Here is a 122,638-nt window from a genome sequence, read left to right on the forward strand (position 1 = left end):
CAATATCCATACCCCATTATGAGAAGGGCCATGGTGCCACTGTAGGGTGTAAACTCTCTGAAGGTTGATTAACAAGGCTTTAATGTATTTGGCACACTTGGCACTTTTTAGCATAGTTTAAGGAATCAGCAATCTTGAAAGGCCAATAATACCCTAATCTGCATATCCGTTCATACAGTTTCGGACCAGACTGGTGTAGTCCACAAATTCCTAAGTGTACTTCTTTTAACACCTTATTTGCTTCTTGCACGTCCACACATCTAAGAAGAATACCATCAAATGACTCTCTGAAGAGAGCATCTCCTTCAAGGCGGGTATACTTGGCAGACATTCGACGTACACTGTTGCATTCAGCATGATCCTCTAGGAGCTTACCATGTTTTAGAAAACTAGTGATGGGCTCTCTCCAATCTTCTACCTGCTCAATTTCCATGCATATTGGGTCAAAGAACTCTGGTTCTTAGGTTTGAACCTTAGCTTCTTGACTCCGTGCCATTTCTTGTTCAGTCTTAATTACTTCTTTCGTTGATAGAAGTGCTTCGAATGGATAAGGAGGGCACTCAGGGAAGATATTTCTCTCATCATCCGCGTCTACCTCGGTTTTAAGTTCAATGTGTCTCCATTCTGCCACCCAAACAAGCGTGGGTCCTGATGAGGATAATTGAATTTTAGCCCCGAGTTCTGCACTTGTGTCAGCCTACGAGTTTAGCCTCTTGGGGATGTGACTCAAGGATACATCCTCGTACTTGGCCATATACGATTTTGCAATGTCGTGATAAGGCTTGAGAGTGTCTTTTCTCATGTCATAGATCCCTTTGAGCTGTTGAATAACCAACTCAGAGTCGCCATAGATATTGAGCTGCTCCAAGTCTAGGTCAATGGCTATCCCCAACCAAATTATAAGGGACTGATATTCTGCCTCGTTATGAGAACCAGCCTCGACGAGGGAGAAAGAAAGTGGCAATACTCCTCCTTTTAGGGTTAGGAATACCACCAAGACACCTCATCGGTCTGATTGGAAGGTTCAGTCAAAGTACAATTCCCACGCACAAGCAAGCCATGCACATAATACTTCTTCATCAGGGAGGTCGCTTGATAACGGGGATTCCGTCGGTACGGGATGTGCTGTGAGAAAATCAGCAAAGCCCTGGCCCTTGATGGCCTTTTATGGGAAATACGTAATGTCGAATTCCATCAGCAATAAGGCCCACTTAGCAAGGCATCCTGATAAGCATGGACATGTCATGAGAAATTTTATACGATCTGCTTTGGATATGAGTTTCACTTCACGACTAAGCAAGTAGTGACGAAGTTTTTGTACTGCGAAGTTCAGGGCCAAGCACATCTTCTCTATAGGGGGATAATTATTCTCGGCCCCTTACATCCTGTGGCTGAGATAATACAGTGCGGTCTCTTTTCCTTCGTCATTGTTCTGCACCAACAATGCACCAAGTGACTCGTCTGAAGCGATCACGAACAGGATGAGAGGTTTTCCCAACATCGATGTGGAACGTATTGGAGGATTGAGTAAATAATGCTTGATGTCATCAAGGGCCACCTGACATGCTTCATCCTAGATAAATGGGGTATCTTTCTTTAACAGGTTTGTAAAGTGTTTATAGCTACCTGAGAGGTTTGAGATGAACCTGCAGATGTACGCTAGCTGCCCTTTAAGAGAGCACAATTCTCGCAGTGTAGTTGGTGACAGCATTTCTTGGATCGCCTTGATCTTGACTGGTTCAACTTCAAGCCCTCGATGTCTGACAATGAACCCCAAGAACTTTCCCAAACACACGCCAAAGGTGTATTTCAACAGGTTCATTTTAAGTTAATGAAATCGTAGTCGCTCGAATAGCTTTTAAAGTTCTCTCATGTGGGCATCTTTCTCTTCAGATTTTATCACTAGGTCATCTACATAACATTCCACCTCTTTGTGCATCATGTATTTGAAGATGGTCATCATTGCTCTCTGGAATGTGGCACCAACATTCTTTAATCCAAAAGGCATCGTTGTGTAACAAAAGACCCCTTTTGGAGTTAAGAACGCAATGGTTTCTTCATCTTCGGGTGCCATCCGTATCTGGTTATAACCGGAGTACCCGCCCATGAAGGATAATACTTGACAGTGAGTCGTAGAATCGATGAGCATCCCGGTGAATGGTAACGGGAAGTCATCCTTAAGACAAGTGTTATTCAAGTCGCATAAGTCAATTGAAACCCTAATTTGGCCATTCTTCTTCTTGACTAGCACAACATTTGCTAGCCATTTTGGTTATGTGACTTCGTGAATGAATCCTGCCTGTCGTAATTTGGTCACCTCGGCATCTATTTGCATTTTAAGGTCAGTCCTAAACCTCCTTAATTTTTGTTTGACCGGTTTGACAGTTGGATCGATGCCAAGATGATGGGCGGCGACTTGAGGGTCTAAACCTGGCATCTCATGATAGTGTCAGTCGATGAAGTCTCAATTTGGTCATAAGAAACTTATGAAATCTCCTTTCTCTTCTGGAGACATATTTGCTGAGATGAAAGTGGGTCTGGGATCAGTCTCATCTCTTAGATTTATTTCTTCACGTTCATCAGTGGTGGCTTGACCACCTCCTTCAAATTCTTCTTGGGCCTCTTGCAATTCTTCCTTAATGCTTTTAGAGGTCTGTTCATCAACCTCATGTGCAGAGGCCCATGATATTGACATCTTCACCTCTGATAGAGCTCTAGGGTGGATCATAATTTTTGCACCTTTCCCCAAATTGAGGAACAGAAGGATCTTCTATGAGCATGGACAGGAGTTTGACTTGGAGGTTATAGGGAATTTGAGATTCAATGATTGTGGGGCAAGAAGCGACCTCGTATGAATTGCATGGTCTTTGCACAGATATCGGCAGTGTTTGCCCTAAGCTAGCTGATACTTCATAAACTTGTACAGAATTGGCCATTTTAAGAGGTGACTCATTTCTACACATGAATCCCAAGATTCATAAAAACCGCGACCAACTAAAAATACGCACAAAAAAAAAGGGGCATAACACTCGGGCATAATGAAAAAGGTAGAGTCGCACTTCAATCCCACCTGAAACTTGTAGTTCTGTCTCAAAATAGATTTAAAATATAGTAAAATTAAACCCTAACACAATGTATCGTGTAAATGGGCCAAGTGTTCTACAAAGGTGGAAATGGGCCAAGGCCAGGCTATCCAGCCTTAGTTTTCACCCAACCCTTAGTCCCCATACAGTCTGTCTAGGCATGGCCCTGGCCCTGGCCCTGGGCTGGGCCAAAAAGAAAATAAAAAAATAAAAACTAAAAGAACACATAAGAAGAAAACAGGGCTGGTCGAGCCAGCACTGCCCCTAGCCCATCCCTTGGGCTACACTTTGTGCTGACCAGGTCAGGCCGGCCCATTGCCAACCCTAGTGTTCTCTTTTCAAGTGTTCAAAGAGGTACAACTCTAATAAGTTTTGGGAAAGAAAAGAAGAATAAGTTTTGGCAAAATTTAGAAATCCAAGAAGAAATGAAGGCTTCAAAGAGAACTTGGCAATTTGGTATGCCATATTAACTATGACTACGGTGAGGTAAGTGCTTATTCTCACGCACATTCTTAACCTTTGCAACATATGTTTGCTAGTCCTTCAAGGGTCACCAAACATAGAGATGGTTACCAGTCTGTATGAAAGTGTTATGTTGGAATGTCAGAGGCCTCAATAGTGCTCAACACAAGATAGATATTCTTTCTTTTCGCAAAAAGGAAATGCCCAATCTCTTGTTTCTCCAGGAAACTAAATTGGAGGCCTCGACTCTTCGCACTGTCAGACTGGTTTGGAGAAATAGCTCCCTGGATTTTTTTGGAGTAGTTGCTTATGGTTCTTCTGGTGGTACTTGGGTCCTTTAAGACCTTTTGGTTTTGAGTGCTTCACAAAACTTTCTTTTAAGTAGACCCATTTCCATTATTTTCCAGGAGCCTTTAGATAATTTTTCTTGGTGTTTATCTGTAGTATATGGGCCTAACAAAGCTGTTGACAAATCTGCTTTTTTTGAGGAACTAACAAATATTCACTTAAATTTGAATGTGCCTTGATTGGTTTGTGGTGACTTTAATAATATTAGATGGCAAGTGAATCTACATCTTCTCCTTCTATGTCTTCTTGTATGAGATTATTTGAATGTTTTATACAGCACCATGAATTGATTGATCTTCCTTCTACTGGGGCTAACTATACCTGATCCAATCATAATTTACACTATCCTATTTTGACAACGTTAGACAGTTTTCTTGTCTTTTCTACGTTTGTTACTCATTTCCCAAAAATAAGTGTGAAAGCCCTATCAAAAATTTCTTCTGATCATGTCCTTATTCTCCTTAACTCTGATGGTTTCTTGTCTGGACCATCCCCATTTAGATTTGAATTGGCCTGGCTATCATAGAGATCTTTACTCAGCCTGATTGAAGATTTTTGGAAAAATACTATCATTAATGGTTGGAAACATTTCCAAATTTCAAAGAAGCTCAAACTATTGAAACAAATGATTATTACATAGAAGATGAATGTTAGGGGATATTTACAATCTAAAATTGGAGCAGCAAAATCTCATATAGAGGAGTTAGATAATGTTCAGTTTATGAAAGGGACTCTAACACATGATCAATTCAGATATAAAAGCTTATGGGTGGCTACGTATAAACAATTACTTAATTTAGAGGAAATTCATTGGAGACAAAGATCTTGTGTGAAATGGCTCAATAAGGGAGATAAAAACACAAGATTCTTCCATGCTATTGCTAATGCAATGAAAAAGGGTAACTCAATTCAAAACCTCCATATTAAAAGAATATAATGTGTCAACATGTCAGATGTTGGAAGGGCACTGGTTAATCATTTCAATAATTCTTATAAAGCCGATAGTGGAATTCAACTATCAATTCAAGATCTACCTTTTACTAGGTTGCCATTAGAACAAGCTCAGTGGTCGGAGAGAAAATTTGAAGAGCAAGAAATTAGAGATGCAGTCTTTAGCCTAGGCAGAAATAAGGCTCTTGACCCAGATGGATACCCAATGGTTTTTTTTCAATCTTTTTAGGACATTTTGAAAGATGATATTGTTCAATTATTAGAATAATTTTATTGGAGAGGTAAAAGTAATATTAACATGAATTCCACTTTTATTACTTTAATTCCAAAGAAAATGTCATTGTGGAGATCAAAGATATTCGACCTATTAATCTTATTGGTAGTCTATATAAAAGCATAGTAAAGATTTTAATCAATAGATTGCGCTAGGTGATTCACATGGTTATTAAAGGACCACAATCAGCATTCTTAAAGGATGGCAAATTATGGATAGTATTTTGGTTGCGCAACAATGTATCTACTCAAGAGTCAAGGATGACAAACCGAGCCTTATTTGTAAGCTAGACTTTGAGAAGGCATATGATAAGGTTGATTGAGGGGTACTACAAAGTATCATGGCTAAAATAGGTTTTCGTTCAAGGTGGATATTGTGGATTGATGGTTGCCTGTCTTCTACCCATTTTTCAGTTCTTGTTAGTGGCAAATCAACTGGGTTTTTCAAAGGATCAAAAGGATTGAAACAAAGGGACCCTCTTTTACCATTTTTATATAATTTGGTAGTTGAGAGCTTTAGGGTCATGCTTAATGAATTGACAGTACAAAGGATCATATCAAGTATTAATATTGATAATAATGTTCTTATAATATCACATTTACAATATGTTGATGGCACTATTATATTTTATAATATCACGTTTAAGGAAATCACTTGCCTATTGATTTTTTTTGAAAAGTGCGGTACTCTCAATTAGACTTAGAGTTAATTTGAGTAAAACCAAGCTCATTGGTATTGGTTGTATCAAGAATGACATGTTTATTAGGTTGTGGAGTTGAGTCCTTACTTTGTACTTATTTAGGGTTTCCCTTAGTGGATTCGAGGCCTACAAGATCAATTTGAAATCTGATGGTGGAGAAATTTGACAAAAAACTAAACACTTAGAAAGTTAAAACTTTCTATGGAAAGAAGATATACGTTGATTAAATCCACTTTATCTAACCTCCCAATATATTTTTGGTCATTAAGATGCCAAAAGAAATTCAAAAATAACTAGAGATGATTATGAGAAATTTCTTGTAGGGAGATGACATAAAAAGGAAAAGATTTCATCGTATGAGTTGGAAAAAAGTTTGTAGACTAATGAAAAAGAGAGGATTGGGTATTAATAGATTGAAACACATGAACTCAACACTTTTAGTAAAAAGGTGGTGGAAGATCCATACATAACCTGAGTCTTTTTGGGTGCTTGTTCTGAGAGATAAATATAGAATAAATTTGATTTTTTACCTCAATAAAAGTTCAAAAAACAAGACATGTATCCTATGTTTGGAGAGAGATTGACTATTAAAGAACTGTGTATCGACGACTATTTTGAAAAATAGTTGGGGATGGAGAATCCACTCTCTCTTGGTTTGACAAATAGATTAGAGATGACCCGTTGAGATACCTTTTCCTTGAGGTTTTCTCAAACGCTTTAAACCCACTAACATCTGTCAAAGAGGCTAGTGGAGGTGTTTATACTAATATTGTTTAATCCATTCTTTACAAGTACAGAAGAGGTACAAACAGATTTATTGAAAAGTATCAAACATCGTTGAAAGTATTGAATGACACATATTTGACTCCAAATATGGATAACGGCTTTATTTGGGATCTTACCCCTTTGGGAGATTTTTCAATTAAATCAACCAACAATCTAATTTTCTGATCATTGGAGAGAGTTGGATGCTGGCTTATTCAAAAATAAAAAATTGCATGTGCTTTTAAAGTGCAACTATTCTTACGGATCATATACCAAGATAAATTAGCAACTGTTGACAACTTGAGAAAATGAGGTTTATTATAACCAATGTATGTATTCCATACAAAGATGAAACTTCACATCTTTTCCTTTCATGCCCTTTTGTTACATATCTTTGAGATTTAGCTCGACTGTGCCTCAAACTGTCATTACCATTGCCCTACAATGTCATAACTCTTCTTGATCAATGGATCACACCCAATATTTCATAAATAGAAATTGTTCTTTGGAGATCCATTTGGATTAACATTCTTTGAAGTGTGTGAAAAGAAAGAAATAGAAAAATCTTTGATAGTATAAATAGAAATCTGTCTACATTAAAATCAAATGTTTTCAAGCGGTGAAGTAAGGATGGTCATTTGGGAAAAGGTTTCTTCTAAGCTTCTTGAGTGACCTGGTCCATGTAAATCTATTTGGGCTTCACTAGTTCAGAAATATGAGAGATGTCTTTTATGCTTATTTAGATTTTCCTTTAATTTTCTTCTCTTTAAGTATAATCACCAGAATTGTTTGATTCGTTGTTAGAAAAGAAGAGTACCCTTAAGCAAAAGTACAATAAGAAGCTGAAAGAAAAGATTAAAACCATCGATTACACTTTCTGAAACTCTCTCACCCCCTCCTGTACAAATCACAAGGAAAAAATCCACCAAAAATTAAAGAAAATATTTGTAAAACCTAAATTTACAACTCCCGGAAAAAGTACCATAAAAAAGAGAACAAAGAAAAGAAAAAAAAAGAAAAGAAAGCAAGTTGTAGATTCGTGGAACCCCCCTCACACCCCTTCTTGTCTGCAACTCAAAATGAAGGAAACCATCAAAAATCATAAGAAACATCAATAAAAACACCTGAGAATTGCATATACTTGCAAATCTTTCACCCCCATCTCAACATCTCCAGAAAACCAAGGAAAACCCACAAACAAAGGAAATCCTAATTCACAATAAATGCTAGTTCCTTCAAGCCATAAGCTCGAACTGGTCTCTAAAACCACTCTCTCTCTCTCTCTCTCTCTCTACTCTGATCCTTTTTTAACAAAACCGACTATCAAATTTGCACCTAATCAACATCCGAAGTTAACTATCTCCCTTTTTGCCAAATTTCTGGATTTAACTCTATGATTCAAATTCTCTCTCTCTCACTTAAACCCCCAAATTTCAAGATGTAACCTCTCCAGCCAGTAGAAAGAAAATTTCCAAATTGAACTCTCTATCTACTACAAAGAAATATTGTCTTAATATTAAACACAATTTCTGATGGGCTAGATCTAAATGTCAAAAAATCCAGAATTCAATTTTTTTTCATTTTGAAAATAATAATCCAGTGATTTTAATTTGTTCCCAAAATTTCAAATTAAACAAAACCTCCCACGTGGGTCTTTGGGTTAAGAGAGTACATGCACAATATATACTCTCATGGGAGTATACCATAGCTCAAAAGTGAAAAACATGAGGAAAAAAAAAAGGTTATTTGTATAAGGTGCCCACTTTATACCATACAAGTAAGGTGCACCTTTAAATTTTGTCGAAAGATAAAATTCTAGTCCCGGAAACCTTAAGATAACTTGAAAATCCATGTTCAATCCTAATTATGAAATTTAAAAATTCAGAAATGATAGAGATCAATCAGATCTATAAACATTTAAAAATCCTAAAATAATGATCTAGATAACTTGTTACAAAATGCACTATTTTTAAGACTTCAAATTATTTTTCTTCTCTATATCTATGCATCTCAAGGTCGAACGGCTTTATAACTTGCAAGGTATGCCAATACCTTGGAAATCTCTTAAATGAATAGAAAATTTCCACTAACTCAAAGAGTAAATCTCCAGAAAAAAACACCTTGGAAATCTGTTGTTGCTTTGGACGTACTTTGCCTGGTCATAGTCTCCAATCATAGCTCCCATCAAATCCAAGATTTTGCTTCTTTACTAATCTTCACAACCTTAAATGATAAACAAGATTACGCCCCCACCACTAACTTATCAAACAGTAGAACAGGATTACACCTTACGGAAGGGGAAACTCAAAAGTTATTTTCTACTGATAATTGAAAAATTAAAGAATGCAACTAGTGGCTAAAGGAGAAAAATTACCAATCTTAAAATAAAACTGGATCAATCTGCAATTATGGGATAGGCTCTTGGAGGGTTTGATAGACTTCTTTTCTGAAGCCTTGCACATATGGGAATAGTTTTGAGTAGTGGGATCCATAGTGCAAGGTCAATATTTTATCGACCCGGTCCACAGTGCATTTGGCGGCCATAGGATGGATCAAAGAGATCTGAATGGAGGCCAACTTAATCAACTCATTTGCAATGGCAATGTGGTTCTGCGGATAAAGCTTTTCAAGGATCTGTCATCAAATGAAAAGACAATATGAATTTGGGAAAAAGAAGAATGATGAATGAACACAGTTTAATTTGAGCTGCAAAACATTTGAATGGTCACATGAAACTTTAGTTTCTAAGAGGAAGAGAGAGAGAGAGAGAGAGAGAGAGAGAGAGAGTGAGTGAGTGGGGGTCGGGTTGGCGGAGGGAGAGAGTTAACTAAAATATATTGAACTGTCTGAAATGGCAGAATGGGGACCCTTCACAAAGATCTCAGAATCAGGTAATGAAATTTCCATTTTTTTTCCCTTTCTAAAATAACAAAGACATATTTGCAAGGTGGATCAGGGTCCCAAAGATCTCAGAAATCAGGTAATAAAATTTCCATTTTTTTCCCTTTCTAAAAATAACCAAGACATATATTTGCAAGGTGGATCCCATTTTTTCAGAAGGTGTAGCCCTATTGCCTACCATGATCATGCATCAACTTCAACTGCTTTGGAAGGGGAAAACATCTCAGATAGGGAGTTTGACTAATGAGTCTACTACCTGTATGGATGCTTTGCAATGGTCCATGGCAGAATGAGGTTCTCCAACTGAACAAAATGCCTCGGCCAATTTATCCTCAGCCTGCCAAACCATACTAACAGCATTATTATACATAGCATTGGTATCAAAAAAAAAGGAAACAGAAAGAGGGAATAAAAGGAGAAGAAGAGGATGTTAGTAATAATATGCAAAGTACAATTCTTTGTTTTTTTTTTTGGTAGTTTAATGGTAGGAATCAAAATTGTGCTGTAGCACTGCTAATCGTCAGCTGCTAACCACTCAAGCCCACCCTAAATCTTAAATCCTAAACCCCAAAGTAAAATCATTTATAATGGAAAACTTAAAATTCCAGGAGTGCAACAAAACACATTCAATGGGTTATTTCCAGTTTAGAGGTCTGGGAAGGTTTAGCAGTGTCATCACTGCTATGCAATCCTTTTCCTGAAAATATTGACAGAAAATAGAAGATTCCCAAGGAAAATAACTAGTGAGTGTTCACTTTGAAAGTGTAAATCATGTTCAGTTTCAACAGGTTATGAAAATAGCTTTTCAACTCCACAAAGCTACCAGCTTCCAAGAACCAAACACACTTAGAGCATACCTCTGCAATGTCCTTACTGTATGGATGCATTGTAGACCTCAATAGTTCCAGATGTCTCAAGCCATTGGAAATTAAATCTTTCGAACCATTCAAATCCCACAACCTATAGAGAATCAAGAAGCAAACTAGTGTCACATACAAGAGTCTCAAGATCTGGTTGAGACTTAAAGACACATAACAGTAACCCAAAAGTTGTGAGATATCAGTGTGGAAAAGGATTAGATGGTCCAGCTGGACCAAGTTGTATATTTGGCCTTGCACGTCACCTATTTAGGGGGATTTCTAGGACCCCAAAACTCCCAAATCAACTCAATCCCCCTCTAAAATTAATTTCCACAAAAGAAATTGATTTCGAGGTGAGAAAATGCCTCACACAAATATCCCCTCCCAAGATTGGATTTGGACCATCATGTTGGATGCCAGATCTGGCGAATTTTGAGCTCCAAGCCTCCAACTCATTATTAGTATTATGATTATTTCTTTTTTTTACTGATCGCCAGGTGAGTCATAGGAATTTGAAAATTTTCAGGTCATAAAAAGAAGGCTAGATTAGCTTTTTGGGATTTTTGGGGCAAACTTCAAAGGTTCGAACTCTTGACCTCCCTCACCCAAAATGATGTCTACCACTAAGTTGAAGCCCGGTAATTAGAGAGGTAAAAAACAAAATTGGTCATAGAACTTGTCAAAGTAGATGGCTTGGCTGCAGTATCAATTATACAATCTAGTCCTGTGGGACTGCCATATATGTGCTCAGTATAAGTATTGCACCATAATATATGATTCACAAAATGTCATGACCACAACTTCAGGAAAAAAAAAAAATGTCAAGACCACCAAAAAATTAAGGGTACGGTACCATAATATATGATTCACAAAATGTCAAGACCACAAAAAATAAAAAATAAAAAATAAATGTCAAGACCACCAAAAAATTAAGGGTGCGGTTTGTATAGAGCCGAGGCTCTAAACAATCAAAGTAGAGCACACCTTTAAATATTGTCGAGAAATGTCATTTTAATACTGGAAATCTTTGTGATAGCCTTAAAATATATTTTTATCTTTAATTATAAAATTTAAAGCTTCAAAAATAGTGTAGATCGAGCAGATCTATGAAAATTTGAAAATCTTGCAAATTGATGGTCCAAAAATGCGTTACAAGATGCACTATTTCCAAACCTTGAAATCCATTTTTTTCTCATGTCCGTGCATCTTGATGTCGAGATGATCAATTTGAGGATAGTTTTTTTCTCTTCTAGTTAAATTTTTGAGCTGGGCTCTAATTTGATTGTTTAGAGCCTTGGCTCTATATAAACTTTTTCCGAAAATTAAATATAAGCCCATTCAAAGTTCTAACAATTTCAAAAACTGATCCAGAAGCAATATCAATATGAGTTCTTTTTTCCTTTTGCAAGGCAGCTAAAAGTCAAAAGGCGCTGTGAAGAAATGAAGAACTCAAATGATAATTTTGAAAAAATGTAAATGATCCTATGAAGAAATGGAGAACTCAAATGAGAATTTTCAAAAAATGTAAATGATGACTTTTTTCATTAGAACAAAAAAGACAATGATTCTATAGTGACTACAAACCTTTCAAGGCCAGCTGTAATCTTCTTCAGTGATACACCAGCTGATTCTAAATCATGAAAGGATCCACATCGTAAACAATATCCAGGATCTATATGAAATAAGCCATCAGTTTCTTCCAACAGTTGGCGAGCCACTTTACTAATGGCTTTTCTTTTCTTCTTCCCTTCCTGTAGGGATACAAAGAGCTTTTCCATTGTCAAATCAACCGCAAGGACACTGTAAACCAAAGGACTGTGGAAACTATATTGTCCATTGGGTGTCAAAATATTTTACGGTGACAGAGAGAAAGCAGGACCACCATTTAGGTCACATCCAATCTAGTGGATCCCAATCACAATCCATAATGGTGGGTCCCAATTACAGAGATGACTCAGTGGCTGACACATTCTCCACAGTTCATTGGATTGTAATGTACTTCACTTAAATTCAAACCTGCGTGTTACTCATCAAAGATGTTTTCATAAGACCCACAAAACCATGCAAGAAAGAAACATATAACCATATAACCATGCAAGAAAGAAAAAGCATGTGATGTAACGGTAAGATGAAACATACTGGCAGAGCAAGCTCCCAGCGAGAAATCTTCACAATGGTTTGCAAGCAATTGCCAACTAATTTCCTATGCCTGACCACTGGTGAATTTAAGACTGCACCATAACAATCCGCTTTGGCGCACCGAAATCCATGCAAAACAAGATCAGAAAGGTTCAATTCGGAACAGCCACTGCATTGACACATGAATGAATATTTATTCTCCAGTGACAACTGCCTCTGCGCAAGGTCCCATTCACCAATCTGCAAAACCAAGCAAAGGGTCCATTCCCCAATAAGTAGAATACTAATTACATCATGACATCTAAAAAAAAGATTAGGAAAGTTACAAAACTCGTTTTTGGAACAACCACATAAATCCTGAACATAGTCCAGAAACTTGGAATATCAAGATAGTGCTTGGATCAACCCCATCTTTTGTTGAAAAAAAATACCAAATAAGTCAGGAAAATTTAGAAAAATGCATTTAATAAGTCAGGGTCAAATAGTCAGAAATTTTGAACCATCTTGGCAACTTTTTGAGATTCCAAATTTTTGGAGCACAACCACATTCTTGCAAGTCTTGCAGCCACTATTTTGATATTTTCCAAAAATTTTACCTGCGGACCATAGGATAGTTCAACTGATGACCCTGCAGGTATTTGCTCTATTGAACGTAGAAAAAGTGTCCGTGAAACAAAATAGGCGTGAATATTTGGCTCACAAGAATGATTGAACAAACTGCCCCTTAAATAAATTGCTTGCCCCACTCTGACCTATTCTGCCAGTAACAGTCAGAAACAATCAATGCATATACCACTCCTCTTTCATTTCATGACTCATTATAAACAAATAAAGTAAATGCAGTTCTCTAATAAACCCAGAAAAGAAAAAAAGAAGTAAAAAAACTGGTTGATGGCAATGCTTAGGCAAGATGCATATTGAATGTTTTCTACCCAAAAGAAATGCTGTTTCTGGAACTCAAATAAAAATGCAACATAATAAATTAACATTCCTGTAGATAACAACAAACAAGGCGAATATTCTACATCCAGTTGAAAATTCTAGTACTCTGGTAGACAATCCAATACTTGTAATCATAAAGCAAGTTTGGCATCTCTAGATAACAAGTGAATAAACCGTCCTTAAAACTATTTCATTAATCAAAATTGAATGCCATGTAGAAGTAGTGAACTACACTCAAGAAAAACCAATTGTAGTGAACAAAATTAATTCATTGAAGTACACTGGATACAAGATCAACCTAATGCTACAAATTTCATTATAATCATAGTGAATTCTACGATTAGGAACAGCCTGACACCAAAATGTGGGAAGCAATCTATGTACATACCTGTTCCACACTAGATGTTAAAGCATCCTTCTTAAATGTCAGTTTCCCCATATTTCTCAGTTCATCAGAAGCATCAAACGATTTCATGCAAACAATTGCCATAGAATTCACCCTGATTTGACAAACAAGTACAATCAACTGGAAAAGAGAATACCTTAGTATAGGATAGCACAAGAAGAGTTGATGGCTCAACATGGAATACAAACTATATAAAGGAAATATACACAAAAGAAATTATTTCTTATTCACATGTTGTTTTCATTCAATTAATTAGCGGTAAAAAATTGATAGAAAAACCACACAAGACTAAATAAATACTGCTGCTTGATAATAGCAATCCTCAAGGTGTCAACCAGGGAAATTCTCGGCCATAGCATAAAGTAGGGATGTAAAAAATGCAGCAAGCAAATTAAAATTCATTAAGCTGAAGTTATTGTGACTAAGGTCAATGGCTTGTACAAGCAAGGTAAAATTGTGCAAGATCCAATGCCTTCTGCATTTATACAAACAGAAATCATTGATGAATCCAAAACTAAGCCAAGTGCAGCTATCATCAGAGACCAACGAAAAACAAGTTAAAACATATCCAAGCAAATAACTTTCAAGGACAACCAAATAGAAAAGTGTTATACGAGTTGAAGCGCAGTTTTCACTTGTTTGCAACCTAGACATGCATTATGATTGTTATTATTATTATTATTACTAAAAACATATCCAAGAAAATAACTTTCAAGGACAACAAAATAGAAAAGAGATGTAGGAGTTGAAATGCAGTGTTAACTTGTTTGCGATTTAGACATGCATTATCATGTTATTATTATTACTCTTATTGTAGTTGTTGTTGTTGATGATCAGCAGCAGCAGCAGAAGCAGTAGCTTCAGTAGAAACAGCAGTAGCAGTTGTACGATCAATGAACAAGAACTCGGCTTGGAATCTGCGATCAACCCTTTTCCTTGCCGAGTCACCCAGCAGCTAGGACTCACCTGAGTCCTGCCTGAGCTTGAAGAGAGGCCCAAAAAAAATGAAAAAATGTAAAGAATGATGAAAATCCAAAAAAATAAAAATATTCATAAAAATCCCAAAAAAATACTAAACCGTGAAATGTATATAAAACACGGAATAAAAATTTTTGGTGTTATTGGCTTGTAAAGCAATATTTAAAATATTTAAAAATGGAAAAATGAAGAAAAGGAAAAGAAATCATAAAAACATAAAATTACATATAAAACAAATTATAAATCAGTTATAATTGAATTACTAAACAATTATGTTTAATGAATTTAATTTGAAAACATGTAATACTTGAAATTCAACGATGATTTCTGCGTCTTTGTGCTCAGAGATTGAGGCTTCGAATCCTTGCCGAAGCTTCTTGTAGTCCCAATCAAAACCCCCAAACAAATTTTGGATCAAAACTACAAAATCTTTTTTTTGGGGGGGAGGGGGCGGTTTGGGGGAATTAGCCTATGGGCAAACCAAGATCACAAAGTTAGGCATAGGGCCCAATTTTAATTGAAGACCAACCATTTAAAACAAAGAAATCAAAGATGTTCAAACTAGGTAAAATATTTGCCCAATTCTTCGATCCACGAAATGTGATGAACCTAATTTTGAAAAAAATTAGGTTTCTAGCCAATAGATCAAGTGATTTTCTAACTTATACTTAAATTTGGATCAAGATGTGCGGTTTGTAGGCATCAATCTTCGATGAAAATGAGAAATAAGGAGCCATTGCTCCCATTCTATTCTAAGTTGTAGTATATATAGTATTCGGGCTCATACTGTATAGACTTGCCCAAGTGCTATAGAACTCGGGCAAGTTTGCTACATTCTACATCAGTTGGGTAAGTGCGTACAATACTCGCCCGAGTATTGTACAAGTTCCTAAACCCCCGAGCCTGTACACCTGAACTCACCTCAGCACCATGCCAAGTCCGAGTCAACTAGACTGAGTTTTAAAGCACCGAGTAAGATAACAATAGTAGCAACAGTATGATGTAAGAAAAGATGCCTCTTATTTTAAAATTTTTCATATTAAATTTTAGGAGATGTATTTTTGGAATTTTCTAGGGCTATTGTTTTTAGAGTTTCTACATTTTTTTAGGGATTCTAGGATTTTTTATATCTTTTAGGGTTTTAGAAGATGTTAGAGAAGTGGTTAAACTATTTATGAAAGTACTTGTTATTAGGAGTAAAAGTGTCATTACAAATAATCTTTTGAAAGAATGAACATGGGGTATTTTTATAAAGTTTTCATTAAGTGAGGCTAGTTTAGGTCTTTATTTCATTATAATGAAACAAAAGGGCCCGGGGTGCTATAGTCCTAACACTTTTGGGGTGTGAACAGGACCAACAAGCCCTATTTAGGGTTTAAGGATCTCTTTTTTGTACAAGAAAAGCCAAATGCACTCAAATCAGGCTTGTTTTGATGGTTTATTGAACAGTTTTTGTCTCTTTTCTCTATTCTCCTGCATCAAAATCTTATCAGAACCTATGTTTTCTTCAACAACAAAGTTGGGAAACTACAATCAAGCCTAGGGTTTGCTATTTTGGGCTAAGTTTTGGCAAATCAACTTAGATCTTGTTGTTTTCAATAAGTTTTTGTTGATTATCTACCTTGGATTTGTGATTTTGGAAAACCCATGGCAAAGAGAAGGGATCATCGAAGGGGGGGTTTCGCAGATCCACTTCATTATCCCAGAGATGAAGAAATTGAGGAACTTAAAAAGACAAGTTCAGCAGCTGATGGAGCTGTTCGTGATATCGTTCATAGGCAAGACGGTGATCTTTAAGCCCAAGAAGATGTCGAATACGATGCTTTTCACCTCCGCGCTCCGAGTGAAGAATCGAGCGAAGAGGAAAGTGATAGAAGACCTAGAAGTGGGGAACATTAATCTAGGGTTTTTTATTTGAAGGTGGATATTATTCATTTTGGTGCAAGCTGTATCGAAAATCAGCAGGTTGTAGATTAGGTTCTACCACCAATCTTCGATACATATATAGATGAAGACCAAGATCTTATAGGAGATCTGATCTATGATGAAGAACAAGATTTGATGGTAGAACTGATATTTGACGAAGAAAAAGATGGACTCAAAGGAGCATCAATAGGTGAAGTTGGTTCAACTATTGAATCCAATGCTCATCTCAAAGATGCACACATGGTAGTGTATGTATAGGGCTGAACTAACGGCTGTACAGATGCAATTCGAGCTAGTTAATGTGAATGAACCAAGTGTAACCCTTTTCTCAAGGGACTCTCTAAATTGTTTATGGATATATCAACCGAATGCAAATATGCAGTTTCAGTGCACAACCATTGTATTTTGATAACTCACAAGTCCCAGGATCGTATTTTCAATATTCCAATAGAAGAAGGTTGCATGTTTAACACCAAATTCATCTTAGCTTATTTCAAAACTAACTTGATGATGACTTTTCTCCAAGTAGGTGAGAATGATGCAAGAAAAGATGCCTCTTATTTTTAAAATTTTCTATTAAATTTTAAGAGAAAAGCCTTGTAAAAATTTTATTTCAAGAAATGAGACCTCTTGAGATTTTGTTTTTGACTTTGGCCCTCCCACTTTTTAGAGGGGTAAATAGAACGATTTGCCCCTTTTAAAAACAATATCTTAAAGCTTTCATCTCTGAAAGGAGTGGCAATGTGGAACTCAAGGTATTAAATTGAAAAAAACTTCTTTTATTCAATATACCTAAATTCCACTTACATGAGCCACTATATACTGCCGTAAATTAATTTAAAACCCTAAATACAACCTAAGATCTTTACTTTTACTGCCAAAGCAAATAAAAACCTAACAGGTGCAATAAACAATCTACCACTATAGTATTAAGTACAATATATATTCCCTCACAAGTCTTGATCAACCCCACACCCGATTCCCTGACCAGTGGTGCTCTTTTGTCCATTTTGATCTTGCTGGAATTTCAGAGATATGAAGCTTTCATTGGCAATATCTCTTACTCTAGGGTTTTAGAGAGTATGAAAACCTAACTAGAGTTTGTAGGAACCCTTAGGCATAAATTAGGGCTGCGCTTGAAGGTATAGAATCCTCCTATGGTTGGGCATACCCTTTTTTCTTCTCCAAACAGCAAAACCCTATAGGGTTTCAATATGCCACCCCTGTCTTATCAATTTTTGGGTGGCATGACCCTTTTTGGAAGGGGGGAGAAAGAAAAAATGAATTTTTAATATGAGAGAGAGAAAGAGAGACTTGGTGCATGAAGGAGAGAGAAAAAATGAATTTTTAATGAGAGGGAGAGAGACTTAGTGCATGGAGGAGAGAGAAATATGCGTTTTGTGAGTGAGGGGCTCAATGGTATTTAAATACAAAGAATTTCTTCACCTATTTAAGTTAGAATTCCTTCCTTAGGTATTGCTTATCCAATGACACAGCTTGATAAATAGGAACTTAGGAAATCTATGAGGGGAGAGAGAACAAATCCGAGCCATCCATACCACAAATCAGCCATCATGATTTTAGGAGGATTATTAGGAACATTACCCCAATTTGACAAAAAAGTCCAACTTCTATTTAAATTAGAATTATAACCAATCCAAAACTTCTTGATATCTTTCTAAAAGTTGTAAGAAGTCAATATAATTAGAGTTTTGATCAAACCAAACTCCTAATTAAAACAATCGTTTAATATTAAAAAGATTCCCCAAACTCCTAATTAAAACAATCGTTTAATATTAAAAAGATTCCCTTAAAATAACCTTTAACAAAAAAGAAATGTCACGTAAATAAAAGAAAGCGGGGGTGCCACCCAAGAGAGATTAAGTGGTCCCCACAATGGCCCATGACCCACTCATGGATGGCACACATGTGGAGCTGGATCCTGGGCCCCATCCTTCCAAATTTCAAAAAGGCTGGAGTTTGCATACGGATGCATCTGTAGGTGTGGAGGTAAGGTGCACTTTCAAATTTCATCATGGTATATAATTTTGATGTAAAATGTTCTTAGGATTATCTCAAAATCTATTTTTATATCAAATTATAAAATTTTAAATTTAAAAAATGGTTAAAATCAAGTAGATCTATAAACATATGAAAATCTTAAAAATGGACGATGTAGATAATATGTTGTAAAATGCACTATTTCTGAGACTTAAAATCTTTTTATTTTTCATACTCATACATCTCAATGTCGAGATGATCAATCAAAGGGTTTTTCAACATTAAAACTACCTTTTCCGATGGATTTTTGAGGGGCATTCGTAGTTCTACATTATAAGATAGCATCCTTATATAAACTTTTGCCTTTCAAAAATTAAGAAAATGCCCTTTTGAAGGATTTTACAGTAGAAATAAATTTTTAAAATTCTGAAAAATATTAAAAAATCATAAGAACATTTGTAATACCAGAATAAAATATTTTAGAAGTGAACTGGTACGAATAGGTCAAAAGTAGCGACAATAAGGGCACTCCACTTGACACAAGGACCATGATCCACTACATTTTTCTTGTCCAACCCAACAACGACCAATGACCCACAGTCTCGATCCAGGGGCTCATGATTGGCTTGTCAAAATTGTGGACAATAAACAGTGGAACCATGATCATGGAATGTGAATTTCAGTCACCCCCTTTAAGAGCAAGTCCAGCACTTGTCACTACAGTGCAAAGGGAGCTCTCTCTCTATGAACATGCACATGTGTCCCTCTACAAGGCTCCTACCCAACAATGCAGTTGTCATATGTACATGTCGTGCGAAAGGTCGTCGAGGCTTTGCCCCTTGCTCTAACAGGCCTACAACCGCACACAAGAGTCCAAACAGTTCTCCTAGCCTACAAACATCATCCCTGGACATCTCTCCGAACTCAACAGGGGATGACCCACTGTAAACCCTTATAGGTAATGCGACATGCCCAAGGGTAAGGGATTTTTGGCATAACCAAGGCCATAAATCGCCCAACCCATGGTCAGTCAACATAAATACTCCCACTGAAGTGTATATTCCACTATAAATTATCTTTTTTACAAGCTCTCTATGCCTTAAAGGCCACAAAACCCAACAATCTCTCATTTTTTCCCATGGTTTTTTCCCTCTCACATTCTCTATTTGAAAAACCAATACATTCTTCCCTTCTCTCACATTCTCTCACATTCTTTCTTTAAAATATGTGCGAAGAGCCAAGAATGGGGTTGGGGTAGGGAGAGAGAATGTAAGTGAAGAGCCAAAAATGGGGTTGGGGTAGGGAGAGAGAATGTGAGTGGAGGCAAAAATGAGATTGGGTTTCTAGAGAGAGAATATGAGAAGGGGCGAGAATGGGGTTCAGTTTCTAAAGAGAAAATGTAATTGGTGGCAAAAATGAGATTAGTTCAAGAGAAAGAATATGTGAGACAAAAATTGGATTGGGTTTCTAGACAAAATGTGATAACGGGGGAGAACATGTCGGGTGTTTAGAGAGAGAATGTGAAAGATTGAATAATGAATTGAATTATTAGAGAGAGAATGTGGGAGAGAAGAGCTTAGAAAATAAGCTTTTAGAAAGATAGACACAAGGGTGGGAAGAAACCATGGGAAAAATCATGCAAAATGGGAAAAAATGAGACTAGGAATGTGTTTCTAAAAGGGGGGCCAAAATAGGCCATTTGTCCCTTGCGAAAAGGAGAGAATCCAAAGTCAAAATTAAGTTTTCAATAAGTCCAATGTCTTAAAAGTAGAATGTAGTAAGGATTTTTTAAAAAAATACCTAAATTTTAAGGGTACTGTTTGTAGAGAGCCTAGGCTCTAAACAATCAAATTGGAGCCTACCTTCAAATAGTGTCGAGTAATGTGGTTTCAATACTGGAAATCAATGTGATAGCCTTAAAATATATTTCCATCTTTATTTATTAATTTTAGAGCTTAAAAAATAATGTAGATTGACAGATCTATGAAAACTTGAAAATCTTGAAAATTGACGGTCCACAAATGCGTTACAAAATACATTATTTTCAAATCTTGAAATCCTTTTTTTTCCTCAAGTCCATGCATCTTGATATCAAGATGATCAATTTAGGGAAATTTAGGCATTAAAACAACCTCTTCTAGTGAAATTTTTGAAGTAGGCTCCAATTTGATTGTTTAGAGCCTCAACTCTATATAAACTTTTCCAAAATTTTAATGATGCATTTTTGGAACTTTCTAGCAGCGCTAGATGGCACCTAGGCGGTCGCGGGGTTCCAGGCCGCCTAGCGCCTAAGTGAGCGCCCAAACCTGGGCGATCTAATAAAAGTAAAGTTTTTTTTTTTTTTTTGGGTTTTCTCTCTATAAAATAGCCTCTAATGGGTTTTAGATTTCAAATGAACCTAAAACCCACAATTTTTCCCCTTTAGTATCAAAAAAATGACCCAAAAATACCCTCAAGGAGCCGCATTTCCGTAGGCCCTGGGATATCCACCTAATTTGGACGCCTAGGCTTGGGCGATACACCCAGGCCTAGGCGACCGCCTAGGCGCTGGGCGGTCCGCTTTTTAAAACTATGATTTCTAGGATTATTTTTTCGAGTTTAGATTCTAGGATTTTTATACGTTTTAGGATTTTAGGAGGTGCTTAGCAAGGGGGTTAGAATACTTATGGAATTATTTGTTTTATTAGGGGTAAAGGTGTCGTTACGAATTTTCTTTTAAGTGAAAGAACTTATGGTGTATTTTTATAATGTTTGAAGTAGGGGTAGCTTTAGTCTTTTTTATTATAATATTATAAAAAGGCTTGGGGACTTGTGGTCTCACTGTAGGTATGGGCCTTGATAGAGCAGAATGGCGGATCAGGATTTGTGCATTGACCCCAAATAGTTGGGAAAAGGCTCTGATGATGATGATGATGAATAAAAGAGCTTGCAATATTAAGAATTCTAGCACTTTTGGGGTGTGAACACTAAAAACAAAGTGTGAACATTACCAGCAAGCTATATCTAGGGTTTTGGGATCTCTTTTTTGTCCAAGGAAAGCCAGATCTACTCAAATCTGGCTGTTTTTATGGTTTATTTAACTATTTTTGCTTCTTTTCTTTATTTTCCTGCATCATAGCGGTATTAGTAGGATTTTGTGTCAATAATGCAAAAATACAAAGTCATCTACTATCTCAAACATTTGGAAGCCATGTCAATCTGGTACAAATGGTTATAATTGTGATGTATACAATACTTCCCTCAGAGAATGTTATAAAACATCTTAAACAGTAACAAACTTCAACAAGGCTCAGTCATGCTAATATTCCTTCAACATCCACAATGCTGGAACTAGGAAGCAGTTTCTGCCTTGATATTGCTCCCGATTCATTCCTTTAATTATAATTTCGAACAAATTTCAAGGTATCAAACACATTCTCATTCAAAAGAGAAGAAAAATACCTGTGAAACTGAGGGTCCTGTGAATGGGACTAAAGAAGCATATGACTTCTGAAGACAGTACGCAAGCACAACGGAGTATATGTGCAACTCCACTTTGCTTTCTGATGGCAATGAGCTATAATTGTGACAAAGCCCCTACAAAACATGAGAAACAACAATCACTCGGTTATTATTTTAGATTTCCCAAATGAATAAAAGAACACAGATAAAAAACATATAGTACCAATTCTGTTATTATATCAAAGCTCCCCCCTAAATACTTTTGTCTCTCTAAGCACTTCACCAAAATACGACCTGCTAGAACGACGTCAACTGGTAAAATTGCAGGCCAGTGTACACCTCCGCATTCATGTCCATGTTCGGATACACCAGCAAAATCCTCTTTTTTTGCATTCATAGATAAGTTGATCTCGATGGCATCTTGGACATTGATCTGCTTACGTTCAGGCTGTTTTCCACTTGCTTTCTCTAGGCAATGGTCAGAGCAGTATAATGGTATTGTACAAGATGAACAGGGTATAGTATCTGCTGGTAGTTCCATGAAGCAGAAATGGCAATGCGCCTCCCTACAGTGCTTCAATATTATCTGGAAATAAACTGCCAATGTTAAGAAGGATAGTATTGTAAAAGACAAAATAGCATCAATTCTTCAAATAAATGCACACTAATGCAATCACATTTATAATTTTAATCATACTAACACCATAATCAGGTCCCTTTTAAAATCCAAAATAGTGAAGAGGAAAAAAGGAAGAATATAGCTAGTCTCAGGTAGCAAAATTACATGTGAAGGAAGTTCCAGAAGCCTGCTTCTCAGATTACAATACAAAGAATGAGCAATTAGGTCAACAATGATAAATTCCAATTTCCACCATAACCTTGTACCAAAGAAAATCCATGGAACAGGTAGACATAAATATTACATCATAAAATTTTCTTTAATACTGAGATTGCAAGGAAGCGTAAATTGCACACAAGGACTTGGAGATACTCTTCTCTTGCACAACCATGGCAAATGTAGAAAGAAGCAAGTAATTCTTTTAGATATGTGATTGCGAAAGATACCATTTATTCATAGGCAATGAAGTTTTTGAAGTTCAGCAGTTGTTTGCAAGCAATAAGTCCAACCTAGTGTACAACTATATGTGTGCATATCAATCAGACAGCTCAGTATCTTTCAGTGCCACGCTTGTGCAAACAATTACATAGACCATAAATTTGTGATACTAGAGATGAAAGAAAATGTAATGCATACCGCAGCAATTGGCTCTTCAGAATGAATCATACAACCCGGAAGAATGTCACTTTTTGAAGTCATACCCCTTCCTTTGTAGGGAGTTGAGACACAACTCAATTCAGCTTGAGATGGCTCAACTGCAAGCGGAGTTTTCACAGTTAGCCTGTTTTCAAAACTTTGTCCTTAGAACATCTCACAGAAACTCAAATGAGGACATCTCAGAATGAACACTTATCACTCAGAAACAAGATAACTTCATTTCAGCACACACCAATTTGTTCAGCCAACTATTTGCAACCAACAGCAACCCATTACAATCAGAATGCAACCTTGAATTGCAGTACTCCTGTGCATAGTTCCTATATGATATGCAAATCTATTAAAATAATTAAATGTTTGCCAAATCACTCAGCAAGCAGTTTTTTTCTTTCTTCCCCCCCCCCCCCACCCCCCCACTCTCTTAAATTGCTAAATCACTTAGCAAGTAGTTAAGTAGTTAATGTCAAAGAAAATAGAAAACTTGTAAACAGTGAAGAATAATATTTTAATAGCCAAAGCTCTATTTCACTGACTGGGCCAAAAGGAAACAATTCGGCATGTAAGTGAAAAAATTAGGATAAATTTCAAAATATGATAAACAGATATGACTGTGGATGATGCTACAACATAATAATTTGTATAATACATATGCTTTTAAAGTATCCAACACGCATACAGAACCCATTTTGAAGTATCCGTGAATAATAGTTTCAAAAAGAGATCCGTCAGAATTTTGGCTAGATTCAGCCCGATCGACCCACCTAAGTACCAAGTCCATCAAATACCTGAAATAGGGGTAGCGTTTTTGAAAAGAGACCTATCTATGCAGCAAAAGATGGCCACAACTACTTCCCCCATTCTTCTCATTATTGCTACTGTTACGGGAATCAAAAGAGCATCTTCATCCCTAAGAAAACCAGGAATAAATATACTAAATTTTAGTCCAGAAATGCACGTCACAAATTCTATCCTGATAGTACTTACTAGTATGTAACTCCGCCTTGGCCCCTCCCATGCCGATCTCAAGCCCAGGTAAAGGAGGAAGGTTGTGTTAGGTAGGCAACCAACATAAAACTGTGTCACTTCTTTTCATGAATCCTTTACTTATACTGTCAAAACAGGATTTGCATAGAAAACCCCAAATAGTTGGATAAGGCTTGGATGATGATCATGATGATGAGTAGTTAGAAGTATGTGTTTCTACCATTTTAAGAATAATAACATAATGCAGACAAGTCATATGAACCTCTAAGTTTTGGTTGTAGAAATCTCACCTATATCGTTTCCAAAGTATCTTCACAAAGCAGACTTGCATTCATCAATAAATCATCAAGATTTTCGAAGAAAAGGTGAAATCTTAAGGGTACATACCATACGGGTATTTCTCTGGTGTAGAGGCCTCTTCTGAGGCCTCTTCTGTTTGACTGAGGCAATGACATAGTGCCAGACTCTTAACAGAAATTAGACACCAAGATGGGCCTTTTAGTCAGCTCAAGTGAAAGTATTAAGGAATTAAGAAGACGATTGTGGAAGTGAAATCATTGGCAACAAGGTTCTCTATGCTGACAAGATATGTACAAAGACCTCTACAACAATATGAAGAACAAAGCCAAGATATGAGACAGTTTCTCGAGACTACCACTTTTGGGAAGGTCCAAGCATGTGGTTGTCGGGTGGTTGGAACCCGTTAAAGCAGCAGAAGCAGGAAACTAGAAAAAACAGATACTTTGTGTCAGAGCATCTAGAGAGAGAATAGAGAAAAGAGAAAAGAGAAAAAGAAAAGAGGATAGAGATACGAGAGACAAGTGAGAGAGAGGAGAGAGAAAGACGAGACATGTGAGAGAGAAGAGAATGATGCGAGGTTCAAAACAAACCCTCACACACCTCTTAACTTACATATAATTTAAAAGAAAGTTTTATAAACAAAACTGCCCATAGAAATAGACTTAGGACACTTAGATCTTAGAACTTAGACAACAAAAGATTTTTAACACTCCCCCTCAAGCTGGAGCATAAATGTTGCCCCAGCCCAGCTTGGAAAAAATTGTTTGGAATGTATTATGACGAAAGCCTTAGGTGAACATGTCTGCCAACTGATCCTTACATTTCAAATATGGAATAGACACCTGCTTACTAGTAACTCTCTCAGATAAAATAGCAATCTACTTCAATATGCTGGGTCCTTTCATGAAACACTAGATTACTGGCTATATAGATAGCAACTTTATTATAGCAATACATATTCACTTATTCAGCAATTGCAAGCCCCATATCATGCATAGTGCTTTCAGCCACATCAAATCACATGTAATATGCGCCATTGCTTTTTAGCCAGCCTCTACACTTAGATCTCGCCACAAAATTTTGTTTCTTGCTTCTCCATCTTACCAAGTTTCCACCAATAATTATACAATGACATGTGGTAGACCGCCTGTTAGATGGTGACCCTATCCAATCAGCATCTGAGTAGCATTCAATGGTTAAATGATTATTTGGCTTATAAATCAAATCTCTCGCCCTAGGGCTTGCTTCAAATACCTTAAAATTTTATGAACAACATCCTAGTGAGAAATCCTAGGAGCATGCATAAATTGACTCCCAATACTTATTGCAAAAGAAATATCACGCCTGGTCATGGTCTAACAAATCAGCCTGCCTACTAGTCTTATGTACATTCCTAGATCCTTAAAACACTTCCTCTAATCAGCCAATAATTTCTTCCATAGGCATATCCCCCGTTCTAGCAACCAACATTCCAATTCCTGTCAACAAATCAGACGTGTATTTCCTTTGAGACAAACAAATGTTGATCTGGCTACTTCAATTCCTAGAAAATACCTTAGCTAGCCTAAATTCTTAGTTTGAACCAATTTTTTTAGATATCTCTCCAAATGGCTAATTCCTTCTTCATCGCTGCCAGCAGCAATATCATCAACATAGACAAACTAAAACAATTTTTTTGGAGTCCTGTGTCCAAATAACCACTGAAATCCATATGCCATCACTGAACTTTCTAAACCATGCCCGTGGAGATTGTTTCAGGCCATAAATGGCTTTCTTCAACTTATGTACTTAATCCGAGTCCCCCTATGCCACAAACTCAGGCGATTGCTCCATGTACTCCTCTTCTTGTAAATCACCATGGAGGAAAGCATTCTTGACATCACGTTGCCACAACGCCCACCCCTTGTTGGCAACAAGAGATGTAACCACTCGAATTAAATTAACTTTAGCAACAGGGGCAAATGTTTCAAAGTAGTCAATGCCAAATGTTTGTGCGTATCCCTTAGCTACCAATACGGCTTTTAATCTTTCTACATGTCATCAGGCTGATATTTGACCCCACAAACCCATCGACACCCAACAGTCCTTTTTCCAGCTAGTGACATGGTGAGTTATCATGTATCATTTGAATGAAGTGCATCCATCTCCTCTTTCATTGCTCTCTTCTGCCAAGTGTGAGAAAGTGTTTCCTGATAGGTCTTTGTAACAGAAATAGATGAAAGGGCTAAAGCAAAACTTTGATATGATGGAGACAAATTTGTAAAGGTAATAAAATAGGTTGTCGGATGTTGAGTACAAGACTTGATACCTTAATGGATGGCAATAGGTACATCATCATCACAAGAAGGAAGTGGATCGGTAGATAAAGATGATGATTAAGTGGTTTGATGAGTTGGTGGGAATGTCCATGAATTTTTCTTCTGGTATAAATCTTCATGGGCTGCTCCAGAGAAACATCATGATGTGTAGATATACTAAATTCAGTGGAGTCAGGTAATTGGGATGACGGAGAAGTGTCAACAGGAATAAGAAGAGGAATCATAGAAGGCAAGGACTATGAGACATCTTCAAAAGCACGATAAAAGTATTTAAATTAAGCGCACAACTCTCTTCTGAAAAATGACGAGTATTCTCAGAAAAGGTAACATTTAGCACAAACAAATTTCTTTCGTAAACCAGAATGATAACAATGATAACCTTTCTGGAAACATGAATACTCAAGAAAGACACACTTGACAGCCCAGGACTCCTATATATCATTACCAGTACCTAACATATGAACAAAGCAAACTCACCTAAACACTCGAAGAGGAACAATAAACACTTGAGCATCAAGAAAGAGAACCGAGTGTGGTGCTTTTTCTATTTAAGACTAAAGAGGCCATATGATTAAATAAATAGCATGAGGTCAACAAGGCATCTCCTTAATAAACCTTTGAAACCTGCATATTAATGACCAAAGAACAAGTTACTTCAAGCAAGTGTTGATTTTTCCTTTCAACAACCCCATTCTTTTGAGGAGTACACAGACAAGAAGTTTGGTGTAAAATCCCATTTTGAGTAAAACAATTCTAAAATTCTCCAGAAGGATACTCAGCATTATCAGAATGTAAAATACATACATTCTTATTGAATGGAGTTTGGATCTCTTTGTGAAACAATTAAAAATGGAGAAAAATTCAAATGCCTCTTTTATTAATTATCCCTCTTTTATTAATTATAACAATGTCATTTAGGAATAAACATCCACGAACGTTACAAAATACCTATGACCAGATAAAGTTTGTACTCTAGTTGGACCCCATATATCAAAATGAGCATTGTAAACATAACAAAATTTTGTTTGTCAACTCTAGGACGAAATGAGACCCTGTGATTCTTTCCTAACTGACAAGCTTCACACCCTAAAATAGATACAAACTTTAAAGAAGGAAAACTTAAATTTATTAACAGAAAGATGGCCCAGCCGACAAAACCATAAGAAAGGAGAATCAACAAAGTGAAGAGCAGCACCAATCAAGTTATGATCCAAGTAGTACAAGTTGCCTAACTCATACCCGTCACCAACTGTCCTCTTCATCTTCAAATCTTGAAAAACACAAGGATAACAGGTTACAGAGCAGTGAAGAAATTTGGTTAATTTGCTTACAAATAATAAACTGAAAGGGAACTTTAGAACGTATAGTACAGATGACAAAGAAAGCGAAGAAGTACGCAAAATTGTACCCTTCCCTGACACATTGGATAGAGATCAATCAGCGGTGGAAACAAAAGAATTAGGAGTACACTTGTATAAAGACATAAAAATAGAGGACTCACCAGTAATGTGATCAAAGGCTCCTTAGTCAATAACTCAGGGAGGGGGTTTCTGAGAGGCAAGAAGCACAGAAATACCTAATTGGTAGGGGTGGCAGTAAAAGAGGAAGAGGGAACCATACTGTTGTACTTGTTTGACAAGTTTACTATGTTCTTCTCGGGAAAGAACAACAAAGTCACTACCAGAATCCGACTGTTGTTGGCAATCACTAGGTCCATTCAGATAAAGGGCATCACTGTCAGTTGTGTAAATAAACTGGTTTGCCTGAGTAGGCTTACCAAACTTGTCCTAACACTTATCAACCATATGATTGGTATGCCCACAATGCGTACAATTGCAAGTTCCTCGACCCCTGCAACCATCACCTATACCTTGGCCTCTTCCTGAGTCACGACCAAGCCCCCAACCTCTGCACTAATACTTAAGTCAGAAGGAGTGGAAGAAGCAGATATATTGACACATTGACACATTGAATGCGCATAGTAAACATATGAGAGAGATGGGAGTTCACTGCTTTCCAAGATGTCCACATACCAAATGGTGCTCACATGCAAGGCCAAATAAAAATTTGGCAACCCTAAATTCTTCACGCTGCCTCTTTTGTAATTCCACATCACCAGATATAGGTAGATATAGATTCAGCTCTTCCCACATGCCCCCGAGGGTACTATAATACTCACTCTTATTAACCTGTTGCAATTGAAACATTTTCTCAAACAACTCATATGCACTAAAAGAGATTTTTATCCGATGAATATGTTTCTTTGAAAGTCCCAAATTTGTTTAGTTCTATTAAGAAATATGATATTCGCTCCTATTTAGGTTTCTATGCTACTCCATAGCCAGGTCATGATTATATAATTCTCACTCATCCACGCTTTATATTTATTATCAGATTTACTGCGCTTATCCTCAGTCAAGTATTTCAGTTTTCCCCTTGCACCAAGGGATACTTTGACAGATTGAGCCCATGCAACATAACTAGACTCATTTAATTTTACTGAGGTGACTTGTATCCCCATGGTTTCGAGAAGACTAAGGATTCCAGGTTTACTTTCTTTTTGAGAGAGGACAACCAGGACCGGTAAATTTCAGTCACTCACACAAGCATATACAATTTTAGAAACAAATTAAAGAGGAATAAGATACTTATCATTCAGATCTAGCCACGCTCTCACACACGAACGAATTAGGGCAACACTACATTGAACACATCTGAGCATCACTATGCTGCCATTATCGAAACTAGGCCACCCTCTCTATAGATCTTGATCTCGAAAGAAAATCACACACAGCAGCAGCATCGCCACACTAACAACATATCCACATGGTCTTCTGCACACAAAAAAACTAGGAAATAGCCCTACGGTTTATATAGAACAGCCCACGGCGCCCCTTGACAAGATCAGCATCAACAGGCTTAGAGTTTCCTTTTTCTTTTCTTTTTTTTTCTTTTTTTTTGGAAAGGAAAGGAGAAGAAAGAAAAGGGAAAGACTAGGGAAGATGAAACAAAAGGGGAAGATGAAAGGAAACGGGAAGAACGAGGAAGATAAAGAAAAGTTTAGATCAGCTGTGATACCATGTCAAAACATCTAGAGAGAGAACAGAGAAAAAGAAGAGAGCGATATGAGATGTGAAAGAGAGAGAGAAGAGAGAGATATGAGAGACCTGAAGAGAGAGATATGAGAGATTTGAGAGAGAGGAGAGTGACATGAGGTTCAAAACAAACGCTCACGCACCTCTTAACTTATATGTTATTGAAAAGAAAGTCTTACAAATAAAACTGCCTTACAAATATGTTATGGACAAAACTACCCATACAATCAGACTTAGACACTTGGATTCTAGGACTTGGATAAAAAAGGATTTTTAACACTTTGCAAAAGAGGTATGTTGGTGACATCTACTCTCTAATGGCAATTAGGAACCTGGCCGGATTAAAATTTGAGGAAAGGGACACTTGGGCAACAGGCAAGAAGGTCTTGTCGAGAATTTGGGGATATCTATGACACGAGCATGTGATTGAATTAGAGGAATTATGAATGGAAAGAAGGTGGAGGAGCAAACTAAGATTAAGGGATGAAAAGCAACAGGCAGGAATTGCAGGAGTCCCACATAGGGGCTGTGAAGTGGTAGTTAGCAAGGGTTGGTTGGACAACCTTAAGCCATCACGCAGGAGGCAGTTATTAATGATAGAGCAATGAATTACTTTGTGTGGATGCGGCACTCGTGTTGGACACCTATTGACACATATGCCAACAGAGATTCTCTTGGATTCTTCTTGTGGTTTACCAATCATTTGTTACATCATCCTAGAGTCCTGATCGTATTTTTTGTTTATGAGTAGGCACATGACCTATGAAAAGTATATATGGATTCTGTGAACTAACGTATTATTGGTTTTTATCTTGTTACTGATCATGAAATGGGACAGTAGCAGAATATTGTGAAGGGGTTCCACATGGGGGCTGTGAAGTGGTAGTTAGCAAGGGTTGGTTGGACAACCTTAAGCCATCACGCAGGAGGCAGTTAATATGATAGAGCAATGAATTACTTTGTGTGGATGCTGTACTCGTGTTGGACACCTATTGACACATATGCCAACAGAGATTCTCTTGGCTTCTTCTTGTGGTGTACCAATCATTTGTTACATCATCCTAGAGTCCTGATCGTATTTTTTGTTTATGAGTAGGCACATGACCTGTGAAAAGTATATATGGATTCTGTGAACTAACGTATTATTGGTTTTTATCTTGCTACTGATCATGAAATGGGACAGTAGCAGAATATTGTTGGATTTGGTTCTCATACTATAACCAAGGCACCGATTCCTCTTTTTCATGGCATGAGGAATACGATGCCCCATACCCATGTCTGAATTTGACATAGATACCCGTTTCCCTGCAACATAGGTTGGGAGCCTAGCTGACAATTTTTCCATTGCATAAGCACTCCCTGTATTGTAATCATTACCACCAACAATCACAGATCGAACTTGCAAAAATGCCTGATAATTAAGGGAATATCGCATTTGATTTAACTCAATGATGCAAACCAATAGTGTGGATAGAAATTTGAAATAAATATGAGCAATGAATTTACCATCGGGTTCCAATTCCAACCCATTTGTTCTACAAGAGGAAGTGCTTGATTCACCAATCCTCTTAGACTGTTTTATTGCAAAATGCAACTCATCTTTTATCTGGTTCTTCCCAACCAAAGAGCTCTCCATCTTCAATGCTACATTCAAGTCATTGATTGCACCTTCATACTTTTTCAAAGTTACGTTCACCTTTCCTCTTCTAAACCAAGCCTGTCATCCAAAAGACTATCAAATTAAAGACAAACCAAAGAAGAATATCAAACAATAATGAAATCCAACTGAAACCAATTACTAAGGTATGTAATGTTGAACACATGTCAAGTTCCATCAACAAACAAACTAAACAGTGTGCAGAACCAGCACCTCTACATCAGACATAAACACATGGTACAGCTATTGAAGAATAGCTCAGACGTTTTAATTGAGAGAGACTGCAGAAAACAAAAGGCATGGAGATCAATTTCTTCTATGTTGGGTACATTTCCTCTGCATGCAGTGTTGGCTATAACAAAGGGCTTATTGTCAATTAGGCAATTTACTGCAAAATATTTACGCAGTTCAAGGAATTTACTGTGCAATCAATTAGCATTCACGTAGTCCTTGGACTCTTAGGCACATAATGTTAAGATGTACTTCAGTCTTGCATTTTGGTAAATATTCACTTCAGTGTTTTAAAACTTAGACTGTGGAATCGCTCGAGTCACTTGGACTTAGCAAGATATTAGTCCTGCTTAGAAAACCTCAGGACAAGCGTTAGTTTCACCAGTTCCTAAACCTACTAAGTCTTTTTCACAAATTCGGCCAAGTCTAGTTTAAGACCCAGGAGTCAAACCAGCTGCTTCTGGCGCAGGACCCCACCAAGTCCAAGCTGAAATCCATGTTTATAATCACTGGTGTAATTTGTTAATTGCAAGGCTGAAACAGGCAGCGGTCGGACAGCATAGGTGCCCTGGACGATAAACCACTAGCCAACAGTGGCCCCTAGGTGGGCAGGCCAAGGCACCCATCTAGGCGGCGGTTCGCACACCCTTGACTGAGGGAGGAGTTTTAGAGAGAGAAAAATTCTCTAGATTTTTCAAAAGATCAAAACAAATTTCAAACTCCTCAATTTCTTGCGAAATCAAAAGACATCCATCCCTAATCTTTTTGGAGCTTGGAGTGGTTGCAAAAGAGGACTTTTGGCAACCAAAAGTCAAAGATTTGGGCTGATATCGATTCCATTTTGAGAAGGTTGCTGTATTACAATATTTTTAATTCGGGTTTTTGTGTAAAATGTATCATGATATGTTATCCTTCCTTTGTGCTTCTTCTTTTTGATATTTTAAATAGTTTTTATTTGGATTATTCTCTACGTTGATTTTTAGTTTGGGAAAGCAATTCAATGAAAAAAGTACATGGCGCCCCCAAACCTTTTTCCTTTTTTTTTTTTGCATGAGTTAGTTTACTTCAATGGGAAAAGTCCAATGCTCCCAAACCAATTTAATACTTTTTTTTGTCGCATGAGTTAGTTTACTTGCGTGATTCATTTTTGTTTTTCAATTTTATGCTTCAAATAATTGCAATTTTGATGTTAGGTTTTACCTTGAGTTTTTTGACATTATTTTAGTTTTCTTTTTATTTTATTTTCTCTTGAGCACGATAGCTTTACTTCTTCCTTGGATTCTCAAAATATTGAAAGGTCAAATATATGTATTCTTTATACTTTGTTGCCTATTTGTAATTTTTTAGATGAGCATTTGGATGATCAATTATAAATTTTTAAACTACATAGTTGTAAATTAATCTTGCTTTTGTGAATTTATCTACACATTGGACTTCTTGTAAATGTATTCAAGTTTGACTTTTGTGGTTTTATGTGATTTTCAGGATTACGTGATAAGTTAATAATAATTAACGATTGTAGCTTCCGCGAGTTCAAATAAACAAGTTTTGGAAAAATGGATTTTGTCCCAATTCTAATGACAAGAACGAGGCAGCTTACAAATTCTATACAAAGGAATACAATGCTGACATTAATCGAATGAAGAAGCATTTGGCCAGCATTAGAGGGGACGTAACGCCATGTACTCAAGTCCCTCAAGATGTTAGAAAATAGATGTCGGAACTTTTGCAAGGGATTCAAAAGATGAGAGAAGAGAAAAGGAAACAATATGAAGACATCAAGATATTTGTAAATATCTATGGTAGAGGAAGATTAAGAGGAAGAGGCATCCATATCTACACCAAGCACTTTGGGCATAAGAGACCTCGAAGAAGGGTGCCTATAAATACATTCTTTCCCCCTCCCAATTCTGAGGTTGTACTTTGAGAAAGGGCACAAACATAGACTAGTCTGGAGAGTCAATTAAAGAAGCAAGGTAGAGATCGGGTTAATCATTATGTAGCAAGATGGTATTATCGAGCATGTTAGCCATTTCATACTGCCACTTTGAAAAGCTTCCACGCTATGTTGGAGGTAGTGAGGCAGTTTCACCCGAGATATAAGGCACCTCCACCATATGAGCTCAAGGTTCCTTTATTGGAAAAAGAGGTGGAGCTCAAAAACAAGTACCTGAAGACCCACAAGGATGGAAGGTGGACTATGTGACCGGGCAAGTCAATATCGATTAAAAAAAATTTATTTTTTCTTATTGCATTGCCACCCGAATCACTCACAAGTGTCCAAATACAATATAAACCAAATAAAATTGCCAAGAAATCTTGCTTGCCATCATGGCACACGGGATCTTGGTTCAAGATCTCATCTCACTACTTGGGAAGCTTAGGCAAAACCAGCAGAGAGCAGAACATGGGATATTCTTAACCAAGGCTCAACACATGAGCATAAGGCCAAGTCCTAGGGCTAAGCTATGTGGCTTGGGCGTGCCACCCCTTAGGGTTTGTTTTCTTTCCCAAGCCCTAATCTTAGAGAGAGAAGAGAGAAGTTTAGATGGGCGTGCCACCCCCTTGAGACTCAAAGATAGAGAGAGAGTTAGAGTATAGAGAATGAATCCCCCATAGCTAGTTTATATAGAATCTAGGGTAAGGGTTTTACCATCATTATGAGATTTAATCTTGACTTTTGATCGTGGAGACCTGTGGGATGAAGAGATCTCATCCATTCATTCCTTAGATCAGTCATCATGATTAAAGGAATGCGGTGGAACCATTATCTCTCAATTACAAAAACTCCATTTCCATTAAATAGTGTAGAGAAAGTATTAACTCTATTACATAGTTGATGGGTACAGGAACGAGAACAGTTCCAAGATCAGGGGCGGGATCGGCGGATCGAAGCTATACTGAAGATCCCTGTGTTAGGGATCGACGCCCATACAACCTCAAAGGTCGGGATTGAAGTCCATGTGTGTTGGGGATCGAGCTCCTTTATTACATAAGATTGAGAATTATTATATAAAGGTAAGAGATCCCATACGTAAGAAGCGAACTTCTCAAGGGCATTTTTTTTTGTTTCTGAACTCATGGAGCGCATTAATAAAAGTGATCCAAAATATTAAGGAGCGAGGAATAACTTTTGTAAGAACGAGCTCCATTGTCTTAGGACACGAGTTCCTTGTGTAGGTAATAGGGATCTCTGGCTTTAAAATGTAGCTCCCGACATTGTTAACCAATAACATGTAGGCTTAGTCATCTATGAAATAAATAGGGAACTTTAAAGCAATCCCATATTGATAGAATCTAGATGCCACATATGGCGATGCTTGTGTTCCGTTATTTGGGAATATAGATCTCAATGCACTCTGGAGCGCAAACCATAAGACTAGGGAACTAGATCCTGCAATGTTCAAGAACTAAAAATTAAATTGCTGGGAACTCGTTCCCGTATAAGATGGAGCAGGATCCCGAAAACACTAAATTGAGTTTCAAACAAGATCCACTCTTGCATAGAGTGAATCGAGGTTCTGCAAGGGATCGTCAACCAAGGGAGGCAATCCCGATAACCATGCTCTATTCCATTTATTTTCTATTCCATTTATTTTCTTACACTTTCCCGTTTTGAAAACAATCAAAATCTCTATACAAAAGGTTTCGTAAAACTTTCAAGTCAACACATGGCTTAATTGTCATATTTCAATTTAGGAAAGTATGGAGGAGGTGAGGCACACCACCCATAGGGCAACAGCCATGTGGGCCCCACGCCCCACATATATATATATTTTTTTTACAAGGTTACATAGGAATGGAACTTAGGACGTTGGGTTATGAAAACCTAGCCCCTACCATCTTGACCCAAGCCCGTTTCCTGAAAGGATTTATAATGGGCCCATCAACCTCCCTTACATCAGCGTGTGAGATCACGCTTCCCTCATGAAGAGTGGGCTCTAGCACATGCCATCATGCCATATATTAGTGGGCCCAAAGAGCTCCAATAGGCCCCCAATGTCTTAAACATTATTTTCAAATAATAAAATAATTTCATAAAGCCTTTAAATATTTTATTTTTCTTTATGATTAAAATAAATCTAGAAAATTGATTTTTTATTTATAAATTATTTTTCAATAAAATAAAATACCCAGAGAGGTCTAAAAGTTCATTTTAATCTGAAAAATAATTAAAACATATTTAAACATATCTAAGTAGATTTGATAGGAATTGGATCCATAGAGTTAGGATTACGACAAATATACTAAAGACTTCATCCTCTCTAGAGATCGTATCTCACTGGACCTTCTCAAACTGACCCAATAGTTCCCATGATCCACGACCCTTCGTAGGGGTTCATGATTGGACTATTAAAGTCGGCCAATAAATGAAGGAGATACGATCCTAATCCATGGATAACAAGTCCCTCCCTGAGGACAAGTTCAGGCCCTATTTCAACAGTATGCTCCATAGGTCCTTCCTATACAGTTCAGTGATGCAGGAAGTCATCTCTTCTGTACATGTACACGTCACACACCCTTATCCAAAAAGACCGCTTCCCGGACGACGATCTAGTGTACATGCTGTGGTGATGGTAATGATGAAGATTTAGGCCCTTGTCCTCTCAGGCCATCCATCACACATAAAGATCAAATCCATGGCCCCTGGCCAACTATCCTGGGCACATTTTCGACGTCATCAAGGGAAAATCCCACATCAAAAACCCCTATCGATTATGTTCACACAATGCCCAGGACTACGGGTTTTTGAACATTACATTGAGCCATAGTCAATCAAAGCTCTAGTGAGTCTAGACATCAGAAATGCCTCACAATCCAATGTGGACCACACTCCCACTGGAGCCAACATTTCACTATATGTTTTCAGTACATGCTCTCATAACGCCTTTAAATGGCCACATAACCGCAACACAAGATGTATGAGGTAGACGTGCAGTGACAACTATGTTAGATACTTGGAGCAATAAGAGGTGAGAACAATAGTCTTGCTTAGTATTGTAAACAGTATCGTGAACAATGCCACAAACAATGCCATGAACAGTCCCATGAACAATACAAAAGTGTCAAAACCAAAGAGAGAAATATAAAAGAAAAGGAAAGAAAGAGAGAAGACATAAAAGATGAAAGAGAAGGGAGGCGAGAGTTACACGAGATTCAGTTAGCCCATGCGCCACTAATGTCTTATTTATAACGTTTGTTTAGGATTTACAAAGGACAACAATTCCTTCAAGGAAAAAAACTACCCTAAAGTATATAAAAATGATAGATATGCCCCAATACACAAAATAAGTTATTCTTTAACACTCCCCTCAAGCTAGAGGGTAGATGTCACCCATGTTCAGCTTGGAACAAATATGTTGAGTCATGTTACTATTAAGCACCTTTGATGAATATATCAGCCAATTAATCTGATGACTTCACATTATGGGGTTGTCATTGGCTTGCTGGTCACTTATCACGAATGAAGCCAATTAATCTGATGAGTTCACATATGGGGTTGTCATTGGCTTGCTGGTCACTTTATCACGAATGAAGTGACAATCCATTTCAATATTTTTTGTTCTTTCATGAAAAATTGGATTGCGTGCAATATGAATTGCTGCCTGATTGGCATAGAACATCTTCATTGGTACAGTAACTGAAAATCCCATTTCCGGTATCAAGGTGTTCAGCCACATTAACTCATATGTAGAATGACCCATAGCTCTATACTCGACCTCTGCACTAGATCTGGCCATTCTGCTTTTTGCTTTTCTAAGTCACCAAGTTTCCTCCAACAAAGGTGCAGTAGCCCGTATTAGATCTTCTATTTGAAGGTGATTCTGCCCAATCAGTATCAGAATAACTCAATGTCAAAGTGGCCATTCTTCTTGCAGATGAGTCCTCTGCCTGGGGTTGCCCTTCAGGTATCTCAAAATTCTTCTTTCCCAATGTGGTGTTTTGGAAGCATGCATAAATTGACTTACTACGCTCACAGCAAAGGGTATATCCGGTCTAGTGATTGTTAGGTAGATAAGTTTACCGACAAGTCTTCTATATTTGCCAAGATCTTCTAGTAAGTCTCCTTGATCCACTAAAAGTTTGGAAATTGGATCTATGGGTGTATCAACCGTTTAGCCCCTAACATCCATGTTTCTATTAGGAAGTCGGTCACATATTTCCTTTGGGATAGACTAATACCATATTGTGACCGAGCTACTTCAATCCCATGAAATAACTCAGTTGACCCAAATCTTTTGCCTAAAATAATTCTTCAACTTCTAAAGTCTTTCTTGATCACTGCCAGTAATACTAATATCACCAATATAAACAACCAAAATCATAGTTCCAGGGGGCTTGTTTTATAATAAATACTAAATGATACACACAGCTCTGTTGAAACCCATATGCCACAAGAAGTTCGTTGAATTTCTCAAACCATGTGCATGGTGAATGCTTTAGGCCATCAATTGCTTTCGTCAACGTGCATACCTTGTCTAACTCCTCCTGAGCAACAAAACCTGGTGTTTACTCCATATAGACTTTTTTTTAAATCCCCATGGAGAAAGGCATTATTAACATTAAGTTGCCATAATAACCACTCCTTATGTGCTGTCACCGATATAAGTACCCTAACTTTATTAAGTTTTGCCACAGGAGCAAATGTCTTGGAATAATTAATACCAAATGTCTGTGTGTATGCCTTTGCTAGCAGTCTAGCATTTAATATCTCTACATATCCATCTGGTTGGAACTTAATGGTATATACCTAATGAGATCCAACCGGTCTCTTTCCTACTGCAAATCAATAAGCTCCCAAGTACCATTTGACTCGAGAGCAGTCATTGCCTCATCCATAGCTTTCTTTCATCTGCAAAAGAGCTTCTAGATAGGAGTTAGGTATGGAAATGGAAGACGGTGCTAAAGAAAAATTATTATGATAGGGAGACAATTCTCAAATGTAACAAAATGAGCAATAGAAAGTTTTGTATAGGATCACTAACCTCTACAAAATGTTATTGGAAGATCAATATTTTCAACTTCAGGAGTAGATTCAGGAACTAGATGAGGATCCACATACAAAGATAAAGATTGTCAACTGCTTGGGCAGGTGGTGAAGGCCTTTCTTTTAATTTCCTTCTTGTATACACTTTGAGAGGTTGCTCATGTGGAACACGAGTAATAGGAGGAGAGAAGCTCTACGGAAGCAGGCACTTGAGATAATGAATTATCAATAGAGAAAGGAAAAGGAATGGAAACAGGAGTAGAAGAAGTAATGGGTTGTAAATTCACCCCTTATATACACTATCATGAATTTATTTCTAGCATTTTACCCTCATCAGAAAAGTATGGAATATTTTCACAAAAGATAACATCAGCACACATGCACACAAAGTTCTTTTTCAAATCAGGACAATAACACCAATAGCCTTTTTGGGTGCGATAATATCCTAAAAATGCGAACTTAATAACTTGGGGATCCAATTTGTCGGTTCCAAGACCTAAGACCTGAACAAAGCAAACACGCATAAAAACTCTAGAGGGCACAATACCTATTGGGAAAAAGCAAAGATTGAGGTGATTTTCCATCCAAAACAGAAGAAGGCATACAATTTATCTAATAAAAAGCTGCCGAATCCCCAAAACATTTTAGCCATATGCATATTTAACAATAAAGTACGAGTTACCTCTATTACATTATGGATTTTCTATCTGCTACCCATTCTGTTGGGGAGTATGTGCACATGATGTATGATACAGAATGCCTTGTGTGTGGCTAAATAATTCTGGAAATCGCGCGGCAAATATTCTTTAGCATTATCTGAATGCAAAATGCAAATATTCTTTCTAAAATGAGTATGAATTTCATTATGAAACAATTGAAAAATAGACAAGGCCTCAGATCTGTCTTTCATCAAATTTAACCATGTCATCCAAGAAAAATCAGCAACATAAATTAAAAAATCTTTGTAATTACATCGACTCTGAACTCTAAAAAGACCCCAAATCTCTAAATTAACAACTGAAAAAAGATTAGAAACTCGTGTTTATTAATTCTAGAAGGAAAAAAGGATCTAAGATGCTTTCCTAACTCACAAGCCTCAAGACTCAAGAATTGACACTGACTCTAATAAAGGCACTAACATCTGCAAATTATTGAGAGATGGATAATCAAGTCTGCAATGCCATTAAAAAGGGGAAACACTAGAATGTAGAACAGCACCCACAAGGCTACAATCAAGATAGTAAAGCCCACCAGACTCACGATCTCTACCAATCATCTTCTTCATCTTTAAATATTGAAAAACACAAAATGAGGGATAGAAAGTCACTAAACACTTTGAGAAATACATCAAAGAAGGATCACTTCGAGAAGATCAAAACAACCTATTAGATAACCAAATGTGAGACTCTTGGATGTGTTTTTGGAGCTATGATCCAAGGGCACACACACTTGGAAGATCCATAAGCAATTAAACAGAGACGAAGGATAATGCAGATAAGCGCTGAGTGGTTGTCAAGCCCAGACCTTGTGAAACCCCATTAAATCATAGCCCCTATATTCCTCTCCACATCATGTTGGAGGAGTTTGGATAAAACTTGATATGTGATCCGTCGTTCACCAAAGAGAGCTTTGACAGCCAGACCTTGTGAAACCCCATTAAATCATATCAAAATGAAGTGGTGCGGATATTCTAAATGAGGCCCTTTATGCCGATGGTTCAAGAACCATGCAAATTGGACATCATTTGGTACACCATGTAAACCCATCAATTGCAAGGATATGCCCTGACCGCCGGTCCCTTCAAGTTGGTGTGAAACCTTTGAGAAATCATATGTGAGGCATAATAACTCTCTCCCTAAAGTTTCTGGTCATCTGGAGATGATTTGACCCTTCTTCAATAACCGTCGACAATCAAGATTCACATTTGTTGTCTGCCCGCAGCCAGGATGACCTCCAGTCACTAAAACTGAGATATCTCCCAATCCATAGGGAGTTTTCTCATTAGACTTGGACCATTAGATTCCTGACTCAAAGCTCTATCAACAATGGAGGACGACACCTTATGGGTCTCTCACGTGAAAGCCATTTGTGCTGTAACATAAGGCATAAAACTGCACAAAAGCTTGACAGCTGATTCTAAATATCTCCAAGATACAAAGAGTTTTGGCACCAAATTTTGTGGAAATGTGCACCATGAATCCCTCTACAAGATTATCAATTTCCAAAGTGCTTGAGCCTGCAATTGTCAAATCTGCTATCGAAATCTGCAGCAGAAAATGGGTCAACTTTGGCGAGACAAATCTCTGTTGTTATTGATCCATTTGAGGTGAGATTTGGATTTTTGGTTCGTCTTTGAGTCCTCATTTACCATACAAATTTTGAAGTCGAAAGGACTCACGATTAGAGAGTGGCATCAGTTGGACTCAGACATGGTAGAACTAAATAATTGACTGACGACGGATGTAAATAACTGCTTTTTCCTTTATTTTCTCATACAAATTGAGGCAAATCCAAATGGTTTCGAGTTTAAATTCAAGTATCAAGATATTTTGGGTTTAAGTTAGCTTAAAGCTTATCTTTATAACCTCCTGGAGATAGTTTGGATTTAATTCAAAAGGAAGCTTATCTTATTCAACCATGTTGTGAGGAGGAGTTAGTTCCACACATCTGATTTTTATAAGCATCATGGTCCTTCACATTTATCATCTTCAAAGCTCTATTTAACTACCATTAATGCAGAATTGAGGGGCCTGATGATCGAAGTGGACTAATCAAACTGAACCTGTGCTCACGTTATAGAGATAGAGAAAGAGAGATACTACTTCGAGTTCATACACACCAAGAAGGAAAAAAGCCCCTGATATTGTACATCTTCTCTGTGTTAAAGACATTCACAAAGAGAAAAACATGTTGGTCCAAACTCACTTGAAGCCTAGATTTTAAGAAGGAGAAGACCTTGGGTAGTTGCCTTGCATATATCCAGGTATATAGGCACAGTACACCTCTTGGTGTTGATATTTCCCATTCCCTTTGTATATTTTCTTTCTTAAAGATCTGTATATGCTTCAAGACCCAAATCAAGGAAATTCAGACCTGTATAGAGGTCTGATGTAAAATGTAAAAGCAATTGAGAATTCCTGGAACTCCTCAAGAACCCCAGTTTATGTTTAAAAAAAAAAAACCTTTATTTCCACTGTATGAAAGGAAAGGGCCAATTTGATCCCTGAGTGTGTTAGTTCTCTGGTTCCTTATACATATCTTCACTGACATATTTTTGGACAATTAGAGACCTAAACCAGAATCCGTCTATATTTGCTTTCCCAACAAGCTCATACCTTAAGAGTTTTCAGAAGGTTCACATGTTAATGCAAGTCTAATTCCAGAATTTAAGAGAGAAACCTTTCCCAAGCAGCAAAAAGCATTGAATAATGATCAAATATAATATATGGTCAGTTGTCACATGGTATAACAGAACCCTAAGGTATTGGTTCAAGGATGTCAACTAAACCCCTATTTTTACAATTTAAAGAGAATTGAAGAATGTAATAAACACATATGTTCATTGATGTGTGGTTCAGGACAACAGAGAAATGTAGAAAATCCCTAAGTTACAATCAATTTTGTTGAAGAACTTCACCCTATGGGGAAAACACTTCAGTCGAAACTAGTAAAGTTAATATTCATGTATGAAGCCTCAAACAAAACTCAAGATATTGAAATATACGAAGATCAGTATATTTTAGAACATTTTTGGATATGCTCCTGTGCCATACTCTCTTTTCTATACATATACTAGTTAGGCCTGGCAATGGGCTGGGCGACTCGGCACAGCCCGATTGGCCCGGCCCTAAAAACTAGGGCCAGGGCCACAAAAGATTGCCCAAGGGCTAGGCCAGGGCTGGGCTGGACTTTGGTCAGGGCCATGACAAGGCCGACCCTGCTCAGCCCAACCTTGTTTTCTTATTTTTTTCCTTTTACTTTTTGTCTAAATGTATTTAGCCATGCTCGTACTGGTCGGCCGACTCTAAGAGGGCTAGGGTTAGGCCTAGGCCCACTCTATGGGGAGAAGGCCCTGGCCAGCAATGGCCCAGCCCACTCCAGACCGTTGTAGCCCTACTACTAGACTTAAATCAAGGATCCTTTGACAATCATTCATTGACCATATACCAACCAATCACTTGTATGAAATAAACAAATCTGAAAGAAAATGTCTAACATCCAAACAGCTCAAACTTAACCAAGTTGATAGAAGCATATCTTGTAGATAGTTTGAATATCTCTACTATCAAAAGTTTTACCTTTGCATGGTTTGGTAACAATGATAAGGCACGACTGCAGTCTCGAATTGACTCTTCCAACAAGCCCAACTTCTGAAAGGGTGAACAAACCCAAAGAATGAGAAAGCAAATACATTGTACAAAAGAATAAAAATAGAGGCACATACATCTTGATCACCAGAAATTCAAATATAACGACATTAATAAGGCTCCTAGAACTCCATTTCAATACATAATCAAAGCTTATGTAAAGGATAAATTCATATATCAATAAAAACTTCCAAAATGGCGTAAGGCTTCATCATTGGCATTTACTCAATCTCACCATTTAATTCAATGAAACCAGCACATAAGTATGGTCCTTTACAACTCTCTTGTTTTGTATAAATTATATAAAATGTCCATCTTAATCCTCATTTTATCCAAGTACCATCACAGTAAGTCAAATCGATTTGATTTCCCAATATTAGATTCCATCTTAGCTACAATGTCTTCCCTCAATCCATCTTAGCTCCAATGTCTTCCCTCAACAACTATGATCGAGTCCTCAATGTTTAAAGTATGCATCTGCATACTCTCTTCCATTGACTACAATTCAAATAATTAAATCAAAAGAATGTTTGTTTAACCACTTGAACCCCTAAACAAATCATACAAATTGCAGCTACTCCATCCATTTTGAACACCAAGTGTCCCCCGACCCCTACCCCCCCCCCCCCCCTGCACCACAATATATTCCCAACTATTCAGATTCAAGCTGATCCAATGGGATGGCTAAGGCAGCACGTTAGTATTTCAATTTAGGTTTTATTTTTACAATTTCAATTGACCTCATATTCTGGTTATACATTGGTCCAAAAATTAATGAAACAATTTGCTAAAAAAACATGACCAAAATACATGAAACTTTCAAGCTTATTTTGGTTAATTTACTTTTTTTGCAAATTATTTTTTATATTTTTTTGAATTTTAACTTACAGGCGGAATTTTAATTTTAATGTTTGGAATCTGACCATCACAGTTCCTTTCGAACATTACGAATGGAATGTGATGCCTTTTGGGCTTAAAAATGCCCCATCTGAATTTCAAAATATCATGAATAATATATTCAATCCTTATACAAGCTTTGCTATTGTACACATTGATGATGTTCTTATTTTTTCAGAATCTCTAGAGCAACTTTGGAAGCATTTAAACATCTTTTTGAAAACCGTCAAGATGGCTGGATTAGTTGTGTCTGCTAAAAAGATGAAACTATTCCAAACACAAGTAATATTTCTTGGGCAAAATATCCACAAGGGAAAAATTATCCCAATCGAAAGGGCAATACAATTCGCATACAAATTTCCTGATGAAATCAAGGACAAAAACAGCTTCAAAGGTTCTTAGGAAGTTTAAATTATATCTTAGATTTGAGACACTTGTAGTTTATTACTAGCCTAGGAACACCTCTTTCCAATTCCCCAGCTTTTTTCACATAGAAAGCTAGGCAGCCAAGGAGAATAACTTGGCCTAATCAGGCCTCTATCCAGGAGTTCTTGGATTTCCTTTTTACATATATCTAATAACCTGATATTCATTTGTATGGGTCTAGACTTAGTAGGAATAATCTTTCATTAAAATCTGGTTCATAGGGTAATTCCACCGCATGCTACTTTTTATCCCATAACGCATTAGGTATATCTGCACAGATTTCTTTTGCAATCTTGTCTTGGAAATCTCTTATTTCTTTTAGAATTTAGGGATTTTTTATTTTCTCATAAATTGCCTTATGTCTTATCTCTTCTTTGAGATATAATAGGAATTTCTCTGTATTTTTTATTTTGTCTTTCATCTGATTGATGTCTTGGAGTCTTGGTTTTTCTATGAATTCAAACTTAACCCTGTGGCCTTCGATTTCTTATTCAATTCCTTATTTATTTACTGTAAGATAAAGCATGTTAAGGAATGGGGTACCTAATATAACAGGTTGGCTCAAATTTTTAACCATGATAGAAGGCATAATAAAACAAGTTCCATTATTACATATAGCAGCATCTGATAATTTATATTTGCTTATCATTCTACTTCCATCTGCAGTATTGAGGACCTGTGTTGTTTTGTCAAAATATTTTTGTGGGTGCGAGTCCTTCATTGAGACAATTTAAATTAGCTCTTGAGTCAATAAGGGCTATGGTCTGAAAACTATATTCTTTACTTACTACTACAGTAATTAGAGTATACTATTTTTGGGTTATTATTTTATCAACCATCTTTATGTATTTTAGATCTCTTAGTTTTTCTTTTGTTATTGTATTCACATTTACAGCTTTTTCTTCTAGATTTAATCCAGAGGTTTGTCCCGTAATTTGGTTAGAGACCTGAGGCTGATGGTTATCATTTTGAGGGTTATCTTCTGGAAGATCGACCTTGTATTCTTCCATTAGCTCTTCAAAAGATTTTTCACTTTCTTGATATTCTTGTTCTTGTTCCCCTTCTTTAGAGAATTCGTTTGATAATTCAAGAATATTAACTCTATTTTTTAGAGCTATAAGTTCATTGCAAACTTCATTTAGTTCATGCCTAAGCTCTTGGACATTAGGTTCCTTACTAGTGTTGCATTTTTTCTGAACCCTATCCATAACATTCTTAAAGTTATAAGGTTCTTGTTGTGACTGATTTATTATCTTGGACTTTGGGCTTTCTTTAGCCATTTTAATATATTGTTGTAATGCCTCCTTACGGGCTTGAATATTCTCTCTCAATTTTATCTATAAGATCGATGATAAGCTTTCTTCATTAGATAATACATTTAGCCCTAAACCATTCATATTAAGGACAGCCTTGTAATAATTACATTTACAGTCACTATCACTATCACTTTCTTCTTCAGAAGGACTGTCATCTGAACTAGATATGATCATGTTCTCATCTTCAATAGTACCAATAACTATTTCTTCTTTCTCAGAATCTGATAATATCTCATTTTCAGCTATAATCTGAAGAATTCGTTGTTTAACCTCATTATCTATTTCCAGAGAATTTATTTTCTTCGTAACTCTAACATTTGTTTTTGTAATGTCCTAGCTTTCCACAGTTATAACAAATTGGAGTGAAAATCTGGGTACTTTATTAACATACTTCCTTTCTCTTTTAGAAAAAATTTCAAAAATGTCATTACCGAGGTGACAAAATTAACTCTCTTTTTTAGGTAGTTCAATGGTTGGAATCGAACTAGAGATGTGGCACTCCAATTCGTCAGCTGCTAATACTCAAGCCCAAGCTCAAATCCTTAAAAAAAATACATTTTGTCTTTTAGTGCAAATATCACTAATACCCTTTCCAATGACAAATATGCCCCTACTCATTTTATAACTATAGAATATAGAAAGGGCCAACACTTCATCTTCTAGTAGTTGTCATACTATGCTGCTGTGATGCCCTTTGAAAGTCTCAACAAAGAACACTCAAATTTCATCTCCTACCTTTCTTCATGAAGATAACATTAGCATGAACCCATCAATTCATGATAAGATGAAGCACATAGACTATTATTGCACATCAAAGATATGATACTCAAGGCTAATGCCAACCAACCCTATATCATTTATCCATAAAAGACAACTTACCATGTTGTAGAACAAGATTAAAAATAAAAAACTATTGATTTGATATGCGAATTTATAGCAATCCGAACTAACAAAATTCAATCATACTCAAATTTGATCTAATTGAGAAACAATTTTCCTATACTTACCTCCACATTAAAGTTACAGTAAATATAATTAACAAAAACCTATTCTATGAAAGCTCAAAATAAAGGATCATTGTTTTGGCTCCATTATATTCATGCATTTAGTTCCATTCCGTTGTTTGTCATTTAAGAACTACCGAGGTAAGTGTTTCAACATATCCAATTGCCCCTGGCAGTGTTTGAAAACTCAACCGAGTCAGAATGGGCCTCACCCCTATTGCTCAAACTCAGCAGCCTGTGAAGTTTGGAGCCAAAACCATGGGATCCAGCCAATTATCGCCAATTCCCATTATATTTTAATGTAAATTAGACAGACTCAACAAAAATCGATTTTTCTAACTCAGGCTTGGGACCGTAGCAAGTCCGGAACAGAGTCCATGCTTCAAAATGATGATCCCAAGATGAACTCACATGCAAGGACGATGCTCTGTTTGTATATAATGTGGCAACGAAGCATTTATCAATTTCTCCATCACTCATGGGAGTGTTACGCAGAGCCTGTACACAATGGAAGGACAATTAAAACCACAGTAAAGCACATGACACAATGAGCATTTCACCGAATACATGCTATGCATCAAAAAACAAAGATAACTATAACAATCAAAGTTCATTAATATTTCAAAATTGTAAGCAAGAGTTATTTCAATAGAAAAATAGTAACTTAAATACTTTATACATAACAAAATTTAAAGGACATGGTTTCTATGAGTCCTAGGACTCATATGTAGATATGAGTCCCCTCATCATGTTCCATTTTCTAGATGGATTTGGACTTATTTTTAGGTATATATAATAGTCTAACATGGAGATCATTAATATGTATAATAGATTTTAAAAACTAAAAGTGACAAATTTTTGAAGAAAAATTTTAGACCATTTGTTTTTATCTTTCTTGGAGGGACCACCACTGTACATCCATCTTAGCCTCAGAGGGACTCAAATGTAGATAATCTAACATGGAGATCATTAATATGTATAATAGATTTTAAAAACTAAAAATGACAAATTTTTGAAGAAAATTAGACCATTTGTTTTTATCTTTCTTGCCATTTTAGCCTCAGGGGGACTCAAATGTAGTTATGCATCCCCTGATGCATAAAGCACATTTCCAAATTTAAAAGGTTACATCCAGTTGATGGAAAAAGAACCAAAGGGACGTAACCTAACAGGAAGGCAATAAGAAAAGCAAAACAAAAAACAGGAGAACTATAAGTAGGCATGGGAATGGGCAGGCACAGGCCGGCACCTCACCATGCCCAACCGGGCAGCTTAGAGCCCTAGCCCAGTCCCAGCTTGGACCCAGACCTATACAACCGGCCTATTGCCAGGCTAACAAAAACTTCTCTCGCCTCCTTCATAAGTGAATGACCGACCGTGCCTCATAATAAGCTCTTCTAAGCTTGTAAAAACAACCAATAGAATCCCCTTCTCCTCTCTTAAACTTACCCCTCCACAATAGACCTGTGGAAGGGAGCCATAAATCACCAGTTTCCATTCATGAACCAAGTTCCTTATTTGAAACATAAAAACATCAGTGTATAAAAAGGCCCATAAGGAAAAGATCAAGGCATCCCAAGGAAAAAGAAATCATTATTTAGAAAATCATTGGCTAGGAGACTACAAATTGAGTTTACAACATATATTGAAGAAAATGTTAGACATGTCTGATTGGGAATACAGAAGAAGCATGATTTAATTAGAGTGGTAATAAAAGAACAGTGAAAGCAATCAAAATGGGAGGAGAGAAATTCAAATGCACACTTTTTGAAAGAAGAACCCAATTCCTGAGATGAATTGACAATCAGAGAGAAATGAATTAAAGGATGATTATTGATGAGAGAAACCAGTAAACAGTGAAATAGTCGGAGGTCAAGTGAAGGTCATCATTTTGCAGCACTTAACTTTCTCTCTCTACATATCAAGGGAACAAAAAGTAAAACTTTGTCTAAGATTGAGTGTCTCAAATGTTAGCTCTCTTACTTTTGTATAGAACCGCAATGCCTCGTGGTAATCCCCATTAGAAAAGCAATGGTTCCCTTTCTGCTTCAAAACCAGAGCATCCTCACGATTCTTTCGACAAAGACCCGTTTCTGGATCATTTAGCTCTTTCAAGACCTGCAATGTCACCAAGGAAAGACAAGCACAGCAGAACACACAAATCTCTCTCTCTCTCTCTCTCTCTCTCTCTCTCTCTCTCTCTCTCTCTCTCTCTCTCTCTCTCTCAGCACAGTGAAGACTGTTACCTCATGAAATTGGGGAAAAGAGAGAAAGAAGTCGAGGAGTGAAGAAGAGGTGGAAGGGAGATCATCAGGAGCACTCTGAGCTATCATTTCTCTGAGACGGATGGGAACCAGAGACTTTAGCGTCTCCATCGTCGAACACAACAAAACCCTAATTTCTTTAATCTGCAGAGAGAAGCAGAGGTTTGAAGTTCGTCAGCCTACTGATTCTTCTCTACTCTTCTCCAAGCAACTCATTCTTCCCAACTCTTCTCGTATTACCAGTAACGAGAGCACTGAGTTGGGCTCAGTTTTAACAGGAACTGAGCCAGAAATTTACGCTCGTACCTCGCCAATATAAAATTGGGTGAGGTTTGTAGAAAGGTGCCACCTTATACTATACAAGTAAGGCGTACAGCTAAATTTTTTTTTAGGGAGATATCATTTTGATGATGAAAATCTTATTGTGGTTTGAAATCATACGATGGTTTGAAAATATATGTTTTATCTTAATCATAAAATTTAAAAAATGGTGCTAAGCAAGCAAATCTATAAACATTTGAAATCTTAAAAGTAGAACATCCAAATAATCTATTACCATATTCATTCGTGTAAGAGTAGCATTCTTTTTTTCTTTATTTCTATATGTCTGTAAGAGTTGCATTCTTTTTTTCTTTATATTTATATGTCTTGAAGTCAAGATGATCAATTGGATAGTTTTCCAATTTCAGAACACTCTTTTCTACCAAATTTTTTATGTGCACTTTCTATAATATAAGTTGCAACTTTATATAAACCTTTCCTATTAAATTTTAGGGTATTTTATAATAGTGGATATTTAGGAGGTATGACCATAAATTCTCAGAATTTAAAAGAAAAAAAAATAACATTGGGAAATTATTATCAATATCCCTCTATTTTATTAATATTAAAAAAAAAATGCCCTCAAAATATTCAATTTAATACTCATGTCCTATTTTTCCTTCCTCTTCCCTCAAAATGCCCTTAGTTTCAAACTCTAATTCCAAGCTGATGTCTTCCATAGTTTGCATAATGAATAACGGAGTTCAAATTACATTTGTCCATTGATTGAATCAAATTTTCAAACACTTGACATTCATGGATGTTTATCCAATGAATGGACCAGTTTTGCAAACACTTAGTGTTCATGGTGATTACCCACTGATTGAACAAATTTTCAAACACTTGACATTCATGGGTGTTTTATCAATTCAATGACCAAATTCTTTGGCAAATTTCTCACTGTAAATATACGTTGACCAAAAAATTCATTGTAAATCCACTAATAAATTTACACTGAAAATTTCATATGACGTGCGTACTCGCACGCATCGATGGTGACCGTTACCTTCCCTGAGACCCTTCGTTTACTTCCAGTGACTGTTCACTACCTGATGACTCTCGGTTTCTTATCGGGAAACCCTTTCATTTACTGGGAACCCACTGTTGTGCCGTTCCCCGTCCTCCACACCCTGAAAAGTCCCTGAAAACCAGCGGAAGTTCACCGGCAGCTCCCTGCTTGCAACTTGGACCCCTTTCCCCATTTTCAGCTACTCCAAAACTACAGCCGGAATCTCCATGGACTCCAGCGAGCTCCCCGCTTTTCTCAGCCAGGCAGTAACCTTCGCTGGCAGACGCCTGCAACCCTCACGAATGCCCTCTCTCTTCCTTGCCGGAGTTCTTTGCTGACAAATCACTGCAACCTTCCCCTTGCAAGTGTCATGTCGGAATTTCTCGCACTCTCACCAAAAGAACCCTACAACCTTCCCTCGAGTACCCTGCGTTCATGCTCGAGTCCTAGCCAAAAGCTTCTCTCTCTCATTGCTAAAAATTGTCTTAGCCATTTTTTTTTACCCTAAGGTAAAATGGTGAAAAAGGGGTTTACCCCCTTGTATAGATGAAACTTCCCCGAGGTACCCCTACCAAAATGGAAATGCTAGCGAGGTTCCTAAAGGCCAAAATACGATGGGCCTGACCGGGTTGGGCTCAGACCCGAAGCCTATATCCAGGTTACCGCTGTTCATGCTCTACCACCGCTCATGCTCCAGTGCCGAACACGCCACTGAAGGACAAATGCCAATGGGCAGGACCGGGTCGGGCTCAGACCCAAGGCCCGAACAGAGGTTTATTGCCACCCACACAGCACCAAGAGTCAAAAGGACCAGGACAGAGTCGGGCCCAGGCCTGAACACAGGTCACCGCCGTCTATGTAACTTATGACTAGCGCCGTCTGTGAGCAGCACCGTCTGTGTAACTTATGACCAACGCTGTATGTGTAACTTGTGACCAACGACATCTGTGTAGCTTGTGACCAGCGTCGTCTGTGTAATTTATGCCCGGCATCGTGTGTGCATCTTCCGTGTGACTACTTCTTAGCACTGTTCAGGACCAGTGTCGTGCGTGTTATGCTTCCCATACTAACATCATGCATGTGCTAGCACCCTACGTGTCTAAACCTGGTCATCACCGAGAGTGTTCCGCCATCATCCTCAATAGGAGTTACACCTGTGTCACAGCCCATCATCCCTAGTGGAGTTAGGTGTATGCCAAAAAAAGGTATGCTTGCCTCTTTAATCCCCAGTGGGTATGTTTCGCACCAAGCTATCTTATCTTCAGGGACTCGGGTTACCTTCCATAAGCCTATTCCCTATGGAGTCTCATTTTTCACCCCAGGGAGTCATACTTGCCCCCTAATCCCCAGTAAAGTCTGCTTTTGCTTGCTATCCCTCGTCGGGTCACCATCTCCATCTGAACCCTCTGCTTGTGTATGGCCATAACCATTTTATCCCCAGGGAGCCGGATTGTCATTCATGCTTCTATTCCCCATAGAGCTTCACCTACATGGCAACCCAAACCACGGTCTAGATGCATGACCCTAAACTGCATGGTCCAAACTATACGACCTTAAATTACATAGCCACGGTCTAGTTGCATGATCTTAAAAAAACATGGTTCTAGTTGCATGAATTTAAACAGCATAGCCACGGTCCAAGCTATATGACCTTAAACCATAGTGCACGTCTTGACCGCATGACGTTAAAAGGCTTAACACCACGGTCCAAACTATATGACCTTAAACCGTAGCAGAGGTCTAGTTGCACGACCTTAAACTGCATGGTCTTGGCTGCATGACTTTAAATTGCATAGCCACGGTTCAAGCTATATGACCTTAAACTGTAGTGTACATCGTGGCTACATGACGTTAAACTGCTTTGCACAGGTCCTGGAGGCATAACCTTAAACACGCCCCCACATACGCACACTCCTCGTGTACACGCACCACCTTCATTAACTACCCAGTAAATCCATCTTCCTTCATTACCATTCATCATTCCCCAGTGAGTCTCACCCGTGCTCATCAATGGCGAGACATCCCACCATCCATACTAGCCGTCAACTAGTGGGACCCCATCATCCATCTTCCATACCAACACCACTCACTTTTCATAAAGCAGCCTCATTCCATCTCCCCAAAGTGAGTCAAACCACTACCATACTCACTCCGTGGCTCCAACAGACTGCCACCCATCTCCACCATGGTCTAGCTGTATGACCTTAAACTGTAGTGCACGTCTTGGCCGCATGACGTTAAAAGGCTTCGCACAGGTCCCGAAGGCATGACCTTAAAAACGCATTCACAAAAAAAAAAGAAAAAAAAAGGAGAATAACAGGCATGGTGTATACCTGGACAATGGAATGCCATGAGTAAAAATGATAGACGGTCATGGTCATGAAACCATGAGTACGAGAGTTTCATGAAAATAAAAGCCGGGCACGATGAAAACCCCAAAGGGGTCTGTGAGTAAAAATGGAAGAATAAGGGTGGACATGGCAGAAAGGTCATGGGTAAAAGAGCCCCAAATAAAAAGAAGTTGGTGAAAACCGTCTCTATGACGCCGCTTCCCAAGTTCAAGTGAAAATCCGTAAAGGATGCTTAGACCAATAAACAGGTTGATGTAGCACACGCCTCATAGGTGGCTTCAGCCACTGTGTAAGAAGAAAAATCCTTGGTGTCAGAATGCTCTGATACCAAGGCCCAAAAATATGAGGATCAAGGAAATATTCCAATAGCTTGAGTCCATTCGCAAAAGGACTCGAAGGACAGAAGACTCGCCAAGAAGGTAAGACAATTCTCATGAAGAAGAGCACCATTCTCAGGAGGTAACTAACACACTTCATGATACTGAAGGTGCCCCAAGAAAGCTAAGTCAGCCAGACCTTGGATCTGTTATACAACAACCAGGATTGAGCCCCCAGGGTCGCCTCGGACGAAGAAGAGAGGTATCTTAATTATCGAAACTGCTAGCAGTAAGCAGGGTTGTGCCCATAACTGGTCACCTCGACAAAATGAGGTACCCTGCCCACCAAGGAAAATCTGATGCGAACAGCAGACGACTGCCAACAAAAAGCCCTTCAGTAGATCATCCATAACAAACAACAAAATAAAGAAACCCAAACTAAATGGGAAAAGTACCCTAAAGCGTGACACTCGATTGCCAGACGGGCCTAATTCTGATCAACGAGGTCCGTACAAAATCCTCAACTATCAGAATCATAAATAGTCCCTTGAGGGTGAGAACTTCGATAGAATCCCTCAAAAGTCTCTTCTCCCCCAAAGTCTCCACGGATGGACCTGCACAATGCATCCAAACATGTGAGCATCCTAGTTACAGCATGCGTGGATATCACCTCGGCGTTCACATGGTCTTGTGGTTAAGAAGAAAAAAGAAATAAAGCTGAAGGAAATTTTTCGAATGTTGTCCTTCTCGCTTCTCTAGAAGCACAACATTCAACGGGGCAAGCTGTTTGAAGACATTTTTTAGCACCTTGGGTCTTTGATGTGAAATAAAAGAGAAGCCGGTCAATAAAGCCCTGACATATAATGGAATTCCTAACAGTCTTATAATTACCCTAGAACAAGTGAAAATATTTCTAAGCACTTCAAAAGACCATCTGTCAAGTTTTGTCACAATTCAATAACTAGAACCCCATTTTTGGTGCATCAAATAGCAGTGGGACTATCGTCATTGTATATGTAGCACAGTTGAAAACCTCTAGGGGTCAAGTTTCGGCTTAAACAGACGTTACAGTACAAAGTTATGTGTGAAATATTAAAAGGGGGTCGGCCGCATGCTATTCCCGTGCGACCTCCCTTCACCAATCTCCATTAAAGGAGACTAGTTTGCACAGTCACGAGCAGCAACTTTGAATATCAGTATCTCACTTGTTTTGAATCGGATCCCGCTCAAATTTGGTGAGCATGTTTGTCTTGTCAAGACGAGCATTTTGATTGTAGCATGCCTCGTGACAATGCTCGAGGAGAGAGAAAAAATAGAGAAAAGTTGACGATTCGTGAAGACAGTTGTAGAAACTTTAGCAACGACACGCCTCGCTCAAGTAACCAAATTAAGACGCTCGCATAATAGATCAACGCGAGACCAGTTCCATTGCATGAGTGAGGTCCAAGGATACATCTGAGCCAAACCTCACACATGATGAACAGTTGGATTTCACATGTGAAGCCGATAAACTTGCTGCAGATTCCAATCACTGGATTTCAAGATCCGGCCAAAAACCCAAGAGGATGAAATCTTTGTTCAGGCACGAAATCGAGCTACGTTTGTTGCAACACGATCATAACGACATGCTCAATTTAATACAGTAAAGAAACCAAAGAAATACATCAAGAAACAAGCACACTATTGATCGAAAGTTTTCAAGATCTCTACAAATTTTGAGTCGCATGATCGTGGCCTAAAAATGCGATCCGTGGTTCAAAGTTAGTATCAAATCGATTGTCATGCCGCGCCCGACAAGAAAGCAATCATCTTTCGGATGTCGGAGCAACTTTGAATCATCCATGAAAGATCACGCACGTTCTAAGGTAGCAGCAGGGGCTGTTTTGGAATTCTATGTATTGTTTGACAGGGGCAAAACTGTCATTTTGCACCCATTTTTATATTTTTTTAATTCAAATAAATTGTAATTATCATCAATTAGGTTAGATTCTAGGCATCAACTCATGTTTGGGCCCAATTTTATAAATACAAGCTAAACCTAATTGTAAAGGATCCCCTCAGTCTTCTCTTGCATGAATAAAAATTTTAGAGTTTTCTAATCAGATTGTGGGTACGTCTTGGAGTGAGAAGAAAAATTATGATACCCTTTGATAAGATAACTTTTTCTCTCTTCCTCTATTATCTCTCTCTCTTTCCTCCTCTCTTTTCTCTCTTTCTCTCTCCTCCTATCTTCTCTCTTTCTCTCTCCTCTCATCTCTTTCTTTCTCTCTCTCCTCTCTTTTACTCTCTCTTTCTTTCTTCTTCTCTATCTTTCTCTCTTCCTCTTTTTGTTTCTCGCTCTGCACTTGACATGCATAATAGTGGGTCATCGCTGTGCGTGTCTCTCATCTTCTTCTTTCTTCTTTTTCTCTGCTTTCTTTCTTTACTCATCCTCCATTTTTTCTTAATCCTTCCTCTCTCTTTCTTGATCTTCTTTCTTCCCTTTCCTTTCTCTTCTTTCTTTCCTTTCTCTTTCCTCTCTTTCCTAATCTCTCTCTTATTTTTTCTCCCTATTATTTTATCTCTCTCTCTCTCTCCTCCATTCATGCACGGCGGTGCTTATTGTCGGGCATGATGTCTTCCTCCTCCTGGAACATGCATAGTGAGTCGGGTCTTAACCCGAGTGACAGGCAGAGCCTTAGTCCAAGTTTCCCTAGTCTTATGTCACACACGGCGATGCTCATCATTGTGCACGACATTCCTTCTCATAAACTCTGATAAGGGTATTGAACCGTGCCCTTTCTTGAGTGGCGGGCAGGGTCGTGCCCAAGTCCTTTTCGACACACATGGCAGTAACCATTACTGCGCATGCCTTTTTCTTTTCTCCTCTCTCTCTTCTCTTTCCCCTGTGATGGCAGAACCTATCGCCGTCCATGTTCTCTTTTTCTCTCCCTCCCTTATCATGGATGGCAGAACCCCTTTGTCATTCATGTTCTCTTTTCTTTTTCTTTCCTATCATGGACGGAAGAATCCCATCGCCGTCCATGTTCTCTTTTCTTTCTTTTTCCTGTCATGGACAACGAAACCCTATCGCTGTCTATGTTCTCTTTTCTTCCTCTTTCCTGCCATGGAAGGCGGAACCCCATCGCCGTCCATGTTCTCTTTTCTTCCTCTTTCCTATCATGAACGGCGGAACACCAACACTGTCCATGTTATTAGGAGCGCGATCCCCACATATCCGGAACTCCATCTCTATTTTCCCAAAACATCTTAAAAGAAACTTCTTAAATACGATTAATTTTTACAACAAAATATTTATATTTTAAGCCTAATTTTCATAAAAGTGGTGTTCTGCGATGGGAGCATGGACTAATCTTGCACAGAACGCAATCCTTCCTTGAATGGAGCTTTATCCTTTCCAAGTAGGAATGTGATCATTCTTAGATGGGGGCGCGATCCTGTTGTTGATGGGAGAACGATCCTAATGAATATGGGAACACGATCTCATTTGACATGGAAAGCGTTCCCGTTAAATAGGGATCTCAGTCCCGAAATATTGGGAATCCGCTCCCTGGTCATACGGGATCTCGATCTGCTACTTTTACCCTCACCGAAACTCTCTCCCCAAGCTCCGAAGATTTTGACAAGCGTCGCTTTGATGCTCCCGCTCCTCGATCTCCCCCCCCCCCAGTCGGGTCGACCTGGTGGCGTGTTCGCGGGTTTGAGATAGACCCAGGACCTGTGATCGTTCTCTCAAGAACTGCGTAGGAAGGACGCAGGCAGGAAAACCAACCAATGAGAGAGGAATTTGAAGGTCGCGAGGAGGGATTTACCTCGCGTGGGTCTGTGATACGCTCGAGCTGGCTAGCGTGGGCGGCCTCTTAGATCATGAAGAAAGCCCCCAAGTTTGAGATTGGTTCGGGCTCGCCTCCCTTGGCCTCCTTTCTTCCTTCCTGTGAACATACACACACATAAGAACATCCAGACAAGTGGGTCAAGAGACCTGGGGTTGTCTTGGTTTAGGCATACACATACATGTACGTCCCAAGGGAAAAGGTGCAAAGGTGATAGAAACGAATGGTGGGAAATGTTAATGGTTCCTTATCAATCAGGCAGCCTCCCGGCACCTTCTTAAGGAGGAACCCACAACATTTTGAGTTCATGGGAAAGAGGTCAAGGAGGATGAAGATGAGGGAGAAGAGGGAGAGAGATAGAAGAAGAGAGGAAGATTGGAGAGAAGAGAAAGGAAGTAGAAGATGAAGAGGGAAGAAGAAAGTCAGAGATAGAGAGCGCATAGAAAGTGAGAATGAGGAAGAAGAGGAGAAGAGTGTAGTCGGAGGAGAAAATAGAGGAGTAAAGAATGGATATGGACGGCGGCTCATGCTGCCGTCTGAGGAAGAGAGACAGATGAAAGGGGGATACAGGTGGTGACTTGTGCTGCTGTCTTGGGAAAGAAGACTGATAAGGGGAGAGTCAGGCGGCGACATGTGCTGCCAGCTAGGGAGGAGGACTGACGAAGGAGAGGGAGAGGCGGCGGCTCATGCTGTCACCCAGGTGGCGATAGGGGATGGAAAGAAGAGGACATAGAAGAGAGGAGAAGTGTCACGAGCCAGCCCCGACCTCCCTTCCTTTCATGCTGGAGGGTGACTGGGTGTGAGTCCATGATCCTAAAGTCGTGCATGTCACTCAGGTTAGAGTTGACTCAGCACCGTTATATCAGTGATCAAAGCAAACCATAGAAAAGGATGGAAACAGTAATTCTAAGCACAGATGAATATGTAAAATTTGGAGAATCCATACATCATTAAAAATATACTACATGAAATTTCTTCCAAAAATAATAAACTTGAGTCTACAGCTTCAGGGCCCAATATTACATTATCCCAAAATAAATAAAATTAGGGCTAAGCAACCCAACAACATACAAGGTCAGAATTTCCTCTTAACAGGGGTGTGACTTTGACTCCCAGCCGTGAACCACGTGCATTTGGCCCTTGACCTGTCGCTATTAATCTACAAGGAGGGGAGATACAATGGGATGAGCTATAAAGCCCAAAAGTAGATCTAGGTGTAATGCATCATTATCGAGTTTATCCATGTAATCATGAACAGTTCTTTCAATTATACAAATTCACAATGCAATTGTCATATGAATAAGAATCACGTCAATTCATCTATTACAATCATAAGATAAAAGTGTCATAATTATCATTCAATCATTATAATCGTTATCATTCATATTCACTATTCAAGCATTACTCACTCACTCCTTAGTTCACCTACTCCTGAAGTAGAAGCCCTATTCATCAAGGCAAGCCAATCCCATTGTTTAGGATTTCTATCATCCCTCAGGAGGGAGGACAATGACAAGTGGGTCACTCACTCTGTAATGTCCTCGTACTCATGCACACAGTCCCCAGTGCGCTTTGGGGTTTTGATAGGCACTTACCTTGCAAGGCATCACTCACTAGTTTCATCATATGAATTTCGGGGGTACGACCCTCTCATTTCACTTTCACCTAACTCCCTCCTATCAGTCAGTGAGTTAGAGAACATTGATGACATCACTTTTCTTAGCATAACAGTACCCACTACTGATGAGTATCCCATCGCGTAGTGGTCAGTATCACAATATCGTAACATGTTCAAGCATTACGTTTACTCATACTGAGCCAGTGCCTTATGACAGATAATCCCAATCTCATTATGCAAAGTCTGAGTCTTGTTCAGAAATATACAACTATCATGTACACTATACCACTTATCATGAAACATCCATCATAAGAGGGCTATCACATGGCACTTACAGTTATCAATTAGCATTCATAACACTTATCACATTAGCACTACGACATTTATCATGTAACATTTATTGTAGAGCTATCACATGGCATTTGCACTTATTGATTATCACTTATCACATGGTCAAATAGCATTGTTCACATAACACCATGGAACTTAACATGCGGCATTTGTCACATGAAAACTATCACATAACATTTATGCTTATCAATTGTCACTCATAACACTTGTCACTTGAATTGATCAGTGAATAGTTTCGTAAAGGAACACACAATTTCACCACATTCATAGTCACGACATCCTCATGGAAAAAGGAATGCTGTTCTCAAACTATGGAGAGTTTTAGTATGGTTCCAACGTAAATTTTGAAATAGACTCACATCTAGTTCATATTAAAGTGATTCGAACATATTGGGTAGAGTTTGAGAGCAAAAAAATTTATTTCCAAAGCAAGCACATAACTAAAATCTTCTGTGGCGAGTAACATTGACGTACCCTTCTTCTCGGGGGCATAACTTCTCATCTCTTAACCCATGCACGACACTGACAAGTGTGGCGCTGACATGTACGGCTCTGGTAGGCATGACATTGACAAGAACGGCAGCAATCGCATCTCCCCTTTTCACTCACGAAGCTACGCATGCATGGCGTTGCCTTCCCTTCTTGTGCGACATTACCTCTTTTCTGCCTTCACGCGCGACGATGCTCCTTTTTCACATGCAGCAGTGCTCCACTTCACGCGCGGCAATGCTCCATTTCACGTGCAACGTTATTCTTATTTCATGCGGGGCGTAGGCATGCGCGACACTAGCTTTCTTGCTCTCTTCTTCCCTTTCACTCACGAAGCTACTCACGCACGACGCTACTCACACACGATGCTACCTTCTCTTCACGCATGGCGTTAGTCTTTTCTCTACACACATGATGTTTCTTTATCTCTCCTCTTTTCTCATTGCAGCGATTTCCATGCACAGCTTTAACTCATCGACACATGAGGCAGTTAGCCTTCCTTCTTATTGTCACGCGTGCGCCTCCTTCATCTGACTCTATTGCCGTCGGCGTCTCATGTTCGGGAAAATTACTGGTCCTTAAAAGAAGTGAGGAGAAGGGCGTAGGTGGTGGCTTATACCGCCGTCTAGGGAAGGGACAAGAGAAGAGAAGGGAGAAAGAGGAGAGGGAAGAGAAGAGAGAGACGAGGCAAAGATAGAAGAGAGAGACGAGGTAAAAGATAGAAGAGAGAGAAAAAAAGAGGAAGAGACAAAGAGGAGAGAGAGAAAACAAAGATGAGAGAGAAGAAAGGACAAGCAAGGGAGAAAGAGGGGAAAGGGAGAGAGGAAGAGAGGGAAGAGAGAGGGAAGGAGAGGGAAGAGAGAGGAAGAGGAGAGAGAGAAGAGATGACAAAGAGAGAGGGAGAGAGGGAAGAAGCAAAGAGGAGAGAGAGAAGAGAGGGGAAAGAGAAAGAGGGAGAGAGGGAAGAGAGAGGGGAAGAGAGAGGAAGAGGGGAGAGAGAAGAGAAGAGAAAGAGAGAGGGAGAGAGAGAAGAGGCAAAGATGAGAGAGAAGAAGAAGGGAGAGAGAGAAAGAGAGGGAAGAGAGAGAAAAAAGGAGAGAGAAGAAGAGGGGAGAGAGACAAAGAGGGGAGAGTGAGAGAAGAGAGGGACGAGAAAAGAAAGAGAGAGAGAGAGAATGAAGAGAGGATGACGGGGCTAGCAGCTTGACTGCTAGCCCCTTCACCTCACACATAGGGAAGAAGGAAAGTTACTTAGAGGATCTTGGCTCAGCGTTTAAGATCAGGGGCAATGGGCAAAAATATTCTCTCCCCTTTCTCTCTTTAAGGAACAAAACGAAATTAGCTGCAACAATGGGGGAATTCTTTACTGACAATAATCGAGAGTTACACCAAGAGATCAAGAGGTGATCCCTAAGCAAGGAGCCTCTCTAAGAGATCAAAAGGAGACTAAAGGCCCTTTGAGTTATGACATGCTGGGTATTTATAGGCAACCGTGGGAAACATGGGTGGATGCCCAAAAGCAAACTTAATTGCTAAAAAATACATTTTTTGTTGAATTAAATAAATGCTAAAAAAGGGGGCAAAATGATGATTTTGCCCCTTACCCGTAACAAGCTGAGTAATTCTAGATGAGTCCCTGCCATGACCATGAGTTCAAGTGAACATCTTGTGGCTGTCATGGGGTCCTTCTGGCCACTGTTCAGCCGAAATAGTATCAACAACTTTGAGAGCTCAGTGAGAGGATCATTTTGATATTAATTTTAAGCCACGAATCAAGGTCTTCGACTGTTAACTCTGAGCGACAAAATAGTAGAGATCCTGGGAGTTTCGGATCCAAGATCTCTCTCTCTCACCGATTGTTTTCCTCGATTCCTTTGTTGTAGATTGACGAGCAAGTCATCCTGAACATTTTGCATAAAGAATGGCTCAATTTGGTGTTTGAATGATCCTTTTCTCAATTTGGGAATTTTGGCCGGAATTGGGATTTCGATAGCTGGAAATTGCCTCTTTTTTGTACCTGAAATATGATGAATCTAACTATTTATCATGCTCGAGGTTTGGCGTGAATGAAGTTCTTGACCTTGGGGCCGTGATGCATCCATTCTCAAGCCGATCAAGTGCACAGGCGTCATGATCCGGTCATTTGATGAAAGGTACTTTGTTCTTCAAATTTCCTGCAACTTTTGCTTTTTCCATGGTGATCTTATTTCTTTGATTTCTCTTGGCTCAGGCTATGCCATAAAGCGAGCCATATGTCAAAGAAGTCGGGCCGATGAGATGAACATCCTCCTAAAGTTAGAGCTTATTTCCTCCCGAGATGAGGGAGATACAATCATGGAAAGTTCAGCTCGAGAGTGGAGATCACAGTTTCCATAAGTGAAAGCTGGTTCTCCGAGGATGCACCATGATTGCATGTGGCCCACCCATTTTTAGTAAGTTGGCCATAAGTTGGTCCAGGGGTGTTCGAATGTCCCAAAATTTGGTATCCGGGGGTTTTCGAACCTTTTGAATCCAACGGACGTGATCTGGTTGTTTGAAGCTCATAAAATAGGGCTATAGTTATGGGGTCTCTTTTCAGTATGATAGAGGTAGATTTCTGAAAACAGATTTGGCATTTGATCCCCCTTAGTCTTGTCAGATTGCGACAGGGCTTAGCGGGCGTTCTTGGAGGACTCTTAGCCACGCTTTGGGGCCATTATGGGACATTCAAGAATTATACTCAGTATAAGGGCTTATTGGCCTACTGCTTCTGTAATCCAAATGCATTTTGGTTCTTGTCGTCTTAGGTCGTAAACTGCTCTCTCCTTATTGTTTACAGGGTAGAATCAAACAATCTAATGATGTAGATCTCTCAAATATGACAGTTTCAACTGATAAAAATAAATGAAAAAGCAATGGTAGAGAAAGTGGGAACAATTGAATTCAGATATGAGATCAAATCTACCCAGAAACAAGCATATTTGCTCTCAGATCTGTGACGGAGCTAGCGTGATTCGAAGCTTTTCAAAAAATGATTTTTTAAATAAAACTAATCAAAATAAGATTAAAACAATAAAACAAGGGAAGAAAATGATACCAAACAGGGACCGATGGCCAGGGACTCCCGAGCCTTCGAGGGCTCGCCCATATCAACACCAACGTCCTCTTTGCCTCTCTGATCTGAATGTTGACCAGCAGATCTGTGAGGTCCAGGGTGGTTGTGCCCTGGAGATGGTTGTATAAATAGGGTTGTTATGCTCTAGAGATCTAGGTTTACTCAAACTTAAGATGAGGGTTAGGGTTTTCTCAGGGAAGGTCTCTCTACTCTCTTAGGGTTTCTCTTCCAGTCTAAAGTTTCTAAAAGTATCGTCCCTCCTCAACCCTCTCATTTTTCATCCTTTTATGGTCACCCAAAGTGAGTTCATCTGAACGAGGAATTTGTTGGGTCAGAGTTATCTTGTAACTAACAAATCCCTTAGTCAAACCAATCTTTTATTTTTTAAAATTCAGATTTGACCGACGCATATAGCATCATGCGGCCAAACCACACCCACAAGATAACCCTAAAAACATGTTTTGGGAAAAACGTGTCTGAGCGGCACGAGTCGTGTCGCCCAAGGCTGGATGGCACGAGTAGTGTCACCTGGGCGGCACGCCCCATGTCGTCCAAACTAAAACTTGTCCAAATTTAAAATTTACTTTTCATGTGTGTTCCTTATCCTCTTGTGAAGCTACTAGAAAAAATTTGGGCTAAAAATCATTTTTTCTACTATTTTTAATGAATTGTTTTTGTAAAATAGGGCATTTGCAAGATGACTTGGGCGACACGCCTTGTGTTGCTCGGGCGGCACGCCCCATGTCTCCCAAACCAAAACATGTCCAAATTGATGTTTTTCAATTTGGTGTCTTTCTCAACCTCTTGTGAAGCTCTCAGAGAAAATTTGGGTCAAAACGGATTTTTGTACTATTTTTAATGAGTTTTTCCGTAAAACAGCGTGTTTCTTGGATTTCGGGTCAAAACAGGCATCTGTTGAGTTCTAGGCTGGCAACATGGTTCCGTCCCACAAGGTAAATTGTGTGACCTATGGATTTTGGGTCTACTAGGACAATTTGATCCTAAGGGTCTAAGAAAACCATAGAACTTGCCAAATTTAAAGCGGATGTCTACAGTTACCCCTCTTTGGCACTCCTTGTCCTTCGAGGGACAGAAGAATGGCAAAGAAGTAGACACATTGTCATTCTCTGTCCTTCAAGGGGCAAGCAAACACTCACTCACTGTCCTTCGAGGGACAGGTGAGTAGCAACAGTAGACTCTCTAACACTCCCTGTCCTTCGAGGGGCAGGAGAATGTCAAAGATGAATGTCATCCTGATGTCACGTGGGTAGATGACACACCAACTATCCCTCCAAGCCATTGCACTCTCATGCGCACCCAACTAGGGAATTTTCATTCTAGGGTTTTCGGCTCGAGATGTTGATGAGTTATGTAAGCTTGAAACTCGAGGTGGATTTTACAATCATGCCACTTGACCTTAGGGTTTTCTCAGTTTGAAAATTTTAACCCTGGCAATTTCTTTGATTTCCTTAGGGGTTTCTTAAGGCTGTGTATAGGAAAGGCTTTCTATACGACGAGACTTGTTTGATCAATTCCAAATAGAGAGGCGAGGAAGCAACGTGGTAATCATGACAAAGCGATGTTCATCATATACGAGTGTTTAAGCTTCTTCGTTTTTACGAGTCTTTTTAGAAATTTTTGAATGTAGGAAGGGATTTGAAACAGAACCTAGAGCAGGGACAGGCTACGATTTTATCAAAGAAATTAAAGTTTTTGAAAACACAAGACATATGGTGAAATTTTTGAAAAGAGAAAGATATTTCGAAAAGCAATGTTGGCTAACAATTTCAACTCCTGCAACCATAGAGCCCTCTAAGCAGTTTAGCGTCATGCAGCGATGGACGATACACTCGACCTTTTACGTCATACGGGGATAGACAGTACCTGTCTCGGCTCTTTTACGTCGCACGAGTTTGATGTTGAACTGGATAACCCAACCTTTTATGCCATACGGGGGTAGACGTTACCTATCTCGGCTCTTTTATGTCGCACAAGTTTGGCGCATTAGCTCGATTTTCTAACTTCGCACGAGTTTGACATGTTAGCTCGTGTTTTTAACGTCGCACGAGTTTGACGTGTTAGCTCGGCTTTTTAACGTTGCACGAGTTTGACGTGTTAGCTCGATTTGTTAACGTCGCACGAGTTTGATGTGTTAGTTCAGTTTTTTAGTTTCGCACGAGTTTGACGTCTTAGCTCGGCTTTTTAACGTCTCACGAGTTTGACGTGTTAGCTCGGCTTTTTAACGTCGCACGAGTTTGGCATGTTAGCTCTGTTTTTTAACGTCGCATGAGTTTGACGTGTTAGCTCGGTTGTTTAACGTCTCACGAGTTTGATGTGTTAGTGTCACACAAGTTTGACATGTAAGCTCGATTTTTTTATGTCGCACGAGTTTGACGTGCTAGCTCAGTTTTTTAATGTCGCACAAGTTTGACGATCTGAATCCCGGTTGGCAGTTTAGGCTCATGCCATCGTGGAGCAAAATATTTTTCTGAAATTGGTTGGCAGTTTAGACTCATGCCACCGAGGAGTAAAAATTTTGAAATCGGTTGGCAGTTTAGGCTCATGCCACCAAGGAGTCTTGAAAATTTTTAATTTTTTAATTTTTTTTGAAATTGGTTTGCAGTTTAGGCTCATACCACTGAGGAGCATTTTTTTTTTCTTTTTATTTTTTATTTTTTTTTTTGAAAATTTTGAAAAATTGGTCGACAGTTTAGGATCATGCCATCGAGGAGAAAATTATTCTTTTTTTTTTTTTTTATCATTATTTTTTTAAAAATTTTATTTTTTTGGAGAATCGGTTGAGAAAAGGGGCTTTTCAACTTTGCCCCTATTATGGGAGTTTGAAGACTTTCTTTTTCTTCTTTATTTCCCATGTTGGGGGGTTCTTGTTCAACTTGTATGTGCGCAATTGATTAGTCAAAGTAGAGTAGAGCACTTTCCTTGCACACAATTTTCCAACTGATTTTTTTACAAATTTAGCTCCCTAGTTGTAGGGTTTTTGTCTCGAATTTTTTACTAGTGGGTCATTGTACGCACACATAGGGATGAGCTTGCCTCATTTTGCCTCAGGGGATCTAGTCGAGAGAAAAATGCTCCCAGACTAGCCAATTTCGTCATTGGCGAGGTTCACCCATCTACTGTATGTGGTAATTAGTAGTTATACTCGTACAACTATGGAGTGCCTGGCTAGTTTCAAGCCTTCATAATAGGTATAGGAAGTTGGCCTCGAGAATGAGGCCAGATCGATTAATAGTTCAACCTCTTGTAGTGATGGAGGAAGTCCCTTCTAAAAGGAAAAAGCTTTTGAAAATGGATGAATTTAACAATCAAATTGAAACTACATTTTCAAAAGGGATGGGCCTTTTAGTTTTGCCACCTGTGGCCCCTTTGGTGGTGATTTTCTTTGTTATATTTTACCCAGAGATGATGTAAAGATTTCCTTACGGGATTGTGAGAACTCAGAAATCACAAAGTTGTATTTTTACCTTTGGAGCTTCAATCCTCTGCTTCGCGGATCCATGAAGAGTCATATAGATTCTTGCCGGGCTTTCCTCTTAAAAGGTCTCGACATTTTCCAGGGTTTGTCAAAATCACTTCGGTTTTCCATTCATGTCACCCTCCTACATCTTTCTGAGTTGGTTATGTTGGGAACTTGCAAGGTTTAGGAGGAGTCTTCATCCTCAGGGTCTGCTTGTGTAGTATTATTAGAACTTGCTAGTACTTGTTTGTACTCGAGTGTTTTGCATTGAAAGCTCCTCTTGGAGATCTTTTTATTCCTTTTATCCGTGGTGGCTTTTCAAGTTTTCACCACGTCGATTTTTTTTTTTTCTTTGTGATGCCTTTTCAGGTTTTCACCACATTTTTTAGCCCGCTACGGGTAGTATTTTCTGAGATACATTGCATTAATAGGGTTATTGAGTTCGTACCCCTCTTGATTTTTTATCTTGTAAGAGTTGCCTGCGTGCACTCGGGTAACCATGAATGACCCCTCCCAATTAGGTTTGAACTTCCCTAAAGGGTGTGGATTTGAGGGAGTGTGGAAGATTTTCTTGAGTACCATGTCTCCTTCTCTGAATTGTCGAGGAACATTTTTTCTTTAGTATGCCCTCTCGGTTCTATGCTAGTAAGCAAGTAGTCATTTTTATTCAAAGCAACGAGGGCAGTGATTCATACTTTGATCTTTTGTTCCTCATCTGCATTTTTGTGAATAAGCACTCAGAGAGATGGTATCTCAACCTCGATAGGTGGCACTGCTTCCATACCATACATCAATGAGTATGGGGTCATGCCAGTAGGAGTCTTCTTAGTTTTCCGGTAGGCCCATAGTGCGTCGTTTAGCTTTTCGTGCCAATCTTTCTCGCTTTATATTATTTTTTCTATTATTCTGAGAAGTCCTTTGTTTGTGGCTTCTGCTTGTCCATTTCCTTGAGGGTAGTAAGGTGTAGAGAATTTCTGTGTTATCCCAAATTTTTTGCACACCTTAGTGACCTTTTTATTTTTGAGATTGCATTCATTGTCAGTGATGATTGACTCAGGAACACAGAATCTGAATGCGATATTGTTCTTTATGAAACAGGCAACATGTTGGCCTTCAATTTTAACAAATGATGCGGCCTCTACCCATTTGGTGAAGTATTTTGTAGCCGTTAATATAAAACGGTGGCTATTTGAGGCTTTTGGTGAAATCATTCTAATGTTATCAAGACCCCACATGGCGAAGGGCCATACAAGCGGTGTTGAGTTGAATGATACAGACGGTGCATGGATGAGGTCTCCATAGAGTTGAAATTTGGGACACCTCTTAATGAACTTCCAGCAGTCTTTAGCCATGGTGGTCTAGTAATAGCCTTGGCACCTAATTTTCTGGGCTAAGGTGGCTGCCCCAGAATGACCTCCTTCATTGTGTAATTCATTCAATACTTGGCCAATTTCTGGGTGATTGAGACACCGTAGAATGATGCAATCGAAGGAATTTTTGAATAGGAGATCACCTCTTACTAACAATCCCATAGAAAACCTTTGGAGGGCTTCTTTATCCTTTTTGGTGGCTCCTTCAGAGTATAACCTATCTTTTAGCAGGGACAAAACATCGTGGAACCATGGTTTTGTTGTAACTAGCGTATCTGAAGCCACGAGAGACACTTCTCCATTATTCTTCTTTTCTTGCTTCATTTCTTTTTCGATCCTTAGTGGGGAAGGGTCATGTTTGTTTCTGATGTAGAATGGTAGGATGGTGATTTTTGGAGAAATATCTACCATTGAAGCAAGGGTTGCAAGGGTATCGGCGAACCGATTCTTTTCCCTAGTTACATGCTGAAAGGTGATTTTCATAAAATAAGGAATCATCTTTTCTAGCTTTCTTGATAGGGTTTGAGATTTTCTTCTTTCACCTTCCAAATCCCTTGAACTTGATTTATGACGAGTATGGAGTCACCAATAACTCATATTTGTTGGATTTTCATTCCCATGGCATTCTCAAGCCCGACTATCAAGGCTTCGTATTCAGCAACATTATTGGTACATGGGAAATTCAATCTGATGGCTGTTGGCATTAAAATCTTCTCGGGTGAGCATAGTATGACTCTTGTACCTGACCCATATTCGTTCTTTGCACCGTCAAAGTATAGCTCTCAAATCAAATCCTCAATTGTGAAGGGGTTCTCATCAGGGAGATCCGTGTTAACGGGAATATTGTCTGGCAGTGCGTGTTCAGCTTATCCTTTGACTGATTATTTAGTGACATACTTGATCTCAAACTCGCTCAATAACATTCTCTTCTTCGCCAAACGTCAGTTGAGGACTGGCCTCTCCAATAGATACTTGAGTGGGTCAATTTTGGATATGAGCTTGACTGAATGAGATAAGACATAATGTCTTAGTTTTTGCATGGCCCACACAAGTGTTAAGCAGTGTTTCTCCACATCTGTGTATCTTGTTTCATAGTTGACCATGGTTTTGCTGATATAGTATATCGTTTGTTCTTTTCCATGGTTGTTATATTGTCCTGACATTGCCCCCATGGTCTTGTCTTTCACTGATATGTACAAGAACAAGGGTTTATCTAGACTAGGAGGACTAAGGATGAGAGGTTTGGTGAGGTACTCCGTGATTTGATCAAATGCTTCTTGGCATTCATTGTCCCATATGAATGGAGTGTCCTTCTTAAGGAGTTTATTGAATGGTGCGCACTTATCCGCCAGCTGTGAAATGAAGCGCCGTATGTCTTGTATGCGACCTTGAAGCCTACAGATTTCTCTGATGTTCCGGGGAGGAGGCATTTCAGTGATGGCTCGTATTTTGGACGGGTCCACCTCAATGCCTCTTTGGCTTACTATAAAGCCCAATAATTTGCTGGATTTAACTCCAAAGGCACATTTTTGTGGATTGAGTTTGAGTTGATGCTTATGGAGTCTTTCGAATATGGTCCTCAGGTTGGTGAGATGATCAGACTTGGTCTTTGACTTGATTAGAATATCGTCGACATAGTCTTTCATAATGGTATGCATTAGATCGTGAAAGATGCTAGTCATTGCCCGTTGATAAGTTGCTCCTACGTTTTTGAGACCGAAGGACATGACTTCGTAACAGTAGGTTCCCCATTGTGTTATGAATGACGTCTTGGTTTGGTCTTCTTCTGCCATGAGGATTTGCTTGTAACCCGAGAAGCCATCTATGAATGACAACATCTCGTGATCTGCAGTGTTGTTGACCAAGGCATATATGTTTGGTAATGGAAAATTGTCTTTGAGACATGCCTTATTGAGGTCTCTGTAATCGACAAACACTCGAATCCTCCCGTCTTTCTTGGGTACGACCACTATATTAGCCAAACATTTCTAGTAATCAAAGGGGGTGATGAACCTTGCCTTGAGCAGCTTGTCGGTCTCTTCCTTAATTTTGAGCTCAAGGTGAGTCTTTTGACATCGGAGGTTCTGCCTTACAGGCCTTGCCCCTTCGTTGAATACTAGGTGATGTTGCACCAATGTGGGATCAAGCCCTGACATATCATCGTATGACCAGGCGAAGACAACGTCATATTCCTTGAGAAAGGAAATCACATTTTCCTACTCCTCAGAAGATAAAGAGGTTCCAATCTTGGTTAACCTTGGGTCCTTCTCAGTTCTTAGGTTTACATCAATCGTCTCTTCGATGATAGCCGTTGGATCAGCATCGAACCTCTTCCTAAATTGCTCAACATGAGAAGTAAGTTCCTTAGGTTGAGAGATTTCTTCAGACTCTTGACTCTCTTCATCTTCATCTTGGTTGTCCAATTCATTGTCTTGGGTATTATGCACCGTTATTGGGCTATCTTGAGCATTTGCCGTTTTGGAAAATTCTTTTTCATTATTTTCTACTTTATCATGTTTTAAGTTTTCACCGGTTTTTGAAATATCACAAGAAGTGTACCTTACAGGCCGTACGAGAGAAATGTTGGGGACTGGACGCACAGGGTGGTTAGATGGCCACCCCGTGCCTATCCGTTTGAGGTGCCGCTGGTATGCTTCCAGCGATTCTCGAGATAAAGGAATGATTCTCTAATTCCAGCCTTGGGTTGGTGTTAGTGGACAAGCACCCTTGGCCATGTTAGAGCCAACTGTACACACCTCCTTCAGATCTAGGTCAGCAAATAGATATTCAATCCCTAGTCCTTGTGTGTGCTGAGATGTGGAATAGGGACTATCCCTTGTAGGGGATTCGAGGATCACTTTCGACTGTTTAGGAGGATGGGCATCGAGAGGATCGAGGCTTTGAATGCCCCTTGATATGAAGCATGCAGGGCTTGAAGGCTTTATTCGGCTTTGAAATAGGGTGAGAGTAGACTTGAGCCCTCTTCGATCCCCTTTTCCAGTTTTGGGTTCAGGTGACGTAGAAATTGCTTCCTTTACACCTTGCTCTTGACTTCCCAAACCATAGCTAGGTTGGAAGCCTTGGGAGAGGAGCATGTGCCAGGCTTCGAGGGACTCGAAGTTATATCAGAGTTGGCAATGGATAATCTCCTCCATCGATGCCGAAGTTTGCAAAATTTTAGGAATATGATCGTCGGCCTCTAGGCGTAGAGTAGCACAATCAGCTTGCTCGAAGGAAGCGAGCGAGATTTCTTCGAGCTCGCCTCCTAAGGCCAATTTTTCGCTATGTGTGCCGGGATTAATAAAAGAAGGGGGTCGGAATTTTAGGCATTGATGGAGTGTTGAGGAAACCACGAGGTCCTCATCGAGTCAGGATCTTCCTAGCAGCATGTTGAAAGAAGGTTTTATGTCCAAGACATAAAACTTCACCGGTTGAATGGTGGGGCCAATCTTGAGTGTGAGAGGCAATATACCCTCAGCCTGCCTTTTGGTCCCATCATATGCAGCGATGGTTAACTGACACGGTTCGAAGTCATCTGGGCTTTTGCCTATCTGCTTCACCATTTTCATAGGGCATATATTCAGGGATTCCCCATTATCAACAAGCACTCTCTGTATTTCATATCCTTGAATGAAAATAATGATGTGCAGGGGTTGAACATGAAAGTGGTTGAAGCTGGCCAGGATGTCATCATCCGTTAACAGATTGGCGTTGGTGCCATTATTTGGTTGATCATACCGCACAACTCATCTGGCTGTGTTGCTCGAGATGTGTGTCTTAGCGAGAACCCTTTCAATCTGAGCTCTGTGTGCCGACGAATTCGCAAGCAGCTCCAAGATGGAGATTTGAGCATGGATCTTCCCGAGATGAGTCGGTAGATCATAGGTGGTTGCGGATCCTTGAGTTCTTTTATTAAGTTCATGATCCGCAACCCCAGCTGGTGGTTTAGCTATTGAAGTGGCTTCCATTCTTTCATCAAGAGTGTCCGCCATCAATTGGATGGGTTTGAACATTTGACCTCTTCAGGTTAAGGAATCAACTTCACCAGCTTGGAGCTCGATAGGGTCAGCCCTAGCGAGAGTAATGGGAGAACTCGAGGTGTTGGCCCTTTGTTTGGAAGATGATCCCTTTTCATCAGCTTTGACCATGTCAATCTCGAGGGTATCATCTTCGTCATACTAGTCCCACTTAGAAGGATCATCAGGATTCAGGGATGAAGAATTTCCTCTAAGAAGACCCAAAAGATCTTCTTCAACTTCTTGGAGATGATGATCACAAGCAAATATGAAATCATCTTCTTTGTCTCTGTTTTTAATAATGTGAATGATAACATCCTCCTTTCAGTTACTCGCAGCACCCTTTTCTTCGGTCGTTGTGGTCGTATTTTTGGGGAGAGGGTTTGTGAAGATACCCATCTTTTGATTAGGTTCTTCAACAGGTTGATTTCTAGGTCCAGCAGTGATGTCACCCCTATTAATCAACCCTTGAATCACCCACTTCAAGTAGAAACAGTTTTGGGTATCATGGGCATGGTTTCTATGCCACTTGCACCATTTGTTCTTATCCTTAACCTCAAATGGTTGTTTAGATAGTGGCGGGAGTTGACTCATGTTTTTCTTCAAGAGTAACTCTAGCACTTGTTCTAACGGGTCTTTGAGAGGAGTGAAGTTGTCCTCTTGCCTTCGATTGTTGTTTTGAGCGTTAGCTCTAAGCTGACCCCTTTGATTTTGATTCCTATTATTGTGCTGGGTGGCTGAACCTTGAGCCGGTCCGTTAACGATAATTTCGTTAACCTGACCGGAAGCTTTTCCCTTGCCACTGCTCTTATTTTTATTCTGGGGAGTCAAGATGGGTTTGTTATCAGCCTAGTGCTAAGGGGTGTCCCTCTCGCCCTTTCATGTCGTGCCACCCTCTCGATCATGGAGTCGAAAGAGTGGGGAATAAGTCCCTGGCTAAAGAAGGTCTTGTATTCAGGAGCTACATTTTCTTAGTCCATGGAGATTTTAGCTGGGTCAGTGAGTCGACATTCGATGACCCGCATCACCGCCTTGCGGAATTGACCTATAAAATCCTCGAAGGATTCTCGTGGGTTTTGTTTGGTTGCACTGAGTTCGCCCAAGGAAAGAGATCTTGGTGTCGACCCACAGTAATGAGAGACGAACTGGTTGAACATTTCGTCTAGAGTTATGTGTGGTTGAGTGGTCATTATTCTCCAATGCCAGTTTAAAGCCTCATCGGTCAAAGTTTGTGAAAACAAGGCCTTCAACTGGTTAGGCTTGTCTCGCAAGGCACAGATGGAGAGGAGGTATGTGTTGCCATGAATATCTCAGTCATTCTTCCCATTGAATTTGTTTTTAAACTCTGGGATGACAAACCCAAGTGGAAGGTCTTTAATGCCTCTAAGGGTCTCATGAACATAGGCCTTTGGGGGTAGGATTTTATGCATACCCATCCTTACAAGCATATCTTGTATTGCTTTTATGGTGCCTTCTTGTTGGGTATTCGGCATGAGAGTAGGCCCACCGGTCTGTGGGTTCCCAAGCATAGACTGATTAGTCGAGACTTGGGGTAGATGTTGACCTGCTTGGGCCTGTGATGGATGAGCTATGGTTATTGGGGATGTTTGACACATTTGTCCTTGAGGGGCATACTAACCAATAGGCATCGCCACCAGTGGTGGAAACTGCACGGTTGGTTGGATCAGATACACAAGAGGGACTGATTGAAGCATCGGATGACTCAGCTGTGCTATGGGTTGACGTATGCTATTAGGTTGGTTTTGGACCGACCCATGAATTGGGGCATGAACTGTGTAACCTAAGTCAGCTAGACTTTTGAGGGCAGCCTGGATGCCTATCTTGCCTAAGGGTTGATTTAGATTGACACCTCTATCTCGTACAGTGTTCATGACATCATGAGCTGTACTTCGGCGACTCTAAGTAGGGTTGGATCCCCTAGACCTAGGTGGGTCTTGGTCTTGAGATCGTTGAACCTCAAGGTTATCTGAGTTCGAGTTGTGGGAATTGGCGTTAGATGCCACATGAACTTCTTCCCTCGCACGGCTCCTGCTTTGGTTGCCTAAGGTCAGACGATTCCTACTATGGCTATGTAAGGTTCCTTATAGGACAATGCCTAGCCGGACCCCCTGGCTGTTCAATGTTTTTTGGGTAGAGCCAACTTTCCGAACCATATAAAGCTCAGGATTAGAAGTGGCTTTTAGTTGAAGACCTGAATGATGGATAATGGATTGGCCCGGGTTCTGGCAGTAATCCCAAGGGATTGCGACTTACTGGTCCTTAGGTTTGGGAAGGTTTGGTTTAGAGTCAGCCGTGGAGCAGTCATCATAATCGCCTTGGGTAATCGACGTGATGACTTTCTTTGGCCGGGTTCTAGAGTCTAGGCTTAGGTAAGATATAAACTTCATGACCTAGGGCACACTCAGCTTAACTCTAGGGGCAAAACCTTAACTAAGACTAAGGCTAAGATTAGCCCGGAATCCAGACTTACTAGACTCAATGGGTTTTGGTTCAGACCCTAAACTAGGTTAAGCCTAGTCTAGCTCTAGAGGCAACTCTAAGCCTAAAGCTATGCTAGAACCTAGACTAAGATCTAGATTAGATGATGCACGAGTCTTGGCTCGGACCAAGGGTGGGTTTAGACTTCGGTGTGAACCTGCTTCAGACCTGGACTGAGCTGAGTGCAAGCCTGAGCTTGGACCTAGAGGGTTGTGGAACTCAGAATGGATGTAGACCTAGACTGGATCAAGATTGAACTAGGAACGAGCCTTCGACTCGGATCAAGAGGGGGCCCAGGTTCGGACCTGGGTGTGAACCTGGTTCGGACCTGGGCTAGGCTGAGTGCAAGCCAGGACTTGGACCCAGAGAGTTTTAATGATCAGACCAGGTGTTGATCTGGAATGGATCAAAGATGAGCCAGGGACGAGCTTTCGGCTCAGACCAAGAGGGGACCTAGGTTTGGACCTGGGAGTGAACCTAGTTCGGACCTGGGCTAAGTTGGGTAAAAGCCTGAAATTTGACCTAGAGTTTAGCTTGGACCAAAGGTGGGTCCGGGCTGAGATCTAAGATTAACCAATTAGAAATAAGCACACAAGCACATGAAAACGTTTGACCTAGTAAAGTACTATAGGTAGGCTTGGTTTGAGAGTGGGTTCCTAACTATTGAAATGCAGCTAGGCTGATATAGGTCCCCGCATAGGTCCTGGCCTCTTGTTATAGGATTTTGCCAGATCCTACTATACGCGGAGTTCCTTTGAAGTAAAGGATTACGAAGGGGTTCTCACAGTTAAAGTTCCGTGAATCCCAACCGCCTCGACTCTCAAAGCTCAGTTCCCCTCATGCCGTTAAAATAGATTTTGGGGTTTTTCAAAAAAAAAATTTCTAGTTTTTCGAGATTCCCGGTTGGTGTATGCTAGAGTGTGTAAAGAAGCACGCAAATGAAAATAAAGTCAAGCACACAGGAACATAATAAGAAAGAAAACAAATGAGCACTCAGCTCTGATCACGCCTAGTGATGAGCGCTTCAAGGTGAAACTCGCTCAAGGAACAATATAGATGAAGGGGTGAGGAACCCCTAAGAATGTAAATTCGGAATAATGAGACCAGGCACAGTCCGTGCTAAGTCGAGCATGGCCAGCGTCGAGGATGACTCGAATGGGACACGGTTCAGGGAGGGTTCAAGCAACCCTCAATTTTTTTATTTTTTATTTATTTTTATCTTTTTAAATTTGATGAAATATATTTAGACTAAGCATGGTGAATGCAGAAAAAATGGTTTCAGCCAAAATTAATAAACTAAAATAAAAAAAGAAAAAGTCTCGAGCAAGACAGACTTATCTAAAGCAAAATGTTTTTTTTATATTTTTAAAAAAATTATTTTAACCAAAAAATTGGTAAAAACTCACAAAAAAGGCTCTGAAATAGGCCTGTGGGGTCCCATAAGTTTTTTGGGACCTCTGTGATTGGGCGACACGTGTCGCCCAAAAAAAATAAATATTATATTTTTTATTTTTATCTTGTTGATCTTGATGAAATAAGGCTACTGAAACTTGCAGCATTAGAAAAATCAAAATTTTTGATGAAATAAAAGTTTAAAAAAAAGAGTAAAACAGGAGAACAGCCGATAGAACATACCTGTATCAAGCAAAATATTTCTTTGGTATTTCTAGAAATTTAATTTTGCTCCAAATTGTTTTTGAGCAGTCACAAGAAAGTCTTAGGATCTAGCCTGCAAAATTTCAAAAAATTCTAAATTGAGAGATGGGGGGAACTAGAAAGCGTGTTGCCCTGGACCTGGGCAGCACGACCCGTGTCGCCTAGGCTTCACGCCCCATGTCGCCCAAAAAATTGTTCCTTTTTTATATGTTTTTATATTGTTTTCTTGTAGATCTTGATAAAATAATCTTATTGTAAACTTGGAGAAACAACAAATAAAATGGGTTTTGATGAAAATAGATTAAAATAAAGCGACAATAAATCTAACAGAAAAATATTTTTTTGTATTTTTAAATATTTATTTTGACTTGAAACTTTTGGAAAAGTCACAAAATGGTACTTAGAACATGCCTGCAAAGATTCAAAAGATTCTAAGATCTTTTTCAAAATTTTGATGCTTGAATCACACTCGACTTGCCCCATAGTGGGTGCCAAACTATTTATAGGGCAGAATCGAGTGATCTAATGATGTATATCTCTCAGATATGATACTTTCAACTGATAAAAATAAATGAAAAATAAATGGTAGAGAAAGTGGGAACAATCGAATTCAGATATGAGATTAGATCTGCCCAGAAACGAGTAGATTTGCTCTTAGATCTGTGGCGGAGCCAGCGTGATCCGAAGCATTTCAAAACATGATTTTTTTAAGAAAAATAATTATTTGGGTCAAATAGATTTTTTTGTATTTTTAACGATTTTTTTGGTAAAATAGGGCATTTGCATGTTGACTTGGGCGACATGCCCTGTGTCGTCTGGGCCGCACGCTTGGTGTCGCCGAAACCAAAACATGTACAAAATGATGTTTTTAAATTTTGGTGTCTTCCTCAGCCTCTTGTGAAGCTCTCAGAGAAAATTTGAGTCAAAAAAGATATTTTTACTATTTTTAATGATTTTTTCCGTAAAACAACACGTTTCCCAAATTTCGGTCAAAACAGGCATCTGCTGGGTTCTGGCCTGGCAGAATGGTTCTGGCTCACAGGGTAAATTTTGTGACCTATGGATTTTGGGTTTGCTAAGCCAATTTTATCTTAAGGGTCTAAGAAAACCACAGAACTTGCCAGATTTAAAGCGGGTGTCTACACTTATGCAAACTCGAGATAACAAGTGTCGAAAAATACACTTCAACAACTTGCCCTGCCGGATTTTGCATTTCGATAGAAGCAAGAAGGGAAAAATTCGGAAATCAAAATTGGTCCTTAACTTTTCTCATTTCTTCTTGGCCACCGGATCGACACGACCGCCAATGGGGGAATCGCACGAAGCTGCTTCCCGAAGGGGCGACCAAGGTGCTCTATGTCTGAGGGCCTTGCTTAAGGGCTTGTAGACCCAGATCCATTGAGGCTTCAGAGGAGAAGAGACTTTGAGCCGCTGGTGGGGGCCTTGCTTAAGGGCTTGTAAACACACTTTAGCAGCTCATATTTTTTGTTCCAACAGCTGGGGGCCTTGCTTAAGGGCTTGTAGACCCAGTCAGTCAGAATCTAGGCTTTTCAGGCAGTCGAAGGCGTTGCTCAAGGGCTTTCTTCCCAATCAGTCAGATTTTTTTGGGTCTTCTGGTGGAGGTCCACGTTTGAGACCATGATTTGGATAGGTAGCCAAGGAGCCCTTGGTGGGTGATGTTTGCTGTTGTTCCAGGTTTTCTTTGATAAGTGGGGTACCTCTTTGGGTCACATCCTGTCGAGTCCAATCGGGGGCTTTTTGTTGACTTGTCCGAAAAGTCTGGGGCCTGATGGTCAGGGAGGGGCTTTGGCGAGGCGGCCTTGAAAGGGCTCTACCGTCGGTTGCTGTTAGCAGGTTTTGATGTAGTTGACACTTTCTTGCCACTGGGGGTGTCTTTGGTTTGCCTTCATGGTTTTCTTGTTTTTGTTTGACTTTTTGAGCATGGGGTCCTTTTGCATGGAGCCCTGTTTTGTCGTTCAAGTGATTTTTCTAACTCCTAGGTCCTTTCGTGAATGGAGGCAAGTTGTCGGAGTCTTTTCTTAAAAGCTCTTTTTTTATCCCGATAGCAGGGTACTTGATACCGGAGGATTTTTTTCTTGGAATGCGGGTTGAAGTCACTTTTAGAGGCGAGCGTTGCATTAGCCTGCTTATTGATTCAAGCGCCCTCTCGGGTTTTCACTCGAACGAGGGAAGTGGCACTGCAAAGCAGTTTTCCCCAACTTCCTTTTATTGGGCTTTTTTACCCATGACCTGGCGGCCATGTCGACCCTTTTTCCATTTTTACTCATTGTGCCCTTTCGGGTTTCACTGTGCCCAGTTTTTATTTACGGAACGCTCTTACTCATGGCTTCGTGGCTATGCCTGTCCATCATTTTTACTCGTGGTACCTTTTTGGTTTACACCATGCACGTTTTTTTTTGTTTTTCTTTCTTTTTGTGGGGTTGTGTTTAAGGTCATGCCGCCGGGACCTGAGAAAAGCAGTTTAATGTTATGCGCTATAGTGTAGGGGCATGTAGCTTGGACCGTGGCTAGGTTGTTTTAGGGTCTTCCAGCACGGACCAGTGTTGCGCAGTTTAAGGTCTTACGACTGGGATGGTTGCCTTGCAGTTTATGTTTGTGCTGCTTGGACCTTTGCCTTGCAATTTAAAGTCGTGCGGCTTCGACTATTGCCTTGCAGAAGGGTGAATGCCCTAGCTGCCAGCACATAATGTAGAAGGTGTGCATGGTGGCTGCGATTCTTATTTTAGCAGGCATGCACTTGCGTGCATGGTGGTCGGGGAGCATGTTGAGTGCACACAGCGGTTAAAGGGCACACACGGCCAGGGAACATCCGTTGGAGAAAGATCCGCTAGGCATCTTTGTCACACATGTGGAACATACGTGCGGGGGAATCACTGCGGACTATAAATGGCAATCGATGATTGGGATGTGAGGTCCGGGCCCATGTCCCGGCTCTAGACTCGGCATGACTAGGCCCACTATAATTAAGAGGACATTCTAAGGCTTAGGTGTGGGTTCTGTCTTGGCTCGACCCGGCCCAATATCACTTGAAGTTTCGCCAGTTCAGGTTCAGGCTTTTCGCTTGACCTAGTCCGCAATACCATTTGAAATTCTACCACGCTTGGCTTCCAAAACTACCCTTGACCTTTTCAGAAATGGCCTGGCACCTCTTGTTGCCCCAATTGTCATTTCCCCTTTTGTGAAGGGCATGCTTTTGGCAAGGTCGTCTATAAGAAGGGCAAAAGAGTTTTACCCTAAGTCATTTTTAGCGGTGAGAGGCCTTACAAAAAATGGGGAAAAGGGCCAAGTTTTTTACAGAGGGAACTTGGATGAGCGGGGAGATCTGATCAAGGTTTTAGCAGGGGGCTTTCGTCGGGTTTCCGTAGAGGGCCATTACAGTGAGGAGTGTGATACTCTGGCATGGAACTTGCAGGGGGTATTGGGAACCCTGGTGGGGCTCTGGTAGTGACACAGGGTCGCTACAGTGCATAAGAGGGGCTTCAGTAGTCGAGGGTTCATCGGTAGCTGGCCCAGTGAAAGAAGTTATGTCAAAGACATAGGGAGGCCTCTGGTGCTGTTTCATCAGCGAGTGTTCCGGTGAGGGAAACTCCGGTGGGAGTTTGCGGGGTGAGTGCCCCGGGGGAGGAAACTCTAGCGTGTGGCAGGCCAGAGGCAACGGTTTTTCGGCACTAGAAGCTGAGGAGGGGGGGTTGCCTGCGACCCAAAGGGTTAAAGGGCAGCCGATGGGTCAGGGGGCAGACGAAGGGTTGCATTACGTACACGTGAGCAGGGACACAGGTTGGGAGATGAAGGGTTGCCCGAGGGAGGCCGTACGTATTAAGGAGGTCAAGAGACATAAGGCGGTGGACGACAGTCAAGAGATCGCATGTACGTGGTGTTACGTGCATTCTCATGGAGTGTGCAACACACATGTGAGGAAACACATCAGATCGGCGGCTTGACAAAGAGGTGTATCCAATGGCTTAGGGGTGCGCGCTTAGCAGTCTGGGGGCGAAACTGCTTGGTAGGCAAGGCATCGAGAAGTTGCAGAATGACGGCTATCATTGTGGATGCACGGAGTGTTGACCGTTGATGGCAAGCTCTAACGACCGTTCTGTGGTGGTCTATAAAACGCGAGGCTCGAGGATTTTGTCAAGCAATCGAGATGACGAAGATGGTTCGACTCATATTGAAACATGTGGGATCTTATGCGGCTCTCACCCCCTGATGAGCCATGATTATTGGGAGATCTTATGCTGCTCTCGCTCCCTGATGAGCCATGTTGAAATGTGGGGATCTTATGCGGCTCTCACCCCTGATGAGCCATAAGGTGTTGCAATTGAATGCTAGCTTATGAGGAATTTAGGCAGACCTCATTAGCCAGGATTGTGACTTTTTGGATATTGAATGTCGGCTGAGGCGGTGGTCATGTGTCAGCCTGTCTTGTCAGTCCAAGCATCTTTTTGCGGGTTTTCACTTGAACAAGGGAAGTGGCACCGTGAAGACGGTTTTCACCAACTTTTGCTATTTTTGGGCTCTTTTGCCCATGACCTATAGTTATGTCAACCCTTTTCATCTGTTTTTATCCACGATGCCCTTTTGGGGTTTCTCTATGCCTGGATTTTATTTTCCATGGAACTCTCTTACTCATGGTTTGGTGACCATGCCCGTCCGTCATTTTTACTCATGGCGTTCCCTTGTCAGGTGTACACCATGGCCAATTTTTTTTCATGTGAATGCGTATTTAGAGTCCTGCCTTCGAGACCTGTGCGAAGCCTTTTAACGTCATGCGACTAGGATGTGCACTATAGTTTAGGGTCATACAGCTGGACGGTAGTGATGGTGAATGGCAGTTTGTGGAGGCCATAGAGTGAGCTTAGTGATGACTTTGACTCACTTGGGAAGATGGCATGAAGTTTCCTTGTGAAGAGTTGATGTTGGATGGATGATGGATGAACAATGGTACCCCACTAGCTGACGGCGAGTATGGCTCGCGGAAGGGTTCGCCATTTGGTGAGCATGGGTAAGACTCGCTAGAGGAAACGATGATAATGATGGTGAAGGTGATGCACGCACACGAATGGGACGGCTAAGGAAGGCGTCCGTGAAGATGCACGTAAAGGGCGTGTGCATGTATGTAGGCTCACCGGGGAGGAAATGGAGGTGGTATGCACACACGAACGGGTCGGTTAAGGAAGACTTGAGCAAAAATGTACATAAAAGGTGTGTGCACGTATGTGGGGCCACCTCTAAGGTCATGCCTCCTAGACTTGGGCAAAGCAATTTAACATCATGCGGCCAAGATGTGCACTATAGTTTAGGGTCATACAACTGGACCATGGTTATGCAGTTTAAAGTCATGCAACTAGGACCATGTAGTTTAAGGTCGTGCAAAGAGACCTCCACTACAGTTTAAGGTCATATAGTTTAGACCATGGCTATGTAGTTTAAGGCCATGCAGCATGGACCAGGGCTGTGCGATTTAAGGTCATGCAGTACGGATCAGGGTGTGGGTCTTCATGTAGGTAAAGCTACATGGGGGATGGGTTGTGGATAGCAATCTGACTCCCTAGAGATAAAGATAGTTAAGGCTATACACAAGTTAGAGGTTTGGCAACACTCGAGGAGTGGCAGACGGACGTGACTTCACCAAGGATTAGGAGGTCCAGTGTGACCTCTTGGGGATAATGAGCAATGACAACATGTGATTCTGCTGAGGATGACATACCAGAGCGTAGATGAACCTCATGAGGGTTGAGAGGATAAGAAGGGCCCTAAACTCCCTAGGGATAGTGAGTCGTAGTAGGACGTGACTCTTATTGGGATGTTGGTGTGAAGCAAACCCATTAGGGGTTAAAGGGGTAGGTATGACTCATGCACACATCTAACTCCACAGGGGATGTTGATGAAATACCCTTTCAGTGAGGGGGTGTTCTATCTCTCAATTGGAGTTGTGCATATGGAACCTTTGTCATGTCGTGCGTTACAGTTTTAGGGTCTTGTAGCTTGGACCATGGCTATGCAGTTTAAAGCCATGCGGCTAAGACCATGCAGTTTAAGGTTGTGCAACTAAACCTTAGCTACAGTTTAAGGTCATATAGTTTGGACCATGGTAGTGCAGTTTAAGGTCATGCAACATGGACCTTGGTCGTACAGTTTTGAGTTGTGAGACAAGGACTATGCAGTTTAAGGTCATGCAACTAGACCTTCGCTACAGTTTAAGGTCATATAGTTCGGACCATGCAGTTTAGCGTGCATCGGGACCGTGACATGGTGAGGGAATTTGACTCCACGGGGAATAGAGCCGTCACCGGAGGCTGGACTGCCCGAGGAGTGAGGCTGTCGTGTAGGGGATGAACTTCTTGAGAGTACAAGACGATGGTCCATCTGAGAGTGCCATGGCGTGCGTGTGGCACTAAGTGTCAGATGACGCCTGCGGCATTAGGCCCCTTCGTGAAGCATGCGACAGTGGCCCTTGGCAAAACACACAGCGATAATTATCTAGATGAGGCACGCAACGATGGCCCTTGACGAAGGTGCGTGGTGATGACCCTTTGACGAGGGTGCACAACGATGGACCTCTGTGTGAAGGGCGCGGCGACAGCCTTCTTGGGTCTCGAACTGGACCCACCCTGGCCTGGTCTTATTGCCACTGAGAACTGGGGACTGGAGCATCATTTCATGTTTGTCGAGGGCAGTTGACGGCACTGCTGGGTATAAAAGGAGGGAAAACCCCACTTTACTATTTTATCGAAGCGTTTTTAGAGAGGGAGGGCCAAAGCTTTTGGCGAAGGTTTTTCGACGAGAACTTCTCGGCCAAAATTTGCAATGACAGGCAGTTAGGAGCTTTTCTGGCAAGCTTCAAGAGGTCGTGAAGCTTCGTGCCATGATTGCAAACCTTTTCGGGAAGTGTCGGGGCTTTTTTAGCAAGGAACAGGGGTTCTCGGGGCCTTAGCAGGATTTGCAGAGGTGCCCTGTAGGGGTTTGAAAGCTTCTCTGGTTGTTCTGCTACTGAAGGGGAGATTGTAGCGAGTTCAGAGGGCTTTGTAAGTCCTCTGGTTATCGGAGGAGAAGAAGGGAGAACAACAGTGGGCTCACTGGGAACTCAGCAGAATTCTGGAGAGTTGGTGGTGAACTTGCTAAAGTGGGACAAGCAGGGAGAAGGGAAATCCATAGGGTCTCAAGGAAGCCTTCTGGGGATTCCCGGTTGACTGGAGTGGATTCCAGACGAGGAGGGGAAACACCATGGAAACCCGAAGGGTTGGGGGAGGGGATGAGTGACCATGAGACGAAGGGTCGTGGGATAGCAAATGGTCACCCTTCGCACGCACAATGATAGACCACGTCGCAAGTGTCAGACATCGTGCCCAAATTTCAAGGGACGCGCGTGCAACACGTGCTGATAGCTGGAGAGAGGAATTAACATGCCTTGGTCGTGGGACAATGATAATCCTCGGTTGATCGCGAGGCGACGATTCCCTCCTGGTGGTAGACGACGATAGTCCTACTTTTGGCTGCGAGACGGCGATAGCATCTTAATTGGCAGACGATGATAGTCTTGCCCTGATGAGTGCAGTTTGTTCATGGCCGGCTAGCATCCTTTGCTTTTGTTCTAATGGTCGAGTCTTCGGGGGCTATTCTAGTTGTGAAGAACCTGCCGCGAGAAGGGGAGGGTGGTATTGATGCATTCACTGGTGAGAGCTTGGTGAGAGGTGAGCCAATCTGGTGAGAGGTGAGCCAATCTGGCTCACCGAAGCCTCGTGTGAACCAAGGTGGCCTTTGAGTGTCACCTTTGTGAGCGCCCCCATTCAGCTAGTGACGAGGGAAGATAATGATGGAAATGTGAGTATAGAGGAGGGGGTAGGCCTTCTACATTGCCTGCACCGAAACATAACCTCTAACGCAAGCTTGCCAACTTTAGGCAAGCGGATGGTGAAAACCCCAAGCATGAAATGGTCGTCTTCTGGCCTGCAGTTACAAGGGGAACACCAGTACCTAAAGGGGTACTCCTCATGGACCATGAAAGTGCTGCGGCGTTTCAGGGATACTTTGAGATAGGCCTTTTTGCAGGCCACCCTTTAGGGCTCAACGGGCTACTATGACCATTGCTCAAACACGATCAAAGTGTTGTTGTCGACTTGGAGCCATGCTAGCAACTCATGGCTACTTGGTCACAGAGAGGCAGGGATTTCGCTGACGGATCTGCACTTAATTGGTGGGCTTCCGCTCCTAGGCGCCATGTATGACGAGTTTATTCCTCTAAACTCAGTCATTTTTGAGGGGGAGAAGATCGGTTAAGAAGCCCTGTCGGCTGGTCTTCAAGAATTGTTTGTGATCTACCAGCAACTCTATGATGAGCCAAAAGTCAGCGAGTCACTTTCAGAAAATGGGTGAGGTTCTTCTACGGGTTGTACAGATGAAGTTGGTCCGTCGCCGAGAAAAGAAGAGAAGGAAACCCTGCCTGTTTTCAACCTGTAAAAGGAGAATGAGCACATCTACTTGGCGGCTTACTTAGTGCTCTTCTTATGCAAATTTTCCCTACTAGGTGGGGCAGACGTCATTCTGTGACATGGCACAGGGGAAGGAGTACACGCTAGCACAACCTGTTCTGTGCAGTATTTATCATGACCTGAGATCCATTTCAAGGGGAAGACTGTATAAAGGGGAGGAAGGATGGAATGGCATAGAAGATGGTGAGGCCTTCTTGCAAGATTTCAAGACTCCTTTCCCAGTACATTATGTATATGGCTGGCTTGGGGCTTATTTTCTGAGCACATATCTTAGAACCCGAGAGTTGAAGGACAGCATGTGCCCATTTTTGCTGAAGATTGCTGAGAAGAGGGCAGTTTTCCATACCCCCGGCCATGCGCACAGCTTGTTCTTCAATGATCACCTTCACATGCCTCGGGTGGCGTTCCCAGTTGGATGTCTCACAGATCATGCGTATGCAGATGAGCTGGGCCACCATCTAGAAGGTGACTTCACCAGCCCAAAGGAGTTGATGTTTATGTTGAGTGTGAGAGGCGGAGTTCTAGCCTATCGCGTTGTCCATGGCATGAAGCTTGAGGGCCACTTTCCTCATCGGTTCTCCTGACAGCAAGGGCTAGATCATGGGTGCCCATTCTCCATACTCTTTGAGAAGCGACATAGCAAGAAAGCCCGCTGGAAGAAGGACGAGTTGGGCACCCTCAGAGAGACTTGGCTCCTGAGGCACATTCACACCGCCTACGCCACATGCTTGGAGACCACCAAGGTCTATAAGTATGTGCTGAAGTTATGGGCCACCAAGGCCCACGCACATTGGTGGAGAATCACGAACAAGGGGTATTGGGATGCAGAACACCCTTGGAAAGGGGAGGGTAGCTGTTGGAGCCAGGATACCCGGCAGCGGAAGATGGCAATGACTCCTCCCTTAGGCGAAACTTTTACCCTAAACTTCCCTCATGATTGACGCGTGGTCCGGCGGCCTTGCTAGACTATTGTGGACGAGTCCTTGCCAAGGTTTCTCAACATGGAGAAGGAGACAGAGAGTATTTTTTACCATCTCTCTATTATCTTCAAATGGAAGGAAGGCCGTAAGGTCCCAAGGTATGAGGGGTGTCCTGTCCAGGATTTGAATAAGCTGATAGGAAACGACTCTCATAGCAAGTTAGCCTCCAGTTCTTCCAAGTCTGGCACCTCGAAGGGTACTGCGCCTAAATAGGCAAAAGGGAAGAAGAGAAAGCGGGCTGCTGCACTTGAGCCGGCAAAAAGAAAGAAGAAACAGTAGGTTGGTGCGCCCGAGCCGGCAGCAAAGAAGAAAAAGTAGGCTGCTGCGCCAGAGCCGGTAAGGAAGAAAAAGCAAGCTGATGTGCTAGAGCCAACAAAAGGAAAGGAGAAAAAGCGGACTACCCCAGCAACTCCTCGTGCCCCAGCTCAAAAGGTAACTAAGGCCCCGAGGCGCAAAGGGCGTAAGGTCCCCATGGTTCGCGAGCCAGGAGATGGTTCCTCACCCACAGCTACTTTGAAGGCTATGCGTCTCCTATCGTTTCCTCATCACCTTCTGCTCTTACGGCTTCGCCTTCTCATTCACCTGAGCTTTCTCCTGGCCCTTCAGAGGTTCAAGCCAGTTCCTCAAAGCCTACTGCCTCGATTGTCGCTAAAGGGGAGGGGTTCAGTCCCGATGGAAGTGATCGGGGCTGATGAGGCTGGTCTCGATGAGGCTGGCCCTAATGAGGCGGCAGAAGCAGCGAGGGCCTCTGAAATTCTGACAATCGTCGTGCCTGCTGAAGAAAGAGAAACCCCGGTAGAGGTCGTGATAATAGAAGATGATGAACCCCAAGAGTTGAAAAGGGGCCATCCGAGCAGCAGGAGATAGCTGCCTCAAGCTATAGATCTATGGGGGGTGGAGAAGTAGGATGCCTTGAGGGATCAAGCTTGCTGGGCCCTGAGGCGGCACTCGTGACTGTAGAGGAGGCAGGTGCTGTGGGAGAGCCTGTCGCTGAAATAATCGTCGCAGAAGACAAGGGCGAAGAAGGAGAGGGAAAGGTTGTCGAACCTCCCAAGTTGGAAATAGTTTGAGAAGAGGGACACAGGGAGAGGTCGCTACCCTGAGCGAGGAGACTATCGATGTGCAACTCGAGCCTGAGGTAGTGGCTCCAAGCGAGGAGGCCAGCCTTGCCCCAGCTGAGGTTGCGATGCTTGTAGAGGACGAGGTGATGGTGCCTAGGCATAAAAGGATCGAGCCAAAAATGGTCATGATCGGGGGCTAGAGCGAGAAAGCCGACACCGAGGTGCCAGAGCAGCCTGAGGTTGCTCCTGAATCTTAGGAACCTGAGATCTTGGCTATAGTTAGTATGGTTGCTTCTGTTGTATTACCCAAGCCTTCTTTCAATGGGCTGTCATGCGTTATTTTCGTGATGCTTCAGACGGGCCTCCAGAAACTAAAGGAGTTGTCCTTTGACGAGCATGGAGCAGCGATCCAATAGTTGAGGAGGATTGCGTTAGGGAATGCGCCTGAAGTCCTTCCTTATTTTGACAGTGTTGTCAATGAGCTGGCGAGATGGAGGGTGAAGGCCCTGCGAGAAGAAACAACTATGCAGCGACTGGAAAGCTTGCGGTTGCCCCCTTTGGAGTCTTATCTTCTGTGCTACCGTGAATTGGTAAACACTCAATCGCACCAGCTGGATGCCACAGAATCCCAGAGATTAGGCCTTGCTATGGAGGCCATCACTCGTCAGCGCAAGGTGACGGCTTTGAGGGCGAAGATATTAGAGCTGATGCAGAAGCTTGACAAGATGGAGAAGGAGACAGTGGATTAGGAAGCAAAGGATAAAGTGCTTTTTGATAACACTTTGGCCCTCTAACATTCTTTGGGAGAAGTGACCACCTTGATGAACTAAGAGGTGGGGCAGTAGCATAGCTGAAGAACAAGATTGAATGGGCGAAAACATCAGCTGCAACATACAGGGGAAAGATCAATGAAGCAATTGATCGATTTTGATGACGCCTTCTTTCTCTTTTTTTCCTTTTCATTTCCTTTCATTGTAAAGGAAAGAATTTTGTAATGCCCTTTTGACTTGTAAATGAAACAATTATTTTCGCTTTTCTTTTTATGTCATTGCTCCCTCACTTTCATAACTTGAGATGACAAAGAAAAGACCACTCCTTGCTTTGTCTTGTGGTAGCCTGCTGTGGTTTCAATGACCTCGAATGGGGGAGCAGTTGCTTTCTCACCCCTTAGTGTTTGATTGGAGAGGGGCTCATAATTCATGGTTCTCATGATTTGATGAGCCTACTCGTTGTAAATGCTTCAATCTGGGGGAGCTTTGGCTTCAATTCGAGGTGCATTGGTCTGGAGCTTGTCATAAGTCTTAGTCTCAGGGACAAACCCCTTTAAGTGCTTTGAACCAATGCGCATGACCTTCAATTGGCTCTATAGGTTACGAACCTCGCTTCTCAACTCTGCCATGGGGTCTTGTTTCTGGGAGCCAGAGGGATGACTCTTGTCTAGATGTACTTCTTCAACAACCCCCGAGAAGTGTAAGACCTTTTTTTGGCTGCTGATGACCCCTTTGTTTTGGAGGATGGAACTTGAAGTACCATGGCGGAGTAGAAGTAGAGGGGGAAGCTTTGTCTTTAGGAGAGGATACCATGATCTTGGAGAGGTGGCAAGGTATGCTCGGGTGGATAGGGGTCAAGGGGAGGATCTTGCCCTATCTTTCTTCTTCTTTGAACATTTCTGTGATCATTCTCCCTAGATCCTCAACGTCATCATGAGACGAAGGTCCTGTCTCTCTCACAGGTTTCCAATTGTCATCCTTTGAATTTTCTAATGCTGAAAGTTATGTAAAATAGTACTTGGCATCGGTATAGTGAGTCTCAGCTATGGGGAATGGTCTTTTATCATAGACAGTGTGTTGCCTTCCATCTTGGCCGTACTTGAAGCATTGGTGGAGTGTGGAAGGAACCACCCCCTGGTCGTGAAGCTAAGGACGACCGAGCAGGACATTGTAAGAGGTATCGGTGTCAATTACGTGGATATGGGTGTAATCATTAAGATCACCTATCTTGAGACGAAGGCACACTGTACCGGCTGACTTTTCTCCTGACTAGTTAAACCCTTGCATACTGATGTGGGAAGGAGTGAGGTAGTCAAACCCTAATCCCAATCAGGTGAGGATCCTTCTTGGGATCAGGTTGACTGCTGACCCTTCGTTTAGCATGATACGATTGAGAGGGTAAGCGTGAAGTTCACCATTCGCGAAGAGGGGACGATTGTGAAATTTGCCTCCCAATTGAAGGTCATCTTCAGAAAAGGAGATTGTCAGGCACCCACTCAGGATGGCCAGGTCAACCTCAATATGTTCCACTTCAGTCTTGTACACCTCTAGGTTAGAAAGAGCTTGAACCAGAGCCATATGGTAGTCTCTAGACAACAGGAGGGCATCATAGATACTTAGAAGGGCTGGAAGTTTTCTCAAGTGCCCAATTAAGGCGTATTTCACTTTATCCTCATTAGTCTTCTGTGTTCCTAATCATGTCACGGGTGCGTGTCGTAGGGTAGGCTTAGGAACAGGTTTTTGTTGGGTTTTGGTTTGCGACACCTGTTGAATTTGTTGTTAAGCCGGTGCGGTCTGGGTTGATGAGGAAGTAATAGCAGCTTGTATTAAGGATGCAGAGGTTTGAGGTTGAGGTTTAGGGGAAAGCGGAGGACCAGGAAACTTGAGGACCTTGAGCTTTTGAGGTATGGGTTGTAGCTTCTTTCCCGATCTTAGACCCATTTGCCCCGTGCTAGCTGGTACCTCCAAGATCTGCACCATGTGGGAGGCTTCTTTGGAACAGGATACTGAAGATGACTCGGTTTTTGCTCGAGTTTACAGGGCGTCAGTGGTTGTCGAGAATTCAGCTGCCTGGGCCAGCATCTCTCTAAGGCACTCTTGTTGTAGCTGGGTGAGGCTGGTGTCTCCGAACTCTTTGTTTAGAGTGTCGAAGTCTAGGCAACGTAGAGCTACACCTGTGGAGAAAATAGAAGAGGAGGGAGGAGAAGAAGAGTTAGAACGTTCCGGGCAGCGTTTTACGTCGTCGTCGGAATTGGACGTGCCCAGGGGATATTTTAGGTCTTGCCCCGGGTTTGACTGTTGTGGGGTGCTTTTAGCGTCGTCACCCATATTGGGGGAATCTTGAGCTGTTGGTGACTAGGGGATGTCCGCCTGATTGGACGAAAGGACGAGGCGAGCTGTGCTTAGGATAAAGTCTTACAAGGTCGGTAGTGGAGGAAGGGGCCTGACGAGTTCTTCCTGGACTGGTGGCTGAGGAGGACGATTCCTTCGACGAGCTGACCTAAGTGCCCGCTGTCCCCTTTGGGATCCTTGAGGGGGGTGTCTGGACCACCCCATCAGGTTGGTGAGTAGCCCTAGCTTGGTAGACTGCCTAACGTTTCAAGGATTTGAGCCTACTCCGCCCATGGTAGACTTTTCAGGACTGAGAGGTCGAAGGCTCTAAAGGGTCCAGTGTATACTCAGGAGGGGTTGATAGTGTGGCTTCCTTTGGAATGGGAGCAACGGTCTGGACGCATTCTGGGAGAACGACACAAACGATATGGCCTTGCTAGACTTTCTCCGTGACTATAACTTCGAACCCAGAGCATTCGTTGAGTTCGTGGCCCCATACTTGGTGATATGGGAACCAAAGTTTTTTCGTGCCCTGGGCAAGATTCCTTGGCTGCCTGGCGGGCTTGGGAGTGACAAGGCCTTGTTGGAGCATTGCCTTGAAGAGGGCCTACAGAGGGTCTAGCTCAGCACTTCCTTGGGCTTGCGTTAGGAGGTCTTCTTACTCATGCGGAAGAGGGACTCGAGGGTGTCCTTCTTGGTTACCTTGAACTTCCGGGTACTGCTGCATCTTCTCGACCAAGAGCTTGTGGAAGTTAGTGCATTCACTGACATCATGGCCTCGTATGTGGTGATACACGCACCAGAGGTTCACGATTTCTGGAGGCAGGAACTTGGGCTGCCTTGCTGGCTTGGGAGTGACGAGCCCTTATTCAAGCATTATGGAGAAAAATGCACAAAGGATAGCAAGTGCCCCATCGTCCTCTTGGATCGTGACTATGTGAGAAACCTTAGTTGCCTCGAACACTTTCTTCAACTCTTCGAGCTTTATCTGACCATTGTTAATAAGGGCTTTGAGTGTCGTTGAGCTTATAGCAGTCGTAAGTGGGGTGGCTTACCCTCCTATGATAGGTGTAGTACTTCTCATTTGCCTCTTGCCCAGCCGACTCCGCAGTATTGGCCTCCGATAACTGTATCATGTTCTGTTCTAGCAGCAGTCAAAGTAATGCAGGTGTCCACTTTGTGTCGAAGGGGTAAACCTTATTTTGGTGCTGAGCCCAATAGTCGTTTCATCTAGAATTTTTAAGAGGCGGGACACTGTTGTAAGACTGTTGCTTGCCCCCAGCTAGAGACGCTTGTCCCTTGGAAAGGTCTGAGGTTTGAGAAACCATGCCTTTGGTGTCATCCACACGGTTGTCCTAATTACTGCTTTTTGGCTACTGTTGGAGCGAGAGTTTGAGCTGGCAAGTTGTTGACGAGGGTTGCCATGATGCTTGAATAATCCCTCAATATGAACTGCCTTGGAGATTAGCTCTGACATGGTGGGTGGATTGGATGCCTCGATAAGTAGAGCGATCTCGGGAAGCATGTTCTGTATGCAAGTCTGAACCACTTCCTTCATGCTCAGGCGAGTGGCATGGAAGGTTGCCAACTCTCTCCAGTGGGTGATGAACTTGTCAATTGGCTCACCAGGGTCTTGCATCAGGGTACGGAGTTCAATGTTCTCCACATTCCTTTGAACGTAGAAGCGTTGGTAGAATAGCTTCACCATCTCTTGCCATGTGTGTACCGAGTTGGGAGGCAGCTGAGCATACCACTGGAAGGCTGGCCCTTCAAGAGTTTCGCCGAACTGGTGAAGGAGGCGTCATCCGTTTGTTGTTGTCTCTCGACAGGCCGCCTGGAAGTGAGCAATATGCTAGTTTGGAGACGTAGTACCGTTCCCCTTTTGATAGTTCGGAGGGAAGGGTACTTGGTCTATGTATGAAGGGTACGGCTTTTGATAGGGCGGTGTCTCGTGCATGCTTGGGACCTTGTTCTTGAGGCCATGGGCCACCATATAGCATCTATGTCGGTTTGCAAGACCCCACGGGAGGTAGAACTGTCTTAAGAGGATGATGAAGGAGTTTTCTTGGGAACTGTGTCCTCACCAGTTGGGGAATTGGTCGAAGTAGGGGACCTGGAGGCCTCTAGACGTTCCAGCTTTCCAAGGATGGCTTGCATCATTTCCTCGAACTTGTTCATTCGCTCCTTCTAAGAGTCGTCCGGTCATTAATCACCATGAAACTGACCGTCTCTTTTGGAGGGTCAGAGCCTAGCAGGACAGTGGACTGCCGAGGTTGGTGAGTGGTGTATGGCAAGTTTGTATGGAGGGCTTGGGCCTACCTCGACTGGACTCGAGCCTTGTATGTCGATCTTGTGAGGACCGGTTCTTGACGGTGGCCTCGACTACCTTTGAGGCTTCTTTGGTCAGGATCTGAAGACCTCTCTCCTGCTTAACCCTGAGACGATTGTGGACTTCACTTCAGAACAGAGCCTGAGACCTGGATTGCCCCGCCTTCTTTAAACACACATGGGCCGTGTCTATGAGCTGGAGCACGGAGTGGGGTCCAAGGATGGAAGGCAGCTTGGGTTTTTGCCTTGGAGGCTGGAGGCCTCTATCTAACATTAGGTTGTAGCCCTGAGTTCCTTTGTGGGACCCATGTCCACAGCTGACCTGAGGCTGGCTCAAGATGGTACTCTTACGGAAGACCTTTGAATACCAGGGCTTGAGGTGTTTGCCTGGTGTCTGGAGAGTTACAGAGGAAGGAGCTGGTTCACCACTTCGTCTGAGTTAATGTCGGAAAGGAACCTGCCAAGACGGTGCGTGTACACCTTTAGAGTTAGCCTTCCGGGTGACTTGGGGGTCGACCCGGGCCTAATCAATTGGTTTGACTTGAGGAGGTCGAGACCCACGAGCTTGTGTCTGTGAGGGGTGAGGCAGAAGCCCCTCTCTCACAAGGTAAAGCTTTGTGTGTTGGGTGGGAGGACGGAGTGGTCGACCGTCATGTGCTCGAGGTGGAGTAGAGCTAACGATGCCCAGGGCTGTGGAAAGAAAATACGTGGCGCATGTAGGGTTCGGCCTGAGAAGGCCTAATCCTAGATGTGAGCTCAAGGCAATGTGAGGCTTGCCCCAAGGTGTTGCTCGAGTGGATGGACCATGAGCCCTTGGATGTGTGCAAGGGGTGAAGAACTCAGGACCTTTGCCTCTATGTGCCGACCCTCCACGTGTGGAGGTTGGGGTGGTGAAGGAACATAAGGAGTTGCCTTTCGGCGAATCTCAAGAGCAACGGCAAGTCGCTTGCCTTTCGTGGGAGTGATGGGGGCAGCCTCCCAACATACCTCAGCAATATGACCAGCAAGAGAGTTGCCGGTTGCAGGGTGTGTGCTATGTGTGGTGACAAATGTGCCACCGTTGCAAGAGGCCTTGGTGTAAGGTCCACCAGGTTGAGGTAGCGAGGAGACAGGGACTTTTAGGTCCCCTCTTGCACCAATCCAGGAACCTGAGCGCCGGATCGTGAGTCCTGACTCAGGAGGAGAGTAGGGACGAAAGATTGAGCAGTTCGCTTCCCTGCGAAGGTCATGAGTGCGAGAATAAGGAAGTGCCCGACTTGGATGAATGGGTTGAATGACCCAGGTGCCATATAAATTAATGCAGAAAGTAAAAGAGGATACTAGTCTAACAAGAGCGAGCCGACTAAGGTGTAGAAAGTCCCTAGTGTAGTCGCCAAGCTGGTTAGGTGCCTTGATCTTTCCTCTAGATCTGGATGATTTGGCGGCACGTATCTCAGGTTTCTGGCAAACCCGGGATTTGAGATCGCTATTTCAGAGCCTTGCTCGAGAGTAAGGGCAGGTATACTAATTGATGAGGGAGGAATTGAAGGTGGGTTCGGGACTTACTCGGGCTGACTAACGTGGGCACCCTCTTAGATCACAAAGAAAGCCCCCCAACTGCTTTAGCTGGTTCGGAATCGCCTCCCTTAACCAACAATCCTTTGGTTTTCTGCACAACACTTCTATGGTTAATTTTTAAGACAAGTGGGTCAAAAAGACCCACCCTTGTCTTGGGGCAATGTACGTTCATACAAGAGGGTGATAAAGAATAAGCTTCAAATAAAGATAGAAAAGGGAAGAAAAACTCGACAAAGAGGCGAGACTGGCATGGCAACCGAGAAGTCATAGACTCGTAGTGGTAGAAAGATGGGCATGGTTCTCAAGACCAGCACGGTGGCAATACTACTCGAAACCGAGACTAATATGGCGGTGCTAGGCTAAGTCTACCCTCAGCCAAGTGAGAAGAGAAAAGAAAAAGAAAAGAAAACACGAGATGGCAGAGAGATGGGGTCTTGATGTCGCTAAGCGTTGCCACTCACGACTATGGAATAGTAGTGTTGTGGCCCTTAGGCGGCACTCAACAGTACTGCTCATGGCGAGAGAGTGAGAAATGAACTACGGACGGCACTAAACATCGTCGTTGGTAACAAAAGGAGACAACATGCTCCCACGTGGGCAACGATAGTCTCTGATGAAGCGTGCGACGATAGTCCTTTGTAAAGCGCATGACGGTAATCCTCACGAGGAGCACGACGATAGGCATGGGATGCCGAAAGGATGGCGATAAGCACCAAGCTCACGGACGGCGATAGATGTCGCTGAGGTCTCTAGCGGGTGGCGAAGGGTATCGCCGTCTACTATAGACACGTAAAAGGGAGATCCCTGCTGGCCGCAGCAAGTCCCACCGTCTAAGTTCTTCACTAAGATGTCGAAGCTACGTCTTTGTACGGTGATAGGCAGTGCCGTCTACATGTCTCACTGGGAGAGGGAGAGGGAGATAGATTAACAGAAGGAGAATGAGACTCGCGCATTGCTTTGCCATCACCATGCGCGACCTATGTGACCTCAGGGGAGGCATGCACGGCACTGCCACTGCTGTGCATGAACCCTGCGAGGAACTCAAACGGAGAAGGAGGGGGAAAGAGAGGAAAGAAGAGAGAGAGAGAAGAAGGAAAAAAAGGAAAAGAAGAGAGAAGATTTACCTAAACCTAAGGGTACCAGTCAAAATTTTCTCTCACCTCACTCTCTTTCTCAAACATGACTCAACAATGAAAAGAAAGAGAAACTTGTATTAAGTAAAAACTCTCTCTTTTGTGAAAGGTTGAGTCCTCTAGTGCGTACAATGCTGGTACGTATATAAAGAATTTTCCCCAACCATGGGTAGATGATCAAAAGTAACCCTAATTGCTGGAAATTAATATTAAATTGAATTAAAAGAAATTAAAAATTGGGTGAAAAATAACAAATTTCACCCTTCCTAACAATTCGTGGGATTCTAGAACAGTCCCTGTGTTGCCCTAGAATTTGCGTGATCTTGCATGGCTGATCCGGGGTCGATCTAATGCACAGTTGATTGTAAGATGATTGTTTTCTTGTTGGACTCAGCATGGTGATCGATTTGATACCAACTTCAAGCCATGGATCGTGTTTTTAGTGCATGATCTCGTTCCTTGATGTTTTTCGGTGATTTCTTCACTGAATTACACTGAGCATGTTACGATCATCAAAATTTCATATTATAGATTCCTCCGTGCTGGCCTTGAGAACCATGCCCGTATTGCGTGGAGTTGCAAGGTGGCCACACGGGAATAGCGTGTGGCCCCTCCTGTTTCACTGTTTTGCCTATAACTTCTTCTTGGAGTGTCTGTTCGGCCTAAAATTTGACCCCTTGGCGTTTTCAACAATTTCGGATTCAATGGTTGTGGTCCCACAGTGATTTGAGGCACCAAAGATGTAGCTCCACTTATAAAGGCCATTTCAGGGTACAAGAGACCGATTCTGCTGAAACTGTTTCTCAATCTGCACTGTCTTAGACATGTCGAACTATGATGAAACTTGGTAGGAGACTTTTAAGGGACCTTATGATTCTAGGGCTATTCTGGGACTGCCATAATTTCAAATGTTTGCTAGGCTTTATTGCCCCATGTTGATGAAAAATACCTTCCAACAGCAGGATCTACTTTGATGGGCTCCACTTCTGTCTGATATACCACAGGGGAAAACAGGGCTTGAATCATTTTGTCACCATCAACCCTTTGGAATCCTGGGTCTGCCATGGGTTTAGGTGGTGGATGAATGTTTTAGGCCGCCAGTTGACCCTGATGTGTAATCGAGATGGATTTGGGAGGTTGAAGAGTCTGGGTAGGCAGAGACTGGGCAACTGGTGGTGGTGTCGGCTGGCTGGGCAGTATAGTCGAGTCTAATGTAGACTGACTAGGCTGAGTAATGGGTAGAGTAGAGGTCAATGGAGGCTGAGGCTTTGGAGGTGGATTGATGCATGGGACCGATGGGGATCCCGAGTATTTGTGGACTGGTAGTAGGCTAGATGGGGTATTTGTGTATGGGATGAGTGGTGCACCCGGATACTTTAAGTCTTGGTCACTGTATCCTTTGTATGATTGGCGGTAATATTTTCCCAGACCTCTGGCTAATTTGGTTAGCATGGCCTGTTCTGCCAGATATCTGAACCATGTGACATGCTTCCTAAGCGTTTTGCCTTTTTTATTCCCCCAACTGTTGCACAGGTGCGGGGAGCAACTGTGGTTTCTATAATTCAAAGCCCATGTACTGTCCAATAAGCTTTTCATTAGCAAGAGAAAGCCTCTTGTCAGTTCTAGATGCCAAGGCATCAGCAACCGATAAAAATCCGGCCACTTGGGCCATCATCTTCCTGAGTTGCTTTCGATGCAGTTTGCTGGTATTGCAACCTTTGAGCTCTTGATCAAGAGCCCCAATGTCTGGGCATTTGAAGGTCGAACCTACAGCGAAGGGGTTAAAAGAAGAAGGGTTTGGAGAATAGGGGACGGAAGAAGGGTGAGAGCTTTTAGTGTCATCACTCATATTGGACCAGACCAAGTAGCTTTTAACGTCATCACCTGGATTGGACGTGTGCAGGGGATCTTTTGGGTCTTTACCCTGGTTTGACAGCTGAGGGGTGCTTTGGATATCATCACCCTTATTAGACGATAGAACCCCCCTTTTGACCAATTTGTGAGACTTGGTCGACAACAGCAGTCAGTTTAGGGATGAAGTCTTGCAATGTTGGGAGTGGAGGGACATGAAAAAGGAATTCGACCTCAACTATTGATTGAGGGATCTTCTCTTTTTGATGAGCAGCCCTCAGTGCTCGTCTTTTATTCCCCCTTTCCTTAATTAGCATAATCTTGCAAGGCTCACGGGGTCTGGCCGTCGGTCATGCCTGGCGAATTGCCTCCCTTCTCACGGACTTCATTCTATTCCGCCCTCGATAAATCTACCATGATTGAGAAGTGGAACGCTCATCCCACTTAACAGGATCAGGTGGCACATGACCATGAGGGGCTTGTGCCTGGGAGGCCTCTTGAGTGTCATTCCCAGAAATGATGACTGGGGTTTTGACCACATGTTGTCCCCTTTGGACCTTCTCTTGGATCAAAGCCTGAAATGCGAAGCATTTGGCTAATTCATGGCAACGCACCTGGTGGTAGGGGCACCAGAGATGCTCGGTCGCTTGGGCAACGCAACTGGGTTGCTTTGATGGTCGTGGCACAATGACCCCTCCTAGACCATCATAATTAACATCGTCGGGAGGAGATCCGATGGTAGCTCATCAGAGTAATCTGTTTGGCCTTCTTCATGAATTGCCACCGCATTGGATGTCTTAGCAGCCTCGAAGGCCTTCTTAAGAGTGTCCAGCTGAATTTGTCCTCTTTGGATCAAGGCCTTGATGTGATATTTGAAGGTAAAACACTCTTTACTAGAATGCCCCAACATTCTATGATAGACGTAATAATTCCTGCGAGTGATAAGCTCAGTCTCCTCCGGCTTCCTTACATCGGGCAGGCCAATCATTTCCTACTGCAGCAACATTTAGAGCGAGGATTCACTCCTTATTGAAGATGTAAACTTTGTTCCTCTTTTCCTCCCAGTAGTCTTTTTGGTAAAGGTTTGGAGGTGGAGGCACTCTATTATGGGCTTGGGGGGGCTATTGCCCTACTTTAGGTGTCTCCTGGGCATTAGTGGGGGGCACCCCTTTGGAGAAATCAAGTGCTCGGGACTGATCTTTCTTAGGGTCCGAGACAGTGACGGTAGCACTAGTCTCCCCTCTTTGCTGATTGCCTGAGAATTAGAGCGAAAACTACCAAAATTGTGCTTGGGACCCACCATGGTGCTTAAAGAGGCTCTCTATGTGGACTGACTTAGAGATCAGGTCCAACATAGAGGTGGGGTTTGAAGCTTCAACGTGTAGGGAGATCTCCAGTTGCATGTTACGTACACAGGTCTGGACGGCGTCGATCTCTGGAATAGAGTTTGTCTAGTATGCAGCCAGATCTCTCCATCTCATGATGAACTGGTCCACTGTCTCTCCTGAATCTTGGTTCATAGTGACGAGCTCGATAATTTGCACCTCTCTTTCAACTTCGTAGAAGCACTTGTAAAACATGCACTCCATCTCTTCCCATGTTTGCATTGAGTTTGGCGGAAGTCGAGCATACCATTGGAATGCCAGTCCATCGAGGGTTTCGACGAACTAGTAGAGGAGGAGCCTTCCCTCAGTGGCCATCTCTTGACATGCCAAGGTAAAGTTGGCGATGTGTTAGCGGTGAGAACTCATGTCGTTGAAGACAGGGAACCTCCCTTTCTGAAAATTAGGCCGGAAAGGGATCGAGTCGATGTAAGAGGGGTAGGGCTTTTGATACAGGGACATCTCTTGTATCTCAAGGATCAGCCTCCCCCATAGGCTATGACTAACCATAGCGTCAATGTCGGCCTAGGAGACCTGACGTGAAGAAGAATGATCATGAGGGTTAGGAGGAGGCGGCTGTCTTAGAGGTTCTTCAAGTGGATGGGTATGCGGTGGAGAGTTAGCCCCATAGTGAGCACGGTGAGCGTAACACTTTCCATCGGTTCGACCTTCTCCATCATTCAATTTATCAAATCTTCGTGTCAGGTCAGCCTCTCTTGCAATTCGTCATCGGGCTGATCGATGACCATCACACTAACTCTTTCTTCAGAAGGAGAGGCCTCTTGTGTGACAAAAGCCTTGGACACTTGGCGAATTGGGTATGAGATGCCGGTCAGCAGGGTGGGTTTTACCCCGATTTAGTTTGGTCCCTGAAGGCGGACAGGATGAGGATCGGTTCGCGATGGTCCTGGGACCGTGGATGGTGTTAGCTTGGGTCATCGCTAGTGTCGATGATGACTGCGCAAGTTTCTACCCCCTTTTCCTTGGGATCGGTTGCCGTCAGTAATGGGTAGAAAGGGTTTTTAAACGGGTGATTGCAGGGGCTGCTTGCCCCAGGACTTCTAGGTTTCTTCTTTGGCGCAATCTATATGCCATTCTCATGTTTGATCCTCAATTTCCGGTGTATTCTTTTCCTTCAGATAGGTTGGGACCACCTCAATGAGTTGGGGCAAGGGATAAGGGCCGTCAATGACAGCCGCTTTGGCCTTTTTGGATTGTACTGACCTAGGGGAAGAAAGGTGAAGGAGGGTTTCGACGGCAAAGGGGGCCCTGCCCCGAGTTTTCCTTTGAACTCTAGGGGGAGCATGTGACAAACCAAACTTTTCCCAGCCAGTTAGAATGCATGGCAGGATAGGGAGGAAGGAAGGATACAACGTCGGTTGTGAAGAGAAGAAGTGTCAGCATTGGCTGTGTTGTGAGACCAGCACCGGCTGTGTTGTGAGACCAGCACCAGCTGTGTTGTGACCAGCGCCAATTGAGTTGTGGGCAGCCGACTGAGTTTTGACCAGCACCGGTTGAGTTGTAGGCAACACCGGCTGAGTTGTGGGCAGCGCTGGCTAAGTTGTGGGCAGCGCCGGCTGAGTTATGACCACTGCCGGCTAAGGTGTGGGGCAGCGACAGAGTAAAATGTGTTATCGTCGACTATGTAGAGGAATTAACGTCGGTAGTGTTTCACCGTGTGCGTGAGCTGCCAGCTACGTTGTGGGCCGTCGGGTGCAGCTATATAGGGTAGTCCAGGGGACATCCTCTTCTTTTATGCGCCTTTTGTTTCTTTCTTGTTGGTTAGTGTGCCATGAGTTGCTACTTGTTGACCATGTGCGCCCATGTATGCCACTTGTGAACTCTTGCACACCACTTATCACTTTCAGCCCTTTCCTCTTTTATAAATAAAGCCCTTCTCATCTCTTTATGAGCTTTTTCTCTTCTCTCTCCCTCTCCCACATTCTCTCTCTCTCTCCACCACACTTAGAGCCTCAAGCTTTGGGAGCTTGACCTTTGAGGAGGATCTTGGTGGAGGGTAAACTTGGAGTTCTTGTGAGGTAAGTAGATCATGATAGTGTACTATGAAGCATGAATGATGTATGAATTATGTATGAATGAAGCATGAATCCAAGCATGTATGAAGCATGAATCCAAGCATGTATGAAGCATGAATGAAGCTTGAATTTAAGAATGGGATTTGGCATGAGATTGTATAGAATTGTGGGAATGAATAGGGTTGTATGTATGTTTTGTGTTCTGTTTTCCAGGAAGTGAGCCACGTTTGGATGATATGCTAAGCACTGTTGTAATTTCTGTTGAGCCTGAAAATTGGTGGATTTCTCTTGTGTAGTTTAGAAGTTGTGCTTTGATTTTTGAAGTGTGTTATGGATGGACTGTGAAATTCCAGAAATAATTGAGGTCTTTATGACTCTCTGTCGACCTATCAAATGATCTCAGAATTGCCTCAAACAATAACCATTGGAAATATCTCTGAGTCTACTTTAAATTTGATGTCTATGACTATTTGAGATTCTTGATAATTTGGAAGATATGCCTCAATTTGTACATATATGTCACTGTCAGCAGACTAAGATAATTCTAGGAACATTGCTTCAGTTGCATTGAGACTTTACCTAACCTATTGGAGTCCAAATAACACAAAATCATAGCAATTTGAAAGATACATGAGCCTTTTATGACTTTGATATTTTAACTTGGTTTTAATCCAGCATAATTGGGAAGTTATGATCCAAATTATGGAAGCATGTCACTAATTAATGGATTCACTGAATTTCAGAACTGTGACCTCTGTTGCCATGGGTGGCAGATCAAATGGAGTCCTATTACTCCCAAACCTTTGTCCTTTGAAAGATAAGTATGTTGGCTAAAATTTGCATGCTGGAACCACTTTGATATTCGCTCAAGATTGAGAGTTATGATTTTATTAAAAGGGACATGTCACTGTTAGTAAAATGTAGAGAATTTCAGAACTGTGGGTTATGTTGTCCCCAAGTGTTGACTGACTAAATAGCTATCAAATGACTTCATATCACCTTTGGGTGAGCGATAGTTGTGTTTAATTCAATTGTCATGTTATGACTATGTCGAGATTCCTGACGAATCAGGGGCTATGTAGATCATTCATTGGCATCGTGAATGCTCTGAATCAGAGAATGCTTATGAGATGAGACATGCGGATTATGTGATATATGTGAAATGACACCTATTGTGTGAACAATGGTGCCAGCATACTAAGATATTGGCGTGTTTTGAACGTATTGCATGGTCTACTATGACATGGTGACATTTCTAGTGATATGGGAATTTCTGGGCATGCCTTGTGCATATCGTATTGCCTGGGACATGTGACTTCTCATGAGGTGCGCATGAGGTGATAAGCTATGTGTGACTTCTCGGCATGCTTTGAGCGTATTGCATTGCCTGAGATATGTAACTCACTAATATTAGTGAGGTGCCTACATTGAGAGTATCACAGGGCCTGACTATGTGACTGATACCTGTGAGGTGCGCTCGAAGTGATATGTGATTGTCCGGCATGCTTTGCGTATATCGCATTGCTTGAGATATGTGATCGATATGAGATTTTATAGTTGGCCAGGTGGATAGGGCTTGAGAGTGAGTTAGTGTCTGTTGATCTTGTTATGCCCTCTTGATTGTGCTGATCTATTGAATCTAATAGTTTGCTAGTATATGTGTTATCTAATTTCTTATATTGTGCCTGCTTTACCATGAAAAGCATCATTCCATATTTGTGACATAAATTGTGATGCATGACTCTTATTTTATGAGTATGGCATAGAGCCTTGGGCTTTGTTATGATATTATGTATATAGGTAGGGAAGCATGATGTTGCGATCTACTTACTAGGCTTTTTAGCTCATTCCTTTGCTTCCATTCTTATAGTTTGATGGCTGCAGGTCGAAGTCAAGCGGGCGGTGATCGTGTTTGGTGGATTGAAGGCCCAGCTCGACAAATGGATTTCTGCTCTTGTGTAGGTGTTTGTTAGTCGTCGGCCTTGCAGTTGTTGTTTTATGAAGTTATATATTTTGTTGCCAGGCCTATAGTGCCTTGGATGAATTATAATATTCTGGATACTATAGTTATGACTTTTGGAGAATGCTTATGGATATATGAAATGGTTTAAATTTATCCAGCTTTTTTTTATGTTTCTGGTGGGAGTTTAGTTTTTCTTTCGTAGTTTGTTTCTGATTCCGCTTATCATCTGAATTCCGCTTATCATCTGAATTCAGCCACTCCCACCTGAGTGATGTTCACGACCTTTAGTCACGATCCCATGCTATATCGGCCTCCGACGAGGGGCCAAGGGATGGGGTCATGATAGTTATAGTATCAGGGCAGCCAGGATAAGATTCTTGGCCTAGAGAGTCGTAGAAGTGTCTCTAGAGTAGTTTGAATCGGCTGGTGACTGGGTGTTCCTGTTTTAGGTCAAGATGATGAGGACTCGTGCCAACAATTCGAGTCCTAGCAATGAGAACACCGAGGTCTTGGGGGAATTCTACAAGACGCTCGGGGCCATGACTCAAATGATGAAGGATAGCATGTCAGCCCCTGTTGCCTCTGGCCCAAGACATCATGATAGTTGCCTTATAGAGAAGTTTAAGAAGATAGCGCCACTAACCTTTTCAGGACTTGGCGGAGTAGAGAAAGCTGAAAGGTGGCTGATGCAGGTTGAGAAAATATTTGGAGTCCTGCAACGCATAGATGAGCGAAAGTTGAGGCTGGGTACCTTCATGCTATAAAGGGGCGCCGAGCATTGGTGGCGTTCAGTCCAGCAGGCCTGGGAAGTAGTGGGGGTTGTACCTACTTGGGAGAATTTTCTAGAAGCCTTCAATGAGAAATACTTCCTTGACTCTGTGAAGGAGAGGAAAGAAGTAGAGTTCATAGAATTGCAATAAGGGAAATTGACTGTGGAGCAATATGCGACTAAGTTCTTAGACTTGTCTCGATATGCGCGACATGTTATTAATACGAAGGCTCATAATCCAAGTAAGTTTGAAAGGGGCATTAGGCCTAATATTCGAGGAAGAGTAATGGTGGCCAATCTTAAGACCTTCTCCTCATTGGTGGATCTGAGAGATTGTGATGAGTACAGGCTAAGGAGGGAGAAGAAGAAGCCAAGGTCCCTGCCTCCATGAGATTTTCACGAGAGAGGAGGCTGGAGAAATGGCAAAGCCTAGAAAACCTTTCGGGATAATATTAAGCAAAACCAGCCAGTGCCGTGTGGTTCTTGTGAGAAGCTCGATCACTCAACTCCCGAGTGCTGGCTGAAGACGAAACCATGTTTTAAGTGTGGCAAGCTGGGCCACTTGATCAGGAACTACCCCATGATGGGTGACGAGCCTAAACCAAAGACTCGAGGTTGATTGTTTGCACTTGTGGAATAGGAGGCAAAGGTTTCTACCCTAGAGAACCAAGGTAAGCCGTTTTGTTTATTATTAGAGATGCTAAAATTCTGTCTGATCTTGATTGCCTCTTTCTCTGTTATGGCATCACTTTGGTATGTCACATAAGTGTTGGATGAGACTTCTTGACATGCTTTGAGTGTATTGCATGACCATGAGGTGATATGAGATTTGATTGGCTTGCTTTGAGCGTATTGCATGGCAAATTATGTGTAACAGCCGGCATGCTTTGAGTGTATTGCATTGCTATGATATGAGTTGTGATTGGCATACCTTGAGTGTATTGTATTGCCTGATTTGTGATTCATGGCTTAATGTGTTTAACCTGTAATGAATTTTGGAAGGAAACTCTCTGGTATTTGACTCAAAATGATGTATTGTGTGATTGTGTGGGGTAGAGTTTTGCGATTTTGGACGCCTTCTAGGCATGGGTTGGCTGTGCGTGCATGCCTCAATAAGTTGATTGGAAAGGAGTGCCATTTTTTAGCACCATTTATGTGATGATCAAGTATATGATTTTGAGGACAAAACCCCTCTTAAAGGGGGGGATAATGTGACAACCCAAACTTTTCTCGGCCAGTTATAATGCACGATAGGATAGGGAGGAAGGAAGAATTCAGCACTAGCTGTGAAGAGAAGAAGTGCCGGTGCCGGCTGTGTTGTGAGACTACGGCCGGCTGTGTTGTGAGACAAGCGCCAGCTGAGTTGTGACCAGCGACGACTGAGTTGTGGGCAGCACCTGTTGAGTTGTGACTAGCGTCGACTGAGTTGTGGATAGCACCAGCTAAGTTGTGGGCAGCGCTGGCTGAGTTGTGGGCAGCCTCAGTTGCATTGTGGACAGTGCTGGCTGAGTTGTGGGCAGTGCTGGCTGAGGTGTGGGCAGCGTCGGCTAAGTAAAATGTGTTATCGTCGACTGTGTAAAGGAGTTAGCGGTGGTTGTGTTTCTTAGTGTGCGTGATCTACCGGCTACGTTGTGGGCCATCAAGCGGAGCTATATAGGGTAGTCCAGGGGACTTCCTCTTCTTTTATGCACCTTTTGTCCCTTGTTTGTTGGTTAGTGTGCCATGAGTTGCCACTTGTTGACCATGTGTGCCCATATATGCCACTTGTGAACTCTTGCACACCACTTGTCACTTTCTACCCTTTCCTCTTTTATAAATAAAGCCCTTCTCATCTCTCTATGAGATTTTTCTCTTCTCTTTTCCTCTCCCACACTTAGAGCCTCAAGCTTTGGGAGCTTGACCTTTGAGGAGGAGCTTGATGGAGGGTAAACTTGGAGTTCTTGTGAGGTATTAACGTCTAGTAGTAAGTCTTTTGAGCTGGTCTGAGTTACCAAGCCCATTTTACTACCACGTCAGGCCAATTACCTACCAACTTAGTCACTGTGCTGATATCTGCCTGGTCAAATTCTTCTCTCTCCCATCTTCCTTCTCTTATTCTTCTCTTCTTCTTATGAATGTGCATGCTTGTATACGTTCACCAAAGAGGCAAGGTGAGGTCTGTTAACCCATCTGTCTTATAACATTTGCCATATGTGTGTGATTACAAAAAACAGGAGAATACAAGCTAAGGGAGGCGATTTCAAACCAGTTTTACAACTAGGGGGCTTTCTTCTTGATCTAAGAGGACGCCCACACGAGCCTGCCCCAGTAAGTCCTGAACCCACCTTAAATTCCTCTCTCATCAGTTGGTAATACCTGCCCTTGTTCTTGAATGAGGTTCCCGAGAGAGCAATCTCAAAGTCCCGGGTCTCCCTTGAAACCCGAAACGAGTGCCGCCCGATCATCTTGAGATACACTTTTGTATAAAGCTTCAAAATTGCAATCAATCTTAATGTTTGGTTGTTGCATGACTCACAAAAATCATGCCACTGTAAACCCTGATGACTAATAAAAACCATGAGAGTCCCAATCACCCCATCAACTTGACCTATTGTCCCCATGAGTTTAAAAACACCCTTTCCATTGAAATTCTGGCCACCAGCTCAAACATTACCAGAAATCATCCTAAAAACCTCTTTATCTGGGCTTCACCCAAGAACTCCACTATTCCCATGGATCCATACCAAACATATCTTACTCATTTGAGCCTTCATAAGACCCCATGAGTAATATCATGCTTGAAAAGTCATAGGGACCCTCATTAGTCCATTATTCCTAGTGGATCACTACCCTTAGTGGTTCATCATCCTGGCGGATCACTACCCCGAGTAGTCTATTACCCCTAGTGGATCACTACTTTCAAAGGATCATCACCCCAGTTGTCAATCCCCTAGTGGTCCATCACTTCAATGATCCATGGTCCCTAATGATGGGTCATCATCCCCATTGGGTCACTACCCCCAGTGGTCTGTCACTCCATTGGTCTATGATCCCCAGTGATGAGTCATCATCCCCAATGGTGCAGATACACTATGATCAATGTATGAAACATGTTATACCTTCATCACCCAAGGGAGCCTTTCAACCCCCAGGGTGGTAACCATTTCTTTACCTTGAAGACACATATTATCCCTATAGAGTTTTCTTGTACTAGTTATCTTATGGTCCATCAAAAACCCCTATACCCTGGCAAGTGTGAGTCATTCATCACCTTGCAAAACCTGAAACATCTCCAGTGGTGTTCACCTTCCTAATAAGAGCCTCACCCATGGTACTTGTTACCTCAATGAGCCTTGTACAGTTATAACCCCTCCATCATATGCATCATCAAGGAGGAGGCCTTCTTTCTTATAAATACAGATGCTGCCATGAAGTTGTGGGTAAAGTCATCCAGAAAGAAAGAAGTGGACATGATGAACATCCAATGAGGATCTTCATGAGTAAAAGTGAGAGCTTCAGATAGACATAGCCATGAAGCTATGAGTAAGATTGCCAAAAATAAAAATTGGGTATGATGAAAACTCTAAAGGGCAACATGAGTAAATATGAAAGAAAGGCGTGGCCATGAAGCCACAAGTAAAAGTGTTCTAAAAATAGAAAACCAGCCGTAATGAAAACTCGAAAAGGTGTCATGAGTAAAAATTGAAATAAAAAGGTGGACATGACCTCGAAGTCATGGGTAAAAGAGCCTCAATAAAAGAAGAAGTTGGTGAAAATCGTTCTGCGACACCACTTCTATCCAGTTCAGGTAAAACCCGAAAGGGCACCTGGACTAATAAATAGGTTGATGCAGCATTCACCCGTATAGATTACTTCAACGAATTCAAGGATAGCAAAATCTTGGTGGTTTAGGAATCAATACCCCTCAGGGTACCCTACAATCAAGACCAAAAAGAGCTTAAGAAAATCCAACAACTCGGGTCAGTCTTTTCTTTTAAGGGCTCCTAAAGACTAGAAGACTTATCAAGATGGCAAGTCAGGATAGTCATTTGTTGAAGAGATTCTCCAATTCAAGACGTCAACCAAAAACAGGAGGAGCATGTTGACAATACAATATAGAAGTTCTTATAAGGCAATTGATTGCCTAGCATGGATCGATATGAGAGTAACCGTCTGACTAAGGTTCCCATCCACTGGCAGACTTGGACTTTCGGGATGGCCACTAAAAAGCCCTCGACTAAGCCTCAGTATGATCGGGGTTTCAAGCTCCAAAGAGACAGTCTTACTAAGGACCTAGTTGCCGATGGGTTTAGACTTTTAGGACGACCACCAAAAGGCTCCTGACTAAGCTTGGTATATTGGGTGTAAGCTCCCAAAGAGAACCCCATGTGCCATCAGTCCAAGTCCTGGTGAAGCAATTCATACACCTCATTAAGAGTTGTCCTTGATTATCTATCTAAAGCAAAATAGACAAATCAAAGGTTCAGAATAGAAAGGAAAAGAAGCCCTTAAGCAAGGCCCCCGCTGCTAGCCTTTAAAAAGAAAAATCAAAGGTTCAGTGTAAAAGGGAAGGAAGCCCTTAAGCAAGGCCCTTGTCATTAGCCTTTTAAAGGAAAATTTGACGGATTGTGAAGGAGGTCTCCAAGAAAGACTCCCAATTGCCAAACATACCTAGATTTTGATAATACTGGGTTTATCAAGCCCTTAAGCAAGGCCCCCAATTGTTGGAACCAAAAAATACCATAGGATTGGGATCAATCCCCAAAGGCACCCACCAGTTGGCTTATTAAGAAGTATTGTTGAGTTGGGAAGGAAGCCCTTGAGCAAGGCACCCAGTCAATATGCTCCCCTTGTAAAGAGAATCTTGCAGTATTGGGTTTATCAAGCCCTTAAAAGGCCCTCAATCATTAGAATCCACTTCAGTCACCCCCCAGGGAAGAAGCTTGGCATGGTCTCCCCTTCAAGGATTGTGTTGATATCATTGATCGAGAAGAAAAAGATTATTGAGAGACAATAAAAGCGTCTTAGTAAGGATTCGAAAGATGAAATATGGAGAAGTTTTGTTCTAAATGTTACACTTCGCACTTCTCTCGACGAGTAGCATTCGCGGTGCAAGTTGTTATAGGTCATTTTTTATGTACTTGTATCTTCGGGGAGAACAAAGAGAGAGTCAGTGGTAACCTGGTCCTATCGGTGAAGACTGTAGCAATAAATCTAATATTGGGAAACCTCTGAAGAAGTGTTAGAATGGCCTCAAATTGCATGAGAGGGTAGTTTTGGATACCCTAAGGATACTCGTAAAGTTCTGTCACATTCTCACAAGTTTTAAGTGGATCAAGAAGAAACTCGGTTTTCAAGTCCAATTTCTATCATGCTAAAAATGGACCCTATAACTATATCCCTATTTTTTAGGTCTCAAAAACAGTATCAGACGACCGCCATTAGATCTAGAATGTCCCTAGTTACCAAAGTTAAGCTCAATTGAACCCTCCGATACCATTTTGGGCCTAACATACCATAAAAGGGTGGGTTTTACACTATTCCAGTACAGCCTCGGTAAATCAATTTCCATAAATGGAAACTATATTATTTTATTTCGAGATGATTTTCAAATACTCATAACTTGTTCATTTTGCGTCCAATTAAGCTCAAATTCGGACACAAGCAAGATCTCAACGATAGCTCGTTTTGACAAATGGTACGCACTATGGCGTGTCCCGAAACGAGAGAATTCTTAGATAGAATATGGGCTCAAAATATGGAAATTCATATTTTAAAAATATAAACATCCAATTCTTTGAAAAGCCATAGGTCAAGATCCCGATGTCGGATCATCACAAGTATCCATGCTTCGAAGAGCTATTTGTTTGATATAATTTTTGTGAATGATCGAAGGGTGGATGGCATCGAATTTTAAGGTTAAGGAAGGCATACGTTTCCAGTCGCTAGAATCCCATTTTTCAGTGACTTCTTAAAATTGGAATGTTCTCAAATGGAGACTAAAATGGATGAAATTTATTACAAAATGATTGTGATAGTATCCTCTTCAATTTGTGATCAAAATGAAATCTCGGAACATCATGGATCATGCCGGATTAGTGGTCGAAGGATCACAAGTTTATGAAACTTGGCCGGATTTTGGGTTCTCCCTTAAAAATATGTTTCAAGATGATTAAAGAGTATCAAAACATGCGTAATAGTTCAAACATAGATTCTATGACGTTTGATCGCTCGAATTACCACCGAAACGTCCGAAAAAGCTCCCAAAGCATAGCAATGGTAAAAGGCCCCTCATGGAAGGATAGTTTTATTATTTATTGAAAAGTGTTGAAAAGTACTTTGGTCCTTTAGTCCAAAAACATGATTAATATTTTAATCATTAAATGTGTATTTTTGTCAATTTTGATTGTTTTTTAGCAATCCACCCTTGTCTTGGGGTTGCTTTATATAAGGAACTTAAGTCATTTGTAATCTCTCTCTTGGAAGCTCTTGAAATCTTTCTTGAAAGCTTGGAATTCTTGAAAATTAATGAGAAGGGCTTGAAGGTTTAGGCTTGCTCTTTTGCTTTGCTTTCAAATTCAAGACTCAAGATGAGAGGAGAGAGAAACATTTTCTAGAGAGAGAAAGTACCCCAAGGAACCTTTCACTCCCTAGAACCCCAAAATCTCAACTCCCTTAGGATTCCCAACTCGGAATCCCATACACCCTAGAACCCCTAGCTCCCAATCCTACTTCATACACTTTACACCCTACCCTATACCATACACCATAGTACCCCATACACCATAGCATCCCATACTTTTTTAGTTCTGTACACCATCCCATACACCTTAGTTCCCATACACCATACTTAAATCCAACCCACCTAAGCCATACACCTAGACTTTAAACTCTAACGTAGACCCACAAAGACTAAGACTTTTCTCTCATGAGCATGCAAAGGGACCGACGAAGGTGTACCTAGCATCAAGCCCATTCTAGGTTCACTCTCTCTCCTTTCTCTTCTCTCTCTTCTTTTCTCTCTTTCTCTCCCTTCTTTTTCTCTCTCTCTCTTCTCTTTCTCCTCTCTCTGTCTCTTTCTTCTCTCTTCTTTCTCTCTCTCTTTGCTCGGACCTAAGGCGGGTCCGAGCCCCTTCTCACTCTCTCCCCCTCTCTCTCTCTCTCTCTTGTCCAAACCCAAACCCGCACCTAGGGCAAGCCCGGCTCTTCCTTCTCTCCCTTACTTTCTCCCTCTCTCCTATCAAGTGACAGACCCACACCTTAGGCGGGTCTGCCTGACTCTCTCTTCCAACTCTCTTCTACTTTCCCCGTCTCTCTTCTTCTTACTCTTCTACTCAGCATTTATTACACAAGCAGAAGAATGCTCCTCTTTTCCCTTTTTTTGGGGCCTTCTCCTCGTTCTCTACAAGTGCAGAGTGGCCATGAGCTTCTTTCTCTCTCCTTTTTATGCTCTTTGACACTACCAATCTCTTGGAAACATAGGCCAAAAGCTCCATGAAGATCAAGGCTCAAACTTAGTCCCAATTTCACCATCTTATTGGCATTTGTTTGAGTTGACAATGGAGAGGAGCTTTGCCTACTGACTCTGCAAGAGCAGCCTTCAACATCAGCTTCATCTTCTTGTTGACAGCAACAATGAGAGAGAGAGAGAGAGAGAGAGAGAGAGAGAGAGTCCAGGCAGACACTGGTTCTAGATTGTGTGTTAGAGCAAAGAATTGGAATATGGGCATGAGGTGCAAGGCTTATTAGTGATTTACGTACATACCCTAAAAAATTTTCTAAAATACGAAATGCTCCATTTATAGGAGGAAATTATAAAAAATGTCAACCCTTTTTAAAAGAAAAAATTTCTAAAATTGCCCATAGGTCCGAGGATGTTAATTTTTATTTTTTTTTATCACAGGGTATTGCCCTAAAGCTTGGGGCACTAGCCTACTAATGAAAAAACTAAAAAAAAATTAAAATTAAAATTCTTACTGAGGATTCTATCCTTAGACCAAACAGCAATTTCTAAAAAATTAAAAAAAGTAGATTGACCGACCTTCTTGATAATTTTCACTTATAAATGGAGTATTTGTATTTTAGAAATAATTTTAGGGTCTGTATGTAAATCACTCAAACTTCTATAAGAGGGCTTATCATTGGGGGATTAATTTATTTTGGTCTTAGAATAATTCAATTCTCTTATACGGGTGATTCCTTATTCCTATCACAAAATCATTGGGGTCTTTTGATAAAAGTGTGCATTTAATCATGGCAGGGACTAATAGTCTCACATGTGAACATCAATTTAATTGTTAACTAGTTGAATTTGCAATTACTTGTAGCGGATTAAATAAATATTCAATGATCAAAGAAATTTATTAATAAAAAATTTGATAAATTACAAATCACTTTTTAGATAATAAGAAATTTTTTAACTAGTTATCAGTTTTATGAAAATAAATTCTACGGAAACTTTGGTTTCTTAAAATTTTGTTTTAAGAGATTCTTTCTTTTTCTACTCTTCAAAAGCTTCCATGAAAATATCTCATCTCTCCTAAAATCTCTCATTCTCTATCTCTTGTGTGTGCTCTCTTTCTCCTTCTCAAATTTTCTCACTCCTGTGCGCATTCATATTCTCTCTCCCTCTCTCTCTCTAATTAAGATATAGAAATAATGTGGAGATAGGGAACCAATATTGAGATCTCTCTTTTGTATACTCATACTATCTCTCTCTTTCAAATTTAGTTATCCAAAAATAAGGGGCAGTGATTTCATACAACAGTTGTATAATAATATAATGCAACAATCTTCAAAAACCATGTTAGAGCCACTTGTTTGATCCAAATTCTAAAATACACACTCTACTCATTCTAATGTACAATCACGAAAAAGAAAAATTTTAAAACACAACCTAGAAAGTATTTTTTTAGCCCAATTAACATAGGGCGTCCATTTTGATAAAATGCTTAGATCTAGGCCTTAGAAGGATTTTTTCTTTTCCAATTAGATGAATAATGTTAAAAAAAAAAAAATGATTTTGACTTTGTAAAGGCTAAGATCTTGAAATTCACCAAATGAATTGTCTAGATTCGATGTTGGAGGAGACTCACTTTAACCATATCTAGGGTTAAAATTGATATATTTTTTTTGGATTGATTATTGAGATGAAAAGAGTGTGTGTAAAATTTTGGGTCATACAAATATCACAAACATGTTTTCTAGAAGTGTGGTTGCATTATAATATAATACAACTATTGTGTGAAATCACTACCCCAAAATAAGTGCTTATTCTATCTCTCATCTCTAAAGATAGGAATGTGTTCTACAATCTCTATAAAATTAAAGCCCCTTTGTATTTTCAGTATACGTGTCCACCCTATAACTTTGGCTTAATAATATAGAGTGTGTGTGTGTGTATATATATATATCTCATTGCAAACATAAAAAAATAATATTTATGTAGAAAAATCATTAAAATTGTGAAGTAGATTAAATATTTGTAATTATTTTAATTGCTTTTAATTTTATTTTGTTATTTTTTACTTTAAATAGAACATCCACAAAATAAGGTAATGTACAATTTAATTCAAAGCAGGTGCTTAAGAAATTTTTTAAAAAATAAATTACATACCTTGAGAAAAGTAGGGTTTCTCTTTCCTTTAAATATTAATGTGTTCCTTAATCTTCACAAAATGGGAAGAACACTTAAAAAAATACAAACATAGGCAATACCAAAAAAAAAGAAAAGAAAATTACTGACCTTCAATATGGACTTTGGTAAGCTTCATTCAATGATAAATAATACCTAAAAATCACAAAATCCACGTGATAATGTGAAAGAGATGGCGGGAGATTGCTGTATAATTATCATTGTATTAATAATTTATAGTGTATAACTAACCAACCATGCTATACAATATATTAAAAATTAAGATTAATAAAAAAAAAAGATGAATGTTGTGCATCACCTTCACCAACTAAAAAACTAACAATACCAATGACATGTACAAATCCAAAAAATAAAAATAAAAAAAATATTTTGCAACCAATAGATCATAATTCAATTACCAGGATAATTTGATAAACTCAATAAATAAAATCATAACCATAAATATGTCAGTCTTTCCTATTTATAACATATGCAAATCCATTAAAAATCTTAATTCATAATAAGAAATGTGAAAATTGGTCATAATCTTTTCTTTCTTTTTTGACAAAAAAGTCATAATCATAGTATATTTTTCAGGCATAGAACTTTCTAAAAATTGGTCATAATCTATTTTTTAGGCATAGAACTTTCACCAAAAATTTCAATTTCATATTCAATTTATTAACAAAGCAAGATGATGTGAGAAAAAAATTAAAAAATGAGAAGTTAATGAAAAAAATAAGAACTTCTTTGAGATTCATTCTCAGCAAATTACATCATAATGTGCATGATGTTAAAGTTATAAATAAACAAACAAAAATTTTGACATCCCTTTAAAGTCCTTTAGAGATATTTATAGCACCATTAAGCATAAGAAATTTAATATCAATACTTGCACAATAATAAACAAATAAAAATATTTATGAGAATAAAAAATCAACAAAAAAAAAAAAACTCTAAAAGATATCCAATACAAATAAATAAAAATAACAATAAACAATGCATACTTTCTCTCTCTCTCTCTTTCTCTCGATATGATGGGAGAGGTCTCTCACGCCTCTCTCAATCATTTTCTCTCCCAGGTGATATTTATTTTGATTTTAATTGATTGTATCTCCCTATAATTTTGGTTTACATGTGGCTCTCCTTCCCTCCCTAAATATGGGGAATGAAGATGGAAGCCAATCTATCTCTATGATTTTCTCTATGTTACTCTCTCCTTCTTAATTTCCTCTCTACGTTTTCTTTTTCTAATCAATATCCTCTCCAAGTCTACCTCTTCCTTAAAAATTTGTTTATCTCCTATATAAATTTCCTAAGAAAAGATTCTCTTCCTCCCTCCCTAAATATGGGAAATGAAGATGGAAGCCAATTTATCTCCATGATTTTCTCTCTATCACTCTCTCTCTTAATTTCTTCTCTATATTTTTTCTCTCCCATCAATATCCTTTCCAAGTCTATCTCTTCCTTAAAAATATGTCTCTCTCCCTCAATCCCTAAAGATGGGATTGTGACCTAATAATGAGTAAAGTACCTTATAACCTTTGTAGTATTAGGTTCCCTTTTTATTCTTACGATATGTATCCACCCCTTTAACTCTTGCTTAATAATATATAGTATATAGATATAAAAGTAAATTAGTCAATTAAAACAAAAATGTTCACAACCTTATGAAATTTTTAGTCCAATATTGTTTTTTTGGGTAAATGATTTTTGGTCCAATATAAATCAAATTTCCTTGAATTTAGGACATCTCGAGGGTAGTTTGCAACGACAAGCTGGAATCAGAACTGGAAGTTTCCAAATTCTAGAATTTGTAATATGGAAAGTTGAATACCTTGTAATGAAAAATATTGTGCTTGGTTAAACTGTTCTAGGGATTCTAAAAAATTGTATTTCGTTTAACCTAGGATTTTATAAACCTAAAGATTTTGGAAATAGCTAGCTTAAAACATTCCCTGAAATTTTTCTTGTTAATAAGGCGATGATTATTGAATGAATGGGTTCTATCGATCTCAAACGTCTAACCTTGATCAGTTGAGAGCATATATGAATATTTTTATCTTATTTTATTTTGTATATATAGGATTCAAGAAAATTTTGTATCTTCATACTTACCACCCTCATGCACTTTCAGAAAATATAAAAATAACATTTAAAAAGCCTCAAATAATCAAAATACTCTTAAAAATTTTAGGGGACTCTAGTCATTTTATGTTTACATCCAAATACGGAACGATATCCGATGAAGCCATCTCTAATTTATGCTTTAAATTTAAGATTTTCAATTTGTAAAAAAAATGAGGGCTTCCCGTGTGTGAGCTAAATGCTTTAATGATGGTTGTACATCGGAAATCTTGCTTTAGGAGTTGGTTTGATGGGAATATTTCAAGTAAAAATATGGAAAGACAAGCATGTACGATTAAAAGAATAGCAGCAATGTTCAAATGAGAGCTTCACAAATTGTTGAAAATGTTGTTAAAGATAAACTGCATACAACAATACAAACCTCGGGAGATGATTAATGACCTATCTCGAGATTTTGGATTGGATATATCATTTAAGAGGGCTTGGCATGGGAAGGAGCTTCTGATGAGCGAGATGCTTGGCTCTAAAGAAGAGTGTCATATAACAATCTTCTGTCGTAATTCAATCGATTATTAGAGACGGATCCAATAAATAATGATTCGAACTTTGGCCAAACCAAAAATTTCATCATCTATTGATTTCTTTCAAGCATCAATATATAGCTTCAACAATGGTTGTCGTCCACTTCTCTTCATCAAAACTACAACACCTAAGGCACATTATCATGGTACACTCCTTGTAGCTACATCAGCTAATGCAAATGATGATATGTTCCCTTTTGCCTTCGTTATTGTTGATTTCGAAAACACTGACAATTGGTGATCCTTCTCTTCATCAAAACTACAACACCTAAGGCACATTATCATGGTACACTCCTTGTAGCTACATCAGCTAATGCAAATGATGATATGTTCCCTTTTGCCTTCGTTATTGTTGATTTCGAAAACACTGACAATTGATGATCATTTTTAGAGCACCTTAAGATTGTTGTGCAAAGAGATCGATCAATCACCTTTGTTTCAGCAGTTGAAAATTTTTTATCAATCGCCTTTTATGAGTATCATCTAGTTGAAAATTTTAAGCCCGAACATAACAACATTCTAGCTAATGTTAAAGAGGACTTGCCACGCATACTAGCAAGGGGATTTTACACGAAAAATATGCCAGATATTGAGCTTTTCAGAAGAAATACATAGGTGGTGAGAAATATCTATACTCGAACGACGAACAAATTCGATGTTTCAAGGAAGCGGTATGGACATGTAACAATAAATATTGCAGAGTCCATCAAAACTCTAGTCTCAGAAGCCCAAGATTTGCCTATTGCATTGTGTTGACTCAATTAGGAAGCTAATAATGCAAGTTATGGTAAAGCGCAATTTAGAGGCAGAGCATTAGACGACCACTTTGACCCCAAGATGTAGGGCAAATTGGCAGCAAATATAGAAAAGTTGCTTTCAGTTATGGTCATAAGTCATCAAGCACCTAGTACGAGGCATTTGGTGACTATAAGAGCTTTAGAGAGATCTTTTTAATCATGAATGTGATTGTTGGGAGTGACAAAATATGGGGATACCATGTAAATAGGCATGCAAAGCCATCTATGTAAATAATAGGAATCGTTATGATTATTGGGGCAAGTACTCCATAATTATTAAAATACCCCTATTTGGCCTGGCTTCTTAACATAGAACATATTTTTTAATAACAAAATTTGTTTCAAGTTTGAAACCTGAAACAAATGTGGGTATTTAAGTTGTTTGTCTGAAGGATATGTAATTGTTTTTATAAACCAAAAATAAGGGCAATTCGGATATTTTTTAAACAAAATTTTTTAGGAGGCACTTAATGACTAGTTTAAAAGTAACAATTTATTGATATGATTTATTGAATGAATCACTTCATTGATTTTAGAAAAATCATCAAAAAAATCCCGTATTTTTTAAATTTAAACATAGTCCCCTGTATTTATATTTTATACTCAAGTCCTACATTTTTATGGTTACTAATTTATTTTACTTTTATTCATTTCTATATATCCAATTAAGCTCAAATTTTAAGCATCCATCCTCCTCACTATAATGCACTTGTAAAAAAAAAAAAGTAAAAATATAATGACCAACATGCCTCTATAATTTTCAAAATTTTAGAGTTACTTTGTTCATTTTATAATATTTGTAGGGATCTTTTACACGTGTGAAAATGATGATGAGTATCAACTCTTTAAATTTGAGCTTATTTTGAGATCATAGAAAATAAAATAGAATTAAAATGCAAGATGCAGTCCCAAAAGTGAGACGTAAACTTAAGTATAGAGCCGAGGCTCTAATTAATCAAAGTAAAGCACATATTCAAATAATGTCAAGAAATATAGTTTCAATACTATAAATTTTTGTGATAGCCTTAAAATATATTTTCATATATAATTATAAAATTTAAAGCTTAAAAAATAGTGTAGATCGAGCTGATCTATGAAAACTTGAAAATATTGAAAATTGACGATCCAAAAATTCATTATAATCCAAAACTTGAAATCCATTTTCTTCTCATATTCATTCATCTTGATGTCGAAATGATCAATTTGAGGATATTTGGGCATCAAAACAACCTATTATACCAAAAGTTTTTATTTGATTGTTTAGAGCCTAGCACTTATATAACTTTTTTCAAACTTAAAATATAAAATATATTGATCTATTTTTCAATGTTGATAGTAAAATGATGGGTTTTTTTTTTGATAAATTTCCATTAATTTTTATGAAGCGGTTTGAGAATGTTATAAATATTTTCCTTATCTATATTACATTATTAAGCTAGAATTAAGGGGTAGATGCGTATAGCAAAAATAAGAAGAGTCCTAATTCTAGAGTATATGTAGGGCACATAACTTCTAAAAAAATTTTTTTAAAAAAAAACCTAAAAACCTAATCCCTATCTTTAAGAGAGAGAGAGGTATAAGAGAGAGAGTATGTGGAGAAGAGAGAGAGAATGTGGAGAAGAGAGATATGAGAGAGAGACATGATAGAGTAAGTGGAGGAGAAACGAAATAAAGATATCTACAAATTTTAGAATGAAGGTGTACATGTGAGAGAGAGATGTGTGTGAGAGAGATACGAGAGAGAAGATAAAGATGTTTAGAAATTTTAGAAAGAAGGTATATAGAAGCTACAAGGGTTGGCATGCACAATAAGTAACAAAATAAATAGACATAAATCTTAGAGTAAGACCTACTATATGTCACCATATTTCCTTTCTTAGAGAGAGATATTTTAGGGAGAGAGAGAAAATAGAGATTTTAGGAAGAGATATTTTAAGGAGAGAGAGAAAATATAGATTTTAGGAAGAGAGAGTGAGAGAGATTATTTCCATATCTTAATTTTAAACATAGGAGATTTTTATCCCTTAATTTTTGTTTCAAACTTCCTAAATGGGTACTTATCCCCAACTCAAATTCAAGAGATAGAAAGATATGTATTAAGATTGTTTTCATATCTCAGAGGATTCCCATGATAACATCTCTCAATGCATGCACGCTCCTATCTTTCTATATCTCTCTCATATTAATTAGGGTTTTGATGGTATAGAAGTTAGAAAACCCTAATGGGGCACGCCCAAGCTATTTGCCCATATAAACTATATTCGCTTTTACCTATCTTTGGTTATCTTTCTCTTCCTCTCTTTCCTGCATGCTTCTACCTTACTGTAAATCATGTACATGTTTTTTGCTTTTTTCTAAGTATCAATATTTGTGACAATTCAGTTATTAGTGTTTTCTCCATGTCACATGATTCATTAGTTTTAATGTGATTCTCTACTATACTTTTCATTGCATTTAATATTTTTAGTTATGAATTGAAGCAAGTGAGAGTCTATGTTTACAAAAATGTAAAAATATAGAAGCAAAGCAAGCTAAAAAATTATTTTTAGTTAACAAATGATGTTATTGCATAAAAAATGGAATTGAGATATGTTGATTTCTCTCTCATCCTCAGCCTTTTTTTTTAATTAATCATCATAGAATCTGAGACACACCTCTCATTTTAGTCAATGAATGTTGTTATTGCGTAGAAAATGGAATTCAGAGATGTTGATTTCTCTCTCATCCTCAGCCTTATTTTCTAATTAATTATCATGGAATATAAGACACACCTCTCACCCAACTCGCTCCACTCAGTTAAAAAGATTCTGCATTGCCAATTTGTCCACTGCAGAGATAACAACAGAAACCCGGCAATTGCGTTGTCTATTGCGGAGATAACAACGGAAACCGGCAATCGCGTATTCCGGAATATAGAATTCATCTCTTACCCCATTTGTTTTTCCCCATTTATGCCCATTTATAACACGTGCTTTTATATATTTCATGTTGGAGTTTGTTTCATGACCCATGCAGTCGTGGTAGTTTGGTGACCTATAGTTCAGGGGTTCATAATTGATATTTGTGATTCTAATGTATGTATTGGAGAGTTTCATGAACTTCTCTCTTGATCTCTCTGAATCGTGGTTATTTAGCCTTTTTGTAGTTTTGCTTATCTATTCATGAGATGAAGAATATCTGAAATAAATATCGAAGTATTTGAAAAAAAAAATGCTTTGGATGAGCGATGCAATTATATAAGATTTTTTTGGTGATTTTTATGTAATCATATAGGATTTTGGCGATTTGAGTTTGTCCATGTCGGTATGGAGGATTTGAGTATACAAATATGTAGCCGTGCATGTTTTTGGCATTCTCAATCTTTCTTGAGATGTTTTGGGATCCCATGCTACATATGTAACTAACAGTTGTAGTTTAGCTATTTTTACTTTTATTTTAAATAAGTCTATTAAATTGTCATGATTTTCAAATTTTATATACAGTAGTCGTGCATGTTTCTCAATCTTTCTTGATATGTGTTGGGATCCCATACTACATATGTAACTAATAGTTGTAGTTTAGCTATTTTATTTTTTATTTTAAATAAGTCTATTAAATTGTCAGGATTTTCAAATTTTATATACATTATTCCTCAATATTTGTTTATTGTTAACTTCTAATTTTTTTAACTAAATTTTTATTTTTTTAAATTGTGGGATGTGCTACAATTGGAGACTTAAATTATTGACAATTTATTTGATCCTCGGTATAATTTTTTATTGTGTCTTTTAATATTTAATTTTTACTCTTCTATAATGATACTTTTTAAAAAAATTATATTTGTAATGTGATTTTTTGTTGAATATTCTTATTATTTTGATTTTGATTTATTAATGTTTTACTTTTCTTTTATTGGTTTAAATTTATGTTTGGCAACCACGCTTTATTTTTTATTCAATTTATTCTATGAGGTCCATGTGATATATGTACTCACATTTAAGACTAATTTTTATTTTTAATATCTTTTATATTTTTTCATATTCAATTTTTAATAATTTTTAAGAACTTTTAAAGTATAAAAGTAAATTGATTTCTCCATAAAACTTCATTATCAAAAAATAGATTCAAATTTTAGATTAAAATGTTGAGAAAATCTTTAAGAATAGATTGGGATGTATGATAAAGTTGAGTAAAGAGATCATGTTTCTTTTATGCCTTTTGCTATTCACTCATCCTAAAGTGCTTAACATGACCCAATCTCTTTTTGATAGAAAAACATTGTTTAAATTGGATACTTGCTAAATTGAAATTCTTCTTAGAAAATAGCAATACATTTGTTTGATTTTTCATAAAATGAGATCAACTTTTGCAACTTGAACGTCTCATGCTATTCGGTTTGAGTTTTAACTTCCATGGGTTGCATGTGGTATCCATATTGATTTTATCTCTTATAATATTTAAGTTTAAGGATATAATAAACCCACAATAAAAATATAAGAGTAATAAAGATGCATATCATAAATTAACAATATAAATAATTATATTAACTGTATAAGTTTGGTATTTTAATCATACCTTATTTTATATTTACGTGCAACACATATTATCCTACTAGTACACAAGAAAAGAAAAAACACACATTAGGGTATGAGCCCCACTTCCTTAATTCCTCGGGAGACATAGCAATGATGTGTCAATCCTAGTCACTACCCGTAATCGCATAAATGATTGTTACCCCCTGGTTGCACCTCCCGGGCATTTGTCAGGTCTTTCACGATTACTATTCATGAAATCAACAAAATGGGCTCGCTTAGCGCTGAAGTGGCAAACAGTGTCATCAGGTTTCTTGGGGAATAAGGATAAAAGGTGACACCGATTAGGGAAAATGCACGACACCAAAAACCCGTCACAAACAACAAAAATCTTTATAAACAACAAAATGAAATATTAATGGGATTGTATATTATGAGACTATTTATTTTTTGGTACAAGGAAGTCACAATCAGTTTTAGTTATTAGATGAGAAATCTTATAGTTGAATGTGTGTCGCAATAAAATTTAAGTGCTCTTGTCAAAAAAATTAAAAAAAGTGTGTTAGAACATTCAATAAAGTGAAATTGCATAAAACCCCCAAACATGGAATTTCTAATCAATTTACCCCCAACCTAACTTTTCCTAGCAACTTCCCCCCCACCCTCCCTTCCAAAACCATGTTTCCCAGCAAATATCCCCCAATACAAAAAGTTCATTTTTTTTTGACGAAAATACTCTTCCCGTATATAACAAATCATTTTTGAATCTCAATAAAATGAAATGTCGGACCACACTTGTACAACGCCAGACTGTTCACTTCAAAAGGCCGAACCGCCACTTTAAAACGTTGGACTGCCCCATCAAAATGCCGTACCGCCACTTCAAAACATCGGACTACCACCACTTCAAAACGTCGAACTGCCCTGCCCCTTCAAAATGTCGGACCGCTATTTCAAAATGCCGGACTGAAACGTGGGACTGCCCATCCCAATAAAATAATCGCCGGACCGCCTCTTCCAAACGTCGGACCACCCTCTCCAGCGAAAATGATTTGTTATGTAAGGGAAGGGTATTTTCGTCAAAAAATTGAACTTTTGTATTGGGGGTATTAGCTAGGAAATATGGTTTTTTTGGGGGAGTTGCTAGGAAAAGTTAGGGTGGGGTAAATTTCTTAGAAAGTCTATTCATGGGGTTTTTTTTGCAATTTTCCTTTCAATAAATTCTATCTTTGACATTGTGACCAATCAATGACACATCCTCAACCACCCGATTTTTAAATCCAATGGTCAATGATGATTATGACTTGTATTAAAAATAAAAAATATATTTCCAATATGGGTATGTTTTTATGTAATCTCCTAAAGCAGATATTGTCGGATTTGGCAATTGCAAACATTTTTAACAAAAAGAAAGGTGGATAATTTAGTCTAAGATAATTCTCAAGAGTTCAGGTTTTGGGAAATTAAAGGGCTAGGGCACTTAGTGGCAAAGGGAGGGTATACTTTCATGTGTCAAACCTAGTCTTATTTAAGGGCCACAAAATAATTTTATTTTTTATTTATAAATTATCATTACCTGAAACTTGGAGCGCAGATTTATAAATAAAAATGATACAAAAATAATTTGAATAAAAGATAGACCGAAGTATCCAAAGTGTAGTTGGATTAATTGCATATCTTATGATAGCTTGGTTCCATCTTATAGCTTTTAAATACAATTAAAAACAAAAAGAAATTATTTTTTGGCCGTTTGATTGTGGTTCAATATGGACAATAGGAAAGTAACTTCCGCTAGTGTAAGGTATGTGCTCTATGGTCAAAGTAGAGGTCTATCTCCACCAAAAAATGCAGTTTTTAGGCCAAATATTTTTGTGATGGGGTGAAATTTTATCAAGCTTTATATAAAATTGAAACTAGATAATTCAGATAATGCGTTATAAAGTACATTATTTTAAGGCTTAAACTTTCTTTTTTTTTTTTTTTTGACAAAAATAAAGAAAGTTTGTTACTAAGGTTCAAACACCTGCCATGGCTTGAAATCGATTCTCTCGTATAGAAAATTGTCTAAGATGACCCCAACACTTTGAATATTACTTTGCTTGCACCTCAATTGATTTTTTGATGGCAATTTGCATAAACTTCTTCCAAAATAATTACATATATTAATTTTCCAACCCTCAATCACATAGTGTTAAAAAAAAAAAAAAGGATTGATGACCTGGATTACCTCTTCAAAAACCCAATCTAGATCAGCCGATTGGTGGTTTGAATTGCAGACTGGCTAAGTGAATCAGAAAATGAAAAATAAAAATTAAAAAAAAATAAATAAAAAATAAAAAGAGTGGGAGTTGCTTTCTTTCTTCTTGCTGCAATTCTAAAACTCTGCGATTTCTGGATGCGACTTCTTATTCAAGCTTGATATGAAGGGTCATTGCTATAGCAATAGCTGTGAAATGGTTGCTTTACATTAAGGGCATGTTTGATGAGTGGAGGTTTTTGAAAATGGGAGTTAAATGTCCCACTTCTATATTTGATATTACTGTGTGGAATCTGTAAAGTGAAAAGGCGACCTTCCATGCAGCTTTTGTTTAGTGTCAAAATAGGTTCATATTTAGAAGACCTCTCTTCCATAAAAAATAATGGAAGAGCAGTCTTCCATGATTTGTGGGCGAGTC

At 40.3% G+C, this 122,638-nt stretch overlaps 1 protein-coding gene across 50 annotated transcripts; it reads right to left on the bottom strand.

Annotated features, from left to right (window-relative positions):
- Window positions 1-8,476: 8,476 nt before the first annotated feature.
- On the bottom strand, window positions 8,477-51,067 carry TPR9 (Tetratricopeptide repeat (TPR)-like superfamily protein). Of its 50 annotated transcripts, none has more exons than XR_016059715.1 (17): window positions 50,628-51,067; window positions 49,283-49,444; window positions 49,020-49,154; window positions 47,448-47,534; window positions 43,325-43,396; window positions 31,657-31,867; window positions 23,433-23,551; window positions 22,472-22,763; window positions 22,178-22,312; window positions 13,814-13,925; window positions 13,080-13,235; window positions 12,484-12,723; window positions 11,929-12,095; window positions 10,342-10,444; window positions 9,741-9,821; window positions 8,958-9,217; window positions 8,477-8,797 (listed from the first exon to the last, which is right to left on the bottom strand). XR_016059715.1 is itself a non-coding variant. In XM_088872571.1 (17 exons), the coding sequence occupies exons 2-16, from the start codon at window positions 49,409-49,411 to the stop codon at window positions 8,990-8,992; spliced, it is 2,364 nt and encodes a 787-aa protein (XP_088728697.1). In that variant the 5' UTR covers window positions 49,412-49,444; window positions 50,628-51,067; the 3' UTR covers window positions 8,477-8,797; window positions 8,958-8,989. The 50 variants fall into 50 exon arrangements, 10 of the variants coding, with proteins under 10 accessions (XP_088728697.1, XP_088728696.1, XP_020522067.1 ...); XR_016059701.1 differs by having other exon boundaries at window positions 8,477-8,806; XR_016059708.1 differs by having other exon boundaries at window positions 8,477-8,806; window positions 11,929-12,113.
- Window positions 51,068-122,638: the final 71,571 nt, after the last annotated feature.

Source organism: Amborella trichopoda, chromosome 7 (genome assembly GCF_054954075.1).
Source record: "Amborella trichopoda isolate Santa Cruz 75 chromosome 7, AtrichopodaSantaCruz75HAP2 v2.0, whole genome shotgun sequence".
Classification (NCBI taxonomy): Eukaryota; Viridiplantae; Streptophyta; class Magnoliopsida; order Amborellales; family Amborellaceae; genus Amborella; species Amborella trichopoda.

What these genes read in the sequence shown, in the direction of transcription:
- TPR9 (XM_020666408.2), bottom strand. Translation starts at nt 49,411, where the DNA reads ATGGAGACGCTAAAGTCTCTGGTTCCCATCCGTCTCAGAGAAATGATA. An exon ending in CTGAAGAGCCAATTGCTGCG is followed by an intron (nt 22,764 to 23,432) that starts GTATGCATTACA and finishes GTTTATTTCCAG; the next exon opens with ATAATATTGAAGCACTGTAG. An exon ending in AACTATCCTATGGTCCGCAG is followed by an intron (nt 12,724 to 13,079) that starts GTAAAATTTTTG and finishes TTGGTTTTGCAG; the next exon opens with ATTGGTGAATGGGACCTTGC.